Source organism: Python bivittatus, unplaced genomic scaffold (genome assembly GCF_059951505.1).
Source record: "Python bivittatus isolate LINGU-HERP-01145 unplaced genomic scaffold, Pbiv_v1 ctg000010_np1212, whole genome shotgun sequence".
NCBI classification, from domain to species: Eukaryota; Metazoa; Chordata; class Lepidosauria; order Squamata; family Pythonidae; genus Python; species Python bivittatus.
Window position 1 is genome coordinate 1295037 of NW_028277029.1, and position 121896 is coordinate 1416932.

The 121896-nt window shown below is 41.9% G+C and overlaps 1 protein-coding gene and 2 long non-coding RNA genes across 7 annotated transcripts in view; 1 reads left to right on the plus strand and 2 right to left on the minus strand.

Moving 5' to 3' along the window:
• The window catches only part of LOC112540444 (uncharacterized), a 12251-nt gene extending 5906 nt beyond the window's left edge, over positions 1-6345 (minus strand). For both annotated transcript variants that reach the window (XR_003084530.2, XR_003084529.2), the window contains exons 1-3: positions 6192-6345; positions 5560-5662; positions 2737-2806 (exon numbers count right to left, since the gene is read on the minus strand). This is a non-coding gene — a long non-coding RNA (uncharacterized LOC112540444). The remainder of the gene's footprint in view (positions 1-2736; positions 2807-5559; positions 5663-6191) is intronic.
• A 12732-nt stretch (positions 6346-19077) lies between these two features.
• Positions 19078-115502, minus strand: CCDC91 (coiled-coil domain containing 91). Of its 3 annotated transcripts, none has more exons than XM_088145708.1 (13): positions 115447-115502; positions 99402-99444; positions 97432-97513; positions 94252-94388; positions 93460-93636; positions 93081-93185; positions 78687-78764; positions 63419-63526; positions 49115-49207; positions 47911-47979; positions 46784-46960; positions 40157-40270; positions 19078-20454 (listed from the first exon to the last, which is right to left on the minus strand). In XM_088145708.1, exons 2-13 carry the CDS (start codon positions 99429-99431, stop codon positions 20326-20328), a joined length of 1299 nt encoding a protein of 432 aa, XP_088001834.1. In that variant the 5' UTR covers positions 99432-99444; positions 115447-115502; the 3' UTR covers positions 19078-20325. The 3 variants fall into 3 exon arrangements, with proteins under 3 accessions (XP_088001834.1, XP_025021394.1, XP_025021395.1); XM_025165626.2 differs by lacking the exon at positions 115447-115502 and adding an exon at positions 109675-109705; XM_025165627.2 differs by lacking the exon at positions 115447-115502 and adding an exon at positions 106931-107126.
• A 40-nt stretch (positions 115503-115542) lies between these two features.
• Positions 115543-121186, plus strand: LOC103052742 (uncharacterized). Of its 2 annotated transcripts, XR_003084533.2 has the most exons (4): positions 115543-116750; positions 118044-118207; positions 118412-118481; positions 118864-121186. It is a non-coding gene; the product is annotated as an uncharacterized LOC103052742 (long non-coding RNA). The 2 variants fall into 2 exon arrangements; XR_015797064.1 differs by having other exon boundaries at positions 115543-118207.
• Positions 121187-121896: the final 710 nt, after the last annotated feature.

Below are 121896 nucleotides of genomic sequence, written 5' to 3' on the forward strand. Positions count from 1 at the left end.
TTACTCCCCAACACTCCGGGAATTTTGATTAGCAATATTTAACCTTGTTCTTCTTGGGAAAATCTCAAAGTATGCTTAGTTGTTGCTTTAATGAGAGCTGAAGCAGGGATGTGCCAGATGAACAGGGATCTAGATGACAGAAATATGCAGGCAAGCAGCATATTTCAGGATGATTGAAAGAGCTGTATGGAGGACGGTAAGGTGGGAGGTATGTACCTTCCATGGATTGAAGAAAGTATCATAGCATTTTCGACATTTGCAAAGAGCTAGCACCTAATAGTGGGCTAAGTAGTTGATCAAGAAGTAGGCTCTGCTTAGATGGCCATAAAAGGACTTCTAACTTGCTGTCATTTGACCAAGCAAGCAAGCCACAATCTCAGAGAAGGACACATGCCTTCAACCCTCCTTTTTTTGCTGATCTCACCCCAGGTGCAATGGTCCAGGCGCAGTGGAATCTTCTGTAAAACCTCTTCCAAAGATTTCAGACAGTGGAGATTTCTAATTCTCTGAAATGGTGCTATTATGGTCTGCCCAATGTGAGAAATGTTACCAGGTTAGTGCAGCCAGTCCCTATTAGGAGCCCAATGATTTGATAGCAGAGGAGATGTTGCAGCTCCCCCATACTTTGCTTGCGGAAGATCCCAGATTCAACCCCAGCATCTCCAAGCTGAGTTAGGAAAGACTTCTTCTGCCTGGGAATGGCCATCAATCAGCACCGGCTCATCTGAACTAAGTACATCTACAGCTGGGTCAGTTGGATTCGCCCACTCCCGCTCTTCTTCCTTTTAGCTGTTTGGTGGCAATGCGTTTAATACTTGCTGTGTTACATCACATATTCTATTCTTTTTAAAATGTATTTATGGCATGCCAGTGGTTGAGTCTAGGTAGCAGAATGAGCTATGTGATGGCGATGGATAAACGGCCAGATCAGAGCTTTTCATTCTGAGCTACAATTTGGCTGAAAGCTGCCAGTGAGGTCACTTTTCTCAACATCATTAATCCAGCCCTTCCTTCAGCTACACACCATATTCACACAGCATTATATTTTATCCAGATTAGTTAAAGCTCAAGGCATTTCTGAACTGCAACCCAACCTTCCTCCTTTGAAAATCTTGTTGGATTCATGCTGTGCAACTGAGCTGCAGCGGAAAGTAGCTGTAAGTGCTTTTAAGGAATGCTGACTTTCCTTGTATGTTCTGGCAGACGACTGGGATGGAAGGAAACTGTCACCCTTTGGGAATGAAAATCAAAGCCAACCTGGATGGAGCCAAAGCTGATCTTTCCTGGCTGCTTCTAAAACAAAGTCCACCAATCTGATCTCATTCCTAGAAAACCAGCAGCAACCAGGGATCTCTCTCCATAACAGGGTAGATTCCGAGGTTCACTTTTCAGAGCTGATGGCTCTCCTAAGATACGGGGTCAACAGTTTTAGCAGCTCTTGAATATTTTCATACTAAATAAAATGACAGCTTCGTAGTCTTTACATAACATTTGCTCCCAACTCATCTAATGTTTTTTATTCTGCCATTTGATCCACCTTTCACTTTCCAGTTCTGATGACCTCGAGGTGGGCCTGCCTTTCCTGAAGAGATGGGGAACTCAGGCAAATCAAGGGCCAGTGATGCTGAGGGTGGGGTTTGGGGAAGAGGAAAGCCTCTCTGAATCTCTGCCTTCCCTCAACCCCTCCTCCTGCCAGAAAGAGGAGCGGATCTTCCTCTCTCAGTAGAGCAAGAGGAGTATCTCTTCTTAGTGCATCTTGACATTCTGGGCACTCTGACTCTTACTAACAATGGGTAGATGTCATCAGGCCTTCCCTGAAGCTGCGTGGGCAGCTGGATAGCCCCGTTCTGTGCCCGTATGGAAGAGAAGAAAATCCAGGAATAATGCAGCATTGCGGGGGGCCATTGAGTCCATGGGGCCTGACCTCGTGCTCCATCCAGGAACCCAAATGAAAGCTTCTCAGACAAGTGCCTGTCTACCCTCTGATTGCTTTGTTGGATGTGCTCAATCACAGTATCTACTGTCAAACTGCTCTTATTTTTTTGATGCTTTTTCCAAACACGGTTGGAATCTGTTGCCTGGAACTTAAATCCATTATTCCATGTCCTGCATTCTGAAACATGAGGAAACAGGCCTTGATCAGTTCCTGTGTGACATTCTGCAAAGCTGAAAGGGCAATTCCACCACCACCTCTACCACCACGGTGGTCATTCCTCAAGGATATACTTACCCAGCTCCTCCAACCTATCTTCCACGCTCTTAGTTTCTACTTGCGGCTTAATTCCACTTCAGCATTTGCCAGTCAGCCTTTACCCAACTCTTGGAAATGTGGGGTTAAATGCACCTAGATTGACTTGAGAAGCTAAGTTCTCCCAACTCCAATGAGCAGAGAATTCTGGGATATATGCGGACCCATCAACGCCTGTCTCCGCTGCTTTCCATGCGCACCAATCAATGATTGTTCTTGCTTCAGTGGTTCTGAACATGATCCGATGCCGAGCACAGCTGCAGCAGAGAAACCCTTTTGTTTCCTTCTAGCGCCAAGACCCCGTTTACATCATTCTTCCCTCTTCTGTGGAACTACCGACTGATCGTGTTCGTGCTGTTGCAGCAGAAGGTCCTCTGCCATTCTGTGCAGTTTACCGAAACCATTGGTATTTAAGAAACATTAATTTCAACTTATTAGCATATTGAGGATGCCAAAACAACTTCTGCTTAATTCAGAACGATTCTTACCTTCACATGGGCCTGCATTCTCTCTTAATATTGCAGCATTCTTGATCTTCCTCTTCCTCTGTCTCTCACACTAGTAAGGTGAAAATTAACATAAATTTGAATAAGAACCCGTTTTCAGTTACGTGACTAAAATTCCTCCAATCAACAGCAAAACTTTTCAGCTCCGTGGAGTGAAGATGGAACAGGTGGTGCCTGTTCAGAGCCTCCTGTTAGGTCAGCCGGTTCTTTGGATGACTTTCATCCTTGTGTGCAAGGACATCCTGTGCAAGGAAGCCTTCGCTGTCATTTGAAGGAGCCAACTTGGAAACAAAAACATGCTTGAACATTAAATTTCATTGCTTATCCATACAGCATTCAGAGGTATGCAGGAATTCAAAGAGAATAGTGTTATAAACAAAAAGGGAACTAACTGTGTCTGCAGATTGAGAATGCATCATCATCATCATCATCATCATCATTATTATTATTATTATTCATCCTACAATTTGAAAGGCATGCAATATTCTCATACCACCAACGTACATCAACAACATTTACCAACTAGGCAGAAACCCAGAAGTGTTAATGCTTTAAAAAATCCTGCGCTTGGCTAAAAAGAAAATAAGAAAGTGAACCCAAACCATCAGGAAATTGTGATTCCTGCCCCACTGAAATGAAGGAGACTCCTGTCTGTCTCGTTTTTTAATTGGGAACATTTTCCAAAGGATTGTGCCTTCACTAAGCAAACGATCTGCCTTTTCAAAAATTGCCCTCTTTTCATAAAAGGCCATAAATTAATTTTTGATGGGAGTGCAAAAACTGTATAAATCAGGAATGCTAATCTCAACAGCACTGCCCTTGGTAGTTCTGCACATCCTGTAAGAGGCTTTTTGTCACAAATTCCGTGGAATCTCAGCGAAGTTCCACATCCATATTCACACAGGCTGAACACAGGGATTTCTCCACCTAGATCTGGCAAATGGGAATACTCTTAGGATACATTAAGGCACCCGAGGTGCCCATAAAAACCTCCCCAGCACCCAAAAATGCAAAGGTGGGCCCAGAAGGTGAACTCTCCAACTCCAGCAATGCCCTGGGGGCTCAGGAGGGCTCTGAAAGGGTGGCTAGAAAAGGGTGCAAATTACAGGTTGTCCACAGAAGAACGCACCTCTCCCAACAGACAGCAACCTCTACGTGGTGCTCATTGTTAAGACTTTTCATTCAGTGGCCAGAAGTGCTGAAAAGCAGAGGTTTCCTTGCAAGGTGAGCAGAGACCTGCTCTTCTTCTCATTCCCAAGTGAGCCCCCTCAGCAGAAGTCCCCGATAGCAAAGACTACAGAGGGCATGGCTGGATAATTCGGGGCCGCTGTTGGACTACATCTCCCAGCAGCCAAGGCCAAGGGAAGGATCCTACGATATAGCCCACCACAGACCACTTTGCCAATGTTAAAGGAATTGTGAAGAGGGAAGGAAAATGAAGCTGCCACACCCAGAGCAAACCCTTTCAGGAATTTGCAAAGATTGGATTATAGTGTTTGGAAGCTGTTTCAACAAGGGCCTTCAATGGATGTATGCACGTGTGTCAAAAAAGTCAAGAAGGCGTCTTCCCCGTGTGATCAAAGCCCGTACCTCTACCTCTTCCAGGTAGTTACAAGCGCCTTGCAGAACGTTTGGAAAGAGTAATGCCACTGCCGGGGAGAAGGGCTTCTCCAGCGAGGACCTTGTGCATCTGAGAGACGTGTAGGAGAAACAGCTGCTTTGTTTATGCCCTTTGAAGCTTCTAAAGCTGTTCAGTAGATTTGAAAAAATATCTCTAAAGCTCTAGACAAAGTGGGCAATGGAGCTGTTTGAGACATCCTCCTATTAAAGCTAAACATGGAATGTAACCATATCAGAGGTGAGAAAAGAAATGTTTGGAAAGGGAGAGATAGATGGAGAAATTCTAACTGTCACCTGGGTATGTAAACAAAAATAGTGGATCTTAAAGAAAAACAGATGACTTCATTTCCTATTTAATAATTTTATTAAAGGGTATAAATGTGTCAGATGTTCTGGATTCTTTCATAGTGAAAAAAAATGTGCATTTTTAAACAGACCGTGTTTGTTTCCTTTTTTGGCTGCTACCAGTTCAAATCTCTTGAAAGTAGCATTTAATCCCAAGGGTTTATTTTTCTCTTGACTTAAATGCCATGAATTACAAGCAGCTGCATTACTTCCTAAGGCTGACACTAACATTGACAGGATTTGGAAGTTGGGGAGAGCGATATCCTGTTGTGCTCTGGGTCCTCTTGGTGAAGAATCTTAACCTTCAGCCATTTTGGCTCCCCAGTGTAGCTGGAGGGTTTTCTGACCTAACTTGCCCCTTTCTCTTTCTCTCTGAGCCATACTCCATGGCTGCAAGTTACTTACTCACTTCTCAGTCCCACCATATGCACTTGCATTATTGGTTCAACACAGTCAGGAAGTAGACAAGAATGAATTCAAAAGTTTGGTGCCATTTGGTGGACCCCTTCCTCTGCTTGTTTTGAGAACTTTGGTTGATTTCTTGCCCTTTATTTCTTTATTTATTTATTTGGCAACGTGTCCGATTGCCTCTCGGCCACAGTCTCATGAACACAAGATTAACAAGCTCTTTAAAAGCTACTTCCTCTCTAACTGATCCCCTTTCCAATAACACTGTGCAAAACGTAACTTGGATATAAAGTGCAAAGTTATAATTGAAGCACAATAGACAAACACTTAAAGGTATAGCAAGGACAATAAAAAGTAAATGTGTACAAATCTGTTTCAGCAAACAGCTCATAAAGTCAAGAGCCCAACTTGGAAAAAAACGCCTTTGCTTACCTGCAAAAGGAGAAGAGGGGCTTCCTTACAACCTCTGCAGAATTGGTGCTGATGGCGAGAAGGAATTGCTTTCTCAATGATCTTCAAACCCAGGACAGCTGACCTGGAGAAATGCGGGGTTTGAAACATTTTGGTCTCACCTGGTGAAGGACTTGACCCAATGCTTGGAACTGAATCCAGGGAAGCAATTTAAACAATGGAGTTATTATTCACACTGTTTACATTACTCCCTTAATTCCACAGCATTTGGATTTTCTTAATTTTAGGTTTAATGAATAAAATCAGGTTCAAGTGAGCCTTAAACATTCAATTTTTGCAATGTTAAAAAGACAGGGTCCCCCCCCCCCGCCCCCGAAGGGTATTGACATGGCAAAGGAATGCCCGCTGCCTGGGGAGAATGTAATATTCTCTAAGTAAGGTAGTTTTTCAGGGGGAAACCAGGATGTCCCTCACAGGACTTCTGTGGCTGGAGTGAGATCTGGTGGCGGAGAGAAAGCTGCAGAAGAGACCCTCGGCCAGAGCGGATTTCAGGGAAGGATCAGCTCCTCTCTATCACTTTTCTGGCCATTGTGGTTTCTCCACCAGCTCCTCTTCCTCCCCCCTGCTACAGTTTCAGAGGCTCCTGGACCTACTTATTGAGACGGAACTGGCTCTAACCACGAGGCGGATGCCCCACGAGGGGCAGAAGCCGCCTCGGTCTTTCGGCTGAGCAGGACGCAAGCTTAGCAGCCCTGAAGCTTTTGCTTCAATAAACAGAAAGCAGACACCAGGCCAGCGGGTTGCAGGGCGGCGTTAATTAAGGGCGGATAAGAGTCACTCTCGACTTTCAGCCCATCTCCGTTCCCTTTATATTGAAACCAAAGTCCATTTGACCCACATTTCTTATCAGTGTGTGAGCGTATGAACGTGCAGATTTATTTCATGCACAAGTTTCCTTGAAAAGGCTTGTTTTCTCCATAGTTTTTCTATTCACCATTTTCGTCACAAAGTCCCTTCCGTACCATTTTCACTTGAGTCTGTTTTTAAAAAAAAAAAAAAAAAAATCCAAAAAGCAACTGACATTGGGTTTTGGACACATTTCCCCTCAAATACGTATTGCCTCCCACACTCTTCTTAATGAAATGCCATTTTTCTTACGTTCCGTAATCTACGCTGGGAGAACTGGAGCATCTTCAGCACCCACCTGATCCGCCCTGGTTTCTAAGCAAACTCGCTGCCTGCAGGGGTGAGGGGAGAGGCCTTCCGAAATCAGCAGTCTCTCTAGGCGTGAGGTGGGGAGGGGTCTCACCAGACACTGTCCTGGGGGCCTGGCCGAAGCCATGATGTCACGCTCATCATGACATCATCAGACAGAAACGACGCTAACTGTGCCATTTGTGTGAGATGTCGCTTGCCCTTCCTAGGGACCCCTGCGGCCACCACCACGCCACTTCAGGCCCCGTGGAGGCAGAAAAGAAGGGAAGCCTGTGAAGTAAATGAAAGACACACTTGCAAACTGCCTGTTGCAGTGAAAAAGCCAATCCACCTCATCTCCAGAACACAGAGAATTTACTGCCCTTCATGGACTGCCGTATTTCAGTCCAGCCCATTTTGGAGGCCCAGCCGAGCTTGGAATCCTGTCCTTAATAAGAGATGGGAGCAGCTGAGGGAGGACTTCTCGGCTGCTTACCACCAACGGCTGCTTCGGCTGTTGTTTCTTCACTCACCAACCACCGTAAAGCTGAAGCAAAGGCACCACCATGGATTCAGTCAGGGAGGAAGAAGAAGACTTCCTCCCAGTTAATTCCCTGGTGGGAGTTCAGGGGGCCATGCTAGATGAAAGGTGGAGACATCCTTGAGTTGAGCTGGACTCCTGGTGCACATCCATAAGGATTCCTTGCCAATGCTGTGGAAGTGATTTGCCACTTCTCCTTCTGGAATTTTTCCCCCTATTTCTCAGTTTGTTTACGGCTCTGAAATTTGCTGATAGCCTCCCATCCAAGTGTTAACTAACCCCAATCCTGCTTTGCTTCCAAGCCCAAACAAGATCCTCTGGCTGGTGCCAGCTGCTGAAACAACTGAATGACTTGCTTATTTATCTCTACTACATTTTCATATCTCACTAACCACCATATTCTCACCATGGTTTGTAATAAAACCATAAAACAGAAGTCATAAATACATCAAAATAAGGGCCAAGGTCATCCTTTTGTTAAGGAAAGCTTGACAAAGAAGCTCCTGGCTGTTACCTGAATCTGGGACAATGGAGAAAGACCCAAATCTGGAAATCTCCTAAGCAGTCTACCTGTCATTTCTGGGCAGTCCAAGCCATGTAGAAAGAGAAACCCCACCACCTGCCTGGAATTATGAATATCCTACAAGGAATTCCTGGTCTATCCTTCACCCAACCCCTCCTCTCCTCTAAGCTCACATTCAGGAGAACCACATCATGATCTGAAGAGAAATAGCTTTGACAGTCACCAGCATCCTAATCTCTGGATGGTCCCCTGCGCTGGTTTCATACAGATACTGGAAAGCCTTGGAGAGAGAATGAAACCCTGAGCATAAATGCACCCTGTCGGTGAAGGAAAAAGAAAAAAAAATAACATCAAAACCAAAAACTAGAACCAAAGAAATCCCAGGAACGGTTCCGTGGCAGAGTTTTGGAGACAATGTTGAGTTTCTCAAGGAACCTCGTGTTGCTAGACTGCTGTTTTGATCACTAGCTGGAATGAAAGTCTCCTTGAAGCCCCTGCCTGATGCTGTTTTCCATTTTCCATTTGCATTTAAAATGCCCATTAAGAAGACCCTCTACTGTTTTTGTAGAACACTTAAAGGTCAGGCGTGGAACATTACTTAATGTACTGTCCAAATGGATTCCCTCTTCTTCTCCAGGAGCTGCATAAGCAGATGGTTTTTTATGTGGAAGGAACAGGCTGAAGTTGTCCATAAATTGTTCGATCCCCTAAAGATGGTGTGTTTACTGTTCTGAGCCACCCGGATACGTAAGTTTTCACGAGAGGGAGGTGGGCCAGGCGGGCCTCACCCCCCGCAGCCACGCTTTGCTGGGCGAAGAGGCTCATTCTGCGGGAGAGATGGCTTATCTCAAAGTGTATATTTACCACACTTCAGGACCAGCACGTCTCTCTTCAGAGTGTGGTTCATAAGCCAGTGGAGGAAACCACAGGCTGTTAAGACTAAACATTCTCCAGTAAGCCTCCATTAGCGTGAGCCGTGGAGAGGGCAGTTACTGAATTTTTCCAAATAAATAAAGCAAACAAGTTACTTCAGGAAGAAAAATCACAGCTCCGTGATTTATAATCGTGTGCTGGTCTGCTGAGCACAGAATGAGCCTAGTGAATCAGCTGTCACGGGCCACCCAAGAGGTCTGGTCTGCCTCCGAACCCTTACCTCATTCTAAGTGGTGTACAACCACCAGGAGTCGAGGCTGGCCCTGGCATTACTCGTGTGGGCAGCTTCCTCGCAAGTTCCACTCATTGCAGTTTTCCTCGGCCTCCAGAACGGACAGCTATTAAGGAGGGAATATAGGGATCCTATTTACAGCCTTTTGGCATTGGGTGTAGAAAGAGAAATTGGAAAAATCCTCCTCCAAAATCAATGTTTGCTCTGCTGAGGGGCTCCTTAGGTGTACATTGGAAACCATTTCATCTCTCTTGCACAGTTAAGTCACTCGAAAGCTGGGCGTGCCAGCTAGTAGTAGCTCCTGATCCAGAGTCAACAGCCTGATGCGCTGAGCCTTAGCAGATCCCCTGCACAAGCAGACGGAAAATAGCAGGGGTGTCACAGCACCTGATGAATTATCCTTACAGGCAACATAACGGAGGGCAACTTAATCTCTTGGCCCACTTCCTCTTGCACTTCTGACATAAAATATCAGCTGACCTCATGGAGTTCAAGGATGTTTGAGAGGCCTTTCTCCTGCTCTCATCCAAGCTGTAAGCGTGGTGTGTACATATCATCCCAGGCAGGGTGAAGGTTCAAAGGAGGTTCTGAGGATTTGTTTTCCTCTTGCAGCCTTCACATCTTTGTCATGCTTAAAACAATGACAGAAACACAAGCCAGTTGGCTTATTAGGGCTACTGCCTTAATAGGAAATGCACACATTGCAACCTGGGTATATGTATCGACCACACTTTGTTACTCATCTAGCCGGGACAGAAATGAGCTTTGAATGTCAACCAGACATCCTTTGAATCTGCAGAGATGGGGCTCGACTCGGAGGTTCTTCTTACTACCTGTCCAGTTTTAAACTCTTGAAACTAGCCACAGAAGTGCATAATTTTACATGTGATCTTATTTAGTATTATTATTTTTTACTCATGGGGTAGAATTGGAGGTCCCCTGGGCAACGTTTGGCTGATCTCTTCCACCTGCTGTTTCCAATGGCGAACTTCTGTGAAAGAAGACACAAGAGCGTGTGGGAATTAGATCCTTGGTTTCTTTAACCAGAGTTTCATTTTTATTGTTGTTTGGGTGTGTTGCCCTCTCTCTCACACCAAAAAAGCACCACTGTGAAGCCTTGAAAGTGCCACAGATATTTCCTGACTGCAGGGCTATGGGAGAGGAAGCACAGATGTCCTCAGGGAAAGGGTCAACACAGTCAAGATGGCAGCCACAACCATGTGATCAGGGCCCCTCTTTTTTCACATGTGTTTGTGTGGCTCAGTTGCTAGAAGAGAAAAATGCAGGGCCCAAGGGATTTATGTGTAGCCAATAGATCACGCACACTTTTTCTTTTTTAACTCATGTCTTGATGTGCAATGGTTGGTTAGATGCTGTGAGTTTCAGATGTGGCTTCGAACATTGTTCTTTATACTGTCTTTTCCTCCCACAAGCTTTGATTTGTTCTGAACTTTAATTGTCACAAACAATTATTTCAAGCATTAGTATTAAGACTGCGGGTGCTTCCAAGCCAGGACAGGAGACCTTCTGGGATCCAACTCCTTATTCAAGGTATGGTATGGCTTACGAGAAAGCTGGCGGTGGCGTGATGGTGGCTGTTGACAGTTTGTTTCCCAGCCAGAACCCCAGTGTGACAGTAACTTAAACTTGGGGAACATTATTCCTCTTCTTAGATGTTATGTAATGGTAATGTATTGCAAAGTATCCTGAGTATTTTTTTTTCCAAGTGGAGGGGAAATAAGGAGATAATTAAATAGACTTGGGTGGCCACCTTCCTAAGATGGTCCTGCCCACCACCCGGCATTCAGTGGGCATTGGTCTAAGCCCACTGAAGTGTGATCCCTTAAATTTGATTCTGCGCAACCATAAAACAGGGCTCTGCGTGTGGAATGAAGCTTTCTGAACATAGTACCTGTTAAGCTTTTCCAGAAAACTCTGTTCCAGAGCTTTGGGTCGTGAAAATATGCTTGAAAGTGTGAGGGTTATCTACAAGCAGGAGGAGGTGTCCCTTACATGTTTTGGACTTCAGCATGGACAGGGGTGAGGGACTGTGAGATTTGTAGTCCAAAACATTTGCAATACGTTACATTTCTTATCCCTTATAGCCAAGAGAAATCTCAAAAACTGGAATAAGATTTCCAGTTGCCTGGAAGTTAAGAGACCTGATTAACTTCTTCCTTTCCCAAGAAGTAAAGATGATACGATTCTGCAAACTGTATGGGTGATACAATCCTGTTTTTTAATGCATGTTGGTTTTAAAGAACATAGACAACACAGTAAGGTCTGGCTCACTTGTTATCATCATCGTTAACATTAAATATATTGCTATATTTCATCATAACAGGATTTTCAATCAGTTGGAGAAAGAGAGCTCAGTGTCATTGGCGTGTTGAAGACTACCAGCCCCCTAACTTCACAGAAAATCAGCCCAGTCTGCGAAGGCAAATTATTCATTCTTGTACCACCGTTAATTACAGGTGGCACTCTGCAAGCAACTGCTGAAATCTTGAACTTGAAAAGGATTTACAAACCACGGGGCCTTCAAGCAAAATTTCAGGACGTTCTTCTTTAAAGCAAAGTGTTGGAACTGGTTTTCATGCAGTGGCTATCTTCCATTAAGCCAGCTTTCAGGAAGTAGATGCCACAGAGTTTACCAACTTGGGCAGATATATTGCCTGTTAAAGAATAATCTTGTGATCATCATAATCAGACGTAAAACAGAAGTTACCAACTTCAAGGAACATTAGGGCAGTCAGCTGAACCAATTTTTCTTGGTTGCCTCTGAGAACTGTTTCATACTTAAATGGCCCAGCGATGTCTGCAGAGTATGGCAAAAAAGTCAAGATGGCAGCTCTAATGGTGCAATTGAAACTCTGCCTTTTTAAAAATATGTGATGCACATTTTTAAAAAAGGTGGATCTTTGATTGCACCACTACGGCCGCCATATATTTTTTTTAATCACATCCTGGGGACACCCCTGAAGTGACCACAAACCTGAGTTTGTCACCAGCTCTGCAACAAATACTAATGCTGCCATTTGTAGCCCTCTAACTCAGGTATCAAAACAATTCTTATTTTCAGAAATAATATTGCTCACATTCTCTTGGTACCTTGATGAGTACTCTTGGCATGATTCTTAGAAATATAGTTGAATGGTAACTCCAAGATGAGCAAACCAGATTGTCAGGACAAGCTTGTTTCTTATTCTCATCCATCCACCAATCATTTTACCTTTACCTTTCTCTTTCTTTATCAAAAATAGGCAAAAATAATTTTTTGGCAGAATGTGCATTCTAAATTTACCATTTTGTTCTATTTTATAATGAGTGCTGGGAAAAACGAAACAGCGTGTGTGTGTACACACACATAAGTAGCATTATTACTGAAATTGGGGCAAATTCCAAAGCCTGGCTGTTTACTTCTGCAGAAGCAAGTTTAGAGATGCTACCTGTGTGTTCTCCAAACACCAGCAAAACCTCAGAAACTTGTGAAGTCCACCACCAACAGCAAGGGGTGGCTGCTTTTAACTGTACGTTGGTTTTCAGGCTCAGAAATTCATTTGCCAGCATCTGTTTCCCAGCACTGTGGCTCCCCCGAAGCCAGATCGGTGTCTCTGTAGTAATATTGCTTCACTGCATGGTGTTAAGATGAAGCGGCTATGTAAATTTTAGTCAGGTTACTCCCAGTTGCCATCAAAATTTACAGAGAAGCTCACGAGCCCTTAACAGTACATTAAACTCTGAGAAGCGCTATTTTTTATTCTTGACAGACTTTATCAGTGGCAGTTCAAAAGGCCGTCGGTTGAGCGTTGCGCACGGTGAGTCCAAAATACAGTCCTGCAAGAACGCAGTTGAGCGGCTGACAATCTTTTTCTAAATCATTGGCTGTGCCGCGGAAATCAGCATAGACGGACTGAAATGTTACATGAAGAACACGGACTCCTACTTTTATGCATCGCACAGAGGGATTAGCTGTTCTTAGAAAACAGCACAAGCCATAATCCTCTGCAGGGTTTGGCTGGCACATGCGTACCGTCCAAGCCCCCCACACGCCGTTGCCTTTTAGCTTGTTCCTCAGGTGGCTGGCGTCCTTAAGAAGTCACAACTGCAGTTGTGTAGTGGCAAAGAGGTATGTGCTAATACCCACGCCCCCGCTTTGGTTCCTTCCTATCTTAGTTCTTTCTGTATTCCTTGAAACCGCCAGCTGCTCAGTTCAAAGTCGAGAAGAGGCTTATTCAACAGATTTTTGAGAACCTCAGATTTGCTAGTAAATTTAACGCAAGAATCTCCAGTAGGTCAAATAGAGCACAACTGCCCTGCACATTTTTTAATCTTCCCATTTTATGCAGCCTAGCACGGGGCAATTCATTACTAGTTCGTGTTCGCTTCTTACCATAAACGCTGTCAGAAGTCTATTTTAAAGTTCTTTTAATTAACTTTTCTGACTCTTCAACTGGAAGCAGCTGTAATGAAGTCATTCGTGACACAGAGAGTTCAGGTGCCAAATAAAAGACTGTAAACCAAATTCCATAACGATGTAATAATGACCAAACATTGACAGAAATAACATTTAAACATGTTGCTTCTTTTTATTCCCTTTTTCTTTTTAATAGAGCAAGTGGAAAGACTGTTCCCCCCCCCCATCCATTTATTTAAAATTGCTCTATTTTCCTGATTGTCTCTCGAATCAGACTTGCCTAAGTACTGGGTGAACTCAGGCGGTGTGCAGCTGCTCTCAGAATCTGCACTCGAGAGACGGATCCAAACGTTTGCTGTGCTGGGACCGTGGACCCGGGAAGCATCGGGCCATGTGAAGTTGAACGATCCGTGGCTGCATCAGTCAACCCGCGAAGGAGCGTTAATCTCACCATACATCCCATGGTTATTTCTGCACGAACTTACAATATTTCTAATCCCAATATTCTCATTGATCCCAGCTGTAACGTGACCGCCATTAAGCGCAACACATCAGAGCAGCCAATTTGATTTCTGGGTTGCCCCAGTAAAAGGATGCGGTTAATCTAATTCCACTTTGGTCTGATTGGCTTAATAACTGCCCACGAAATGACTCTTGTTCGGGATCTGGGCATTGGATGCATTTTAAAGTCTGCTTCTGTGATCGTGTGCCACTCCCACACTAGAAATCTTTTTGAAAGGGTCAGGGCACGGTAAAAACACCGATACAAAGATTTGCTGGAAAAAAGGCACAAGGAAGGACTTCTTTAATCTTCGCTACTTCTGCCCTTTACCATCCCCATCCCGGCTCCTTCTTGGCCCCTTAGTTCTGCCCGGCTCTTTGCCACCCCTCGCACCATTTCCTACCCAATCCCTCATTAGTCTTCCACTCCATTCCCGTCCTCGCTCTGGGGCCCTCCTTTGTTCTTCCCCAGCCTCTCCTTCTGGGTTTCTCACTCTTTTCCCCACTCCACCACCCCACTGCTCTCCTCCTCTGCCTGCTCCGCTTGCCGTTTTGAAGTGGTGCACTTGCCCACTCTCTTCTCCCCACTCACCTGCCACTTATTCTATGCTGAAGGGATCTCACCCTTCCCCAGAAGCCTGGTGCTGATGACCATGCCAGTTGCGCTCCTGGTGCAAATTGGGACTCTTCTAACATCAAGTCTTTGTTGAGTTGACTGATGCAGCTTCCGTTGCAGCTGCGGACAGATTGTTTGGGCATTCTGGCATTTATCTGGCTATCCAAGAGGCGCGAGCTCTTACCTAAGAAGCTTGTTTAACAGCCTTATCTGTAATGGGCTGGGAGAATGACCTTGGGAGACAGGAGAAAGAGACGCAGTCCAGACAACGGTCTGATAACAGAAATCTGAGTCCAAAGCAGGGATGAGGTGGGGAAGGCATCTCCGAAGGGACCCTCCCTAGTCCCCTGGAAAGTAAAGGCAGGGAGGAGGGAAGCGCTTTCAGACTCGCAAGACTCTGTTACTGCAACCATACAATAAAGGCAGTGTTAGTACTCATGGTTTGGGTTTCCTGACTGGACTACCTCGAAGGGCTACATTTGGAGCCAGTGATGTCTTGACGAAAATATCTGGGCAGTCTGCAAATGTCTCTGTCTTTGCACTCTCAGAGCTCTTTGCCTTTTCTCCCCGTTTGCCGGTCATCTGCAAGTTGTGGGAAAGCTGATGCCACATGAAGCTTCTTTGGCATAAAATATTATGTGAGGAGTTGCATGAGACAGCTCCCTGCACGGTAGCACGTGTGCTTAATGGTCCGTTTGACCTATTACACTGTTAGCTTTTGACTAAGCGAAGGAAAAGGGATTGAGGCTACTTATTTATTTTTACAAAAGCACATCAGGTATCAGCTCGCTATCGTGAATGTGCATACGTAGCTGTGTCAAGACCTGGCCTCTCTCACTGCACAGTGTAAACATGGAAGAACAGGAAGGCTAATTCCAACTCTTGGGGGGGGCACGGGACGAGCCCCAGCGCAGGACAAAACTGGTCAGATGCTGCTCCTGGGCAGCCTTCTGCGAGTCGGGGCAGGCTGATGGGGGAACCAGCAACGGGGAGGGGAGGTCAACGGGACAGGCTCAGGCCACCTGTCCGGGAAGCTTTACCTAATCACCTAAGGGCATATTCAGAATGGAGGGCGGATACTATGCAAACCAGCAACGTCCAAAGAACTAAAACTGGAAATCCTGGTATCTTGTTTTTTCCATGTAAAATTGTCTGGCAGTCCTATTACACTTGGTATACGTGTTTCTATTGTTGTCATTTTTCAGTTTCAAGAAGCGATCTTCCAAGGGTGCGTCTCTGAATTTCTCTAAAGACGAGCACTTAGTATATTTTGGCAGGATAACGTCCCTGCTCCAACTCAGGAGATATTAGCAAGAATTTTCCATATGTATTTGTGTGCAGTACTAGAGTTGTGTGTGGCCATGAGACAAATTCACCCCACAACTTTGTTGCTGCTGCAAATAAAGTCCTTACCTTTATTAGAGCCAACTGTCAAATTGGCAGTTAAAATATCACAGGCGGAAGATAGAGTAGCCCGTGTATTTATGCTTCAACATTCTTGGGCCTCATTAGTGACAAATTACAATGGAAAAAATGGAAAAAATGCTGGGTTTATAAGGAAGTTGGAAATGTGCAGAATTACAGATGAAGAATAATCCAAAACTGGCCTCTATTAAAATGTCTATTTCTTAGAGACAGTTTGCAAGTCAGAAAAATAGGATGGTGGCTTTTGTTATTGCAGAAAATTATTCATCTCAAAATAATGTCATGAATGTAAAACACTCCCTGTAAAATAAATATGGCTCCAAGAGAGGTAAAACCACATAATTTTATTTTCTAAACGCAGCTTCGCGGACAGCTTCAGTACAGATCAGAACTATCAAACGTTTGGACTCCCTATAAAAGAAGAAGTTCTAAACTATCCATAATACTGCTATTTTATGATATGGGCATCCACATGATTTTGTTCTAGGAAGTAGCAAAGTGGAAATTTAGATTATAATTGCAGTTTGCACACAGAGCATGTACTGTTACAAAACATCCATCTGTTCTTCCTGCATGCTTCTGTCTTATTAATTAATTAATTAATTAATTAATTAACATTTATTGGCCACCCAACTCCAATGGACTCTTATGTGGTGTCATAATGCCTTATGGATGCATTGGACATTTCTAGCAACAACACCTCTTCCCTTCTTAGCTAGACCACTACATATGATTTGCTAGGAAACTCTAAACATGGAAAGCTGACTTGTGTGAAATCAGAAGCTCTGATCCTCCAAGAATGTCATTCAAGAGTCCTGGCAATTAGCTCCGTATTTCTGTAGGCTTTCTTTCCCAGCCATCTCTGGAGAGGCCAGGCATTAAAACTGGGTGCAGAGAAGGGCTTTACGTCCTTCTGGAGGCTGCTTGGAGGATCTCTTGGGCCTCTCCTTGCAGTGGAGACCCGGCAAAAAAGGACAGAGTTTGCACTGACCAAAAGAATCATTCATCTTTTTTTATAAGGCACCATAAAACAATGTTTGCCTTTCACATAGCACAAAAGCTTTTGGAATAAGATGTTCATTGTTGGAATGACAGTTTTTGCCCAAATAATAACAACAACAACATCTGCCTATCCCAGGTCCTTGGGATGGACTCAACAGGTGGATAAAAATGCCAAATCCAGTCTAAACATCTGGCTGACTGTCTCAACCAACATCAGGTCAGTGAACCAGTTCTGACAATTCTGGACGCTTCGTTTTCAACAGGTGAACCTGTGATTCTGGTTAATTCATCTGGAACTAAATCCCAAGCAGAGGAGTTTAAGGCCAAAAAGATCAAGAAGACATCAGCATCCATACGGTCAAAGCATAGAGAGTCTGATTGTGCAGTCTGTCATCTTGAAATGTTGATTCCCCGGCAGATGCCCGTCCCCAAGGCTGAGACACCAGTGTTTTTTGTTTTTTACCTTATGTAGAACCTTACATCTTGGAGGAAACAGGAAAAGGTTGTCAACCAGGTAAGAAAGATGCAAATTTTCCAAAGGGTGAGTTCTGGTAAAATAGAAAGCGGAAGTCTTCTTTCTTTAAGCAGATACATTGTGGACCTATATACATGAAATAATTCATTTTGACACTAAAGAGATGTGGCCAGTTTCAGGAGTCCACTGACTGCTAAAGATCACACAAGGTCTGAAGGAGTTGGGATGGGGGTGAGGCAAAGCTCCACCGCTTCTAGAGACCATGCAGCTTTCTGAACACCAGGGCTTTCTTTCCAACCATTAGATTATTGCTACATAATCCATCTCACAGAAAACTAGGTATTAGTGTAGTTACTATCATGGACATAAACTCCTGAGCTACTCTTTATAGAACAGCCTCAATGTAGATGTTGAAATGCAGGAGCATTGTGAAATTCAAAGCCATCTTCAAGATCCTCCCAACTAGCTCAGGAAGGGATACTCCACAAGACCTTTCTGTTCCATCATCCTACAGTTCACTCATCGCTGGGAGACTGTTGGATGGATCAGCAAATCAGGGCTCTTTCTGACTGTCATATGACATCTCTTGCTTGCCCAGTGCAGCCTGCTGCAGCAGAGTAAACTTGGCAGATGGAGCTCACAGAGGAAAATTCTCTCCACCCAGATCTCTGGGATGCACACCAGACTGGTATTTTCATCCTGAGTTAATTCCAGGAGAGGTATCTTATCAGCCACTCACCTGGCACAAAGTATTTAAAGCTAGAAGCATTAGAGGTGAATATTAGGGCTATATCACTGGTGCAAGAACATCTGGGCATAAAAACAGTAGATGAATCTCCAATCTTTGATCACGTAAAGACCTTACCTGGTATTTGAGTGAGTTAGTCTTAAATCTCCAGACTATTCTGAATGTTTTTCTTGCCTGGAATATTCTTCTAACCTTAATACCTTTTAAGGAGGCTTTGCACCGCCTAGTAAAGGCATGCCCTAAAGCCAGTAGAGGAACCAGAACATTTACTGGGTATCCAAAGCTTGTTAGCTCCCTCCTGTAGCCACCCATTTGTCAGCTGGAAGCTCTATCCCAATGTCTCTCAACCTTGGCAACTTTAAGGCGTGCGGACTTCAACTCCCAGAATTCCCCAGCCAGCCATGCTGGCTGGGGAATTCTGGGAGTTGAAGTCCGCACATCTTAAAGTTGCCAAGGTTGAGAAACACTACTCCATCCAATGAAGTTTTAACCCCAAGGTAATTCTCCTGGCACCAGATAAAAAAGCCTACCATATTTGGGCCAACATAAAACCACCAGTATAACTCTTTCCCTCTGCTCTTTTATTTGCTGAAGATCTCTTGCTGTAAAACAGATGGAGGAGAGCTGTGCAGAAGTTTGGCTGAGGCTCGTCAAGTGGAGCACCTACGTCTACTGAGCTTGGAAACTGATCTCTGGATATAAAGTAGGGCACTTCTTTGCCTTCCATTCTCACTAAAAGACTCAGCGGAAGAATTTGGGCAAAAACTAGGCCCCTCTTCGCTCCTCAAATAAATCCAAAAAATAACAGTCTTCTTCAAGAGGAAACTAGCGATCACGTTCTATGGACACACACACACTTCATACATACATTTATAAGGGCAACTAAAGAAAAGTACTGATACTGAACACAGCGTTATTTGGTAAAGAACAATTTTCACGGGAACAAGCATAAAAATATTAAGTTACTCAATTATTTCATCATGTAAATCATTAATGTTTTATTGTGGATAACATATTGCTAGATGCAAGAAAAAAAATTAAAATTGGGGCCCCAAAGTGAATAATTAGGTTACTATTAGCTCCCCGGTTCCTGTTATACATCTGCAAAGAAGCCATGGAAGTTTCAGAGACGGTTCCATTTCTGTAACCTGATTGCATCACTGAAGGCAGGGGTGGCCATGCCACGGAGAGACCAACTTCTCCTCTACGGCTCCGATGCACCCTGAGATCCTGCCACTGGGACCCGACCACAACGTGGCCAATTCTTAGCAGCGTCTTTTGTGGTGCAGAACAGCCCAAATTAAGAGTGCAGATCAGAGTACATGCAAAGGGCACCCCCATCATTAAATCCCCCCAAGCCCCCAAATCATAAAAAGCCTAAAACATTCAACACCTCCTCCACCCTGAAAAATCACTGCGCCATCAGAAATCTGAGAAGGTTTCACGAGACCGATTTTACAGTCTAAGGGACACCTCTGTCCTCAGAAATCTGACAACTCTGGAGCCGCTAAACTGATTCCCGAAATCTGCTGTGGCTTGCAAGGATCTTTATTTCCTTGCACGAATTAAGGTGATAACCCTAACTCGCTTTTGTAAGAGCAATTGCGCTAGCAACTGAGCAGACTGGGTTTCCCAGCCGGGGGGAATCTTAAGACAAACTGCTTGTGAGACTGAAGAGACTTTTTTCAGGAAAAGACACAAACTCAGAGGTTGCAAAAAGCTGTTCTGGAACTCAAACAAATAAATAATAAGGTGTTTCAGTTCAGGTGTTTATTCAGACATCTCCGATCAGTGCTTTCAATTCGGATGACTTATGTTCTAGTCTTATTTCTGGCATTCAAGATTCTTTTATTCCATTTGATAAATGCCAGTGGGATATGACGTAAATGCTGCCTCCATGCAACATTGTGAAAATAAGCTCAGGCTTGTTAATAACAAGTTTTCTAACTTTGTTGCTGGGAATTTGTTACCGACAGTGTTTTACTGAGATTTGCCAATTACTGCATTTCTTGTTACAACTATGTGGGAACCACTCATGACCTTTGCCAAGATTTCACGCAACTGTTAGTTTTGCAAGTGCCGCAGCATGATTCGGAACATCTAAACGAAACAAACTTAGACCAGCTGATTGACCCTTGTTCTCCACCCAGTCTCCAGTGTCTTGAGAGAAGTGATCAGTGTTACGGACTCTTTCCTTCTGCATTCGGTGCTGTGGTTTCTTCCTGCAATAAACAGCCCAGCTGCTTTTGTGCACAAGAGAGGAACAGCTCCAAACTGGACAGGCTACGCTGACGGATCACTTGATCCAGCTGTCAGGACAGAAAAAGCAGAGATTAAGCAAAACGTAGTTAATTCCAAAGAAACACTCCTTTATTTAAACACATTGCATGTGAATCCATAGGAATCTGTTAATGCACAGTGCTTAGTGTCACATATCACAATTGGCTTAATTACTTCTAGCTCCAAACATTAAAAGATAAACCCAAAACCAAGGCTGTTATAGTCACTACCTTAGTTATTACAAGGAAGAAGTTTCAAATAATCTCTAGAGCGGTGTTTCTCAACCTCAGCAACTGTAAGATGGGTAGACTTCAACACCCAGAATTCCCCATTCCCCATCACCAACACCTGACATCACGTCTCTTAGGTAGAACTTCAAGATAGCTTAATAAAATATTAGGAAAAATGCCATTTCTTTCTCTTCCTCCTTTTTGCCGTCTTTTTGCTACTGAATCCCCGCAGTTGAGGGATCTCAGAGCTAATGAAACAGGCAAAATACACACCATTTCAGGGATTCTAGGAGAAGTTTCTCTTTGCTTCATTAATAACTATCCATAGTAGAAAAACACCTAATAAAGATCATTAATAAAATGACTTTCTTCTCTCTGAACAACCTCACCAAGTTGTTTTGGAATGTTGTCACAGAGTCTTTGGGTAACAGTTTGGATTGTGTAGTATCTTATTCTGCTGGAATATATCAAGATACCAGGATGATACCATCCACAGGATCCTTATACATGACCTTCCAGCTTGGATTCCAGGAGTTCAATCTAAGTAGGAAGTTTAATTTCCTGGCTGAAACTGGGGGAGACTCCTGGGCCCATTTCTATAATCCCCAAGTTAGATGTCCTAACTTTTGAGCAGCCAGTCATATTAGTGAAAGATGATTTACCTTAGTCATATTAATCAAAGACAGTTGCAAGGTGCTATTATCTGCATGTATGAGAAGGGTGGAAAAGATGACCATGCCAATTAAAGACCTATTGTTTTCAATAATTGGTAAATTATATCCTACTAATCTTAGTAGGCAATCTTGGATGGAGGACGAGGTGTTGAGCCCTGAGAAGGCTGGCATTACAGAGCATTATTCAATACCAGATCTCTATTTATAAGTCTGACCTGGCTGACCTTGGTTGATCTAGAAAGTAAAGCAGGGTTGACCTAGTTAGCACTTAAATGGGAATCCCAGAGCTACAGTCTAGACTGGGAAGTCAAAAGAAGGCAGTGGCAAACTATTTTGATTGTACCAAGAATGCTGCACAGATGAGTCCATGTTGAGATTGACCTCAAGGAGACTTCAGTTTTTAGTAGTACAGAAATATTTACACACACACACACACACACACACACACTCTATCTATCTATCTATCTATCTATCTATCTATCTATCTATCTATCTATCTATCTATCTATTCAAATTTGGTCACTGCCCATCTCACAAGGAATTATGTCAGTATTGGCTAATGCTCTGTATAATGGACTTGTCTGCCTGATGTCTGCCCTTGATTCTGTTCCCAGGGAAAGATATGGGAGGAACTGAACAACTGTTTCACAGACTAAAGATTTCTGTATTTAATTTCATGCCTATGCCAGGATCATATAATTCAGGTAAGATATGGCATGGGGAAAACTAACCAATTCCATACCTGTTTCCATAGAAGGCCAGCAGGACAAAGTCCTTGCTCCACTTCCCATTGAGCTCACTCTCAAGATTTGAGTGGGGGCTGGCTGTGCCCTGCTTTTTTTTCACCCAAATGATTAAACATGGGATTTCCTCTTATTCTTGTCTGTGGCCAGTGCAATTCTTCTTTCGTTATCCAAGTGTGGATTGAAGCAATTTGTAAATTCATTGATGGTTGTCCAACTACTTGATCACCAACTTAGCAAACTCTGCAGTTTTCCAAACTGATCATAATGGAATTTCTTCTACACTAGTCCTTGTAGTCTAAGACATGAACGAAAATGTTGAAGAATTCCAGAAAAATCTTGTTGCCCCCACTTGATACATCATTCCAGTTTCATGAGGAACTCGTGATGAGAGCAAAGAATAATTTTATAGCTAGCTGTGAATCTATTTAAAGACATGACAACTAACCCACATTTAAGTAGCTTTCTATTCAAAGTGACAAATGCTTTGCTGAAGTCTAAATATACTTATAGTATTCCCACAATCTACTAAGGAAGTTTCCAATGAAATAAAACAAGGTGAGGCTGTTCATACTTGTTCTTCACAAATCCATCCTGACTCTTAATAATCACAGCATTATTTTTATGATAATGCTCTGGAATTCATGTTAGACCAACTTTTTTAGGGTTTCCCAAGTCTTTATTTTTCCACTTAGGGACAACCGCCCTCCTACACTCATCCATACTCTAGAAGTTCCCAAAGAAAAAGGATGGAAATTCACTCAGGCTATCAACAAATTCCTTCAGTAGCTGGGATGCACTCTACCTAGCCATAGAGATTTGAGGTCATTCATGATCAGTAGATATTCTGTCACTTTCCAATTTCTCCTTTTTGGCCCAGTGAAATGAGTCACATGTTGAGAACAAGATGGAAGCTTTTCAAGTGGCCGCTATCCGAAACAGGATGTAGAGTCTGAGAGCCTGGGCTTGTCCTGCTGCATTTCTCGTTCTTCTCCATTGCTTCAGTGTCAACGTATCGTATCTGAAGCCTGTATGATGTTTTAAGAACTTGGTGTTCAGTTTTAGAATATCTCTGGCGAAGAATGTGTTTATGAGATAAAGCTAGATAAAAATTAAGATGTGTAGCTAGGCTGTTTATAAAAATGGACAGAACAAATAAAATATCATAAGGAGCTCAGCAGGGAAGCTCCACCAACAGGGTGTAGAGCAGTGTTTCTCAACCTTGGCAACTTGAAGATGTGTGGACTTCAACTCCCAGAATTCCAGAGTCAGCCAGCTGGCTGGGGAATTCTGGGAGTTGAAGTCCACACATCTTCAAGCTGCCAAGGTTGAAAAACACTGGTGTAGAGAGTAAGGAAGATGATGGAAATATGTAAGAACCATTACCTAGGCAAAAGGGGCTAAAACATTTTTTTCAGTCCAGAACTACTTGATAAACCTTCAGAAGTGGCTTAGACCGACACCTCCCTGATTCACTGGAGTATAAGAAGGGAGAAGAGATACAACACAGTCAGATTGGCAAGAGTCTGTTATTATGGCCAATCTCAATAAAAGTAGGCTTAGCCTTCCCGTGGAGTTGATTTCCTGGCTGGGTCTGCCTAGCAGGACTGACCGAGGAGAAGAAGAAGAAGAGACTGTAGCCCCTGCTCCTGCCAGGCTAGGAAACACCACCCTCTCTTGCTGCCAAAGGGGTGGTAAATGCAATGAACAGAGCCCTGGTCACTGTTCAGGGATTTGAAGAACTTGAAGGTGGCTTCGTCAGAGGAGACACAGGGATCTTCAGCTCTGGGGAAAGAGCAAGAGTTTTGTGCAAAGCAGGAGAGCTGCAAACAGACGGATTTATTTTATGGGGAGACGGAATGAATGACAATTAACACACAGGCACACACACGCATACCGAATCAGTGTTCTTTTTGAAGTAAAAACAAAGGCACGCATTTCACAATGCATCCTTTGCAAAGAAGGATTATTTTGTTTTACAAAAGGCATCAAATCAATTTATTTTTCAAGGAAACATCTTTATTTTACAAGGGGAACCTCACCATGTTTCTTTTGCTTTTCTTGAAAAGGAATTTCTTAAAATATGTTGTGCCATTGAAGACTGAAATAAAAGATGTTCCTAAGACTATTTGAAATACCAATATTTTATTACAGTTTATTAGAATTCTGTAAGTTTGCACAATTTACCATTTAGTGGTCGTTTTATTTTCTTCTAAGTACAGGAGTGATTTTGCAAATGTCCCTCCCCGTGGCAGCCATTTTGTCTTGGTGCCCCTGCCATTTTCTCGCAATTTGAAATGTGCCCTCAGGTTCCCAAGGAGTGACATTTTTCAAATATTCGCCTCTAGGAAGTCTCTGCCAGCTCAGCCTGTCTGCTAAACCAGGGCTCCTCAACCTTGGTGACTTGAAGATGTGTGGACTTCAACTCCCAGAATTCCCCAGCCAGGATGGCTGGCTGGGGAATTCTGGGAGTTGAAGTCCACACATCTCCAAGTCGCCAAGGTTGAGGAACCCTGTGCTAAACAACTTCTGTTCATGTCTGGCAGTTAGGATGCAGCTGGACAAGCCCACCAATATGACGGGACGGATATCCCACCATATACTCTTGTGCTGATCAGCTGCAGAGAACTATCACTAGTGATCAACCAGACAGCTTTAACATCTGTGTGCTTTCTAGTACCAATTATGTCATTGAATAACCTTTCATAACTTGCACTGAACCTTTCACGGCCAACAGCCAGAAGACTTCTAGCTCATTTCTCTGCTTAATAGCAGATCATTCATTCATAGATGACTCTTAAAAATCTGTATAACCAAATGCCTTTCATAGATTAGCTGACGTGTAGAAAGGAGCCATCAGAGCAAATGAGCTGTTATGAATTAGCCACATGCTTCAGTGGAAAGGCAACGTCTAGTCTTTTTCCATGGACCTCCACCTATTTGGTTGCAGACTTGGGAGTTATTTGTATTTTATTTTTGAAGAAAAAAGTAAATGCCTTGATATACGTCAGTAGAAAAGATACGTATCTGTGCTTCAATAATGCAAGTATCATCCCAAGGATTCTAGTGGAGGAAGAACTAGCACTTGTCTTCTCACTTCCTTTGCAGGTTTCCAGTTAATATATATCTAATAGAAGAGAATATATGAAGCTCTGAGTTGAACTGTGGAGTCCTTGGGGTTCTCTGAGCCTGGTTGTTTTCTTGCATACGTTTCGTTACCTGTCTAGGTTAAAGAGTGTTACCCAGATGGGTAACAAAATGTCTGCAAGAAAACAACCAAGCTCAGAGAACCCCAAGGACTCCATAATGTATATCTGTATATTTTTTCTTTAAATTTTGATATTGCAGGGTCTGCACAGTATCCAACTTCTGGATGCTCAGTGAGAGACGAGAGCATCAGTGAGGAGAAGAAAGAGTAGCCATAAACTTCACTGCAGACGCAACTTCATTCAACAAATATCAAGGAATATTAGGGAAATACTACACAATGATTTGCCCATTTATCTTTTCTTGCACGGAAACATGGGAAATGAAATGCAAGGTTAACTTCAAGTGTGTGGGGATGGCGGAGAAAGAAAAGTTGCTGGTGGAACAAGATCTGGTACCTTTTAGCTCCACTAGAGTTCTAGTGAAAGTGAGCTGAGTTCCACTGTTTGGAATCCTGAGTAAAGGCAGTGGGCGATTTGGGGCCTCCTTAAAATATTCTCCTCCAGGGTAGCAGCTCTCCCTGAGAACTGTAGCATGAAATAAACCAGTGGGCAGGGACCAAGCAGGAATCTTGGGGACAATTCCCTGCAGTTCACATATGGGCACCTCTTTTCCAATTATTAGATGTACCTTTAAGTGATCTAGTATAATTGTTAATGGTTGTGTGGGCAGGATCCTGTGGGCTTGGAAGGACTTAAACAGGAGCGCCATGAAGCATCTTTAGGATGAAGAATTTACCCAAGCAACCTTTCATTAGCTGACTGGTGCAAGAAGGTATGGAAGGGAGCATCAGGTAGAGCCCATCCATGGTGTCACAGCAAAGGCTAGAGAGCAATAATGACACAAGATGCCTGGTGTATCCTTGGTAAAACTTTATATGAGGTGGAGAAGAAAAGCACAGAACCGTTAATGGGTGATCCATGCTTGGAACCAGGGAGGATTTCTCACACAAGACAGACAAAGGGAGAATTAATTCTCCCAGATTTTATCTGTATCTTAGGATATTTACAGTGATATGCATTTGTTTCTGGCATGAGCACTTGCTGAACAACCTAATTTACAGATTAAATAAAGCTGTGGTCTATTTTGACCCCATTCATGTCATGGGGGGAAGTATATCTCACTTTGCATTTGAGACCTCCAATGGTGCTTGTCCTGGCAGGTTAATATAGACCGGGGAAAATTCAGGGGCTGTTTGATGAAGTTGATGGTTACCTATTCCAACTTGGCAAGCTGCAACCTGGCAAACTGAAACATAATTCAGATAAAAAAAACACAAGAGTAGGGTGGAGTTGATCTCTCTTTGGGGTTCAATCTGTGCACCCTTCTGAAAACGGCAAGGATCCTGAAGGCCCAGGTGCTGGAGGCCATGAGGACTTTTCTTAGCTGGTGTGCCAGACACACTCATTTCTAGTGCATATATATACTTAATTAGTGGCTACACAGGCTCTTAGGAAGCTGGAGAACTTTCAAACTGGACTTTCTTCAGGAGACCCATAACACCAATGCTGTTTCACTTACCTTCGGGAGGGGGGTCATTGTACTAATGACATGAATTGCATATGACATCGCTCATCATGGCATCATTTGGGTGAAGATGTCATGACTTCTACCAGATGCCTACACCTGCCAGGTTTCTAAATCAGCTTTCAGGAGCAATTAAACATGCTGGTATTGATTTTCAAACCTGCCCTCAGTGTAAAGCCTTAAAATCCCAAAGCATCTAGGATCAGAGGAAATGCCCATATTTCTTCTTCTTCAATGTGTTTGATCTCTTCAGTTTTCAGCTAGGTCAGGCCAGCTGGGGGATCTGCACTTAATGAAGGTCTGGACACCTCCTTTCTGGTGCTGCATTTAAACCTTTACTCCGGAGAAACTGTCAACAGCAGCGTCCCTCTCATGCAAAGTAGCATCACGGACTGATTTTCATCCAGACTGTTATAGTCCCAGTAAATTCAATGAGACTATATGAGGGTCAGCGGTCCACATCACACAGGCTGGGCACTGCTATTCAAAGGAGAATACTTTAAAATCCCTTGGCTGCACTTTCAAGGTGACCATAGAGTACAGGGCCCGTGCATGCAACCTTCAGCCAAGGGGAGAGGGTAAATACATTGGATCATTCACCCAAAGAGTAGCATGTAGCTTTGCCCCCAGTTCACAATTCCCCCAAAAGCAATCAGACATGCTGGGAAATGCAGAATTGATGCAGCACTGGGATAATGCTATTGTAACACCATTTATGCCATTCCCCACATTTTTTTAGATATGAAAAACCCAAAGATCATTCCTCTATGACTATGTTACATGAGGCACAGCTCTGCCCGAAGAGAGAGATGCACCAATTCATCCCACACAATGACTTCCTATAAATCCCTTCTTTAATCTTCTGAGTTTACTTGGTTTTTCAAGCAAGAGCAAGCAGTGGCGTGAAAATGCTCCTAGAATCTCCACGTAAATGTTTCTTTAATCCTATGAAAACCACAAAACAGGCCTGGCTGAACAAGCAGGAAACTGAGCTCAAGAACTTTCCATGACCTTGTCTGCATTGTCACTCTTGGCACTGATTGGCTGGTCATGAGGTCACACTTAAAATGGTTAAGCGACAAACACTAACTTGTTCATATGTATCAGTTGGACCAATCTGTGTTTTGCGGCATTGAAAGTTTATAGTGCTTTGATCATTAGGAGTTGATACAGATCTCCAGGAGTGCAGATAGATTACACAGCTCTTTGCAAGAATTTAAGTTCCCAACGTTTAGCACACTAAGAGTCCAATCTGCTAGTTATTTATTGTTTTTATTTTAAAGTATTTGGAGAGTGGGTAAAAGGTAGAACCATGGGAAAGACCTGCAAGAAGATGAGAGATGTTCTCTAAAAGCATCTGAGATACCACCACACTCTTCAAAGGAACTAAGACATAGGTCTTTTAGCATGTTCTGGTGTCCAGTGTTGAGCTTGAAGGATTACCCTTGACCTGGACAATATAAACCCACTTTCTGAAATAGTCTTTCCCCCTCCAATAAAAATGAACAAAGGATAAAGGCATTTTTAAGGGAAATAAGTTGGTTCTCGCACAGTGTTTTCGAAACACTGAAAACATTCAGCCATTCATTTGCACTGTAACAGCTACTTCAGGACCAGATTTTTTTTAAAAAAAGGTTTGCATTTTTATTGTCCTTTATTGAACTGTTGGGTTGAACTGCTGGGTTCTTGATGCCATCAATAAACACACAGAAATAAAGTCCATTTACACACCATTTAAAGATACAATCAAAAGCCAAGGAAGGAAACGAACAGCCTAGAACGCATCTCCTCCAGCAGCCAACACCCAGATAAGCAGCAACAACCAGGGAAGAAACACTGTCCTCATCAAGGAACCATCAAGGAGCAATCCACGTACATACCAAGACTGGCAGGGCAAGCTTCTATGTATAAACAGCCTGCAAACCCCACTCTCCCTTGCACTGATATTACCTAGGTGGGTAATGAAACAGGAAAACCACCAAACTAGGAGAACATCGAGAACCCAATGATCTACCCTCTGCTCCACCTAAACGACTACTTACTTCTATCTGTGCTACAGGCACCACCGTTAAAAGCCACATCTCTGTCATACAGAGATCTCTCTCACATCTCTGTCATACAGAGATGAACTGATTTGCTGAACGCTGCAAAAATCGGTGTTTGAGTGAATTGCAATTCACTCAATGCAATTGGGGAAAATTTGGAAATGATCCTGTAATGGAGTTGTCTGTATCGCCGCACAGCCACCACAGTAGCTTGAACGCATATTGAAGGGTTTGGAATGGATGGTATTATCCTTTGACAGTAGCTGTGATATGTGAACTCTCCAGACTAACAGCCCATGCCTTCCAATTATAAGACTTAGATAACTGGAGTAGGTAGGTAGGTAGGTAGGTAGGTAGGTAGATAGATAGATAGATAGATAGATAGATAGATAGATAGATAGATAGATAGATAGATAGATAGATAGATAGATAGATATTTTAAAAAAAACACTGTTGTGGGATTTGCAAAGACCCTCCAGATGTAGTTATGGAATTATGTTTCTTCCCTCCTGGGTTCACTGTTACAGCTGTGCACTTGGGTAGATAAATCCGGAGCCTGACTCGATTATGTTTCACAGCGTGCCCAAGTATGGGCCTGCCAAGACGTTAAAGCCTTGCAGGTACGTGGCAGCCTGCAAATAAATCCATGTTCTATGCAGAATCAACCCTCTGCCCAGCCCGTGGATTCAGCCCAGCTTGTATTGTATCCAGAGAGCAATCCAAAATCATCTCGAAGCAGGATGAGATTGGGTCTCTGTTTTCTTTAGCCAAAGAGAGCCAAGCTGTGGGACATTTGGGGTTTCTGCCATCAAATGTGCTTTGGGCTATGCTACAAAAAGGAATACTAGGAGAAAAATACCCTTGGTTGCAATGATCTTGAATTCAGTGAGATTCGCAGGATCTCATCTGGATCTTTAGTACCCAGCAGAACTGGGGAGAAAATCCAAGGGAATAATTCAGGGATATTTATTAACCAAATGTCTATTTTTTTGGGGGGGGGTAACTGTTATTTTTCTGCAGCTGTGAAAAGTGACAGTTTTGTTTTGTTTTAAACCTGGACCGAGTTTCATTCAGTTCTCCAAATCATTATAATAATATGATAAGTCTCCAATTACATGATGGACAAATGGAAAATTATTTCTCAAAATATATTTTCCTAGGCAGCCTCTTTCCATCTATTAACCTACACTAAATTAACAAACCCACTTAAAATCCGCTAAATTACAAAAACGATTCCATTTCCATTTTTTGCTTAATATAATATTTCTGACATGCTTCTTTATGCTGACTGGCAAATGTTCCCAGTTAATTCCTTTCTCCTGCCCTCCGGTAACGTTTTGCCATGGCTCCGCTTGGTCTTCTCTTGGCTGCACAGAGCATGTGCTTCTAAGGGTTGCTGGCTCTTCCCTTCCCCAACGAGGACTGTGTGGCCTGAAGGGTGACGGAGGGAAAGCCAGCCCTCTCAAGGATGGGTCTCAGGAGCCCGTGCCACAAGAGAGGGCAAACTGGCTCAGAGGTGAAGCCCCAAGGGATGGGCATAACCCCAAATCGCTGATGAGCAGAAATCTGCAGAAGCTTTTGTGAGAGCAGCCTTCCCAGGGCTAGGGTTTCAGTGCTAATGCAGAAAGAGAAGTGTTAATACAGCACGACTTAGAAAACCCAGTTCTTTTGACAATGGGTTGTAATTAGCTTAACAGCAGAGCACTTAAAATTCAGGGAGTCCTTTGGTGGGGGGGGGGGGTTGCGATAGTTCAGGTTTGATTCCAGAACACTCTTCTGCAGCATGTTGGGTCACAACTGTCTGCAACCATTTCCCCTGAATTTGAATTGAACTGGAAGCTTCCCATGGCCCTAGGAGTTCCTGCTTGGAGGTCTGCTGATGAATTTAAGGACAGGCACCGGGCATCTGCGTGTGTCAAAAAACTCAAGATGGTGGCCATGCATATATGAAGCCTGTGATGCATGTAAAAAAGGTGCAACTGCCATGTTGACTTGATTGGCACTCCCGCCTCCCCAGGGATGGCCCTAGATGGGCACCTGTCTAAGAACGGAACTGCTGAGCTAAGCATGGCCTGTTTAGGGGCCTCACCTGTCCTGAGCTGAAAAGATGCTGGGGGGGGGTGCACCTTGACAAGCAACTGAACGCCTTCTAGAATTCTGTACGTTCAGGACTATATTAATCCTTTTCTTTCAGGGCCAGCATCACTAGATAGGTTTCAGTGACTCATATACTTTTCATATATTACTGAGCCAACCTACACACACACACACACACCATAAACCACCATTGCTTCTACTTAAAGCAAATTCTGCAAAAGGATCCTTGACTTATCCCTGACTAGGCTAACAAAAGGGGAAAAACCAGGGGCAAAAAAATTACAAATATTCTTTTGAAGTGTGTTCTGTTATTTGGTCAATGTTATTCAATTGTTGTTATTTTATTAGTATTATTATTATTTTTTAAAAAATCACACTCTCCCATTAAAATTATGAGACTGGGCTCATGAGGAGCAGCCCTGAATACAGTAACTTTGCTTACCACTGACACAAAGCTTGGCACGGGGATGAAATTAAAATTTAGAGGCATGCTAAATAAATAAATCAGGAGGCCAAATGACTAGGGCGTGTATGGACAGAAAACGAAAAAAAAAAGAGGATTTTTTAGAAAGCTTTTGAAAGTGTTTTAAAAAACACTAAAAACCAAATGATACTCTCTACATTTGTTAGGAGTTGTTCGGTTACATCAAGAGAGAATCCGTGTTGATTCCAGCTAGCTTTGCTGCAAGGAAACAGACAGCATTTTATCACAGGAAGTTGGATGTTGCAAGGAACAGGGAAAACGCTGCCTTTCTGTTGCTGCTCCTGAACCCTGAAAATGTACCATCGGCCCTTGTCATGAAGGTTGCACCATTCAGAGGGTTTTCTCTGGTTTAGCGAGTTGGCTTGGAAGATCATTCGTGCTGCTCTGCAACCTGTCCATTTTCAGCTCCTCCCGTTTTTGATGTGCAAAACACGAGAAGGGAAATTACCATGAACATTCAAGAAACATTTCGTTCTACTTTTTAATGCACATCTTTATTCCTGGGACAGTCTCCCAAATTTCTGATCCACTTACTCCCTCAGGTCAGCTGTCCTAAAAGGAAGGACATGGATTACTCATGAAATGTGCCAGTCCATTCCAAGCGGCCTGAAGCTGATGAAAGGTTGATGGATGGAGGTACTGCTGGGGAATGGTAGGGATACTGGCCATCTGGGCTGGCATTCCCTTGGTGGCCATCAGATGTCTTTGGACAGCCAGAAGGAATGGCTGCTGCTGGGGGCATCCGTTCCCTACATTCCTACTCTTGCCTTTAGGCTGCTATTACAATGATTTGTATCTTTGGCCTAAAGGGAGAATGTGTGGATCAGCTGTAGAAAGGCAAACCCAAAAACATAGAGACTAGTGCAATCAATGTTGTGAATCTGATTATTTGCAGATTTTGGTCAGAGATTATTTTATTTATTTATTTACTTACTTACTTAACAATTTGGTCACTGCCCATCTCATTGAAACAACTTTGGGCGGGTTACAGCAGAGACAAAATTCATTAAAATGCAATTAGTTTGAAAAATTCCAGCGTTCTTTCATTCAATGAATATTGATGGTTTCTCTCAGTGTTTCTCAACCTTGGCCACTTGAAGATGTGTAGACTTCAACTCCCAGAATTCCCCAGCCAGCATGGCTGGCTGGGGAATTCTGGAAGTTGAAGTCCACTCATCTTCAAGCGGCCAAGGTTGAGAAACACTGGTTTACCTGTTTGGAAATGAACCCTACGTTCTGGTGTGCTAGAGTTTTGTGGGGAGGAGAAGCTATATAGCATTGTGTGAACAAATGATTGTTTTGTAATCACTTCTGAGAACAGTGAATTTTCCCTATTGTGATTTAGGGATGATCTGTAAACTCTTTTCCTGCTTTCCTGAGGCCCTTCCCCATGAGCCATCCAGCCTTCCCCTAAATCAGCTTTATCGCTCTATTCTGATCCGAAATTTAGTATGGGAGTTGCCTTAATTGCTGGTTGTGTTAACTACTTTCCCAATGTTCTCTATTCATTATTTGCTGGATGCGATTGTATTCTGAAAGCCACACTGGGAAGCCTTTTGCCCTTAAAGGTATATTAAAGGTAGAGATGGGTGGGCATTTCTGCCCCTTAGACAAACTGATGGACAAGTACATGAAATCAGGTTGCAACATAACATTATTGGTCTGCATAGTCGTGTACTAATGAAAAGCACGTTGAGTTGAAAAAGAATTCTTACCAAACAACAGAGAGGGGGAAAAAAAATCTGTGGACATGAAATATTGGAACAATCAGCAAATAATAACCTGAAGCTTGATTAATGGCAAGAGAGAGAGAGAGAGAGACAGAGAGAGAAACTGTTTTGAAATGGAAAAGTTTTAATAATGAACCACTAAGAAAAGATCAGGACCTCCATGACATTTAGAATTGCTTTATTTTATTCTGACATCTTACAAGAAGGAAGCCAAATGAAAATATTATATTGTTAGGAAGCCTCTTGCCAAAAAAGCATTATTTCTGTTTGAACGATGTTTTCAACTAAAAAAGGGAGGAGAAAGAAAGGGCTGTTTGTGCCCATAAAACTGATGGTCCAGAGAAGAACATGGCTGTCAGGCTGGACCAGACTGGAGGCAACACCCTTCCTGTGGAGGAGAGCAGGAGAAGGGCTCGCTGTCCCACAGCACATGAGTCTTTGCTGATGTTGCCAATGGGGGAAAAAAGTGGGGGGCCTGGTTTCTCAGCCATGCATTCCTTCCCCAGCAGCAAAGATGGCACAGAGGAAGGCTGCCAATGAGACTGCGTTGAATGGGCCAGGGAGCACGGTGGGGAAAGCCCAGCTTGGCTCTCCCACTCTCCTCCTGCAGGTGAGACCAAGGTCGCCTCAGAAGGATCAGGACTTCACAGCCATGTCCCCTGCCCATTCAGCAAGTGGATCTGCAGTTCTGGATGCCTTCCCACCTTACATGAACATAATTTATTCAGTTTTGCTTTGTTAGAAAACTGAAATCCCCCCTTTAATGGCTCTGGGAAGCTTACAAGTTGTAGTAAAAACAGAACATCTAACACAAATAAGCGAGAACAGTAGCGTTCTAAGGTTGAGGAAATAAATGTTTGAACCTCCTGTCAAACTGTAATAATGAGACTTTGTTTAACTCTTGAGGACATCTCTTCCATTATATGGATTGCATTATGGAGCCAGTCAAATTAGTTGACTGATGTATCTCTTAGAAGAGAGTGTTTGTAGCTCAGGGCTCCGAGACCACCAAGGACTCCACAAACACATCCACAATGGGATTTTAAAAACTACCCCATTAATAACACAAGGGTGGGGTGAACTGGTTTGCAGTAGATGGCCCTGGGATCTAAGTTTTGGATCTATGTGTTGTGCGAAGCAGGCCATTTTGTTTTCTCAGACATGGTTTGTGGCTTAGCATGCTGTAGGCAACTGTGGTTTATCTAACAAACCAGAGCTTAGCAAAAGCCCTGCTGAGGAGCTACTAAATCCAGTTGGAAGCTTGTGATCATAGCTGACTCAACTGCTCCTCAGAGGCCTTGCTGCCAGTGGACCATCTTTTGGCCCACAGAGCAAACAAGCTTTCAAGGGGACTAGTGACAAAGCAACTCTCCCGTCCCAGTAATCTGTGCTGGGCAGGGAGGCAGCCAGGGATGGCCAACCCTTCTTCTGAAACACAACAAGAAGGCAGAGGGTTAAGAAGAAACGTGTTTGAAGCACAGGCCAGGACTTCAGTCGAGCCAAGGAACACAAGTCCCAGAGCCAAAAGGCATAAACAAAAGCAAAGTCAGGTATGAACCAAGTCAGAGTCCACAAAACTAGTCCAAAGAGTTTTCGGCAGCTCACTACGGAAGTGTAATGTATGGATGTTATTTCCAGCAATGGGTTACTTCCAAATGACAGGTTATATAACCCAGACTCCAAACCCCATTTTAATCCAGCTGCCCTGCATTTCCTTGCTCAAAATGCTGGTCTACTCCAGAGCAACAGCACTCCCCAAGAAACGTTCCTTGCAATGCCACCCTTCTCTACTTGCAAGTCTTTGGACTCTTGACCTGACCTCACCAGCACTCCCGCAGGCATGGAAGGACTTCTGTAGGCCTAGTTTCGCCCCCTTTGTCTTGCTGGGCCTGGTCCCTGGCTGCCAGAAGCTCCAAGGCCTCTGAGAAGTTCTCCTCCATGGGGACTTGGAGGGAAATCAGTGTGACAGTAGCAATCTTTGTATTAGGAAAATTACTGTATTAGCAAAAACACCAGGTAGGTCTGAGGCATTTGTCAGACCAAGTTCAAGCAACTCTGTGTTATCACTGTAGCATGACAAAGTTTTCCTAGCTAACTCTACAAGTTTTGCCAGCTTTCTCTGAAGTTTCTATTGATGAATCTAATATTGTAACATCAGATTGGTAGCTGAATGCAAGATGGCGTTGTGCCTCTATTTATTCTCTGCAAGAATGCCTGATTCTCCGTACTGAGCCTGGATTGCAGATCTTATCAGTCATCCATCTGTTCCAGAAAAACATGGGAATGATTCTTTTTTTAAATTGGGTGGTTATTGTTAGACAATTTTCCTGTTTCAGAAAGTGGGTCAATGAAACCAGTAAAAGACACATCTGCTTTGAAGAATGTAGGCAGGGACGACGTTTGCGCCTCTGGGCACGGGCATCCACAGAGGATGCCAAGTGACCTCATGTGTGATTTGCATAATGATATCATAAGGTGCATGATATCACTGGGGCTTTCAAAGATGCCCAGGCTCCATATGCACTGAGGTACTGCTGGGGAATAATTGCACAACCCCTGCAATAATTGATTCCCACGGTAGATAATTTTCTATGGAACTTACACAATTACCTTCAACATATCCCTTTTCATCCTATGTATCCAAAACATCCTATTTGGCTATAAATTTCCTTTTATTTTTTAATACAACTTTTCCTCAAATATGACATATTTTCATATCATGTTCCCAATATATACTTTAGCAATCTTAGCAGGTCATGCATTTCAAGTAAAAATATAGTTTACCCCTTAATTAGGATCCCTACTGACTTCTGGTTTTCCTCTGGACTTCATTCAAAAATCTGGTTTTGACTTCTACAGCCCTAAATAGCTTGGGACCAGAGTACGCAAAGGACAGCGTTCTCTGTGTGACGCAACGTTGGCAATCTAGTGCAGGATTCCCCTGGCTTTCAAAATCAGGTAGGAAAGGGCCTTCGGGGTTTTGGAACCCCATAATTAAAACATCTGGAGGGCTGTAAGGAAGACGGCTTCTAGGTTCTTACAGATGTTTCATTTATTTTTATTTTATTTTATATATTTTGACTTAGTTATCAATTATGTTAGAATGAATCTATTCCCTAAGCGTCAAGAAATATGCTGGGTGCTGCCATGGATAGGACCCTCATATCAGATGTTACAACATGGAAATGTGTACCAAGAGAATCTGCAGCCACCATGTGTGTGAAAATCATAAGCTATTTTATATTTCTGCTATCCATCTGAACCCAGTTTTCATGCTTTCCAATCAATGTGTAAAACCACCAAACTGTTACAAAGCATTAATACTGTATATATTCGGTTCTTACTCTGTGTATATTCAAAGTTCTACATATCATTCCATTGGTTGCAAACAGTATTCTCTCTGTAGCCTAATGTTGGCATTTCTCAATATTCTCCTACTTGGCCATCTTAGAAAGGTCTTAATATTTTTAACTGCCTGCCATATGCCAACAAAAGATGCAATTAGTTCCTTTAATGACCACACAAAAACATTATTAATAAGATCTTCCAGTTGCTATGAACATGTTGCAAGCAAAACAATGACTAGAGTCATAACTTCAGTGAAAGAAATTTGCAGGAGGAAAATGTCGACTCCTCCTATACCCAAAAGGTTTGGGTGTTCTGCACCACATTGGTAAGAAGTCCCCTCTCATCCGTTGGGAGACATTTTTTATAGGTTGCAGGTGGCTACAGGGGATAGGAGAGAATGAGAATCTCTTTCCACGAATGCCCTTCCTTAATTGATCCAAGGCTAAATCAAAATCAATGCCCTTAATTTAGTTACAAAATGAGCAACTATTATTCCAGAACATAACGCCTGTATTTTGCAACACCCTTGCTTAAGTTTCTTTATCAAATGGAAACTTCATATTTTTCTGGTGGTGGAATGGAGTCTTTTCCATTAACAAATGGGGACATGCTAGTATTTTAAACCCATTTATAAGACATTTGCATCATCCTGCTTTTTCTGGAAGCCCAACAAGGTGATTCTGCTGTAAATCACTGGAGAAATAAACTTGTGCTCCACAAATCAGTTTGTGTCCACTGAACCTTTGCAGCTCTGTGTCTAACCAAACTTCCATTCTAATGGTACAAACCACAGTTGTTCCTTGTTCTTTTCTGTAAAGTATGTCATTCAGAGGTGAAGTTGACAACAGAGATCTCAGATCCCTGGCACAATGGGCCAGAGCTGTTCTGGAAAGGGAGGTAAGATCCTAAAAGGGTCAGTGACGGACCAGAGATAAACTAGTGGACTACCTCAGCATAAGTTAGCTTTGTATATAGCAGGGTGAACAACTGCACACATTTCACCAGAAAATATCTCAATATATAAATTGGGACCTCTTCTCGACATCTCCTTGTATAATGGATAAGAACCAAAATCTAGAAAGGGACTAGATATATTTCATGGAACAAAATAACTTCCTTTTACCATTTCTGCAAAATAATTTTTAAAAAGGCATTATTAATGGCTGCCCAACAACAAAATATTTGCTTAGCACTGAAGGCTTGGCAAGACCCAAGCCTGAACATTTTCCAGAAATTCTGTGAAATATTTTAGTTAGCTTGGCGCTAACCAGCATAGAGCAACTTTAATTTTACACATAACTCTTAGTGAGTGTAGAGACTATATATAGCTCAGAGTTGGACTTTTCTGAGCTTGGTTTCTCAGTTGTCAACATTTCCTTACCTGCATAAGTAGTCTTCAATGCTATGATCTCGGAGATGTTTTAATATTAATTTCATTAATATTATATATATTATACACACATACAAACACATTTGGGGCAGCAATGTTGTACAGAGTGCAGAAAAGGAGTATGAAATAATATGCCAAAAAAGATTAGAGGCATGAGATAAAAAAGGGAAAAGGAAATATAATTAATTCTTATTTACACTAACACTATTCACAGTCCCTCTCCATAGCTTTCTGTCCTTTGCAAACCATCCTTGTTCCTACCACGTTCATATAACACTTCATACCATGCCTTTTGTTCTTTCAACTTCTAATCTCTCTCTTTTTGAAGATCTCATCAACACCATCATTTTTTCCTTCCTCCCAATCCCTCCCTCCCTCATTTCATTTCATTTCATTTCATTTCATTTCATTTCATTTCATTCACATTCTTTCCCATTTATTCCTATTACATTCCTAGTAACAATCTTATCATGGAATGGTGATCACAAGATTGGTATTTATTTAATTATTGCATTTTTGTATCACCGATTCCCACCTCCATCACTCACTGTGGGATTGGTCAGTTGTGGTGTTCATGTGACAGCTCTTACTAAAATAGAGAAGATGGAGACCAGCTTTAATTGTATTGGGCCACACAACACATTCCCTGCTAATGGTAAGGAGAGTAACGGACAATTTTGGTACGTTTTGGCCAGGATGCTACAGTTTTACCCCACACACTTTCCTGCTATTCCATGCAAGCCAGGTTCTCTAAGCCAGAGACACTTTGCAAGTCAACATACAGTTGCTTGCAACCCGCCAACTTCAGTGTAAATGACAAGATCAGAGTTCCAGATATACAGTGGTACCTCTAGTTACGAACTTAATGCGTTCCGTGACTCTGGTTGCAACTCGAGTTGGTCTCAAGTCGAGGTAAATTTTCCCATAAGGTTCAATGTAAATACGGTTAATCCGTTCCGCCCTCTGAATTTGGTTGCACCACGAGGCAAATTTCCCCATAAGGTTCAATGTAAATACGGCTAATCTGCCCTCCGAATTTGGTCGCACCCCGAGGTAAATTTCCCCATAAGGTTCAATGTAAATATGGCTAAACAGTTCTGAAACATATGCATTTTATTTTTAAACCTCAAAAACCTTCCAAACACCACAAAAACCTTCCAAATGCCACAAAACACACCACAAGCCTCACCGAACATCTCCTTGCTACTGCGATCTCGCCCACAGGAAGCCGCGACCGCGTGGCAGCAGGGAAAATGGCTGCGGATCCGGTTCGTAAGTAGAGGCAAGTTTGTAAGTAGAGGTAAATTTTTGGGGCCAGAGCTGGTCGTATCTTGAAAATTTCGTAAGTAGGGGCATTCGTAAGTAGAGGCACCACTGTACTTTGGATATCAGAGTTGTTCCTTATATATTTGAGGTGAGACCCAGTGCAAAGTTAGCTAAATGCTACATCTGTCACTCTGATACTTCATTATATCAAGAGTCAGCAATCTCTGGGCCACCAGCAACCCTTGTGTCCCCTTTGGGGACCACTGGAACCACCTTTGGTCACAGCTGCTAAAAAATGAGGGCACCATTTTGAAATGAGGAACACCTGTATATTTTAGGTATGCCCTAAATTAGTCATAACACCAGTTAAAAACAAAGATTGCCACTCCTCAAGCTCCCTGAAACGCTCTGTCTCACTCACATGTGCGAACTGGTTTCACACACTTGGGTCTCCACCCACCCAAACATGGTTCCCCTTGCATTCTATTAATATTTGCAAACTGCTTCATCAAACTTCAGATTCAAAGCATCATTTAAGATCAGATGAATAACATAGTATGTTGACCAGAAGATGAATAAATTTCAAAGAAAATGTGGAAGCATCAGCTTGGTTTATAGGGTTACAACGATCATTTGATGAGACACTTCATGCTATTGTAATAAATGCTGAGATTATGACTCCGTAATATTCTTTATCAAGGCAATACACAGACATATAAGCAAGAAGAGGATACAAGCTTTGTTTCTGTGACTTCTGTCCTTGATGAAACGTGGCGTTTCTGCTGGCACAGTATCTCATATCTACGCAAGCTAACGCTTTTACTTAATTTCTGATCAACATCTGGCAGGTATTCACAAGATGCCTGTCAATGCTACAGCACCTATCCAACCAAGCCATTCAGCAATTTTAAGCAAAGTTCAAGCTAACTCTTCAAATAAATCCTCTCTAGCTCCAACGTTGGACCTCTGCTGCCTAAAGGTGACACTTACCCTTTTCTGCTCCTTGAGGTATTCCATCAGTTCTTCCCTTGTTTGCTTTACAGCTTCTTCTACAGCTTTCTCACTTTTCCTTTGTTCTTCTAGGATTGCTGCTTTTACCATTTCCTAATATTTTAATATATATTTTAAAAAAAGAATAGTTAGGATAAGAGTGTACTTATTTTACTTCAAATTCTTCAGCACTGCACAGGCTACATACATTTTTTTTATCTCCCCATGAACACTTACTTCAACACAGGGCTACTTCAGACAGTAATGTTTAGAACCACTCTATGCCTTCCTCCTTCAGGGCCCTCAATCTAGAACATTAGAATTTTTTTAAACGGATGGTTCCTTAAAATGTTAAATCCAACAAACTCTTACTGGGAGTAACTTGAGGAAAGATTGTTAAAAGGAAAAAAAGCCCTCCTCAAAAAGCTCTCCACCTTTTTATAAATAGGGTATTCTGCAAACAGAAGCATTCGCAGAGGGGGCAAATGATGTTGGGCATGCTGGAAGGTCATTTGGGTGATGATGACCATCATGGCTGGTAATGGACATCCATGCATGGAACTGCTCCTACTGAGGACTTGGGACATCACAGATGGGTGTTCTGAGACCTACTTGCATCATTCTTGCCTTTGAGAGTCTTAACGAAGCCACTGCCATTGCAAGAAAAGAGACTAACAGGAGAGTAAGCTATACAGAAGCCTGGAGATCAGTTTGCAGAGTGTAAATGGAATTGTCTTTAAGAATCATGTATGCAAGGAGAGTACTCCCCTTAAAGAAAAACCATGGACTGGACACCACCGCCCAGAAGATTGAATGAAGAAAACGCAGTTGTGGTGAACCATCATGCAACACCTATCAGTGTTTGTACAGATACTGAGCTTATTCTAATTCCAGTAATCACTGGGATTTCTTGACCATTATTACCACAAGAATAAAGAATCTTTATTCCCTGATCATGCATATATTGATTATTTCTTAAATGCAATGTAAGCATTTTACAGGATGAATGGGAAAATTCACAAGAACAGACAAGAGTGAGGTCATAAGGCTTCAAACAAAAGAAATGTATGAAGAAATGGGATCAGCTGGAAAGCTGAAAATCTAGGGTCTAAGCTGCAAAGAAGGAGCAAACACGAACACAGAGATCTCTAGGAGAATGGCTTAATTTCTGCAAGCTAAACAATTTACTGAAAGGCTTATGATAGAAGGAACAGCTGCAGGAATGCCAAGGGGAGCCAAGCTGATCAACCTCAGGGAGGCCTCCCCGAAGCCCTGACTTCTGAAGAGCACCACCAGGCCTTGAGGGGAGGCCTGCTCTGCTGAAGAACCCTTGTCTGAGAGGATCGACCTGAACAATCAGGCTTGAAAGCAGCTGAGAGAAACACTTTGCCAACTGTCTTCATGCCCACAGAGTGTTACAGCAGCTGCATCTTTACAAGGCCCATGTTGCAGTCTGCACATGTGTGTTCACGTACACTCCCTTGGCTTTGCTCACAGCCCCTGGGGGAACAGACAACGAGGGACAAACTGTGAAGAAGCAGCACCACCAGCCTTCCAAAGGATACTTGAGGATGTTCTCTCAGACAGGGCCTGTTCAATAATGGCACCAAAATTTCCCGGGGAAACTGCTCCACCCCTTCTGTCAGTGTTCAGAAGAAAGAAAGGGGTGTGCTTTCAGATACTCTGAATTTGTTGCTTTATTCGTTCGTTTCCCCCAGTTGCTTACATTTGGATGTATTATTTGTGAGCTCTTGGTAGATCCTTCTTCTTCAAAAAATAAGCTATAAAAACAATCCCAAATATATTTTCTGAGAAGTTCCACTGGTCTAAATATAACTGCAAATCTACTTTCCTTTTTAGAGAACATTGTTTTTCCTTCTTTCAGCATTGCTGAATTAGGATGTAGATTTTTTTCAACATCCACACCGTATGTTACTATAATTTTAGACCATACAGATGGAGTAAACCTTCAATATATACAAACAATAAGAACGTGGATTACAGCTGCCGGGCACACACTGTATTCTTTTCAGGGAGTAGCACACAAATGGTTTGAATTAAAAATAATCAAGTTGAAGGAAGAATCCACAAATGATTTATTCCAACAGTGCAAAAAATTGGCCTTTGAATTTAAAGGTCCATGTCAAATCTAAGCAAGATGCTAAAAATAGAAGAGGAACAGTGGAACTTCACCAGCAGCTCATCCTGGTTACGCAGCAGGAAAAGGCCACAGCAAGGACTTTTCTGTACCTGGAATAAAGATCATGAAACAGCAAAGGAAACACCAACATATTGCTGTAATCGGAACTCTTCTCATTTTAGGAAGTCAAGTTTCTTTCAAGTTGATTACATTCCAGAAAGACTAAGGAGACTATCAAAGGCTTTCCCTTGCATAAAATAGGGTTCTTTTTATAATTTGCTCTGATCCACCTGGATAACATATGTTTCAAATGGAAATCACAGCAGAGGAAACAAACCGTCTTTTGGATTCACTTATACCATACATCTGCTGCAGATACAACGCTCAAAAACGTTCCACGCTCCCGTGGAAGGCCTAATATAATTTATCTTTGTCGTCTGTACTTCTCCCCAAGGAATATTTTCAATTTATTAAGTTAGCTAGCAAATCTGGATTTACCTAATAGGGAAGATATCTTTAGAGAAAATAAGGTGTCTTTTTTGTTTCAACAGGGAAAAGATTATCGACCCAGGAGTTTTAAGAGTTGATATGATTTCATAAGTTTATCATTATACAGGTTGGCTTTGTTAGATGTAACAATAAACTATGGTTAATCATAGCCATGCCATTCCTCTATCTATTCTTCTCTGTCATAATTGAGAGAACTCTGTCCATAGGTTTTTGTTTCCATTCTAGATGAACAACAATTAAAGGTTACGTCCAAATCTAGATAAAAGTGGCTAGCCTTTCTTACGGTGATCTGAAATAAACCAAATTCAAATCATTGTTATTACCGTTCCCAAGACTAGCAATAACTTTTTCAATCTGCTTGGGATAAAGGGAACAGTTGTGCATTGTCTCCTCCAAGCGAAAGAGCTAGATAATTTAGGGGCATGACATTCTACAGGGCTATATTCAAATGGTTAAGACATAAATTAAGGAGTGAATGCAGGATTGTCTAATTCCTCTAATAGGAGGAATGGATAGAAATCTGACCCAGCTTCTCCATCTGACTTGATTAGAGGTTGAGTTCTACAATGGCTTGAGAATAAACAGCAAGCATTTGTTTATGGAACTTCAGTTCAGTTTTAACCATCTCCTGGCCTAAAGAACCGAAGCTTGCTTCTTCAGTCAAATATGTTACTACACAATCACTGCCTACCATGGGGCAGTCTGCTCTAAAGCCCTTATGCTCCTCTCTAAGAATGTTCTATATTCAGCCCATGCAAGGAATTTATTGCTGAAGACTCTGGTAGGTCATTTCCCTGCAGTGAGCAGAGACAGAGAGGATGAGCCGGGTATTACCAATTATCTCTACTTTTGAAGATAAGGACTGTTGTGGTCTTTCCCCAGGTTGGGGCTCCTCCTCCAAGCTTCCTGACTGCCATTTTGATCCAGTGGTACAGATAGCTGAGTATCATGTTGAAATAAATTATCAGCGTTGTGAAAAAAAATCTTTAAAAATCATCTTCCCACATTTGTCTAGGGCTACAGAAGGAGAGGTAATCACAAAACGTCTGACAGCAGTTTGCCAAAATATATTAATATTCTTGTGTTAGGATGGCATTTATGGGAGGACATCTTCTTTTCCTTTAAACAAAGTTTGTTTTGCATTTTTGCTGATTTTGATAGACAACCCCACTTATCCCCTACTATTACGGACAGGGATATTACTTTCCCAGAGAACTGTGTGAATCATACAACAATTCTTCACTGACAAAGGTGTAAAGCTTTGATATGTCCATGTGCAAAGGTGAAAACAGGTCAAAAAGAAAAACGGCATCAGCCACACATATTTCTTTCATTGACTCAGTGGGGTAAGGAAGTATCTAATAAAAGAAAAAAGAGAAGACCAATGTTCTGTAGGTACAGTAGATGAGCAGATAATGATTCTTATTTTCAGTTAATTTTAGCATGCAACTACCATGCTATACTATATTCCACCAAAATTAATTACAGAATGTTTTTAATCACTGATGCTGGATTACTGCTCTACAACTGATTCTATAGTGTAAAACCATCAGAATCATTCAGACATTAAAGCCCCGTGTTTTAAGAGCATGTGCTCATGGCTCTAAATTCTTGAAAATTAAAGTGTAAATACAAATGATAAACCAAGAGAATGATCTGGAGAATGGCTTTTAATTGGATTAACAAAAGAGGTCTGCTAAAGCCTTGAAGAAGCCTTTGGGATGGGAAAAAGAATAACTGAAGAGACATCAAATCCTATGACAACATCTGAATGAATTAAAGATCAAGATTGTTAGAAGTAAAAGGAAGGAATATAAAGTTTGTTTGACCAAGGTTAACATAACACATGTTTCTATAAAGCTCTGGTAATCCTTTGCATACTTTTTGCTGACACCAGGACTGAAAAGTTGATGATTTATGGATTTGTATATGGATAAGGGATGGGTTATGGGAAGAAGAGATATGTGTTTGTAACCTTATGGGGGTGAAGAGTTATACTTGTTATGATGAAGATCGGAAGTCACTTCTTTATATATTTTTCTTTTTCTTTTTTCTCTTTTCTCTTTTTCTTTCTTTGCACTTTTTATTCTTTCTTTCTATTTCTCCTTCTCTCTCTGAGTTTAGTTTGTATTTGCTTTTACTAATTACAAAAGAGGGATTTCAGTCAGTCTCTTCTCAATAACTTAATCCTCTTCCACTGTCAGATAAATCTATAGTGAATTAATGGAGTCTTTTTAAGAGTTGTTGGCATCGAAGTTCAAAGGGTTCCAAATATTGGAAGGCTTGTCCACCATCGGCAGCATTGACAATTTGAACCAAAAGCATCAAAGTCTTCTTATGGAAAGACTTCAGCCACTTTTCACCAACTATTTGAACTAAGCTCTTTATCTTCCCCATGAAATGAAGAGGTTATCTCATAACACGAAAAGTTACTCTTTTACACCAAGCCTAAACAACTAGCAATCAGCCAGGGCAGATCCAAGCTCTTCAACTGCAGAAGAAATACACTTTTTTTTATTGTTCTAGAAGTTTAGGACAGTTGGCTTGCTATCAGTTTCAAGCTACCTACACAGGAGTTTCCAGCTGATTATGCCAAAACTAGCCTTGGAAAACTTGTTCTCAAGGGCTGTGCATGCTGGGATATTGTAAACTGTATTAATTTACAGTGACCAGCGAAGTAGACACTGGTATACCCCTTCCTTCCGAACCTGAATATCCTCCAAATGTGTTGGATACGGCCCTGAATTATCTGAATAAATTGCAGCAAACTGAATACCAACAGGAAGATTAAAACTCTAATGCAGATGAAAGAGAGGTGAAAAGAAAGAGTCAGCCTTACTCTATTTCACTTAGGAACAGTAAGACTGAATTCAACATTAGTTCAACATTCGGTTTCACCCACTTCAAGGAGAACGAATCAGTTTTAAAAAGCAAAGAAACCAAGATACCTGCATCCACTAACCCAAAACAACTATCTAAAGAAGGCAACAACTTTATTGATGAAGCTACACAAGGGGGGCCTTTTGTGCCTCCTGGGTGTGATGCTAAGGTGTTGTTTCAGCAGTCCCGCCGAAGATGCAGGAGCGCCGTGTCAGCCAACAAAGGGGGTCAGGAGGAACACGAGCTCTGGTCAGCTGCTCTGCATGGCACAGGGGTTTGCTGGGTTAGGAGGTAAAAGAGGGACCGTTACAATGGCTGTGGCTTGCTGTATCATCTGGGGAGCATTTGTGACCATGTCCCTTCAACATGGTTAAAGCGTAACTTGGTTTCATGTGCCACGTGCATATGCTCTCAGAATCTGCACAGTGCAAGACATTAAGTAGCCCGAAGTCCAAACAGTCCCAGTCTTCAATGCCCAGTCCTAGAAGATCCCTTCCAACTCATACCTCCTAGGATTCCACGCTACTAATCCTATTCCAAACCAAAGGTAGCAGTAAACACAAGGCTTTTGCATTTGGTGAGAATCTAGATCTTGTTTTACATTACAGCCTCTCTGTACCAAGGGATCCTGTGTGGGTGGCACGTATGTCTGGTCACGAGTCTAGCAGAGGCTGGATCTAGTCACTGAGTAGTCTACACATTGGTCTATATGTTCCACAGTCCATACGCTGCTCTCTCAATCCCCTAAGTGACCCCTAAGACAGGGACTGGGGGATTATCTTTCTACCCTGACATAGATCCAGTCCAGCAGCCACCAGCGCCACAGAAACCGAGCTCACTGCCGAAAACCAAATGCACCCAAGATACCAGTCCTCTCTCAACGTCTTGGCACCACAGAGAAGCGGATGCATGAATGGCTCAGGGGCACCAGACAGCACAGTGAAACAGAGGGCATACTGGGGACGTCAGCAGGAAGGGTGACTCCTGGGACATACCTGCCCACCCATCTCCCTCCTTCTGCATAAGGATTTGAACAAATCTGAAGTACTACGTACAACACAAAGTGAGTGATAACCAAGAACATCAAATTCGCTAACCTGCGAGCTCTGTCTTTCCCGTTCCGCTGCTTCTTCTACGGCTTGAGCAATCTTCTCACGATCTCTGATTCTCTCTGCTTGCCATAATTCTTTTTCTTGGTCATGCAGTTTTTTCATGTTTTCTCTTTCTGCTGTTACTGCCGCTAGAACAGCAGCCTGCAAGTCCTCTTTCTCAATCTGCACATCAAATAACAAAGTCAGTGTGAGTCTCAATAAGAGGACTTCAGCGTTGTAGGTGAGTACCCCAAATGCTGTCTATGATCTCTAAACGTCAAAAGTTGGTTTGAAAAAAAGGCCCTCAAGTTTATTTAAGCTAATTCTGAAAACTGGATTAATTTTAGAAACTGAAAACGTTGTTCCAGTTTCCATCTCTTTTTTAAAACAGTTTTTCAGAAGTCCTCTGAACAGTGCCTTTGCAATGAACACTTCTGCTGTAAAAGCCAATGTAACAAATTACGAACATACGCCAAAGATTAGTTCCAACTACTGGGTTGCAAAAACTATATTCTCTGTTCGTACAGTGTGAGATTCTTTTCTTTTTACCCACCAAATAACAGGGTAGGGACACAACTACTGGTCGCTATAGGATAAGGCCAAATGAAAAGTAGGGCACTTCTTTCCTCATCTCACTTTCTCACCTACAGTACATAAAAGGAGAAATGATGCCAGAAAGACAGGAGGTTACATCAGGATCAGAAAGTGTCGAAGGAGAAATAAAAATAAAGTAAAATTTAACAAAAATGGCACAAAGCGATTGATAATAAAGCTCAGCCTTGATAGATTTCTCAAAATAACTTCTCAAAATATCCACCAGATAAAGCTTTCCGGGGTGGACACCAACCATCTAAAGTTCTCAGTGGTTATTACAATGACTGAATGGGAATAAAAGAAGTTTTCACTTGTTTCCAGCACTTTTTTTTAGATCTGATGTGGTTTGTTAAGATCGTGGATACCAAGAAGAATAAGGACTCAGCAGGACAATCAAAAAGTCCCTTTCATTAACAACTCCAGATTTCAGATATTTACTTGGTACAATACTATCTGCTTTTCCTCCTTGAAATCAAAAGCAACCCTATGAAATGGAGTTCAAAAGGCATCCCAGGGACAATTTCTGCATGCTAAGGTACCTTTGCAGCCGCTGCCAAAGCCTCCTTATTACGTTCCCTTTCACTCTCCATACAGTTTTCCAACATTTCCTAGAAATACAATACAGTAAAAAGTTATTACAGCTTGTAAAGGTATCTTCCAAAGCATGGGCATCCACAGAACCCAGAGGTCTTGCCAAAATGATGAAATGTGCATCATGACATCATGATGCAGGTTCTGCCCCTTCCCTTCTTGTCTGTGACATCACAACACAACTACAAAAGAGGCAGAGCCTGTGTTGCAACACACATTTCATCTTTGTTCATTCTTTTGCTTCTCTCACAAGCATGTTCCAGAGAACTTAGCTTGCATTTTCTTTCTAGAACATCTAAGTCTTCTTAAGAAGACACTCCATCAATTCCATACAGTAAACCCAGAGCTGAGCATGTCCGGCCAACCAGCTGCTGGAGCAGAATTTGGAGTTAGTATCTACGATGCTCAAATCAGAAGTCAGCTGAAGGGAGAGGGACAGAACCCATTTGCAGTCTAGTGATGAACCAGTACAGGAAAATGAAGTTCAGTCCCTTCCCCTGATGAGCCAGAACTAGAAAAAGTCCCCCTAGAAAATATTCTGGATGCTGTTTCAGAATTTTATATTGAAGAATGATACACCCAGCTATCCTGCCACAGAGTGTTATCTTGAGACCCACAAGAGGCAAGATCACAATAAATGTTTGCTTTAATGCTTATTTTATTAACACTTTACTCCAATTTTATATGTAAGCTATTTTTTGAAGGCCCTCTGCCCTAAAAAGTTGCCTAGAAATAGTTTATATCAATTAAAAAGTTATATAAGGAAATAATGATTGACAAGGTGAGATTATCCTGCAGCGGTGGTCATGCAAACCATTCCCTCCTTTGTTCTTAAAAAGAAAACCAAAATGAAAGAAAAAAGGAATAAAATATAAAGGTGCAAAACTTCTTAATGGTGGAAATAAATTACACCACGTCAGCTTTTACAACTGCCTCTTAACTGCTACATCGCTACTTCTTCTCTTAGATAAATCCAACCTGGGGATGTCTACTTTCGCCCTTGAACCCTCTTCATGGTTCAAGGCCTCCTGCCTAGATGTGGTGTCTTCCTGAAAGAAAAGACGGTTTAATCTCTGAAGGACTCTTCTTCGTTCTCAATGATACCTCATTTTTAATGGTGAAAGAGCTGCAGACCTTAGATATGGAAAGTACCTTATATTCCTGCGACTGCTGCAACAAGGATTCTTTCGTTTTTTCTTCTAAGATTTTCTGCTCCTTTTCCAACATATCAAGCAGCCTTTGATGCTAAAGGAAGGAAGGAAGGAAGGAAGGAAGGAAGGAAGGAAGGAAGGAAGGAAGGAAGGAAGGAAGGAAGGAAGGAAGGAAGGAAGGAAGGAAGGAAGATTACATTTATATAATTGACAAACAGCAAATAAAAGCAACTTCTGTGTTCTTCAAAGTTTATAACTGGTTATATTTATGGGCATCCATTGGGGTGGCAGTGGGGGAAGTAACATCACACATGTCATGGTATCATCAGGCAGATGGCAACATGAAGTGTGTGATGTCATTGTGGCTCGTACTGAGATGTCTATGGACATATTACCTGGTTAGATAGAATATACTTGAAAAGCACAGTAGAATCTTTGATGTGCAGTTTCCTCAAGGAACTGTTCTCCAGCCTGCATGCCATCCTCAAGAAGGCCATCATGATTCAGATAACAGTAGGAGGAAGGGGGTTTGGAAGTCAAATAGAGTCTTTGGGGAGATTTGGGTGAGGACAGACTCAGAGATTGGGAATGAGCTTTAAAACAAAACAATATCCAGTGAGAATCATGGGCAATGATCCCCTAGACCCACTCAAAATCTTGGCAGCTGTCCTCTGAATCTACTGAAGCTCCCAAGCTTCAAAGGTAATCCTATCACAACTTCAAGTTGCAAAAATGGGTTTCTATTACATATGAAGATGCTCAGTGATCCAGGCGGAGTCTCTTCTTTTCAGCGGTAGTTCTGTGTGCAAGGAAATAGAGCTCTTTCCCTGAGGGATGACCTGAACAAAAAAACATCTAAGGTAAGTATGGATGGATGGGACAGGATGAGCGGGGACCAGACAGAAAGGAGGAGGGGATGGAAAAGATTCCACTCCTCTACCTACATGCCCTCTGGGGAGTCATGATCTCACATATGTTCTTATTCCCGAACAGGACAGAAACAAGAGTCCACAAACATGGTCATCCCCAGGGTTTGCCCCAAGACAAGCAATGCAGATATTGCCACAGCCAACACATCTCTGACAATTACAACTGAAGAGAATATCTGACTTCAGAATGTTAAGAAAAACAGGATGATTCCTAATTAGAAAAAAAAGCAACTTATCATTTTTAATCATGAAAACAGCCATTACAATAACTAACATATGGATCTTTTCAAACAGAAATTTACATCAGTATACATAACAAGTTCCATCTGCATGTCTCCTCAGGATGGACGAAAAAGAGAAAGGATGGTTGGTCCTAAGATGGATAAACTGTTTGAAGAACAGAGGTACCACACAAGGTACTTTTCATGACTTCCTGGCTATGTTCCACAGAATAATTTATGTAAGATTTCACTGAACAGATTTATAGCTCATGTCCTTCAAGAACAAACACTCTTGTTCAGGCCAAATTGCCCAAACAATTTATAAAATTATTTTGCCGTAGCCACTGCAGTTTTCATAAGATGAAACTCTGGGTTTAATTTCTAAAAAAAGAATTTCCTAAGGTTTGGCTTAAAAACCTATAAGGAGAAAGGGAAGAGTTTATGTAATGTATTGTAATGCTTCAACATGGATAGATAGTGACTAAAATAATTCAAACTCCTTATTCTATTTAACACATGTATAACAAGAACTAGCCATATGTTTGTTTGAAAAACAGACAGAATTTCTTCCAGGGAAGAAATGGTGGACTGAAGATGGTGCTGCAAAAAGCAGAGCTGACGACCGTGGCAGAATGAAGAGCCGGCGAGCAGACCGGCTCTTCGATAATTCCTCTTCGGACAAGGAGAGGACTTGATATCACCCACAAGTGCTCCAGACAGCTGCTCCTCATGAGAAGACCCACAAGACAACAGTCTCTGGCAGGTTTAGAGCTCCGGGAGACGAGGGAATAACCATCTTTTTGCTCAAACCACAGTCAGCACCTTTGAAAGGGCACCGGGTTTGCATACTTCCTTTTCAGAAATCGCTTGTTAACTGCTTTTTGGCTATTAGGAATCTTTGGATTGACAAGTTTGACAGCATCGAGTGAGTTTCCTTTAATCCTTAGCAAAATAAAATTTTAATTATAAGCTTAAGAATTTTTTTTAAAAGTGGACATGTTTTGAATTTTTTCTACGACATAACAGAGATAAGCAATTTTAAAAATTGGACACTAGAGATTAACTAAACTAAAGATTTTAATTAAAGGAGAAGAATACATAAACCTAATTAACAGCTACAGAATGACACAGAATATTATAACACAGGAAATACTAAAGGACACTTTTGAAAAATGGAATCAGAAGTTATTATCAACAATGTCAATAGCGATGTTTACTTCTATGGATAGGGTATGTCCAAAAGATGTTATGGAAGAAATGGCAGATGAGGAACAAGTTTTACCTGACAAGGCAGAGATAGAGTTGACACTGAAAGTGGATCTACAAATGACAGGCTATGAAATGACATGAAAAAAGATGTCTTATTGGACATATGAAAGAAATCAGTTGATGCTTTAAAAATCAAAAGGGAATTACAAATAATAAACCAAGAGTGTGACCTGGAAAATTCTTTTATATTGGATCTACAAAATAGGTTTGTTAAGGCTTGGATGAATCTTGTGAGAAGGGCAAAAAAGAAATGAAATCATGTTCTACATTACTTGAATGGACTAAAGATTAACATTGTTAGAAGTAAAAGGAAGGAATATACAGTTGGTTTATTTGATCAGGGTTAAAATAGCTATGTTGTTATTTCTGGTGACCCTTAATGGACTTTTGCTGACACCAGAACTTTATGCTTTATGGATTTGTCTATAGATAAGAGATGGGACATGGGATGAAGAGATCATTGGTTGTAAATTAAGAGGAGGTGATAATTTACTAAAATTGTTTATACTTGTTGCAATGAAGGTGGGAAGTCACTTCTTTATATATTTATTTTCTTTATTATATTCTTACTTTTCTTTCTTTCCTATTTTTCTTTCTATGTTTTCCTTTTTTTTCCTGCACCCTTGGCTCTTTTTATTCTTCTATCTTTCTTTTAGTTTGTATTAATTTTTACTACTGCAATTGTAATCTTCAATAAAATTATTTTTTAAAAAAGAAGAACAGATAGAAAAGGATTTTTAAACCTTTGTATACAGCTTTGAATAAGTGTTTCATTTTAGTATTACTAGAGAGCAGTGCAATCATTTCAGTTTATTGAATATGAACAGAGCATTTAATATAAAATATTAAACATTATATATCTTTGGGCTCAGATCTAGATCTATTATATTACAAACTGTTTCGTGGAGGTTTCTGGGACAGGAGGTGCATTTGAAAAGTTAAGGGCATTCTCCTAAAATGGCTGCCACGGGAGATATAGCCAATCACCAAACCCACGTTGACCAGAAGTTTCCAGTGGTATTTTTGGACATGGAGATGAAGCAAGCAGCTGATGCTTTCTTCTACAGCTTGTTACTTTCCCCCCTCCCAAAACACATATTTTTTTAAGTAGTTTTGTGGGACCCAGCAGTATACCAGGTGCCACGTTAGGGATTCAGGCTCCGAATAATCAAGCTATGAATATTTGAGAATGTAAGCCAGAACAAGATAGGCCAGGTTACATGGATAAATCTATGCTGTGGTTATTCAGGAGAGAGGAAAACTGGAGGAATGGCAAGAAGTGAATGTACTGAGCTGGGAATTGTAATCAGAGCACTGGAAATTGGCAGTGGAGTTGGAAGGCTGAGAGATGCAGTTGAAAAAGCAAGGCCAAGGATGACTCTGAGAAGGAATGAATTTGCCCAAATGCATCAGGGGAGCCAAATAGGATGCTGGAAATCATTTGCCAGACACATCTGCTCAAATGTATGACTTGTGGGGCTTTCTGCTTCTCCACACCGTCATCTTCCTACTCAGCACAGAAAGTGGAGCTTAAGGATGTCAGCAAAGCCTGCACTCTCAGCTCTTCTTCATTTCTCCTCCCAACCTTCTCATGGTCAAAACCAACAGAGGAGGAAGGGACGATGTGTAAGAAGATGCTTCTGGGTGGAGAGCCCCATGTAGGCACCCGAAGATCATGGCCAGCTCCCTTCTATTGCATGTGCCATAACAGAAGGGCTGGATAGCTGGAAAAATGCATTGCAGAGTTTGCCCAATATGATCAGTTTGGAGTGTTTATATACTATACAAAGTAAAATGGAAATATCTGGAGCTGTTTAGTTTCAAAGGTATCTAACTATGGAGGAATCCATAAAATAATACATAATACATACATAGCACAGAGAGATCCTTTTCTTTTCCTGATAAATTCAGGGCAGGAGATTCAGGACAAAGAAATTATCTGCAGAACATATAATTATACAATTAAAAGAACTGCTACCAGAAGAAATGGTAAAGCTATTAGGTGATGCAGCTTAGAGAAATGTGGGGAAAATAAACATTTCAACAGTTACTATCGAGATGACGATAATCAGAGTGGATAAAAGCCAACCATAAGAGAAAGACATCGCTACCATCCCCAGCATTTTGCTGATAATTTTGGGAGACAGGTTTCTAGATCAGATTTAGGTACCTTTATCGGACGCAAAGGGTAACCATTTGCTCCATAACTTAATAGATTAATTATTAAGCAGTTCCTAACCTCTCCTCTGCAAATGGAGATGAGGAAAGTCTTGATATTCTTGGAGAACCCTGATCAGAGGAGTCATGTCAACCCACTTCAAGCATGGGTTTCACAGAGAAGCTGCTGTTCTACCTTGGCTTGCAGGAACGGTGTTTCGAAGGTTCCCCACTTATCTGTTCAACCTTGGTAGAAAAAAACGGTTGTAACACAACTGTCTCTGTGCTGTGATATTTCTGACTAAAGTTTGTATCAGTAACACCGCTGACTATTTGCAGTACCTCAGCATTTGTCTTTGAGAATGTCATATATCTTTTACTCCTTCCTGGAGTCCTGACAATTCGTTTAGGGGTGCCGGTGTGGAAATGTGCTTTGCACAGATACATCTTCTCATAAGATGCACCCCAACATTGTAAGGTAACTGCACAAGCTATCAGACCAATATTTGCAAATGTTTATTATCTTTTGAGTCCAAAAGTAAGAAATGCATATTACTGGTAACGTGAGTGACAAATGGGAAGACACCTCATTCCTTTTCCTCCTGACAAGTATGAAATCATAAAATTATTAGGATAAAGGTATCTGAGACTCAGGTCTCCTATCATTTCGGGAATATGCCCTCATTTCTTATACAAAAGGCAGAAAAAATGGCATGCTTGTCTCCCCGCATTACAGAAGACTGTACTGCACACATACAGATTAGGAAAACTACTTTCTCTTGTAGCAAGAGAGATTCCTTGCAAATACTTTGCAAATTTATTTGGCGTCTTTGTATATATTAAACTAACAGCCTCCTCTTTTCCATTAGAAAGAGCATCCAAGTCTTGAAAATGCATAAAGAAAAATAAGTCATTGGAAGCGGCCTGTGCAAAATAAAATATAAGCACACCCTTTTTCTCAGAATCCGATCTTCAGATCATTTGATTTGTGTTTCTTTCTAAACATTGCAATAAACTGGAAACAGATACATTAATCTGGGAATGCGTGTAGAGGATGTCTAGAATTGCACCCAAAATACTCAAGGCATTTCACCTACAGCCACTCAATAATCTTTAACCCTCCTTACAAAACGGATCGATATTTTGCCCCCATTCTGACCCACTGACCCTTTTCACAGGCAGGCTAGAACATGGAATTGCATGATCCCGTTTGAGCCGAGCATCAAACTGAGAAGGCCAACCTTGTTCCTCGTATACTTCACAGCTACATCCGATTTGTGGCTTCCACGTTAGAAATGTTTAGTGCAGTCTGAGAATGGCATGTCGTGTTCAGGGGCTTCTGTGGGGGGCAGGGGGCTCAAAAGAGTTAAGAGGGTGGCCACTATGGCATGTCAGTCCCCCCTTTATGTGTGTCCCATGCACAGCACCCATTAAAAACGGGGTGTGGCTTTGATCGCGGTGGAAGCCCACCTCTCGGCTTTTGTGACCACCCCCACCACTGGCAGATGCCCTGGCTATATCAGTTTTGGTTAGATTTTTGCATGCGAAGGATGTCCACGATAATGTCATAATACTGGGACGTAAATTGTACTGTGTTTGAAACTCTTAATTCTCAGCCTCCCTCCCCCTGGAATGCAAGAATATTGGGAGGTTCTGCTGCGAGCCAGTTCATCCATTCTGTCTTTCCCCTTCCTGCATTTCTCTCCTAATCGTTTAGTTCATCGGCTTCTCTGGGAAGAGAGAGACCTCCTTTGTTCCCTACATTATTCTGGAGCACCTTTCCTCTGAATGGAATAATAACCTCAAAACAGACGACAGAGAGGCTGCCAAGGTAGGAACACCCACGTCTGCCGCGTTATTCAAAGCAACAGACGCGTCCATAATGCACCGCCCACCTGCTTGTCCTGACCTTCCGTCGGAAAGAACAATCTGCAGAGGTAATTAGCACCAAGGCCTCTGGTTAAACTGGACGAAGCGGAAGAAACAGCTTCTGCCGTGCGCATCGTCTGTTTCTGTTGGACGGAACAAGCTTACAGAGAAGAAAAAGACTCTCCAGAATCACAATAAGGACAGGATGGAGAGCCAAGATTCTCTGGCGGGAAATGAACTTCATTACGGAGCACTTTGTAGAGTTAATGATGATTTCGAGGGCCAGATCAAAGGCTATAATAAAAGGCAAGTATTTCTTTATTATTGTAACTCTCACACGCTGCTCCATTTCCAGAGACTCTGAGTGTCTTACGGGGTAAGGTTAAAAGGAAACAAAACATCCATACCATTGTAATCAATCAATCAATCAGTCAATCAATCATGCCACCGTTTCAGGCAGCATGATTTTACTCTTCCCCGAAGGCCCTCTGAAGAGCCCTGTTTCCAGGCTCTCTGAAAACAAAGTGAGGAGGGGGAAGTCTGAAATGAAGGAGGCTTGAGGTGTCTGTCTGGAAAGAAAAAGGTGGCTCACCTTCTCCTTGCAGAAATATCGCTAATACTGGAAGAAACGTGAAAAAGGTTTCACGTGAGACAGACCATCCCCAGCATTAAAAATAGGGAGGGTGGGGCAGATTCCATAATGTTCACCATGTATACTAAGGTTGTTATCCATATCCCTTTGTATCACATGAATCCGAAGTGCCAAACAATCAAAACTCAGTTTTAAAATGCCCAACCTAAAAGTACAATATTACAGAAGGCTAACAAAAAAGTGGCCGCTGGCCAAAAACGCAGCCCCTACTGCCACAGGATATAATTGAAGGTCGTAGTTAAATGATAACTTCACAGTCTGTGCTAATTAAGCCCAACCACCACCAGCAGAAAAGTCCTCTGGGGACAAATTGAGTTGTGGACATCTACGGTAGAGGCATGCTGCAAAACTGACTTACGCTCCTAAATGTCTTTGTTTTGAACACGTTTTACTGATTTAAAATTGGCTAGTAGAAACAGAGTGGGTTTCCTAAGAACCAGGGTCTGACGCACATTTATTTGCAGTGGTGTCCACAGATATGGGGGGTCAATATCTGCAAGATGGTGACTGTGGCTCCATGACTAAAACTCCGCCTCTTTTGGACCCCATATGCAGGTGCAAAAAGGGCGGGGCGTCAATTGGGACACCATATCCGACATCTGAAGAGATTCTGACCCGTGCAGATGTCCCTGTGTATCTGCTTTCCATCTTCTCCCGGTGAGGATGAGACCCAGTGAAGTCCTGGCCTGCCCCAATTCCTCGCCAGCTTTATTCTTCGGGCGGCTGTTGCTGGCTGAAGCGGGGAAAGGCGCAGTGCAATGAGGAGGTCATCTCCTGCTGCAGGAGAGGCTGCCATATTGTTGTGGGAAACAGCGTTATATGGCTGCTATTTTCAGCAAAGCTGCATGCAGACCTAACTGCTAATTCAACTAGTAATTCCTGCTCTAAGGTATTTTTTTATACAGTAGACTGCACAAAAAATAAGGAAAACAATAGCCATCAAGGCAGCTGTTTTATGCTTGAAAAAGCAATGGGTCCTAGCTCAGGAAGGAAGAAAATTTAGGTGGAACAACTTTTGTCTATGGAAAAGAAAAAAGGAGGGGGGGGGGAAGCACTGAAGGACAAGTTTGCAGAAAGAAGCCCAAAACAAAAGTTCAGACACAGGTTACGTTTTTCCTGCTAGCGTTTCGAGCGACTGCTCCAGATGAAAATGTTTGATGTAGAGTCAAAGATAAATACAGTCCTGTGGTTTTCCTTGATTCTTGTTAAAAAAGAAAAAGAAAAATCTATTTCCTGGAATGTGAGTCAAAGAAAATAATGTAAATAGATTGAATCATGTTCATAAGCAGGTACATTTTTTAAAAATGAAGTCTTGTGTTGGAGGAATCATGACAATGCACTCAGAGACCCAGCTGTGAACTCACACTATTTCAGAGAACCCATCTACCGAAAAGTAAACCCAACAAATAATTTGAACAGGTTACTCAAATCCGGTCCATAAACTTCTACAATCTATGTTTATAAACACCGAATTCCAAATAAACACAAGAAATGTTATCTTCTTCAAAAATAATAGCTTCACTGGAAAGATTCATGCCAAAAAGTGTTTTTAAAAAAGTACTTCTATAATTATATTTAATAAGACTTCAGATACCGTGCCTTAATTTCATTGGCCTGCTGCATATATAACTGTCCACATCATTAGATGTCCAGATCCAGAGTTATGATGGTGGCACGTGCTCCGTGACATCACAGAAATGAGATGAATTATGTCACATGCATGATGATGTCATGATGCATGTGAAATCAAGTTCTTCCTTAACCCCCCTCCCACCGCAAATACGCATGCCGACATCTGATGGGCTGTTTCCCACAAATTGAGCTTATCTTTTAAACTTGTGCTGAAGACTAATATGTCTCCATTTCAGTTTTGGAGTTAAAGTTTTCCCTAAAACATATATTTTCACAAATTCTGAGTAAAAATATACTTTGCAAATCTTGATTTAAGATGACCATGCTTAGCAAATGTACAGATATTAGCTATAATTACCTATGAAACTGACACGTCAACGTAAAGGCAGAGAAGAGAAGGGGCAGAGTATCTGTGTAGATAGCCTTATTTAGTACGTCTACTCTGCTTGTCCACTAAAACTAAGGCAGAAGGACTACAGTGACTGGCAGGAGCAGGTCCCTGGAAGCAGATCCTTCCAACTGATAGGATCAGACATTGGAGGTCCTGCCTTGGGTTCCTTCTAGCTGGGCCAGGTAGTGAGGGACAATCAAGCACCTCTGTTGAGGACAAGAGACAAGTGATGAGATGAGAAAATAGCCTCTTCTGAATATCTAAAAAATGGGGAGGCTCTTATGGAAAAATGTGGTTTTCAAAACTACTCTGTTCCTAGCTGTCTACTGGATCTGGACCACATTTTACTCTCAGTTCTTTAAGTGAGAACCCTCACTACTCCACAATCGTGTAAGGTGACTTTTGGTTCATCTGAATCGCAAAGATCACTTGCTTGCTAGAGTACTGGATGGAAAGAACCAACATGGTACTAAGGAAAGTGACCGGTTCTGGCTCTTCTGCTTCGTAGGAACATACAGGATGCTGAGGTTCTGCTCTGCTTTGCTCTGCTCTGCTCTCATGCTGGGCTGAGGGGAACCCAAAAGAATGAAGCAGTGGAGAACGAGGGAGGCAGCAGCTGCAGCCCTCCAAAACATAAGCCCCGTTGACGAGGGCGGGGGGGTCATCTCACTTTCAGAAAGGGGAGGAAGACACGGTGCGCAAGAGCACCAAGTCTGGGAGCCAGTTTCCTTCTCCTCCTCAAAGAGATAAATTAGAACAAAAAGATAGTTGGTGAGTACAGAAGTTCTGGTCACCAACACATTATTTTGCTGGCATTTCCTGTTGGCCTCAAAATGGGAAGAAAAATTACTTTTAGAAAGTATATTTGCTTTTAATGTCTTGGCCTTTCTAGCTCTGGACTGAAGTAGCAGACGGTGGAGGACCTTGCTCAGGCAAGAAGAGTTCCCTCTGGGGTAGGGTAGAGGTAGAAATATAAAGATTGGGGAGGAGAGGCACGACAGAAAAAAAACCCAACATTTTTTTTCTGTTTTTCTTTCTTTCCCCAAAGCCTAGTTCTCTTTCCCCCAGATTATGTAATAGTTTCGAATATTTCTGTTTTAAGAGAAACACCAGTGACCAATGTTTGGAAAAAATAAAGTCAAATCAAGGGAGTATAAAACATGCAAAAGGGTAGAAGAACTTGTTTTCATACATGGAAACTTTCGGTTCTCAGAAATGAAGAAAATGGCAAAAAGAAATGATCAGGCAAAGAGAAACTACTGGGGGAGGTATTAATTTGGTTCAGAAAATGAAACGGATTAGACACTTCATACAGCAAGTATGCATTCTGCACAAATTTTTCCTTGAAAATTAGTGTTCTAATTTTCAGTTTGATAAAGTGAGAGACAAAGTCAAGAATATAAAACTTCTTTGTTTTACTGAAATGTTGATGGTCTCTTCTGTTTTCAACTGTTTATTCCCTGCCTTTTCTCCTGAACAGTCAAAATTGAAGACAGGGTATATTCTCTTTAGTGCTCAGCAGCCTGCAGAACTATTTGTAAAAACATTTGCAAAAAAGTAAATTGAATCAATACATTTACAGCGACTGTCTCAATTAACTATGCTTTTCCCTTTTGTACACCAAACATTTTTGTACACCAAATGTATCTGATAAGGAAACCAGAGGATTACAACTAATTTTATTATAATACAATTTTATTGTTTTAATGTGTAGTTGAGGGTTACATACATACAGCTTTCCCCTAAATTTGTGTTGTTCTTTCCCAAACAAAGGGCAAGAAAAAGAAAAAAAAAAAATTCAATAACTTCAAACTTTCTGAGTATTTTATATCTTTTGATGGGAATTAACTAACTCCAAAGGGGATACTATTTCAGATTCAAGGAACCAGTTCCTTCAAGATGCTTCAGAAGTTTAGGTCCGTATTCCTCAGTGTTGAAAAATGTAGGGACCACCCCTTTAAACAAATGTCCTCCTACACTGATATCTGTAAAAGCATTGGAGTTCGCATTTTCAACAAATGAGAAAAGCATTATAACTGCATTGTATATTTCTCCCTAGCCTCTCCATTTTTACAGGGTCTTTTTAATGAAACGCGGCACCAAAAACATGCAACAACTCTTAGTAAGACTACTGGTCCAGAATGTTCTTCAATAAAATTGTTTGAGGATTAAAGGGCAGGAGAAGAATGGATCTGGATCCAGCCCCATGAAATCCCACTTTTAGAACCACTGCATTCTCTATTCCTACTTTTCTTCTGGGGTTGCTGGTGCGAGATCACAGTTCCACTATGGACTCACAATCAATTAAGTACATTCAGACCTGTTCACCATAGTTAATTTTCTGAGTGTCTGTACTCCTGGTGCTACTTATCACTCAATTAATTCAATTTAATTCAATCCCAACTCCAGACCAGCTCTGGGCAGTTCACATTATAATAAGCCCATCACTTGTAGGCTTCAGCCACTTAATCCGCTTTTGGGAACCAGCTGACTGGTGGTGAACCTGGGAGACCGAGGTCTGGTCTCTTTCTTTCACTACAGCAACTGACTTGTGAAGACAGTTTCAAATGTTTATCATTTGTGAATATCTTCAGACGTTTGAGCAACAATTCTATCTAAAACCGATTTATTGGTACAGTTTGCATGAACAGATTCAACCCAGTTCCTGACCCAGTAGCTTAAGTTAATTCAATTTGGAATTTTCCAAAACCTTTTTGCAATTCCATTTTTTTCTTCTTCCTGAGATGGAAATATTTTCTTATCGTTTTCCAATCTTTCATCACTTTGTGGTCGAACTCTTTTCTGACAGCCATTCACATACTCATCCATTTCTTTCTTTATATTTATTTACAAAATGGTTATGGCCAATCACAGCAATATTTCATAAAAGCAGAATAAATATAAACCCACAAAACCCCACCAAAAATCATATATCCCACTCCAGCACCACATCTCACCAACTATACATCTGCTGGGTCACTTGAAGGCCCAAAACTTGGGTCTTCACAGCCCTTCAGAAGGTTAGAGATGATGCCTTTTAATACAGTTTGCCCACATACCCTTAAATAACCCATTCTTGCTATACTTCCCTTTGTTTAGGGAAACAAGAACAGTATTTTTCCTGTTGTCAGGCCCTTCACATAATCATCTGCACTCCTGCAGAGTTACCATTTTTCAAAGTTCTCATAGTGTTTATGGCCTTGTTCATCCATTCTTTCTTGACACTAACATTTACAAGCATTCATTTCACTTCTGCTTTCAGCAAATCACTATTATTCACCCATCTCCAAAATGCCCCTTCCATTATTCACTCATTTCAGTCATTGCTTTCATTTTTAATTCTAGTAACTTTGCTGAAAGCTCCTTGCTTATCTCTTTTCATCCACTTCCAAAACTTTTTTCAAAAATCACCATTAAAAAGGCTTTGCATTTTCTTTGCCTCTTTTAAACGTCATTGCCCCTAATCTCTCTGACAATCTTCCTAGGAACTATCTTTTCTTTACATCAAACATTATAAGATATCTTCCTCCCATCCTCATGATTTGCAGCAATCATTTTCTTAGGTCTACTTTTTCTTCATCCACAGCCTCTTCCCCTTCATTCCACTAAGTGTCCCTTTTCATATTTTCCATTAGCATTTGCATAACTCCACATATTTCTTGGCAAAGTAATATAATTCTCTTCACTTTGATCTCTGCAATTTCTACATCCACCTTTCATGTCTTCTATCAGAAAACTAATCTATCTTCTCATATCCTTTCAAACAGGACACACACTTCTTACAGTTGTTCTATTTTCACTCTAGTTTCTTTTACATATTTCTTTTTCTTCCATTTTTCCCCAAAGATCCACTCTTGACACTACCAAAACATGGTCTGCTCCACATTCAGAACCTCTCATCACTCTGATATCCTTCACTAATTCTCTCAATCTTTCAGCACAATCATTTGGATTTATAGCTATTCATTTGCCATGTGTACATATGAATAGACTTATGTATAAACCATGTCTTTGAAACAAGCATACTTTTCTCTAAGCAGACAGTCACTAAACAGTCACTGTTCCCATTCATTCTTGGATCTCCAAATAGTCACATCACTTTGTCTGTACCATCCTGTCTGATTCCTACCCATCCATTCATGTCATTATTTTTTTTCCAACCTGCAGTCTACTCATTCAGAATATTGCACGCATTTTCCCCAAACTCATCTCTGGCGCTTCCATTATTACCATTCACAGGAGTTGTAACATGCAGCTGTCACCAATCTATGAACTCCTACTTTCATACACACGCACACATACACACCAAGAAGTCATCAGTTCATACCTTCTCACTTACATTTAGCCCTTTGCTCATAACTAATCTTCAACCTTCATGTCCTTGCATGTATTCATCAACTCTATAAGACCAGACCACCTTCATTCAGATGTTACATCCTCCCCTTTTCTCTTCATTGCACAGACACACAACCTTCCTTCCCTCCCTCTCTCCTTTCTTCTTCTCTTTCCCATCTCCTTCCTCCCTCCCTCTTCATTTATTTATATATGCCCTTTACTCTATACTACATCTGCATTCCAGGTTGCAATCTTCCATATGCCATGGTCATCCCTGGATGTGCCCATCGATATTGACTTCTACTGCCCATTGTGGCTTTGGTCAATCAAAGTTTTTACCTAACACCTTTTAGTAAGATGGAGAAGAGGTAGACTAGGTTACTGGCCTTAGTCGCACGTAAGCCCTGGGCCACCTTCCCTGCTAACAGGAAGGGCAGTACCAGGGAGGTTGGGATCCATCTTGCACATATTCTAAAGCAATTGCACCCACTGCTGTTTTGTTTCTGGCTGCAAATCAAGGTGCTTGCATTTTTCTACAAAGCCATTCAGCTGTGGAGGCAGCCTGGATGCATCTTTTACCTTGACTCCAGAGGTGTTCCAGAACTGTTACCATGGATGCTTTTCCTGTACAACCCTGCCAATGCCTGAGGCCTACAGGATTCAGCGTATACAAGTTGAAGAAAGAAATAAATGAGCACATTACTTCCCTGCACAGGAGAAAATACAGGTGGACCCTGCAGGTAAAGGAGTCAAGGTAAATGGCTCTGCAGGTTTTCAGAAAACCCAGAAGGCACAAAGCTTTCATTCTGCCTTTCAAAGGAGCTCTGTTGTAAATAAACTTGGGCCTTACCTGAGCATTGAGCAGCTCTTCACACTTCTGTGCCTGTTTCTCCACCGCAGAGACGTGCTGTTTCTCCAAGGCCCCTTCCCGTTCCTGGACCACAGCCTTCAGCATGGCCTGGAATAAAGAAAAGTGCAGACAATCAGCCCAGCCCTGCCATTTTTTCCCCGACACATTTTCTACAAATAGAGAAGCGCGCATGAATAGAGCTGTCTATCAAAGGGCACCCAGGGATGAAACAGAAGCCATCTTTAAGAGGGATGTTAATGAGTCTAATTGAAGTCTGCAGCCAGAGTGTTTGCTTCTCAGGTTCCTTATGAAAATCTTCTACTGAAGGGATGAGTAACAGATAGGGAAAGTGAAGAGTTTTCTGTTCAACTTCTCATCCAGTTTGGTGGGACCACCCAAGATGAAACGGAGAGACTCGGTTCGCAGGAGGGGAGTCAGACATATTTCACTGGCTGACAAAACTCCACATCCTCTCAGCAGACACGGCTAGATCCCGGGGGCCGGGCAGGATCTCCACAACCACAAGTCAAGTAAAAACAGATGGAAATTATGACTTATTTGAAAATATAGAAGCAATGCCCCCGAAACACTTCTCACTCCAACTTGAAGAGATCAGCCATCAGAACTGAAAACCTGAACTGCAGCAACCGACTGCAGCCCATTATATCAACGCAGAAGACGAGAAAAATTTAACTGTGCGTGGCTCAGAGGACTACCCCGTACCGGGAAGAGGGGGAACCAACCAGCGAGAAAGAGAGCCCGCAAGCCCCAAATTCATGCGGCGTCATCCACTTCCTTCGGCTGACTGATAGCTCTACCAGTTTCTCATGGCAGTGGCACAGAAGCTTATTTCCAACACTGCGTGCCATTCACGTTCTCCCTTTCCAAAAGCTGTTGACATGATGCACAAAAGCCAATGTTTAGATGCATTAGAGAACACAAGTTTGAAACTGAAATTATGCTACCAAAATGTTGATATGCGTGGGCATGTAAGCAGAGCATTTTAAACAACTTATTAGTAATTTTTAACGGTACGTGTTGTTGGGACGTTTTAAACAAGATCCTGAAATACACACAATGCTTGGAACAGGTTTTTTCTCTTAAGTCATCATGACTGCAGATATCATGTTATAACTGCAGTACAGTAACTGCTGTTAATATGATTAAGCCACTATGATGAACTATGATTTAACCAATATGATCAAACAATTATGATTAAACCACACTTCCTTTTCTTACACAAGTACTTGAAAATACAGAATCAACATCCTGAAAACACTTCATTCCATGTTATAAAGAATAAAGCAAAATATTATAGCACATAATTTAGGAGTAGAAATTAATATAATTTGCAAACATCAATATTCTTAAGTAAGATGTTGTTAGTCTAAAACTAGGGGGAATTACATTAACATTTCAAAAGAAGCCACAGCAATAAAAAAATAACTGAAAGCTGGAAACTATTGTGACATTTCACAACTAAGCTGATTCTTCCATTTCATTTTTATTTGCATTATTATTTATTAAAAATACACTAATCCCATTTTCAAATTAGACATTTCCAAGGCTTTTGCCAATTTTGAAATGAAAGCCTATTTTAAAAAAATCACACAGGATACGATAAGCCAAAAAACTTAAAAAAACACAAACACCCTACAATAAAAACACAACAGCAATTTTAACAAATTAGGACCAGACATTTCTTTCCAATAAACACCAACTTCATGGTTAGGAATTTGTGCAATGTCTCCCAACATTGCTATGTATGGGCAGTCCCAATGCAAGACCAGATCAAGAAGATTTTATTACTATTGTGTCTTCCTGCTATGGTGGGGCTCCAGGTGGTAGCCACAGAAGGGAGAACATCACGAGCTTGATCATGGACCAGAACCTGACAGATTCCTCCAGGCAGACTGGACCATTCTGGGCCCACAGCCCTGGATCTGGGCCAGTGTCAACAATACCTTTCCTTACAGCATGGAAAAGAAATAAATCTAATTACAAAAATGCTCTTTTCTATTCTCAGATTAGAGCGAATGCCTTAGGACTACAAGCATGTAACCATGTTCTTCAGAACCAAGTGCTTCCCCATGGTTGCCGATGGAATTTGCTTATAATCCTGCAGTTCCTTAGCTGGGGTGTGGGCTTCCACTCACCCTCTGCAACCATCAAGACTTTGGAAAACTTCCTCTGGGCCTTGGGAGGCTTTGAAGTGCTGGCAGAGGGGAACTGGATTAAGCAGGGAGCCTTCTATTGATGTAAATGAAAACCCAACGGCAAAGAGGCATGTGTGTACGTAACCCTATGTGAACACACATGAGAATAGGGAGTAAATGTGAATGTCCCCGTTATGGCAGGGTCTACACGTACAGAACAGCCTCTTCCCCTGCACCTACTGCCCCTTGCCTTTGCCACTGTATGTCCCCCAATCACTGTGCAGCTCTCAGAACGAAATTATCCACCCACCCACCCACCCCATCCCTGGGTCAAACCTTAAGGGTGGGCTGCTAGCTGCCTCTTAGCATCCTCATGGTCATCTTGTCACAGGACTAACCTATAAACCAGCTCCTCACCAGCAGAGGCCAGGAGCTTCCTCCATGAGACATAGAGCCAGAGACAATAATTTAAGATTTCCCTAGCAAGATATAGGGAAATACAGTTGACACCCTTGGTTCTCTTCTAGAGAGAACATTTTGGCCAGATGAGGTGACTCTGCAAGCCATATTCCCAATATTGGATCTATACAAGCATATATTTTCAATCCTCAAGTTTTTTACGGAACATGTATTTCGAACAAGTAATAAAAAATAGTTCTTCGACATACGTTCTTTATATAACCCCAATTAACAAGCCAAGCAGCATATGAAATTCAACCACAGAGAAATGTAGCTTACTATGTATCTCATTTTGTTATTTTACATGTTCCAATGGGAAAGGCTCTCTTCCCTTTATCCATCGTATCTTTTCCCCATAACTCTCTTTCTCACGGATGAACATCCCTCCTAACTTCTAGCTGAAAGACCAAAGTTTTCCTTGTTCCTTTCCAAACCTGATTGAGATGCTCCTTATCAGCCAGTAACCTCCAGACTCTGCTGGATGAAGACCACTGATCAGAATCTAAACATTTACAACCCCATTTTCCTTCCTAACTCCTCTTTCACTGTTCTGTGCTTTCTCTTCTGCCTCATAGTTACCTGCAAAGGACATTTACTTTATGTTCAGCTGCTTAGGTAATTCAATTAGATTGCTGCCTCGTCTCACCACAGATATACCCTGAAGATCAATGCAAGCCTTTGCGTGCACCCAGACACAGCTACATGTGTGTGGGCAAGCATGTCAATTCTGCTCCACAGCGTTCCTCAGGCAACACCGCCATTCTGAATAAGACTCTAAAACCAAATCCTGCAACGAGAATTTCACCTGCAAAACCAAGAGCACAACAAATGGATTGAGCCAACTGCTCTCCCACTGCTGTTTCAGTGAATGTGTGAAATTTGAAAGATCGTCATCAAGAGCCTGCCCATCTTCCTTAACCTTCTTTCCATGCACAGAGGAAGATTGACATGAACCTTCAGCTACAGACCAAACTGAAGATGTGGGGTTGTCAGGCCACATCTAACGTAGCTTCCATTTCTCTTTAGCAAGTTTTTCTGTTGTGTTGAAGTTTAAGAAGCTTAAGTAGCTTAAGATAGCTTCTTAAAAGAATTTGCCCCAGGAGAGTCTCAGAAAGCCTTTTTAAAAAAATTATTATTATTCTAATCCAATGTTTTTCCAAACTTGGCAACTTTAAGATGTGTGGACTTCAACTCCCAGGATTCCCCAGCCAGCATTCCCCAGTCCACACATCTCAAAGTTGCCAAGTTTGAAAAACACGGCTTTAATCCCTATACAACAAGATTAGCTCCAAAATACATTGCTTTCTTTTCTTCTACTCTTCTCCAATTCACTTTACTCCGTAAACTATCTTTTACTGATGCTGGATTTCATTTTCATTTGCTGTCATCAAACACTGGATATTTGGTTCAAACAGTAATTGTTTGTCTCAACTCGGCTATGGTCCTGATTCAAATTTTCTGGAATTTGTTACACATTATTGTTTCCCAGAGTTTCTTTTTGCTTAAGCTCACATTCTCTGGAGCTCTTGCAGGAAAACCCATTGACTTCTGTGGTTCAGGAAACAGAATGCCATAAAAAGAAATCAGAGGAGTACAAACCTGGCATGGGAAAGGAACGGATTCTATAAAACTCCAGTTGCCTTTCTGCTGTGACTGATGTCCTTTTATGCTAAGCAATAGCTCCCTTCCCATCCAGCAAGATTCTGGGATTGTCCATTTATCCTCAGATTTCTTTCTCCTCTTTGTAACAAGGATTTGGCAGCTGTAACTCACAGCAAATCCCATTCTGCCTCCAAAGAATAGCTAAATACAGCTAAATCTTTCTATCAATTCAATTTAATTTTACAATATCGCGATTCAGAATAATCATCTTGAACAGTGATTTGTTGTGATCCAATTCTTTTCTCCAAGGCATTTGCTTTCCATTTTATCTTACCAGGAAGGAATGGGAAAAACCAAGATGGAGGTTGGCTAATTTTTGCTCTAGAGGTAACTCTGAAAAATTTAACTTGGCCCAGGCGTAAATAATTTGGCTGCTAAAAATATAATTCTGCCAAGTTTTCAATCTCATACTTCAATCTATAGTTACATACTGGCTTACAGATAATAGAAAATAAACTAATAGTTTGAAACTTTGTGCAAATTTTTAAAAAGCAGTCTTCTGATTAGTGGGTCAATATTACCAGGGAGCTGAAAAATGCATTTATGCTGAGCACCATTAGAGAAGTTATTCATACCCAAACGTTGCTCATCCTGCACAGGTGCCAAAGCACAATTTTCCTGCCACCTAAAAGAGAATGCCTAGTACAGGTTGGGTAAAGACCTGCCTCTTGAACTTGCAATGGAAGTCTCCTATGCTCCAGGACAGAAAACCAGCTTACAACTCATAAGGCTGTATTCCAGAGAGAGGCTCAATAGCATTAGGTCCACCTCAGCACATTTGCCGTCACGTTCTAAAGGTCAGCCTCCCTACACAAGGATTCTGGCACATCCCAGACACTAAAGCCTTCCATTCCTGGATTCACTATCAGTTTTGCGTGTGGGAGGCCAGCTCTTTATTTTTCTGTTCTTGAAGTTCAGGTGAAAAGTGCCAAAAATGAACCACAGACAAGATGACTTTAGACCGTCCACAGAGACCCTCAAGCCATGACAGAAGACCATAGCTATGGTGAAAAGTAGGAGTGGGGCAAGGTAGCATACAGCTCCCAATTTGTACCACCCAAGGACCTGAGAACATGATGCCAAAATATGCCAGGGAAATAGTCATGTTTAGGAAGGCCATTTTTTTCTGTCAGTTTCAAAGATCCAAGGTGGTGTGAAGATCTGCAGGGGAGGGAGTGACATCACAGCTATCATTCCATTTACACGATGATGTCATGACACATTTGTCTAGACACTTATGGATATAAGGCTAAGCACATCCACTGTTTCAGAAAATAGAGACCATCCTTATATCCAACACTTTGAGACCCCCTACCCTAAGGATTTTCCACTCCTCTTTGAGAACCGTTCTTTCATAAGGGTGGAAATGGAAGATCTCCAATCTGTCTGTAATTTCTGGAAAACAGCACGTATAATTTGAGGAAGAATTTTGAGAGCTTTGTCTTTGGCTTAGTCATTTGGTTTAATGAATGTTATTAAAACATTTTAGGAATGCCCCACTGCAGTCTGTGTTATTCTCCTCAATCCTAAATCACTCCTTCAGTTTTGGATGTTCCAAGATTACCATAAAAATCTTCCCTGTTTGGTCAGTCTAACACTTTCTAAGGTGAGACCAGCTTTTCTGGAACTGTATTTTCAAACGTTGGCTGTACCTCATGTCTGAAATCATCTCAGGCTGATGTAGATATTGTTCTACACTTGCTGAGAAAGAAATGCTTCCATACCACATTTAATTTTGCCCCAGGTGAATGGCCCCATTGTCCTTTTCCAACACAGTCATAAAAACACTCTGTTCACATCATAGTGACATTTTTAAGCAGCTGCTATTTTAAAGCAAATGTGCTTCTTGGGGGACAGAAGAAGGGGAAGGCTCTGAGGGTTCAGGAAAGGGGATGCGACCTTCTTAAACTTCTTGGAGGTTGGATGGTTTCTCAAGCCAGACGTTCCCCATTCTGAAGTTCCAATCTTTCAGTGAAGTAGTGCATATGAATGATAGTCTTAAATTCTTAAATTAAAAGGAAATGTCAAATACTGAGTCAAAAACAGCTCTTCCAAAACAAATCTGCCAAGCAAACCTATCCTTTTGAACTAGTACTAGGATTGAAGATGGATGAAATCCTGCAATAGCCATTTCAACCTTGAGCAGGAAGCGACATTAAAAAATTGGTAGACTTCAAAGCAGCTGCTAATAAGACCACTGTAAATATTGTATCTGAAAGGATGTCCCCATGAAGAAGCTCAAGACCTCTAACATTCATTCCAAACACAGAATAAAGGGTTTAAGTTTCAAAAAGCAGAGTCTAAAAAGAGTAGTATGGCAGTGGAACCAGTGACCCAGAGAGGTGGTCATCAGGGACATCATTGATGTTTTATTTTAATTATTTATTTTACACTGCCCAACTCCCAGTGACTCTGGGCACTTCACGGATAGGAACACACAGAACAATAAAACAATACAACAATCAAAAAATAACTCAAGGATGATGTGAATGCGGGGGGGGGGGGGTAGCTGGATGACGGTCTGTCAGGGGTGCCTTAAGTGGGATTCTTGGGCGGGAAGGGCCCCTTCCCATTCTGTCATTCAAGGATTTTACAAGTGATGGGAACCTTTTTGGTCCCGTTAGCCACATGTGTGTCATCTGCACAATACAGAATACAACATTAGTTACAAAACAACAAGTCAATCACTGGGCTCGAGATTCTCAGAATCCCACATTCCTTAAAATGGTCCTGCTTTGTCTCAGTCTCAGGAAAAAAAATATCAGGATGCTGTTTTCTGTAGTTGTTTTTTATATTAATTTGGATTCCTGCACTAAGGAGGGACCAATAACCTATTCCTCCACCTGGTCTGGAGTTGAGGGAAAAATGGATCCAGACAGAAATAGGTTCATTCTCATTAACATTACAGGCTGACAAAAATATCTATGAAAGACCAGATACCACATTGCACTGAATGAGACAGTTTATTCGACTCAAAGAAGCCAGTTAGGAATTAACTTGGTTAGCAAATTAAAGAGGAGGAAATCAACCTCATCTCTGATGTTAAACACTGTAGAATAAAAGGAATTAAAGTTAAAAAGGAAAAGGAAACCAGGAAATTAAAGTCTGTAGTACGTAGTTGGAAATATCTATATCTATATGTTAAAAAAATGGTTTGCAACTGACTAAATGTAGTTCTTCACACCTTGATTAACAAAGATCAAATTCACCATCACAAGTTGTGGCAATGAATAATAGACAATACACTTTGAACAAGGATTAATAAATTCATGAAATAAATGAAGAGAACATCCATGTTTAAACAGCAAGACAACTCAGAACAGGTCACCCTCATGTTCTCATTTACTTGTGAGATTCTAGAGATTGGTTACTGCTGGAAATAAAATAGCTGTACAGTGCAGATAATTACTGTATTTCATATTTATCAGTTTGCTATCCTTTTTAAAAAGGAAATACATCTGAGACTTTGAAAAAACCAAAATACCCAATTAAGGTAAAGTCTATCCACCTACAATAACCGTAATTTATTGGAACTGGAAACAAGGTTTTGTTCACTGACAAGTTTATCTCTTTACCCAACGCTGTAAATAACCATCTTCATTCAAAATAATCCAGCTCTCCACCACCCCGTAAGCATAAGCATGCTGTGAAAACTCACCGGCACTATTTTATTTTTTAAAAAGCTGTATTAATTTACGAGGAGGAAAAAGCAAGGATTAAAAAAAGTTTACCCCAGTTCTTTTCAAAGTTAAATTCTAAGAGGGATTCTGAGAAAGTAGGTCGATTCATTTTAATTTAACTGCCCTGTTTTCAGGAAGGAAAATAAAATATTCGTATGGAATACCAGCAAGTGCAAAGTCAGAAGCATCGCAAAATACAAGAGGGTGGTTGCAACGGTGCAGTCAAAGCCCTGCCCCTTTTTACGTGGATCTCCCCCCAGGACCGCCCCCCACCCCCGGCGCAGAACTAAGCTTTCCTCCATTTCTTTCAATATGAAAAGGTTAAACAGCAGGCACTAAATTCAGTGGAACTTTAGATGCCTGCCCACAAAACATTCTTAAAAGCTTTTTAAACACACCCAGTAACCAAAAACCCAAACAAGCGTTATTCCTTCCTTGTTTAAACACTGCGCTTCTAAATTATTTCTAGGAACAGGAGCAGAGAGACCAAAAGATACGTCCAAAGATCTTGATATTATTTCTCTCATCAATTAATCTGTAATAATACACAAATGGAAATCTTAAAAGTTGGACTTGAGCAAGCCGTTCTTCAATCCATAACCTTTAAGGAGGCACCCAAACGACTTAGTAAGCCTCTCCCTGGAGGACCCGAATAGCCCCGACGTACACGATGTGAAAAGCAGGACCATTTCACAGCACGTTGACAGTCTTGTCTTCCTCCATTCCTGGCACGACCCAATTGAAATTTCCCCAGAATGATTAGAGCAGCAACAGAAATGTATAAGCACCTAAATCATTTAAATAGAGAGGCAACTAATCAACTGTATCTACGCTGAGATTGGCAACTGGTGATGGACATCTCAGTCTACAGAACCCAGCCTAGCTACAAAGAAGTAAGTTTATAGTGGCCAATTGCAGTTTTAATTCTGCCCGAAGCAACCCAAAATATCAGCATGCGTTCATTGTCTCACACGGTATCACCAGGAAGTCTTTTCACCGATAAACAGCGGAAGAGAAGACCTTCACTCTATGAATATTAAAGTGAGGGGGAAAGAGAACCTGTACATTTACATCATAAACCAGTGTTTCTCAACCTTGGCAGCTTTCAGATGTGTGGAGTTCAACTCCCAGAATTCCCCAGCCAGCAAGGCTGGCTGGGGAATTCTGGGAGTTGAAGTCCACACATCTGAAAGCTGCCAAGGTTGAGAAACACTGTCATAAACAAATCACTTCTCCAGATTGGATCATGTTGCTTGAAAGTCATCTTCTTCTCCCCTTTGCTGAAAAAGGAAGAGTGTAGGTTGAATGTTGCCCAAAAAACAACTAATTATCAGATGTCCAGTGCTGATAATCACATGCAGATTTCTCCTTCCAGTCTTGGATGATAACTTTTTTGGCCATCCTACATGTGGAAAGTCCATAATTCTTGACATCTTGATCAGTTCCAGCCAAGAAGAGCACAGGAAACCTTACACGCAGAAAGGGGGGACTTCCTGTTAACTGTCCTGTGGATTCCACATCAAAAGCCCAAACCAGTTGCAACAATCCTCCAAATGGGGGGGGGGGTCAATGACACTTGCCTTGTGCAATGCACGTGTGATACCTTGCACTAAGGTCTCTTATCTCTGACTGAGGGTGATGTGGGATGACTTTGAGGTGAAAGCAGACACAGAGCTGAGCATATTTTAAGAAGGGTTTTTCTGTTATTTTTAGAAAATGCAAGTACAAATGAGCCAAGCTGGGAGTGTGTGTGTGTGTGTGTGCGTGTGCGTGTGTGTGAAGTTGGTTTTAAGTGGGATAAATAAAAACAAGATGTTCACTTAAATTTTCTGAACTTTTTCCACTCTTATTTAGACATGTTACTAAAGCTTTTAGACATGTTACTACTTTGAACTTCAGCTCAGCTAGTATTTCCTTTGGAAAATTCTTCACAAAAATTATTAATGATGGAAACGAAAGCCTTATGTGGAGTAAAGCTATGAAAACAGCATCTTCTATACAAAGTAAGCCTAAAATGTGCCATTATAGTGGATTCTGAACTTGGCATCAAGATGTTTCAAATGAAAGTATAGGTAGAATCCAAATAACTTCACAGCTGGTTTCATATATCCAAGGAGGCTTTGGACCACATTTATTGAATGTGAACTTCTTTCCCATCCCACATAACAATTTATTTTCAAGGGATTATGAAAAGGGGCCCTACTGTTTACAAAGAGATACGTATATTCCACATTGCTATCTCTCTAAATGTTATACATCTTGCTACAATGCATTCTCCATCCTAATCTCTGATACACACCACAAGAGTTTCTTGTTCTGTCTTAGCTAACATACAAGGTTTCTTCCACATAATTGACTTTTCTTCATTTGTTCTCTCGTCATTTTCAAAAGAGAACAAGCAGTCAAGAAATATGCCGCAGCACTCAGTAGAGCAGCCATGAAGGCCTTGGAAAAAATGTTTAAATGCCATGATGTGTTTATACCCACAAAGATCAGAATCATGCAGGTAATGGTGACACTCTATGGACGCAAAAGTTGGACTTTGAAGAAGCAGGAGAGGAAGAGTGTTGATGCTTGTGAACTTTGGTGTTGGGGAAGAGTCCTGAGAATATCGTGGACAGCCAAGAAAACAAACTGATGGATCATCGAACAAATCAACCCAGAGTTCTCATTCAAGCACATATGACCAGGCTCAAATTATCCTACTTCAGACACGTTATGAGAAGACCGAGCTCTCTGGAGAAGGCTCTGATGCTGGGAAAGGGGGAAGGAAAGAGAAGAAGAGGACAACCAACAGCAAGGTGGATAAACTCAGTTAGAGATACAGTGGAGAAAATCTATCTGTGTATTTGCTAAGAGTCGACACCAACTTGATGGTGCATCATCAGTCAATCAATCAATCAATCAATCAATCAATATTACATTATAAACAAAACTGATACAATACAGTAACAATAGCACTATAGAAGAGAGCCAGGTTGGTGTAGTGGTTAAGGCACCAGGCTAGAAACCAGGGGATTGAGACCTCTAGTCCCGCTTTAGGCACGAAGCTAGCTGATGACCTTGGGCCAGTCCCTCTCTCTCAGCTCCAGGAAGGAGGCAATGGCAAACCACTCCTGAAGAACCTTGCCAAGAGAACTGCAGGGACTTGTCAGGCAGTCACCAGGAGTTACCACTGACTCAAAGGCAAAAGCATTATATAACCAGAGATAAAACCTATTCAACTGTTTAGAAGAACTCTGATTTGTCCTCATGTTACATTCTGTACATTTGTGGAAATAAATATGGCAGGGAAGTATATTAGCAGCAGTTTAGGGTTTGAGTAGCATTGTAAGAGGAGAGCTGCCTTAGTGTATAGTGGCAAAATATCAGGAAAGCAGGAGCACCTTTTCCTTTCAGGAGCTGAAGTCCTAAAGCAGAAGATTATCTTCTGCACTTCTAAAAGAATGTCCAGAAGTGATTCAGAACCACCAAGGGCTCTTACATATTCTATGGGTAAGGACACCATTCATAGGCAGAGCTGCAAGCGTCAATGTAAAGGTGAGATTCTGGCACCAGAAGGAGTAGTTTACATCTATCACATACTGGAATTATTTGGGACTACCCAAAGGGGACATCCTGCCTTGTCCAAAACATCCTGTCTACTGACAGTTAAAATAAAAAAGATCTCAGAGGTACAGAAAAGGGGGACCATCCAGTTTTCAACACAGATCAATCCTAGGTGAGGGGTTACAAATGAAATCCAGCAAAGTGGGATGGGCCAGAACTTAGCAATGGAAATCAAACATATGTGTGGCAGCTGGTCAAAGAGACATGGCAGAAGATGCACCAGTGGGACATATTTGAAAGAGACAAAATATCCTGGAGTCCCTGTGTTGATGCTGGAATCTCTGCACCAAGATAAAGGGAAGCACGTGATTAAATGCTTGATACTGAATGAGAACAAGAAAGGTGAATAAAAAGAATCACTAGGATAAGACTAACAATGGCAGCTCCAGTTTCAGATGCTTGATAAGGCTATGCCCATTGCAGTTGCCAATCTCCTTCTTGCCTGCCCCCATCTCTATGCAAGCTCACCCTGCCTGGCTCCCAAACCATCATACTATATAGCAGTGTTTCTCAACCTTGGCAACTCTAAGATGTGTGGACTTCAACTTCCAGAATTCCCTAGCCAGCCAGTGTATTACACTGCTGTGTAATGCAGGGTATTACCATAAATAACCTGGCAAGGTCCACCAAAATCTGGTGCCAGCCCTGATTCCTAAATACAAACTCTTCAAAACAATGCAGCAGGAGCATGTTCACTTGGAGAACATTTGCAGTCCCTGTCCCTGAAAGGGCTCTCTCCAATAAATTATTTGAAGACTAGCAGAACTCCCAAAGAATTACTGTGGCCTGTTTTAATAATTTGGTATTGCAAACAGGATGATAAGATGGAAAGAGTAAATAGGGGTATAAACAGTACAGAATGTTCTGTACTGTTTCAACTATCTTTGTACAGTTATAATTACCTTATGTTTAACTCACAAAGGGCTACGCTTTTAAACGTAGAATGGCCATAGAAATAACCATCATGATTCTGACCATGGCCTTAAAATTCAGGTAGCTCTCAGACCCCACTGTGCCAGTTGACTGGCACTAAGGATCGCAAATGCTACCCAGAGTTCTAGACTTGGAAGGGATCGGCAATCCCAGTTCAAGTCTCCACTTGACCACCACCTCTCTGGGTCACTGGTTTCACTGCCAAGCTCCTCTTATTGTTAGGAAGTTTCCCCCAGTATTCCTGAAACTTAAATCCATTATTCTGGGTCCTGTAATCTAGAACATGACAGAACAGATCTTGACCTTCTTCTGTGTGACAACCTTTCAGGTATTGAAGAGTGTTACTGTGACACACCTGTAATCACAGACCCAATGTTGGGGAAGGACTGGAACGGAGGTTTGGAAAATGGCTGGCAGCTTAAATGGAGCTGACAGGTTGTGGGTTTTAGTAAAGCACAATGGGCTGGTAAACCTGATTTAGACTGGACAGCATTTGTACTGCTGAAGAGAGTAATTGGGCACAATCTGAAGAAGTGCACTGAAGACCAAAAGAGGAAGAAGAATGACAAGGGAAATTACTAACCAACAGAGAGGTGTAATGGGCTGTGAGAATAACCTTGAGGAACTGGCGGAAGAGCCACAGCCAAGGGGATAGGCACATTCAGAGTTGGAAGATTCTGTTACTGTAACCCTATAATAAAAGAAGATTTAGTATTCATATCTCTGATGTTCAAGTGTGGTCTACCTCAGAGGGCAGACATCAATCTTGCAACTCTGAATGTGCCTCCCCGCTCCCTGCCTTTATCCTAAAGAGAACTAGGGAGGGTGAAGTCTGAGTCGTTTTCTCAAATTCCATTCCTGCTTTAGATTTCTCTTATCTGACCCCTGCCTTGGCTGCAGCTCTTCCTCCTGTTCCTCAAGGTTACTCTCACAGCCCATTACAAAAGGACTCGGTAGGGTGCCAGAAGACAATGCAAAATAAGATAAGCAAACCCTACCAGCTAGAGAAAGGCCCATTGCTAGGTCATCAGAGAGAGAGGGAGGGGGAGAGAGAGCGAGAGAGCGCACAAGTGAGTGAGTGCAAGTGACTGAATAAGTTTGGCATTGATCTCTGTAAGTCCTTCCTTAATTCTAGAATTAGGACACAGGTAGTGTAAATATATGTTACACTTGTATCAAAACAGACAGACTGTCAGGCCTAGCCCAAGGAACTCCAGGAGACCATGCAGATTCAGTTCAGCAATGTTTATTAGCTACGACCTCTAGCAAGAATCTTCCCAGACTGAAACTTAGTTCCCACAGTCAGCCAGTGAAAACAAAGTGAATTCCTCAGGGAGGTGCCAGCCTCATCCTCTTATCTCTTCCTCGCCCCTCAGGAGACGAAAGAGGATGTTTCCCTCCCTGAGTGTGGCCTTCATAATTCCATTCCATCACACAGACAGAGGCACAGATTATGGAAATCCACCAATCACATTTTGGGTCAGAAGAGAAAGCACAGAGAGGAAACACACAGGGAGACGTTATTCTATTCACAGAAACAACTGGATAGCCAACAGAGTAAAACAAAGATCAAAATTGTCTGCTCTGACCGTTGGATAGGACTGAAGCTATTTTTATGGGCAAAAAGGAACCCTTGTAACTTCTCTCTAGAGATAAGCAAACGTGGGTATGGAGCAGGTCTGAGTTCAGTGGTGCTTGCACCTGGCAACAGCCAAAGTTGATGAAAATTGCTCCTGGGAAATGCTCCTTCCAGGATATCCAAGAGAAATGCTGGATTCAGTAAACTCTTCTTTAGGAAGAATTGCAGAGCTTGTAAAGATAATCAGGCTTTCTCATCAACAGCACCTTTCCTCACATCCAGATTACATTTGAACTTGTCCAGCGCCATCCATTACCAAGTCGGGTCAGATAGCAACTTGTCCCTTTGCATCCTCCTGAGATTGGGGGAGAGGCAGAGGCACAGCTGCATGACTCACTGCCTGATGTCACTTCAGCTCAGTTCCCGGATGACCATTCACGCAGATATTATACAGTGTGATTCCTGGCAGGCGGGAGGCCAAGTGGTGAAACAGCAGCTTCCCAGCACCACTTTCAGTGATTTAGTCCTCAGGAATCAGCCCAGCCAGGGCAAAAGAATACCATGGCCCATCATACTAAAAGCTGCTGAAAATCAACAGAGTAGCCATACTTCCTTTCTGCCCCATTTTCCACAATGATGACTAAAGCAGTTAACCTCCAGACTGTATAGACTCAAGCAATTAAGTTTGCACTGGTCAGTGACCATAACAAAATAGTGAGTTCTATTTCCCAAATCCCTGGGGTTCAGAAGTGACCACATGTTCAAAGTGGTCAGTATTCTTGTTCAATTCTTTACACCAAGAATTGAATAAAGGACAGATTGCTCCAGGACTCTAACCCCAGTCCAATCCACCATCTTAGTGCAGGGCAAAAAGTCTCCTTCTGTAGAAGAGGATTAAAGCAGTAGGTGGTCAGCTGGACAGTTCCACGTAAATCATCATTATTTCCCGCAAAGTTTCTTCCTTTCCATTATTCTCAGCAGAAAGGTCATCTGGTAGATATCACTGAAAGATTCTTTTGAACTTACATTTTTTACCATCTCCCTACAGAATCAGCTTTATGGATGTGGCTACAAAAACAAACAAATGAAACTCAAGTTTCTAATTTGCCTCCTGCAAGAAAGAAAACGATCCCACAATCAGAACAGACTTAGAAGCCAATTCAAACACTGGAAAATAACATCGCTGTTACCTTGAATTCTTCCACAATAATAGACAAGGCCTGGTGTCCAGCTTTTCTTAAATCTTCCAACTCAAGTTTATGTTTCTCCTAGAAGCAAATATAGAAAAGACAAAAGTGAGGAAACGTGGTCAATCCTTCTTCCAGTCCACTAAATTCCGACTTGAGTCACAGACCCTTCCATCCCTGACAAAGAGGCGTAATCATTACCAAGGCTTCTTCTGCTCCTAGTTCCCGTGTTTTAATTCTAGGACCGTCGTGTAAGAGACAACAGCTTTTGTTGGCTGCTGCTGGGGAAAGGTTAGCCTGAACATACTCTGTAGTCTCATTCTGACCTCTCTTTCACTCCAGTAAGACTTAGTGCAAACCAATGTGAACCACAGGGGAGAAATAGCTCATTAGATACCCAGCCTTCCCCAAAGGTAGCAGAAGGCACAGCTTATTTCCAAAGCAGATGTCAATCTTATGTGACCCTTAAAGAGGCAAGGGGCCCATGCCAATCCATCACCAGAATCCTCCAGCTATTGCTGTTTTACCACACAGTAAGGCTCCCAGCATGGGCATCCATAGGGAGATGGCAATCAGTCTAGGAGAGGTAATCAAAGAAAGGCTTGGAGACACTGAAGTCCAGAATGAAAGAGGACTCGTCCCAAATTCTGTCCAAACTTGGTTTAACCATGTTAGATGGAAACCAGCCAACTGTCCACTCATCTCTCCAGCTCTCCTTCAGAGCCAGATATAACAGTTTACTCTCAGTGCTTTCATATGGCAGATTCAATAAAACCCCCATGATCTCTGTGGGGATGGTTCAGTTGAATCTGTTCTCCAGCTGCTGCTGCACTGCTCCTTCTGCAATGAGATCCGAAGAAGACTCATCTTCCCTCTCTTGATCTTATGGCTATGTGGATGGTTGGTTGATTTCCTCCTCTCTCTCTCTGCTGTATTCAGTTTATATATGTTCTATTTGGTCACTGACCGAAATAAATATTATCTATCATGCTTCAAATGATGAAATGTGTGTTACAATACAAGCCTTGCCCTTGGTACGTGCATCCTGATATACCATGCTGGGATTCTCACGACCACTCAGTATGTTTCTAGTTTGACACCACAGAGTGTTTTACAGCTTAGAAGTTTATGATCTTCTATTTAATCTTACACTCAACCAAATAGATAGATAGATGGATCGATTAAAAAATACATATTTTATGCCCCCCATGCCTTTTTACACTACTATGCTCCTATGTCTTCCTTTATTACTGAATTTCTGCCCTCTGCCTTATACCAGTCTATGATCATAATAAAAATTGATGACTACCAAGCACTTTTCAGAAAAAAAAATTGTCTGCCCCCCTGAATCTGTCCAGGATTCTGAAGGACCCGCCTCAGACAGCCCTCATTTCCTGATTCTGCTTCTTAATCTTTGGTTAGATGTGGAGGTTTTGCCTGTTCTCCCTATCCAAACCAGATCTTCCCCAAGCCTAAACACTGGACACCCAAGTTGTAGATGAAGGACATCAAGATCTAGATCATAAGAATTAGCAGCTGCACAAGAGTGAGCTCAGTGTATAGGACAACTTCCGAACAGAAGGCTTACTGTCTGCGATTTGGAGAAAATAAGTAGTCAGAGCCGGTCTCCACCTTTCATGGGACTAACACGGTGCAGCAGAGTTCTCTGTTTATCAAGGAAGGCAAACATTCCTGAAATGGTGTTGAGTGAATCATAATGAAAATGGCCACAGGGGGATTTATCTGACAGTTGCAGTCTTGTAAAGCATTTGCTAAGTTTAGGTCTAGGAAATCTCCATCCTGAAGCTTGGTTGTAAGCATCATTAGAGATAACATGGGAGTTTGAGCAAAGTTCCAGAGGCTGAGGTGATAATGAAATAATAGGCTGTCATGAGAGCTGTTAAAACTAAAATTATTGAAGCTGAAGAGAAAACCCTTTATTAAAAAATTCTCATGATCTTTGCTTTCTTAGCAGAAAGGAGTAATGTCTCCCTGACCGAGGCCTTCAACAGGTTGTAAACCTTTCATTGGCCCAAGAGCTGAAATCCCTTGTGACTTACTTTCTAGTGGCCAAAAGTGTCATCATGCCACAAGCTAAAGTGTGTGGGATTAATCCAATTTATTCTTTCCCCTCCTCTTTTCTGCCTCAAAAACCCTTGCGTGCACATACTTATCCACCATGCACACAAAATACACATATACTCTTTCACATACTACCTGAGATACATGCACCCAAAAGGCAAAGACTTTAAAAAAGCTCCAAATAATTCAAGCGAAGGACTTTTAAAATCTTACTTGAAGTGGAACTGCAGACAAAAATAATTAACCTTTCCCTATTGAATTTAAATAACACTCCCCCCCCCCAATTGCTCACAGAAGCTGCAATCAAGTTTGAAATGATGTTTTTATTTGGTGTGAGGGCATTGGGGGGGGGGGGGGACAAAGTCTGTAGGCCCAGCTTCTCAGTCTGAGAAGGTCTGATAGATCAGCTTTGGTCCATTCATACTCTAGAAACCTTCAGAGGTGCTCAATGAAGTATTATTTTGGGAAACTTCAATGAGACAAGGAAGAATTTCTATGTTTTTTCTGTTATTAAACAACCTCTTACTTCAATCATATCTAAGAACTAAAGTAGTATCATATAGTGGCTATTATGCCAAATTCAACAATATCAACAATAACCAGTATAATTAAATATTTCAGTATTCCTCCATGTCCAATCCAGAATGGCCTGAACTATTCTCTCTAACTGATGCCTAACTAGATTATATGATGTTTAAACATCATCATGTACAGTATCTAAATACAAAGGTTGCTTTCAAAGAAATTGGCCTACCTAGTTGTGAAACTATTTTTACAAAGCAGTTCAGCACTGGCCTGAAAAATATACTTTCTGCTGAGCAAGAAATCTTGGAAATGATTGTTAGCACAGCAATTTGCTGGAAGGAATTACAATCAATTATATGTGACGCACAAGGCTAACTCAAGGCTATTGTAAAAATGCTGCATGCCTCCAATTTAAGGAGAACTAAGTGTAACTTAAATAACTGCAATTCGGTATGTTCTAGATGTGAATGTGGAGGTTGGCAACACAGCCCTGTCAGGTACACATGTGCGTGCCAGGACCCAATATATGCCCATCCGTCTCCTTGCCCACATGCACACAAACCTACTCCTTCTCCTGGGAGAGAAATCACCACTAGCAATGATATAGCATTTTCCTCTCCCTTCACTGCAAAGAAGGGACAGACACAGAAGCTCAATCTTTCTTTGTAGTAAAGAGAATACGAATCATTATTTGCTGTTATACATCAGGAAGAGCTCCCCAGTAATAGTAGTTCTGTCTAGTTACACACTACACAGTATGTGAAAGCATCACCAGCCCCCTTATGTCTGCCCAACGAAGGCAGAGGGAAAAAAATAATACACGGTAGTTTCCATTTGTAGAGAATATGTGAAGGTCAGGGTTGATCTATTGGGTTCTTGATGTCCTCTGAGCTTGGGTGTTTTTCTGAAGACGTTTCATTACCAAGCTAGGTAGCCCCCCTGTCATGCACTGATAATGTTACTTAGTGTCGCAATGACACATCTGCAGGAAAACAGAGAACACCAAGAACTCAACCGTGGTCTAATTTCTCAAACTATATCCTCCATTCCCACTTAAGCTTGCATGCCTCTCTCAGCAGAGGTGACTCAGAAAGCTTCCCTATCTTAAACCTTTCAAATGTACCCAGGGCAGCCCATCTAAACCTGTCCACCGAGGACTCTTTCCACCACAGTGCAGTCACTTCACCTTGAGTCACTTTCCCCACCTGAACAAAACAGAAGCAAAATACCGTTTGGAAAATATTCATGGTTGTCACAGTGGACATAAAATCCCAGCTACTCTTGACCAAGCAGCCTTGATATGGACACTGAAATCTCCCAGCAAGTTCTTACAGTTCAGCATTTCCACCCAGAATTAGGCCCTGGATGAGAGACTGTTCCCATCAAATGATCTGGAATTTAAAAAGAAGGGATCTTAAATCATTTAGGGAATATACTGCTTGCCTTTTTTTCTCCTTAGTTTTTCTCATTCATTGGAAACAATATTTTCCTTTGCACCATTACAGCTGTAGAGCTCTCTCCACCAGAAGAGAATAAACTTTTCTAGGTGTATCAGAGACAGCCTAAAGCCTTTTTCCGGTTTCTCGGCTCAAATCATTTAAACAGGTCAAAACTGTTCTCCATTATTTAGTATGTGCTAAATAGCTTCAGCAGCCAAAGTCTTGTATCTGAATGGCTCGGCTACCCTAGACCCGCTCCCAATATTGCGTTTATCTGAAAGGAAGGCAACCCTAAGTCTAACACAATCTCCTTCCTCTCTATTCAAGGAGGAAAATCCAGGCCAAGGCCCACCAACTCCAGGTGTAATCAGTCCTGAAGACATGTGTGGGCCTGTGACACATGTACAGATCGATATATGACTGGCCAGAAGCCACACTCCCAGCCAGAGCTACACCAGGACTTTCTTTTGTATATAAAACAACCACTGCTGATTAAAACTAATTGTCTGTAAGACAGAGTACAACAATTATAAAATCAATTCATTCCCATTTGTGTATATCAGCTGGTCTCTGTCTCACGTTCAAACCGCTCTCCTAGAGACACCAGCAAGGCTTCCTTCACACCACCAGAAACAGCAAAAAGGAAACCAGGATGGCGATGGGTTACGGGGCAGGTAAGGAAGGAGCAAAGCTGGATGGAGATGCAGCAATGGGAGAAATAGCTGAACAGAGACTGATGATGCTCCAACTGTTGACCCATCTGCTTTGGGTTCCTCAGTAAACCATAGTACTGATCTGACTATGTAAGAGGAACCAGGGTGCCGATCAACCATACACCAACTGTCCTGAATGTCTCCAGATTTGGGGCACTGATGGTATCGCTAACGGAAAATGTGGAAAATTCCCCAAGTCAATCAGAAAACCAACCAGGTGCTCAGTGGGCCATTCAAGTGGCCCTCTACTTCTAAAGAGGCTTATGTCAGCCATCAGTCAGAAGAAAGGGAGACCCTCTTTAGGTGTTACAGAAAGACTTAAATTCACAGGCAAACAGTGTTCTTTCCAAGGAACAACTGACCTCCAGTCATCCATGTCTGCAAAATTTGCCCTTCTTGTTCCTTCCTCTTCAACAACTTTTTAAACTCTTTTCAGGGAATGTAAGCAGACCACACTCCTATGTTCACAGGTAATTATTGCGAATGAAACCTCAGTAAATAACGCTCGAGTGGAATGGAAATCTCAGCACTGACCTTCTCCCTTTCCTGGACTGGCATAATGGGTCTGAGGCCCCTCTTAAATAGCCAGTTTTGTATTGTGGGGCACACAGCAGCATGCCTCTGAAAAAGAGAAGCGTTCACTTCTGTGACCTTTGCACAAGCACCAGCCAATTTGCTTTCTTCCATGTGGAGTTCTCTTCCACTGCAAAATTAGCCCTTTCTCCTCCTGCAAGCTCCCCCCATCTTCTATCCCTCCTGCCAACTGTGGCTTATGCAGTTGTGGGCGTGAATTGGCCGTTATCACGTTGGCATCAGCCGAAGCGCTTCATTTCCAGTACAGCCATACTCGGTTGGGCCATGGAGCTGCCAGGAAGCTCCACGCAATTTGGTTTCTGACCCAAAAACTCTTATTGAGACATTTCTATCAATTACCACCCTTCTTCATCTCTGTTCAGTATGACAAATAAAACTACAGCTATGTCACAAGAAAACCAGTGGAAGTCCATCTCCTAAAATGTGAAAGACGTGAGGTGGTATCACTTTTCCTTCCCATGCCTCACTCCTCCAAAAGACCATGATGTGTTCACTGTTTTGTTTAAACCAAGATCAGACCTAAATGTTGACAGATCAGTCCGTATATTCAAAGTAATAAAGCAGCCTGGGTTGACAAGTTTCTGCTAGCAATTTTGCTGTGGTTAAGATGGTGTATTAACTTAAAAGTGGTGTTACTGAATCCTAAGGAATTCTGATAATCTCAAAAATTAACAGAACAATCTAACATTGGCATGTAGCTTTTAATTGAATGTTTATGCTTTTTATGGCAATTTACAGCAAGCGGATGAAGCTATGCACCTTCATAGCACGTTTACTAAAGATGTGAAAATGGATATGTATGAATATTTAAATTTCAAATTTAAAGATGTGCAAATGAAGTTTAAAAAGTAGTGGGTAGAATGTGGTCTTCTGGTAGGAATGATTGAATAAAGATGTAAAAATGGCTGCTTGCTTCTACCCACTTGGTTTTATGGAAGTGAGCCTCATAACAGTAAGTTGAAAGCAGTGGGAATGGGACACAGAGGAAGAGTGTGTGTTAAAACAAGAATACGTGGGTGCTGCGTGAAGGAAGACTGAACTTAAGACTGAGCGGCCCATGGGAAGGAACCATGTTGATAGCTTGGTCATGTAGAAAGAATGAGAATTAAACTGCAAAACGTATGAAGGAAGAATGAGCAGGTGGGAAAAACCAAGGAAGTCATGACTGAATGGACGGAGTTTATGAGTTCCTCAAAGAGAGAGAGGAGAAGTTTTTAAGAAAACAATATATGGGCATGGTGAAAGCAAGGACAGTTTGCAAGCATCAAAAGGTATGGAAATGTATAGTTGAATGTATTGGAGTAAACTAGTTTTAACAACATTTCATCTTCTTTTTCATCTCTCAGCCCTTTCTTTTCTTTGTCTTACTCTTTCTTATTCTTTTTCTGCAATCTGTTTAACAACGCTTACCCCCAAAGGGGACAGTGTGATGGGTACGGATGGATGTATATTTAATTTTGAAATTAGTGGGTGAAGCTATGTAACCAAAAGGAATGTCTTTCTATAAGAGCTGAAATATATCCTCCAGCTGGAACATTGACAAAGAATTGTTTCCATTCCTATTCATCTTGTTTTAAAATCAAAATGAGTATTAACTGTCGTGATGCAAAAAAGAAAAGAAAAACCCCACTCTCCTTTTATTATTCCGTGTATTGGTTGCATATAAAGCCCAGATGTTCTACATGGGGGATCCTTCAGTGCTATAGTCAGGCAAAATAGCCCCCCATCCTCATGCTGCTTGGGGGGACTTTCACAGAGCTGAGGTTGTGAAACAGCTCATATATATTGCACTGAACCTGACTGAAAATGTTGTACCTTTTCTTTCCGAGTTCAGACACATTCAAAAATGCTCAAGGCGCAAGATCCATCAAAATTTTGTTGTCTAAAGAGGGAAATATAACAAGCTCAGTATTATATTTATGCCAAGTAGACTAGAGTTTAAAAAGGTGATTCTAAATCTCTGTTGTAATAGAAGTGTTAGAAAAACAGACAAGTTGTTATTGTGCAATGGAAGATTAATAAATCTGTCAACTGGGTATCAGAGCATGCTTACATTAATCTTACGGCAAAAAGTCAACCATTAACCCAATTTAAGTAGTGACAGAATGAAAATGTGTTGAAAATCTGAAGCACTCTCCAAAGGATGACAGCCTATTGTTAAGAACTTTTATTAACCGGTTTAGCCATTCATTTTGGGGGTACAGGGGAAAATTGCAATGCTTCTATCTTTCATCTAGGATTTTTCACGCTTTACAAAACTCCCTCCCACCCGTCCCCTTAACAATTATTAAGAAAAAAAAATGCAAATATGTAAATGTCCATATTCAGTATTTAGACCCACTCTGGCTATTTCTTCTGTTCAGAGAAATCTGTTAGGAAAAATGCTGCAAAATCCATCTTCTGAGTAGCACCTTGTCCATAAGACTTGCTAGGAAGTTGGACTTGGGAGAGTTCGATGCTGGAAGAATTGGAAAACCTCTCCAGGATGTCTTTTTTTATTTGGATTCCTGTACACAGCAAGAGGTTGGACTCGAGGGCCACAGTGGCCCTGCAGTGATTCATGGTAATTGAAGTTCCATGCTGTTATTCATTCTAATTCCCCACAATTTTTTTTTTCAGGAAAGCATAACCTATGTCCTTTCCTTGCACAGTGTCTGACAAAAAAAACCCCATATATTTAGCTTTAAGAAAACATAATTCTAGGCTTTAATATATTATCTGCATTATAACCAACTCATTTTATAAGAGATATTTTAAAGGGCACAAAATAACTGAAATGTAAGATTAGACAACTTCCTGAAATAAAAGAACTAAGATCTGCTTTGAATTTTATCATAAATTTTAAAGTGGTTCTTAAGCTATAATCTAATATTATTCATTATGATTCTAGCTTGAGGAAGCCTCCGAAATAATTGCATCCATCTTGAAATTGTTAATAACCAAATGTTTATGGAAGAATAAATAACTTTCTATACTTAGAAGAATGAGTCAGAATATTACTGAACATTTAAGTGTCTAGACACCTAATCCTTCAGCTACTATTCAGTAACCCCAAACTGGAAGAAGTGGAACCGTGGCCACCACATTTACAAGAGAGATAATGCCAAACCTTGGAACCAGGATGCCGTCCCTGGAAGATACATCTTCAGCCTCCATCTCAAAAGAACGATATGGAGCTGACTGTTCTGAAAAGATGGGTATCTTCTATTCGCTGAAGAAACCACTTGTTCGTAGTGGGTTAATCCGGAGGAGCCACAGCAATTAGCACAGGAGGAAGGAATCGGCCAACTGCAGGGGGATTTCCCCAATGAAAACCCCACTATGAGTATTTCAGCCTCCCAATAAACACTCTTATCCGGACAGCTAATGTCACTAACCAACCCATGCAAGACATTTTGAATTAAATTATACACTACTCTAAGAAGAGTATTTGATACAACAGGCCATTTAGAAAAGAAATCAGAGCTTGTTTTACTCTTGTTGTTTCATGTCCATATTAAATACAACCAGCTGACTTTCTAGGACATATAATGCAGTCATAATGTTGCTTTCAGGCACCTGGCTTAAAATATTTAGAAATATGCACAAATTTAACTCAGACAAAATAGAATATTAATCCTGAAAGTGGTAGTGCAGGAGCTTCCGTGTTAACTTGGTTTGATCGGTTTTATCATCATGTTTACTAAGAAGCCTCACACAAAAAAAGCAATTTCTGCTTGCGATTTTTGTGGCAGTTCCCCGGAGGTGATGATCTGGTTGCATTTCACTCCTTCCTGCGGACGTGAGTCGTTCTGAAAGTGCTGGAATCCAGCAAGAAATGAAAACTAAACGGATCTAAAGCGTTTCCAAACAAGGGGCCACGCTCTCCAAAATCCTGTCCAGGCGCTCCTGATTCAAGGCTCGCAATGCCTTCGTGCCTGAGATGTTGCTTCAGGGACCGCAGATCTTCCTTTCCGAGGGCAGAGAAAAAGAGAGGGATCTGCTCCTGGAAGGGGAGATCTCATCTCAGATGGCGTCCTCCAGACCTGCTACAACTGTCCCCAGCTCTTTCTGCCCTAATGGGGATTTCTGATCCCCTGACACCCACGGATAAGAATGAGCTAAGGGGAGGGCAAACCAGGCCAACTAATAGGGTTGCCTTGTGAATTCTAATCTTCTTTGTTCAATTCGATTCTTGCTGGTTGAGCAACTTCGTAATTCCAAGGGATTCGAAGAACAATGTTGTAGAGTAAAATGTGAAAAGGGAGAACAAAGAATTGACTGCAGAGCCCCCAGCAGAAAAACTAAATGGAAATGGGCAGGAGGGTATTATCATAAACATAAATCTGTCCAATAACAGCCAAAAGCCGTTTTAGTGACTAAAAAAGTAAATTTCCACCTACTGGCACAGCGTAATTCCAAGCTCTTCCATAACCTGTAAACGTTCCAGGAATCTCATCTACAAATTCACAGGCAGATATAGCAGATTTTTAACTCTATTTTTCATTATTTGTGTCCTGTCTCCTCTATGTCTGCACCTAAAACCAACCTAAATATTTTGTTAGAAGATGGTATTTAACAGGATGCAAGTCATATTACATAAAAAAAAAAAACATACGTTTTCTAGTATTTTTACCCACAAAAATCACCTACCTCCAAGATACACTTCCAAACTACCTTACCAAGCAGCTTGTATTCATGTCTACCAACCTACAGAAGATTATCCTGCATACTTTAGTTACTGAGGACCAATCTTGGTGTGATGGCAGCAGACCCACTTTTCGAAATATGCGTCTGCTGGAATCGTAACCCTAAAGGGGCACAAGAATAAAGCAGGCAACAAATCCTCCAGCTTTTATGGCTTCCCCTACAGCGTCCCTCCCCTTCAGAAGGAGCCTCTTCCTCATTCTTCGCTTGCACCCTTATTGCCACTTCAGAATCAGGAACTCAAACTCCCGTAAGCGGGAATAAGACAAGCTCGGATCTCAACAGAGGAGCTGTTTCATCAAGTTCCCCTCTTAAAATTTTCTCAACTCAGCACGTAACAGCAAGGAATAACTTCACAGCAACAATGACCCAATGGCTCTTAAGCCCTAAACAGTGTTTTGTTGACTGAAGACCCAGGAACATACTAAAAGTTACATTATACTATCCCATTACACTCTTCAATAAAGCTAAATCCATAGTTGTGTGTGTGGAAATAAAGTAATCAAACATGCGTTGTGACATCAACTCTGTCCTTTAGATACGTGTCTGCAATGTTGCCTTGCAAAAAGGAAAGGGCAGAGTTTGTGTTGTGAGGGGACAATGCTCATTTTGTCCTTTTGATGTCAGCATGGTTGGGAATGGGCACCATTATGTAAAACAATACATTGAATCCATAAAGCACTAGTTGGAATGCGCGCGCATGTGTGTACATATATCTATATATTCCTTCTGGAGGAAAAATCAGAATCAATACACTTGAGAGTTAGGAGCCAAACTTGTTTGGGGGAGGGAGGAATTAAACTATTTTACTTTGCTGGCCTCTATAACCAAGTTGATTTGATTTGAAACTATTTTATTTCTGGTATGTTACTACAGTATCATGTCATAATCTAAAAAGAAGTTTGTTTGTTTATTTATTATTAAATTTATATGCCGCCCACCTCTCCCAGAGGGGTGACTCTGGGCAGCTTAACAATTAAAAGGTAAATTAGTTTTAATTAACCTTCCTTTTAACTACAGTGCGGTTGTTCCAATCAATTAACGGATATGCTTCTTGCAATGATCACAAGCACTGGTAACTTTAATATTTATTTATCCTTAATCAATTAATGAATCAATCAATTTAAAATAAGTCATGATCTTTAATTAATTGATTACTCTCGGCTCTCACTGCAGTTAGTATCTTGACAGGATAATCTTTTATTCTGTGCAAAATTCTCTTTCTGGGGTAGTTCATTCTCTCTCCTGATCCTATTTTGTATTGATTACAGGGTAACTGTGACTGAGGCCTTGGGGATTATGCTATTATTTAGTTCCTTTGAATAACTTCAGCTCTCCCATGAAAATAGGGCCGCTTAAAACTCTGTGCGGTTGGCTCTACCTTCTATATATTATCAGTTAGTAACTCAATGCCTGAATGCATGTGATTGTTCGGAATAAAGAAAACCAGGGCTATTTTTATCCTAAATGTCATCAAAGATGATGCTCTTCTGAATCATTCCTTACCATTGTTTCCTAATTACAACCGGGATATAGTGAACTGTAGCGAGAATTCTTCCAACTTTAAGATATGAAAAAAGGGGGGGGGGCAGGAGTATAAAGAAGCATTTAAGGCTTCAAAATCAAATCCAGGATTTGAGTTTAATTCAAAAAAGGAGACAATGATTGCCAATTCTAAAAGAAAATATTGCAGCTATGTTTGAAATAGAAGCCCAAACCACATAAGTTGCATTGTTTTTCAAGAACATGATCTTACTGAGATTCTAAATATATCGGTTTTGGAACAGATTTTACAATTGAAAAGTTATAATTAAAATTTTCCAGTGCTCGTTCTGGGGGATGCAGGCGGACTATGCAAGCATAGAGTAAATATCGGAGACCCGATGGCTGGAGTAAGTATGCACGACTAAGTCCTATCCGAAGGAGCCACATCTGTGCGACTGATTAGCTGCTTTACCACCAGTCCAAAAAGGAGAGTTCCCATATCTGAAAAAGATTCAGTGGGAACTTCCCACAAGAATCCTATCTGACTTTCATCTTGCACGGTTGGGGGCTCTGCATGAAACTGAGGCATGTCCTGTTAGAGTGAACATCTTCTGATCCTCCTGCATATGAGAACCTACTTTTTCCTTGTTCTTCCTTTATATAACAGACTAGTTAAAATGGCATTTCTTACATGTTCCTTTGGCCCATAAAAACTTATTCCACCACAGTCCATTGGTTAAATCTCTACCAGTGTCCAGAAAGCTTTTGCCCTTTATACTAACTGTGATACCTCAAAGACTCCTCCAGGAAGAGAGAATTGAGTACCTACAGATTCATGTGGGAAAAAACCGAAGTCACTGATTCATGTTGGTTTTCTCTTAGCTACTCAGAGAAGGCAAAACCATCAAGAACTGGGCTAAGTAAAGACGTCCTACATTCTACTTCCATGGAGAAAACAGTAACAAAGCTCCTGAAAGTCTGACTCACTTATCCATCTGGACTCAAGCTTCATTCTGAACACAAAAAATGGGGGGCCAGGGGGGACGACAAAAGCCTTAGCAATGAAGGTTCATTGGAGCTTAAACTAGGTTAAAGTAGGAGCTTTGACTAAATCTTTGGATTAAAAGCAATCCATCTGTTATGGCTGTGCCGTGATAATCCATCTTCATATTTCTCATTTCTGTGCTGAGAAATGAAGTTTCTTTTGTTTTTCTATATCACGAAAATTGATCCCAATAGAGATTTTTAGTTCTCAACAGATTGATGGGATTTTAAAAATTGATATATAAACACAATAAACATACAGAAGGGATACAACCAGCACCAACCGCTCGATAAACTGAATAACAGACACTATTCAAATCAGCTATGCCCCTTACTTCTTTTTTAACAAATGCATTTTATTTTCATACAAAAAGGAGCAGGTAAGTGAGTACACAATGGTTCAAAAATATTGCCTCTTTGACCTTCTTGTACTCTTGATGTTAAGAAACCTAGGACTACAAAAAATAGTAAATCTCTACAGAAAGAGGTTTGCTGGTTCCCACCACGAAGCCATCTGCACAGCATGAAGCGCATCAGTTGACAGAACTTCCAACAAAATTCACTGAAAATTATCTGCTTTGGTTGTCACTAGAAACCTCTTCTTTATTCTAACCCTGGTTAGCAGGACTGAATTATAGGGATGCGCTCAAAGCAGCCGAAGTCTGAACACCCTGAGAATTCCAGACATCAAAATGGTTGAAAGTTCCTCCTTAGGCACAATGGGAACTCAATAGAAGCCCGTAAGCCCACCGTCTCTCACCCTATGGGAAGAAATATAGCTGGGAGAGTTGTCCACATTGACTGCCATCTACTACCCAACTTTCAGCAGAATTAGCCAAGGAGTGCATTTTTAAAAAACTTTTAGAAACAATGGAAGCAATGGTTCATTCGTTTTATTTTCTCTTTGATATGCAGCAGTCAGTGGAATTCTTTTGTAACGGGTGCTTAGCTTTTCTACAAGAAATCAGGCATTCCTGCCTCTTTGTGTGCCCATCTATTTGTCCCCAGGAGAAGGCTGGCAGCTACGCCAAGGGTTAATTTCGATTCCTGCCTCAAGCAGAGGGTAAGACCTGAGGGCATTAGGGATCCCCTCCAGCTTTAGAATTCTATGGTACTGACTCAATGAACTGATCCTTTTATATGAGAGAGGAAAGGTAACTCTATAATAAAAAAGTAGGTAAAACTATTCTGCTGATCATACCTCTCCATAATATTCAAAGAAGAAAATAAGTAAAGGATCTCCACCTCATTTGGGCTGCCGAGTGTATTCTGAAATCATGTCACGCTCTTTCAAAACGGCTGCCAGGCAGGCCTCCGAGGAGCAGAGTAGTCACTCTGGTCTACCAGACTCCTGCCAACCACCCCCTCATGTTCTCCTCCCACCAGACACTGTCTCTGCTTACCTCTTTTTATGCAAAAGAACTGTATTTTTATTCTACTTTCAATTCATTATAAAAACCAAGGGCGAGGCAGAGGCATTGCTGTGAGTGTTTACATCAGCAGAAAGGCAGAGCATAAATTCAATAAGAGGTAAAAAATAAGAAAATAGGACGTGCTACAAACCCCCATAAAAAATATGAGATTTATTTTACTGGCCCGATTAATTCAGAAATTGTGCAAAGCTCCGAAAATAGATGGAAAACTGAGTTTACAAAGTTGATGACAGGTAGTAGGGAGAGAAAGAAATGCTAACTGTTAAACACAACTTTTGTTTCAGTTATAACTCTCTATGATTGACACTTCCATTATATCTTTGTTTATGCTTAGGCCTATAAGTTACCAGAACAATCAAGAATGTCCTCAGGGGGGAAAAAGGCTTAAAACATTACCTGGAGCTTGTTGTATATATCCTGATGTGAAATTAATTTATCTTCCTTTTCCTTCAGGAAATTGGTTTCCAAAATCCGGTATTTTTCCAAAAGATCTTCTAACTCCTAAAAAAAAATTAATGAATTATATTAAAATATATCTCTTTATAATTATGGGCTACACTTGCCACTCTTGGTCTAATTTGTAGTAAACCTAAAAGGAGTAACCAAAAACATCCTTTTTTTCCCACCTTGTTCCCCAAAGCGCTCAAGGCTTCCAGTCAAGACACCAAAAGGATGGGTGAGCAACGGAAGACGGAGATTTGGACCGAGGCTCTCGCCAGCTAGATCCACAACAACACACACAGCAACGGATGACTCCGTAGACTTGTAGCTATACCTTTTTTATTCTACCTTTTTCTTCATCTGCTGTTTGAAGTTTACTTTCCAGAGCTGAGAGGGTTTGTTGAAGATGCTTTTCAGATTCATTTAATCTCGGTTTTGTATTGTTTTCATCATAATTAGCAGAAGCTGCTCCCAGATCTTCGGTCAAAGAAGTATCGATTGATAAGGCAACCTATTTTATGGGAGACACAAAATACTGAAATGTACAGATGTCAGACTTAATAATGTGGTGTTATTTTCACAGAAACATACTCCTAAGTCATGTTTTACATTCTAGCACATCTCGAAATAGATACACTCTGATGCTTCTCAAAAGCATCGACTAAATTATCTATCTAAACAGCCATGCCACTAGCAGGCCCCATAAGATTTTAGATCAGTATTTCTCCATTTCGAATGATTCGTGATAGCATTTTTTTCCAATTTCAGAAAACACTGAAAAGCAAAATAGTTAAGTAATTTCCTCTTTAAAGGGGAAATGTCCAACTATTCTTATGCACATTAATTCCTTACCCTTTCCTTAAGCTGCGCCTTGACTTCTTGTAATTCTATATGTGATAGGAAATGCTTTAGTTAACTTTAGACAGATTAAAATCTAAATTTCAGTCCTGACAACTGGGTATGGGACAACACAGTATCTCTGGCAAGACATTCGGGTCACGGCATCTTATGCACGATTGTTCATAAACAGGTCCCACTAAGTCGACAGTGATCTACTCACAAGTCCGTGGGTACATTTGAAAAGTACCCTTCCATGCATAAAGAAATAAACATGAGATCATTTTACCTGCTCTTTAAGATCAGCTGCCCCGGGTGGAAGCTGAGCGTCTACTGGCACTTCAGCCCTCGAAGAAACAAAGGAGGCTGGAACCTGTTTCGGGAGCAGCTCGGCAGAGGCCGTCGGTGGTGCAAGAATTTCAGGCACTATTGTACGGAGCAAGCAACCGAAAGGAATGCAAGGGAAATGAAAAGAAGTTCAGTGGACATATGTTTTTTAAAAGTTCGTATCTTGCTGAGAAGCTAAAAATAATAACTTGGTTTACTAGCCAAAGAAATTCAACAAACTACCATGAATTATAGTATAAATGAAATACCAAGTTGCTTACTAAAACTGCTGAGAGAAAATTTAGGATAAAATAGGTTGGTTCTGCATGTATTTACTTACCAAAAATAGTTTACCATTTACTTACATACATACATTACACACACACGCACACAATATAATTTTTTCAATAAAACGGTACGAGTTCTCATGGTTTTCCCTGACGCAACAGCATGATAGCAAGAGAGAAAACGCAGAGTAAAAGTTTCAGATTGTTTTCTCTGTAAAAGAGGGCCTGTCATAAATATGCCCGTAACACAGTGCATATTTTATGCATGTATTTTGGAATGCATATGAGATGGATAGAGATGCCTCATAAAAATAACTGTCTGCTTTTAATATGAACAGGGAATTGTGTACGATTCAAGCTGGTACATTTGGCCTACAAATTATAGCAGGAAAGATATGGAAGAAAACTAAATGTCCGGTACGACTTCTATACATTCTGCAGTGATGCTGATTTGGAAAACGGCGTAGGCAGTGGGCCAAACTGACATTGGTTAATTGGCGTCTATCCTGCACAACCCTGAGTGAATTTGCACAGCGTCTAGTTTTCTGCACATTCTATACAGACAGAAGCATAAAACTGCATAGATCAACTCTCTACTCATTCTAAAATCAGACATCTTATTCCTGACCTCTCCTCCACTATATAACATCTCACTAAGTTGTTATAAAGATTATTGGGTAAGGCATCTCGAGAACCCAAGACAAATACCATGTAATTTCATACGTATGGGGAAAACACATTGTAATAACCCTTATTATAAGACAGTATTGATTGAAAACATTATTTTATTAAAGTATTTATAAACATGAGAATTTCACTTTTTTTCTGAAATGTTCAAGAGGACTGAGGGGGCCTCGCTCATCTTTCTGCTCATCCAGTCAGTTCCAGTGAAGAAACTCAAAGCACACGGAGTCCTTGAAAAAATAAAGACAGCTCTAAAACAATGTTTTTCAACACTGGCCACTTGAAGATGTGTGGATTTCAATTCCTGGCTGGGGAATTCTGGGAACTGAAGTCCACACATCTTCAAGTGGCCAAGTTGGAAAAACACTGGTCTAAGATCTCTCTCCTAAACCAAGTAAGCCAACTATCTCCATCATTGTGTGAATGAAATAAAAGGCAGGACTACTGTATCCTAACTTCACTCGAGCATTTGTCCCAATCAAGATCCTCGGCCACATTCTTTCCCCTCTCTCTGCTTGCATTTTTCTGCACAACGGTTCCAAACTATGGAAGAGTTCCAAGGTGTTTTGCAACGTTTTGATCAAGAATAGAGTAACACCAAATAAACAAGAAACACCAGAATTACTCTGCATTGGCATAAATGCCAGAGCACAACTAGAGCTGAAGTGCATTCAGCTTTGAAGCTGCCTTGGGAGGGAGGGACCCACCACTGAAATGTAGAACTAAAGCCAGCTTAGTTATAAATACAAGAATTATGTGCACAAGGATATATAGTTGCATGCAAAAGTTTAGGCACCAGTGGTCAAATTGTATGTTTTAATAAATCCCTAACTGAACAGAAGCTGGCACAACCTCTATGTGGTACAGAGTTAAACACAACATCTTTCTGCAAATTTGAATGCATGCGTAATGTTTCTGTGCTGATGCTTATAGATTCAGGAGAAGAAACTAGTGAAAATGACAGGTGCAAAAGTTTGGACACTCTTTCAGTCAGTAATTTATAGCATCACCTTGGCAGAAATATCAGCCTAATGTTTTCTGTAGCCAGCTAAGGGTCTTTCTGTTCTTGCTTTTGAACTTTTTCCCACTCTTCCTTGCAGAACTCTCTTCGTTCAGAAGTAGTTGTCAGTCTCCTTGCATCCACTGCCTGTATGAGATCTTCCCACAGATTTTCAACAATATTCAAGTCTGGGGAGTGAACAGGCCATTCCAAAATCTATCTTTCTTTCCTGTAACTACTTCATCGTCGATGTGCTGAAATACCCCAATTTCTTTTTTCAGCTTCAACTTCTTCACTGGCCAATTACTGATTTCTAGCATTATGTATAATTCAACATGTAGAACTGACCTGTTTGCTATGAAGCCACATGAAACCAATTTGAACAGCAATATATACACTATGAAATACACAATCCAATCCCCTTCTAATTTCAATAGATTCCTGGAAGATTAGATTCTAGGAAATGCTAGAGTCATTTAGTCATGCCTAGTGCGGAGGCAGGGTTACTTGCTGGAGGGAAAAATGATCAGAGCTGACAACCATGAAGAGATGCAGCAGGCAGTTCTTCCATTCGCCTTTCAGAAGCCCATGTCTCTCCAGAGTCCTCACTTTTGAGATTTCTAACGCGAATAAACTTTGAAGAGTTCACAATTAGAGTTCATAATGACCAAAGGGCCATATAAGCCCAGTAGATGAATAAATAATGCCTCTAAGAATTCTTGGAGGGGGATTAGTTGCGTATGATCCCCAACGCCTGGTCTCCTCCATATATTTTGAACTTGGCCAAGTGGATTGCTGGAAAAGAGCTGTGGGAGTCACCGGTCCAAACATCTGGATGTCCCCAGTTTGCCTACCCCTTTGTTACTCTAAGTTTCACACGAGCACTGAATAGAGATCCAGAAGGCAGAGTTACATATTTTCATTTGTCAGAAAGAATTCTTTAACAAGGACAGCAGTTAAATAAGTTTCAAAATGATTGCAAAGCTTATTTCAGAGGTATATTATTTATTTACCAAACCAGAGCAAGTGCAGAATGTATTGATGTACTGATGGTTACATTTATGGTAATGGTTATATGGTTTATATTTTGGATGCTCCAAATTGAACAGTAAAGTAGTAGAAGAAACTCACAGGAAACCACAAAAAAAAAATTACTGATATTTCTCTATACCTGTGGAAAATGCTGCCCAAGGAATAGCGGGAGAAGTGGTCTGGGGTTCACCATTTCCATCTTTAAAAAAGATTTCTGCTGCCTGAAAGTGCAAGACATATTGTTAAACTAGGCATAGTATTTTCCTCACTTTGTTCTCATCCGACACATCATCAATTCAAAGAACTTCCCAGGAGTCCCGCTCAGTCCCCAGTTTGGTGCTTGTGGCTCCGACGGGTCCAGCCACGCTTCCCTTGGCAGCTCCCGGGCCCACCAGATTCTTAAATGCTTAAGTCAATAATTTATGGGAAGCCAGCCCACCGAAAGAGCTCCCAGCATAATCTCCCCTCCACAAGCATCCCTGGGGCCACGCTTCCCCCAGAGCCAGACGCGGTGGAAGAGGGCTCTTCACGCACTCCAAACTGGACTTCCAAAAGCGTCCGTCGACCTAAAGAGGGGAGGACTTCCAAATTATGCCAACCTGAATTAGGTAAGGGCTGCCTTGGTGACCATGCGGAAATGCCCCAATAAGCGCCAAAAAGCAGTTCCCTAAATCAAGTTAGACGTATATAATGGAACGTGCTTTTTTCCTCCGCCTTTCTGCTAAAGTCTATCTCTATTTCTGTGGAGAGATACCGCTCCTCTGAATGGCAGAAAACTCTGTCTTGGGCCGTTCGACTCAGTTCCACAAAGGGGCCGGAGAACTCCCACTCCGGCTTGGGAAGGGTCCAGCTGCTTTAGGGAGCTGCAGGCAGGAGCCCCCACGCCCGCCAAAACGCAAGCGTGCACGCCGATTTATTTTACTTGGATTCAGCCACCTCAAATCTAGTTTTTTTCTCTCTCTCTCAGCCTAATTGCATTTTGCAATGTAGCCACACACACGGCCCTCGGCTCCCGGATGCTGGGCAGGGCTGCTTCATGGCACCATTTTTATACGATTCGGTAGAAAGGCATTTTCACAACGTTTAAACTGTTACTGAGACCGCAATTTGGCTGACATCGTACTTCCCGTATTCATCTTTTAAGAGATGCGTTCATCCTTAATAACGTGATACTAAAGAAAACAATCACACCGAAATCCCCCTGGCACCTTCAACAAACGAATTAACATCGGCTACAGTATATGATCAACATCTGTGACATCTTCCACCTCTGTTTTACTAGTGCACCAGCATATGAAAATGCACTGTTACTTTATCCTGATTGCTTGTTTATTTATGCCAAAAATATTTTCTTTCAATATTATATAAAAATGTGAAGTTTGCATAACTTTATATTAAACATTGGCCCAACGGTCAGGAAATTCGCTCTCTTGGCATGACTCCCCCGACCAGTATAAACCAGCTTCCTGTATTCCTAACTTTTGGCACTCCCTTAGGAAAAAGGGGAAAAAAAGATGAAATGCCACCCCCACAAAAAATGTAGCACTAGTGACGCTGTAGAATGCGATCCCGAGTTTGGTCAAACAGACCCCATTTCACATTTCCCTCGGCGGCAGCGTCTGAGACTCTGGAGGGCCTCAAGGAGACCCTCTTCTTCAAGAAAAGCACCACCGTATCAGGATGCGGAAAGCCAGGCTCTGACAAAATAGATCAGTTTTGAAACACAAAAACAAGCCAATTGGGTAAGGAGGGGGAAAGAGTATGAGCTAGCTTCAAACTCTGCGAAAACAATCACTTACTAAACATTCCTCAGACACGCTCAAAATTTCTGGTCCAGTTTTGAACATTTGGAGAAACTGTACCTACACAACTGATATTCAGAGAAGGAGTTGCTGAAAACATCCCAGGGGCGTTTCAAATGTAAAAGGTATTTCCTTAACAACTGGTGCAACCATAATAATTAGAATTTTACACATTAGAGATGACTGAATAATTTACACATAACTATCAATTGCTCTGCTTTCAAATTTAGACTGCTAGAGTGCCTTACATAGCTTTAATTATTTCAAAATATCATTGGCCAAACCTTAAATATTCCTACTTCCGTACCTCAAATCCTCCAAAGTAATCATCATCCATTTTTCAGCAAGACCTAAAGAACAACATAAAATAAGAATTAATGCCTCCTTTCCACTCATAAATTATTTTCTTTTATATATTAGAAATGTATAATCAAACTACTTTGTCTACTATAGCTGCTTTCAAAACCTAGATTTAAAATAGTACCAGTAGAGTTACTAACAAAGCCCAGAATAATTGGGGCAAACAGAAGCACAGCTTACATCCTACCAACATTACCTTCTCACCATTTTTTTTATCCAGATACTTAATAAAGATATATTGCTGTTTTATTAAAAAAAAAAATCAGGGCACTAGGATTGGCCCAATGAGAAATAGAGGAGAAGGACACCCCTTTCTTCTACAAGTACCTTTAGATGCTAACAAAATGTAACTAGGCCATTGACTTCAGCTTAGCTCCTGGTGACAGATGGCTTGTATGCTCCTTCTCCTGGAAGGGTTAGAGGAATGGTTTGCCACGGCATTTTCCCCAGATGTTCTCTTGACTTTCTAGTCTAGCCAACAGCCTGAATTCCCAGATAGCCCTCCATCCAAGCACTCACAAGGGCCCACCCTGTTTAGCTACAGAGCCCAGACAAGGCTGGTCAGGAGCTCAGCACGGTCATTTCCATCCACCTCTTCTCAGAGCCTTTAATTTCTAGTCCCCTGGCCATCTTGACCGCCCTTCTCTGAACCCTCCTTCAAGTATTGTGTGCAGAATCCTCATGACAAAGTTCAACCAATGCAAATAAAAGATAAGCATAGTTCCTATCATTTGGAAGCTGCCAAAACTAAAGCAATCTTTCTCAACCTTGGCAACTTTCAGATGGGTGGACTTCAACTCCCAGAACTCCCCAGCCAGCATGACTGGCTGGGGAGTTCTGGGAGTTGAAGTCCACCCATCTGAAAGTTGCCAAGGTTGAGAAACACTGGTCTAAGGTGTTGCTGGTCATTTTTGCAGCCAGGCCACCTTACAGATTCATATTCAGCTTGCAATCGACCACTATTCCATTTTTTGGTATTATTATGACAGGCAGCCCCCACCCCCACCCTATACCTGTGCATTTGATTTCAGTTTCCTAAAGAAAGAACTTTACATTGGACTCAGTTAAATTATATTCTTTTATTTTCAGCCCATGTTTCAGGTGAATCAAGATAGTTTTGAACTAAATTTCTCACTTTGAGGGTTATTTTAGGGTTAGTAGTCATTCCACCTAATTCCGCGTTATCTGCAAATGTGATCACACGTTCTCTCCACTTCACTCTTTCCAGCTGAGCACACCTGGAGTGCGGTCGTGTTAGTGTTAATTCTTCGCTAGCGTCCTTCTATGACCACAGCTACTCCTCTTACCAAACACTAAACTTCGTTGCTTTTAAGTAGATACTGAGCCATCTAAAAGGCAGTCTGAATCAAGTTTAAGTATAATAAACCAACTTTGTGGGGTTCCAATTAAAAACAAGATTCCCATGAGTCAAATTCAACTTCTGAGGGTTTCACAGACATGATAAGGAAGCAGTTTGCCATCAGTGTTTTTATGGGATTTGTTTTCTGGCCTCCCCAGTCTAGTAAAAGTCTTGGATTCTCAGTGGTGCCCCATGCAATTATTATCAAGCCAACCCTGCTTAGCTTCCAAAAACAAAGTACGTCAGTCTGTAATCCAGCAAGAATTTTGTCTTTATTTTATTTTCAGGCAGGATGGATTGGTTCTTCTTGAAGGTCTTGTATTCTTGGGAGCACTCTCCAAATCCATAACTCGAAAATGTCTTATCTTCTTTTTCTTGTTCTTCCTTAATGATCATTTTAAGAAACAGACATTGCCACTAAAATAAGAGCTGATTATTGATACCTTTGTTGTCATTCAAATGTCCTTAACTTTCTTCATCTTCCCTAAATTTGTCAATGCTTCCCTCCTTCAGATTAAGCCCCCTTCACTTCTTCTTTATTCTTGACTTAAGAAAACAAAATATCTGTAACTTTCGCTTCTTTACCATCCACTCTAAGTTCACTAAAGATGCTGGCTGACATTACTTTTGCCTTCTTAATATTTAACATTAATTCAGATTTTAATTATTTAAGCCTCCTTTCTTTCTTTCAGCTAAACAAAATGGCATTGCTAGCCACAACATATTATTTCTACAATTAAGGATTCTCAAGGTGAAGTATGTAATGATGCCAATTCAAAATATGAACACAAATTTTATTTTTATAATCATAAAAATATAAAATTTTATTTTATAGTCAGATCTCTGCTGCTGACTCAACGGTTCCTAGGAACCAGTTGAAGATTTTTTTTAACACAATAAAAATGACTGCATTATCATTGTGGGAAATAACAGACACTATTAAATCCATGAAAACAGGGAACCCCCCTGTTCCAGACGGCTTTCTTATAGAATGGTGTATTTTGTTTCTATATTGCTGAAAGTATATAATTTTGCTTTTGTGAATTGACTTGCTTCTTTCTTCTTTTTTTGAAAGATTTTTTTTCTTCTAAGATTAATACTGAAGCTGGGTAAGGACCCAGTGGAACACACATCTATTTCCCAATTTCTTTGCAAAATGTAGATACTTTTTTAAAAGCCTCTGATATAGCACAGGTTAAATGTTTGGAACCTGTTTTGGTAAAAGTGGATTTCCTTCTGTTTTTATTAGTTAGATAAAAATGTGATAACTTAATCCATCGGATAGAGTTATTATCAATGGAATTATTTCTTCATCCACTAACAGGAGTCAAGGATGTTCCCAATCTCCTCTTATATTTACTCAGGCTTTTGAACTATTGGCCTGTTTTATTAGACAATCTGCTATAATTTGGGTGGCAAGAGCTGAACGTAAATTGTTATTATGTACAGATGATGTTTTGAGGCTTACTGATAATTATCAATGTACCTCACCTCAATTTATGGCTATTATACAACAGTTTGGTAAATTATCAAGTTGTTCAGTTAATTGGAATAAACCCAATATATTTCCAATTGAATCGTAGGTGACTATGGAAATTTGGAAAAATAGGGGGTTTATTGTACCTTAAATGTCTTGGAATTATTATTCCTAGAAAAAAAAAAATTCCTCTGTTGATTGAAATATTTTAAATTGTTTAAATCAGATTAATATTGATATAAGCAGGGAGGTGCAGGCATTCAGATGCAAACCAGAAAAGGTACTTCAGCTCCAGTAGTGCCAGGAAAATACACATTTGAGTTTGGGAGGCCTCATGGAGGTGGCAACAGGGCAGGGACATGAGATTAACATATCTCTGATTTTCTGTATCCTTAAGCGAAGAAGCTCTTGAATAAAACTTTGCTGTAGGTTGGCAATCTGCAGGTTCTCTTGACACTTCTTCCTGGGCTCTGGAAGTCCACATCTAATACCCTTTTTTGCTGCCACGGCTTAGTCTCTCTTTGCAGTGACCCCTTGTTCTGAAAGTTCCTCTCTGAAATTTGGGAATTTTCTTTTTCAACCTTGATTTCCATGTCTCCACTGCTCCCACTGTATATTGAATCTATTCCTTGTATAGATCTTATTTTCGGACTATACACCCCCCAGTTCAATTATCTTTGGCACAACTCTTTGGTTTCTAAGTTTCACCTGCACATCTGACCCCAACACGCCATTGGTGTTTAGCATGTGCCCAGCATATATCTTCAGCCTGTTTAGGTTTTGATTATTCAAGTAGTACCAAGTTGCCCCGACTTCTCACTCAGTTACACACAAAGAATAATACGTGTCACATTTTTAAAATAATTCAGCCCCTAGCAACCAACCAGGTAAGTCCACTTACTTTAGTCACAGTGAAGAACCAGTCTCTAGAATTACCTAATGGTTAAAAAATACCTATGGGATCTACGTGGGTCCTACAGGGATTTTCTGAAAATAAATAACCCATTTTCAAGTCCGCATTCGGCTGTAGAAGCTGACCGGGTGACCACTCCCTCGCAGATCAACCTATGCTACAGGTTATTACTGTGAAAAAATATGCACAATGCCAGCTACTCTTGGAGGAAGGGCAGGATCTAAATCTAATGAAGAAACGAAATTAAAACTACCTAATTTGGAAGTGTACCCTCCTACTAAGAAAATAGATAAGGGTGAGCTGGAATGTGAACATTTTAGGTAGATTAATAGGGTGACAGAAACCATCTCATCACTTTGCTTTCCTATAAATAGTAAGCTTGTGTTTATTCATGACTTTTGTGGCAGATATATTTAAATAAGCGATTTCCCACCAGCTGCCAGTTTATAAAAACACAGAAATATTCCTTCAAAATTCCAGGTGTGCGCCTTATTCTTCAAAGAATGCCTAGTCCTTATTTAGCAAATGAAAATAGACGCTTATTTCTTTTCAGAAACTTAAACTTGATTTGTTAATGACTATGAAAAATATTTTTCAGACTCAGAAGCCAAGGGGTTTCAGTGATAGGTGGCCTGCTGCTATGTACATTCACAAAGAAGTCAATCATGGTAATAACCTTTAGGAAGATAAAATTAGCTCAGAGAAACATATATGTTACTAATATAGATTTTAAAATATCAGTAATTTCAAAAGCCTAATTAAATAAAAATTAGCCCAGATAGATTGTGACGTAACATTAATATTATAAACCTCTATATTTGGATTTTTAAGGCTAAATGTAATAGAGGGAGAAATTTTAAAGGTACACAGAAAGCATTTAACCAAGTTGAATGGTCTTTTCAACTTGGCCGAGTATTCAATATTCAGTATTGATGTGTGCTCTAAATTTAGAAAAATACTCCTCCTCATCTATCACAAGCCAACAAGAAACATTTGTACTAACAATTAATTGCAAGAATGATTGTAGCTTTAAAGAGAGAATAGGAAGGGACGTTCTTTCTTTTTACATAAGTACTGACACGCTTGTAATTGCTCACAACTCTCTTATTGTTGGATCCTACCTTATGAAATACCCTCTTAAATACTCAAGAAAAAGAAATGGATTAAGTTACTTCAAATTTCAACAATCTTTCTCAGTCTTTCAGACATTTTTGTGTGGCATTACAAAATATTTAGGTTTTTCCCTAACTGTGAATCTATTTTAACTGAGTCAGTTTAACTAATTAAAAGTATTTAAATTAAATGGATATATTTGAGACTGACCCACTTTTAGGGATGATACTAAAAACAGATAGTTAGGACCTAACAAAAACAAATGATTACTACCAAAATAGGAATTAATTTAATCAAGGATCAGATTGGATACTATTAGGAAAACTTTGCCCATAAAGTAAAAAATGTATAGAAGACAATGAATTTTCCTGATAATTTTAGTTGTTTTGAAAGCTCTATTACTAAATATTTAAGAATTTCTAATATTTTTACTCACAATATATTTCACATAACCTTTAAAGCACATTAAGTGCCATTGTGTGGTTAAATTTTATCCTTAACTATTAACAAATAGATAGCTTTGTTTTCTTTTAACCTAACAGTATGACTTAACTATGTATAAAATTCTGCCTCAATCCCCTCATTAATATGTAACTATTTGTCTTCTGAATTTCTATTAGGTACCAATGTATTTTGCCAATTAGTTGAAAAGTTTAATGAAAAGTTTAAAACCAATGATTTAGTTTTAAACTTTTCAACCTATATATACTTATATATTAAAAAAAAAAAGTCTTCCCCAAAATTGAAGTCAACTGGACCAAGGAACTGAACAGTTAACAGAAGCTTAAAACCATCTAGAGGGAAAAAGAAAAAAATATATCTATGGTTACAAAAGAAAAAGTAACAGAAATGCCCAAAAGAGGAGGAGAAAGTGTAGACGATTCCAGGACAAGAATGAAAACTCACTGTGGGAAATTCAAAACCCTTTTCTGCTCCTGTGAGCATCCAAGTGCAGGCACAGGAGATATCTCTGCAGGGACAACCAGCATCATTGTGGATCATAAGGAATATTGTATGGCTTGGTATTTTGTACGATCCCAGACAACTGTGGTTTAATCAATAAACTGTGGTTAAAGAACCCATGGTTTAGCAAGTGCAAAGCCACATTGTCCTGTTCCAGGCACTGCAGAAAGGTTGAAGGGGCTGAATATATGTGACGATATTAAGAAGAAGCAAATGGACCCTGGACAACAGCACGGCCAGATTGGAAATGCTGTATGTTGTTATATCTGTGAGTACCTTTTTGTAGAGTACTTCATTGGCTAGAAAATTAACCAGAGTTAAGAGCCACCCTTCAAAATGCAAAGATGCGCCTTGCGCCCATCCCCAAAGTCTACTGGTGATCCAAGGGACCCTTCCTTTTAGCAAAAAGGTCTTGGGAGGGGCAAAGTAAGCTTCACTTCCATGCTGGAGATTTCTGCAACATCTGAATAGCCTAGGTATGGAGTACCCACACGATAAGAGAGAAGTTTGTTAATTTATAACATAATAATCCCATGGCTGAGTTGCATTCTGATTATCAGTATAGTCAATTTTATATTTTAGGCACAAGGGCTAATTAAGGAACCCAACCCACATGCCAAAATACGTAGAGTATGATTTCTGTCTCCCATGCTCTCTTCTATCAATTTTGCCTTGCCTCCTCTTCCTCCTCCACCCTACATTTTGGTTCTTAGGACAGCACCAATGTCCGCTCCTTCCAGCTCTTCTCCAGCAATTCCACTAGCCTGCAATACTCTTGACTGCTATTCTGACATCTCCTCTCTTCTGAACTTTTCTTCAAACATTTCACTGTTGATTCATTGGGGGTTGGTGGGTTCAGGGAAGGAACCTCATCTTTCATCCCCCCCCTGCAAAAAAATTAACAAGCAACAGAACATACAGAGGGGGTTTCTAATTCCTCTTGAAAGTTTCACAGCCCTGAACATGCTATTTGGTTGGACAGTTCAGAAAAAGACACATAGATAGATAATTAAGTGGCAGTAAAATTGTTATCTTCAAATATTTTTAAGACAACCACGCTGATGGAAAATATATAAATACATATTTTCTGTTGTTCCAAGATAGAACCTTAATGAGATTGGTTTTTGAAAAGTGGTACTTTGGAAGTAGAATGATACTTCATGATACCTTGGGAAAAAATGTAATATCAGCACCATCTGGAAAAAGAAAATCTTTCATTTTCTTCCATTTTCAAACAGGACCATTGTTGTAGTTATGACTGCACATAAAAACATTAGATTTTATGACTGAAAGTCATCATCATTCTATCTGGAGAATGCCACAAAAATAAATAAATAAATTTTCAAGAAGAGAAGTTCACAACTTCATAGATGAAATTTAAACTATGCAGATTGTTTAAACTACTGGACAGGTACAAATTATCACAACTTTTAAAAGAAATCAAGACTAACACCATGAGGAGGTTTGGGACAGTCATTGATATAACTTCCTGAAATTTCAGAACAACAGAGCTGATAGTCCATCTTCCCAATCTAAGTTCAGAATTGGTCTGGAATGGGGTCTTTCCCAGGATAAGGGCACCATCTTGTGGACACATAAGCTCACTGGGGGAATGGTATCTGTAGAACCTACAGAGTTGGAATGAAGTACCTTTCCCGCTATCTTCAGAAAGTGGCGGAATATTTTGCTTTTCCACTCATTCAGAAGGGTAACATTTCCTTTTCTATCAAACAATGGCCTTTGAAGGTTCTGGACCACACTTCAAAACTGTAGGCTCACAATCAAAGCGACCCAATCAAGTTCTTCTCACCCAATTGGTGTTTCCACCAATATTCAGATATGCAGGAATGTCCAGATATGATGGAAACACCTGTACTGGACAACAGAAAAAGGAATTACACAACCTTTCTGCATCTCCTGGAAAGAAGATGATTTCAAAATAAAAACCATCAAGAATTTTTGGTTTCTACATCATTCTGCCTCAAGGGCAATCATGTAACCATGTACCATTTAATAAGCATGTATCTTCTCAGAAGATGGCTAGGTGACTTTAAAACAACAAAAAACAAATACTGGAAGACGCTGGATTTACTGGGCAATCAAAGCACCAGGTCCAAAACCAGGGGGATCGGCAACAGTTTAGACTTTAGACTTCTCCCTTTTCAGTGGTCACCTGTCCCCAGCCATCTCATCAGGCTGTCACAGAAGAAGAGCTTCAAGACAGATCCTCTCCACAGATCAGGCTAAAGGATCAGCCCCCACTGCAGTCAAACAGAGAACTACTTGCTTGTCTTCTTCTGTTCTCCTCATCCAAGCATCTTGTGAACTTCATACTGTTAGTCTGGGGCTGAAACATCTTATTTTTAGAGAGTTTATACAAGCAGTTCTGGGTATAAGAGCACAGGGCAATTTCTTAAATACTCCGAAAGGGAGACTGGTTTGCCTGCAAGCGACACACTGCTCCGTTGCTGTTGTTGATATGGTGTTTATCTCTCATGCTAAGTTTTTCCTGCACCTTGATAGGTTATAATTTTTAAAAAAATTGTTATGTGCCATCTTGGCCTGGATTTCGTCACAGAAAAGTGGGAAATCTGCAAATAAGTATTATTATTTTCTTCAACCAAAAGATAAGGCAAGAAAAAAGCATTAAAGAGAAAAGGATATAACGCTTCGCAGACAAATACAGTTTTCTTCTTCCTGTCCCTAAGTCAACCGATTTCACTCTTAGGATGTTGCTCTCTTAAAAGAAAAAAAAAAAACTTGCACAGGTAGATGGAAATGCACGCAGGGCTGCCTTTTTCAAACTAGGTTATTTTGTAATGTAGATAACCGTCCCCATGTCTCAGAATGGAGGGGAAAAATCTGACACACGTTTATAAAGAAACTCAATGGCGCATTATGATTTTCAGCAACACAAAACGAGTGACAAACATGGGAAAAATAAGAATTGCCTACTGTAGAATAAAGTTACTTCTAGCAAGCCATCCTTCATCCCTTTACCAACTCCAGATGTTTCATAATTATTTACAGCTTAGGCTGGCTAAATATAGACCTAAATGTTATTTTGTGTGATTTGACATACATTCAAAAAAAAAAAATCCCCCCCAAGACTTTTAAATGCTACAAGTAATTCTAAGGGATATAAACTACAAGTGAAATAACTCTCAATGACAGCAAACGTCTGCTTATTATAAAGAGCCTTAATAAAGAATTATTAGAGTACAGCACAGAAGAAAGTTCTTGTTATAAATATGCTGATTTATACCTTGATGAGACATTTTTCCCCATTTCTGAAATATTTTAGGTAAGGAGAACCACAAAAAAGATCAACAGCAACAACAAACAGAGCTTTGTAAAACCAACCATCACTCAATCATAACATATATAGCATAGCAATCCATGTTTATTTTTTCTTCAAAAAAACACAGAACAGCATTTTTCCCCCTATTCTATCAGATCTCAGCTTGCAGAAACTTAATTCGCAAAATATAAACGTCTTGTCCCAACAACAAGCTACAGCATCAATCGAAATTCTTCCATTTAAAAAAAAATGATACCAAAATAAATCTTGAGCAATGCAGATATGTACCAGCATTTTTTATTTTTTTTTCAAATTAATAAACCACACATTTCTGGAAATATGGTTGCTTTCCGAATTGAATAATTACCATTACAATAAATAAGGAAAGACGTGCATCAGCATGAATTTATTCCATCTTAAAGCAATGTAAGTTTTCAAATACATGAACTAGGATCCAACATCAGGATGCATATTTTTCCTAGCACGTATTCTTAACGGCATCACTAACAGAATATTACATCAAAAGCATTTGTCCCCTTGAAACAGTTAAGTTTGATTTTATCCACCAGTTGGAGTGACCTGATTTCCTTTACACACTTATGCACCAGGATAACAGGTAAATCACATGACTTCTCAAAAAGGCCATTTCACAAATGGTCCCACGTTTGCTGGGTCTACATCAGTGTTTCTCAGCCTTGGCCACTTGAAGATGGGTGGACTTCAACTCCCAGAATTCCCCAGCCAGCATAGCTGGCTGGGGAATTCTGGGAGTTGAAGTCCACCCATCTTCAAGTGGCCAAGGCTGAGAAACACTAGTTGAAATAGCTTGTGTGATTAGAGAATCAAATCACTGGGCTGGAAGCAAGAAGAAGGAAGGACAGCTGGAAATGTATCTTCTGATGGCAAGTCTGGTGAGGTTAAGGCCCTGGAAGGATTGTAGATACAGAGGCCAGCTTTGAGCTCTCAAGAGGCAGATTATCCAGCTGAAGTAAACCATCTCCAGTCAAGTGCATCAGATGATAGACAGTGATTGCAAGGTAAACCAATTCACTACTAGCTTGCTCTAACAAATCCTGATTTAGAGGAAAGGTACCTGTGACAAGTCCCGATGAAGTGTATTTTTCTTTCTCTATTGTTCTTCCTGAACATGTGATGTCAAAGGAACTTTGGAACTAGGCAGGATACAAGCCTTGCAATTAGGCTAAATTAGGTAGAACAGGTTGAGCCAGTCAAGCCCTGTCAGTTACATCATCTCAGTCAATCAGATCACCAACAAGTATGTCAGGTCATGTTCAAGCCGTTTGCGACTGGCTTCTTCCTACCGAGTCTGTGTAGACTGCTTCCACCACTGGAAGAGGCGTTATCTTAGAACATGACTGCAGCCCAAGGAGGCAATAAAAATGCTCAGCAGAGCTTGGTCTTGCAGTGGCTCTACCCCTCCCAGATACTGACTATAAAAGAGCAACAGGAGAATCGTCTGTCTGTGGTTGATGATACAGCTGCATCCTGAGGGCTGGAAGGTATATGGAAGGATAACGAGGGCCCCTCAAAGCAGAATGATCCATATCCCATCTGAATTAGGGACTATGACAGATGAGCTCTGAAGGACATCTGTATGCAGCTGGCAGCGAAGAACGTAATTACACCAAGTTTTTCCTTGAGGTGAACAGACTTCAAAGTCCGATCAAGCAATGTGTTTTCTATGGTTGGAAAAATAACCTCAGGCTATGATGGACATAGCAAAGCTAGGTCTTCTTTAATTGGAGACCACCATTCTTAACCAATAACATAAGTCCAAACATCCCCAATTTTCTGCCATATGTATGCACTATACAAGCACTATTTAACAGATAAGCTTTGGCTGGTCCTCAGAGATTCGGAACGGGGGCCAATGCAGAACAATCCAAAGCAGGGACCATGGGAGAAAAATTAATGACATATTCCTGATCAAATGCTGGGGAAAAAGAGTCAAGAATGACTCAGCTACCCCAAAAAGCCATCACAAATAGCAACTTGTGTCTCAAGAACCCCATTTAAGCCATACCAGAAAACGATTAAGGAGAAGCCAACTGGACTGTTGTGAAGGACATTCTGGGGCAGACTTTAAGAGTAGAGAAGCTGAGAAGCAGAATTCAAGGATGGTGTTACTTTCCTCATGATTTCCTCAACTGCTGCTATTCAGTTTTCAGGCCCAGCATAGATCAGGTGGTGTACTGGATCCTGATAGAGACAACTTGATAACATCAGGAAAGTTCAAGAACTACAATTCTATTAAGTCTAAGAGTTTGGCTGGTGATCTACAGGGTACCAATACGATCTCCACTGGAGAACCATTGCCTTACACAGCACACCCAGGGAGGAGGCAGAAGAAAAACATTGCATGCCTCTTAAGCACTGTATTGCACTCCAATTGACAGGCTCCCTGGTTATGCAATCTTGAAGGCTGCTGGTCATTTTTAGCATTCTTCTTGCTTGTGCAGATAATAGAGATATTTCTGAAATCCTGTGAAGATGAGCAAAGTCATGTTTCTACATCACCCTTTGCCAAAAATTTGTTCAATAATGTTTTTGTGGATAATTCAGGCTGCCTGCAAACTAAAAGGGTCCTCTCCATGGTGCACCTTTAACCATATGGTAGTGGTGCCCCCAGGGAAGGGTGTTTTTTTTTTTTAAGAGGGGTGACACATAACTTGTATCTATAACTTGTTGTTCACGAGCCAGAAGCTGTTAGCATAGAAATATGATCTCCTCAAGTTATGGACACGATGCATGAAAAACACGTGCTGAACGAGAAAGTGAAATACGTGAGCTCCAGATATAATTTGCTGTCTGCTGAATGAGTTTCGGCTGGGAAGCAAAACAAAATTGGCCAACCTAACACAATATATATGCGTTTGATAAAATCCTTCTCAAAATAAAATCTTATTTACCATCTAATTAGAAAAAGGACTGTACTTGACAATTTAAAGTCCACATTCCTAGTCCAGATAGTGTTTATCCGCTTGTTTAAAAACCTCAACTGCTCTTGTTAGCACCCATATCAGCTGATGTGCAACTTGCCCTAAGAACTGGCCTTGGTTACTTTATTTATTTATCATATTTATATAGCCGCCCATCTCACACACAGTGACTCTTTAACATAAAAGGAGACCCCAGAATTTCTGAATGAGTTACGTAGCAGCTATTCTGGGTGAAGTGACTAGAATGCATCAAAACTAGTGTTATTTATTTGCTTCTGTGATGTACGTGCCTCTCAATTCCAAAAAGGCTCTGAGCAAGTTACATAATACAAAAATAAAACACAAAGAATTAAAAGGAAAATAAATAAATTAGAAAACCCCAAACCCAAGCATACAGGAAAACAAGTTTTACTGGGCTTCCGAAAGTCCTGCTTCACTGTCTTGGGGGGTTCTTCAGACTCGTTAATCATGGTTTGCAAGCCACAAAGACCAGATCTGCGTATCATACTAAGCAAAAACCAACCACATAACTCGGCACGATGTGTGAGCCCACTGTTCAAAGGGATGCACAACTTTTTTCACCGAATCTTTTATTTCGGTAATGCTTCATGTAAAATTTACAACCCTAGTCTCAAAATCATCAGCTACAGCCTAAAAACAGCCTTCACTTATAAGCTGTACAAAGAACTAAGGAATTATAACAAGAAATAATGCTATATATACATACATAGATGGACCCACTGAGTCTGAAAGATTCCTATTAACAAAAAACTAAGATCAGGATACAGAAGCAGGGGTAGAGTATTCTGACCCATTTAAGGCTACTCTGGGTCAGCTCCATCCACATTTTAACACTGCCCTGCAGGACTTGGCCACGCTGTGAGTTCTGAAACATCCTTTTATTGTAACTTTAGAGAGAGAGGTTAAAATATAATTGTGCTTATAACTGCTGTGAAGAATACTGAAAGCCACTTGTGTCTTTACATCTTTCTTTGTATCTTGCTCTTATTTTCTTCTGTTTTCTCTTCTTAAGTGCACTTTTAGCTTTTTCTGTTATTTCTTTTTAACTTTTTCTGTTCTAACTTAGCTTGGTGCAGTTATTATTATTGTTCTTAAAACTTTTAATACAAATCATATATTTAAAACATCCTTTTATTGAAGAAACAGAGGAGACAGAGCAGCAAGTTTCTGTACGCTCCAGACTTAATAATATTTAAAGGATTGACAAATGAAGATGAATAAGTCTTTCTTTTATTTTAGTGCATTTTAACCCCCATTATCTATTAATTTCTTCTTTGATTTTATTAGCGCTTGATTTTTTTCCCCCTTTTTATTATGTTTCGGTAGTCACACCTCACCATGAAACACATTCAGAAAAATTGCAGTTTGAAAGAGGACTGCGAATCAGAGGCAACTGCCAAGCCTGGGGGCCTGGAGAGCAACAGGTGGACGGAGATCCTGGTAACCTCTCTAACCTGACTCCCTCCCTGGGCAGAGCTCCCGCCTGCTCCTCACCCACTAAGAGCAGGTGGGAAGGAGGCGACCCCCGTGGGGCTGCTTTCTTTCCTTCAGCTGTGGTTTCAAAGGCTGGTCCTGCGGGAGAAACTGACCGGGTAAGCACGGACTGGCATACGCTTGTTTAGGCTAAGGACTGTGGAGCCTTTAAGCAGAGAATTAGGGACCAGGACAAAAATCAGAACCGATCAAACTCCACTTTAAATTTACTGTAAAATGCCATCTAATCTTAAACAACGAACCAATTATCTGCTTTCATTTTTAAAGACTCTAGCAGAAGGGAAAGAAGAGCGTGGAGCTTAAAGAATAAGGCACCATGTAAACTGTAGAATATGGGTGTGGTACGGGACATCAGGAAACCAAAATGCTTTTCCAACCTCTATGGGAACGAGCGATGAGAATGCCAATCAAATCAAATCAAATTACAGCCAAAGGCCAGCCCAGAGCATGCAGAGGCATTAGAGCACCGCAGCTGGGTAGTTGGGCCAGCAATTATGTTCAGAGGGGCTGGAGGAGAACTACCGAAAAGGGTAGAAGGGCTTAAATCTGTTCAAGGGTTAGCCGGAAAGGCATCCGTCTGTAACCCGGATGAGGCCAAAATGCTAAAACGGAAGGGGTAGAGTTTGCACTGCACCACCACATTTGATCACCAGCTCTCCCCCACCCCAGGACACTGTGATGGATAGTTCTTCGCTGTCAATCACGGGTCATCAGCTGTTTGGGCGATTCCTTGACAACTCCTTGGCAGTTAAGTGCCTGAACCAGAAGACCTATTAGCTTGCAAGGACAGAAGACTGAATGGCGTTGGGGAAAACTGAATGTCATTGTAAGTCACGTTCTTTTCTCTTATTCTCTGCCTTTATTTTCTTCACAACTTCCTACACCTTTTCTGAAGGAGACCACATGATGAGTGGGTGTGTGGTACCACTAGATCAGTGTTCCTCCACCTTGGCAACTTTAAGGTGCACGGACTTCAACGCCCAGAATCCCCTGTGGATTTCAACTCCCAGCATCCCTCACTCAGCATGCATGGGCTGCAACGCCCAGAATTCCTCAGCCAACTCAATGGCTGGGGAATTCTGGGAGTTGAAGCCCACGCATCTTAACAGCCGCCAAGGCTGAGAAACACTGCCCTAGATCAACCCCATTCAACTATGTAACAGAATCAACAATAACAGCATATAAAATTGTAACAGGTTAAAAACACAACAAACACAGAGAAAAGCCTGAATAAACAAGTTGAAACTGAAAAAGGAGGACATTTAGAATCAAAGCCTTGGTATTCAGAATTTTTCTACCAAGCTCCTGGCAAACGCAGCACCATCAAGGGATGGTTTTCCCCTAGATGTCAATAAGGGGGCCGGCAGACCTGGCAGAAGGCGATCCATCGGGTGGCTGGATCGCCGATTAAGGTTTAGATCAACACAATCATCTTGAACGTGGCTCTGGGAGGGGCCGGCCGTGCTGACCTTCCAGAGGACGCGGCTGGCTTAATGGTTCCAGAGGCTGGTTCGCGGGGGCCACTCGCCGAGTACCTTCCCAACGACTGGCACAGGGCACTTTCAGTGGCACTGAAGCCCCGCCACTTCGGGGAGGTGGTGCCTTGCCTCTCCCGATCTGCCTTGGCCAGGGTTTCTCCGCTTTGGCGACTTGAAGGTGGGTGGACTTCAGCTCCCAGAATTCCCCAGCCAACATGTGCTGGCTGGGGAATTCTGGGAGCTGAAGCCCACCCACCTTCAAGTCGCCAAAGCGGAGAAACCCTGGGTTAGCAGCTTCACCCATCCAATTCCTCTCCCTGGGGTGAAGGGTCCAGCACCCCAGCAAGGCCAGCCCAGCCTCGCCTAATTCACGGCTACCCCAACCCAGAAGGGGCCCGGGCGTGGACGCTTCAAACCAGGCCCTTTTGAACCAGGGGCCCTCCAGAGGAAGCCAGGCTGGCTCCTAAGAAGGGAGGCCGCAAGGTCAAGATCTCCAGGCCGGCCAGGGGCCTCACGCCCCCCCCCGCCTTGCCCGGCCGACCAGCCCTCCCAGCCAGTGGCACCCAAGGGGCGCTGCGCAGGGAGCGCCCCCGCTGCCCCCCTCCTGGGCTCGCCGGAGCCCACCCCGGGCAGAAGGGGGGTCGCGGCCGGGCGTCCAGGGGACCCCGGGGCCCGATGCCATCTGTGGACCGCCTGCCCGGGCCGGAGGGAAGGGCCGCTGGCCGCGCAAGGGCGTCCGGCCCCCCGAGAAGGCAAGCGGGGCCCGGACTCGCCCGTGGGTCGAGATCCCGGATGCCCTCAGGCGCCGCGCAGGGTCTCGGGCATCGGCGGGGCGCCCAAGACCCCCGCCCCGCCTCGGCCCCGCCTCGCCCTCGCGGCCTCCGCCGCCCACGCTCGCCACGGCCCCCTTACCTGCAGCCACGCCCCCGCCTCCCGGGCGCCTGCGCGGCGGCGGGACCTATCAGCGCGAGGCTCCGCCCGCCCGTCTCCCTGGCGACGCTTGGGCGCGGGCGGGGGACCCCCGAGGTCCTCTAGTCCCGCCTGGCAACCGCGCACGCGGTGAGGGGGGCCTCCAGCCCTCCCGGGCGCCCCCCATGGGCCCCGCGGGGCTTCCCCTCCCCTCCCCTCCCCGCCTGGCCGCCCCCGGGGTCCCTCGGCCCGCTCGCCGCCCGGGGCGTTCTGGGGGCGCCGCCCGCACGCCCGCCCGTCTCCAGAGAAGCCCCGCGCTGAGGGCGCCGGGCGGGATCCTCCCGGCTGCCCGGCGGGCCCCTCTTCCCGCTCGCCGCCCGGGGCCAGGGGCGCCCGCGCTCGGCTGCCCCCCGCCTTCCCCCGCGGTGCGGACGCCGCCTGCCGAGGCCCGCTCTGAGGCCCGTCGGGAGGGCCGCAGCGGCGCCCCGGACGCGGGCGCGGCGAAGCGGGCGCGGGACGCCCGGGGGCCGGGGGGGGCGCGGCTGCGGTTCGGGGGCGCCCTTCGGCCGACCCAGGACCTCGCGGGCGCCGACAGGAGCGCGGCGGGAGGGGCTGCCGGGGGCCCCGCGCCGGAGGGGGCGCCCGGTCTTGGCGGGCCCTCCCGCGCCGCGAACGCGGGCCCCGCCGCCGGCCGAGCCCCGAAAGGGCTCCGGAGGAGAATATCGGGGGACCGGCGCGGCCCCGGGCCTCAGGACGGACGCCTCGAGGAGCCCCTCGGCGGGGGAGAGGAGCGCCCGAGCCGCGGAGAAGCGCCGGAGTCGTCAAGGGGGCTGGGGGGCCTCGGAGGAGCCCGCGGGGGGCCCCGATAGCGGGAAGGGGGCGGGTCTCGGCGGGCCCGGCCGAGGCAAGCGCCGGCCGCCGCCCGCTCTTCGCTTCCCGTCCTGCGCGCATCTTGCGCGCTTCGCGGCGAGCCGCCCGGAGTCGAGTGGCTGGGACGGGTGGCTGCGTCAGTCCAACGTCCGCGCGTGGGTCTACACGGTCTTCAGCGTCTCAGAGAACTGAGAGGGCTGAAAGCGGACGCGGATGTTGCCGGGCAGGGGAGCGCCGTGGGGGCGAGGCCCCTGCCCCGAGCCGCTCCAAGGCCCGCAGCCGGGGAGAAGGACCGTGAGGCAAATGTCAGATGTCGTAGCAGAAGAGGAGAGGGCCGGCTGCCGGATAATCCCACCTGGACGGCTGGGAACCTCCCTCGACGACGGAGCAAGACGAACAAAACGAGACATTCCAGCGGACAGAAAACGTCCGAGAAGGTTCCGTATAACAGAAGGCTGTTCTGTCTGAGCGACTCCGAGGGCCGCACTGGTAACGTATGAGCCCTTGGCCTGGCCCCGCGGCTGGCACAGCTCAGGTGCCAAGGTTCTGGCCGCCAGGCTCTCCCCACCTGGCAGAACCACCAGAGGTTCCGCCTCTCCACGGATACTGGCCAGGACGTGCCAGACCTGGTCTGAAGTCCCGGTCTAAAGCCGCAGACCGGCTTCTGTGCCCCCGGCACCTCTGCACGGGGGCCTCTCCCCTCCAATCTTAGTTGGAGCCCACGTCTGCACCTACGCCTCCGCAAACCGTCGGCATTCTCGGCTCCGTTAGCCACAAGAATGCAGCAGACGCCCCATGCATCCCCTGGGCCTTCTCCCTCTCGGTCTCTTTTTGGAAAAAAAAGTCACTTTCCCATTACCCCTTCTTTATGGGAATTCCAGGCTACGGTGGTTGGCTGCGCCATTGTGAACGGATTTGTGTATCAGGGAGGCCTGGTTTGATTGCAGTTTCCCCATCGGTCTCTCTGGGTGATCCGAGGCCAGTTATTTTGTCACTGGTTTGATGTGAAAATAAAATCAGTCGGATGCCAGAGCTAGATGAACATAGGACACCGTGCCATAATGTGGTTGGGTTGGGTTTGGCTTAGTGTATTCTACGAACCCAGTCACTGTAGCGTGTTAACTATGGTTTATGGCCTAGTTATCGTGGGAGTCCGGCCAACAGTGGTTTATTCACTATTAAGCCACAGCTCCTTGGCTGAGCACAACCCGTGGTCACTGTCCATGGGGGCTGTCTTGAGGGCCAAGTGGGATATTTCACGTGTGACTTTCAGACTGGGGCCTCCCAACAACTCTAGATGGAAAGTGACTCAGTTTGTACTGTGCCACGAGGCCTTTTATGGTAGGTACTGAATTTCGAAGGGAGCTGTCAACCTAAGTCTCACTTCATCTGAGCTCCATGGAAGGAAAGCAGAATGCAAGAATATGGAATAAACACCCCATCCTACCTTCCCAATGGGAAGGTGGAGAAAGATCTTCATTGCCTTTGGATCCTGCCTTCTCTACAACACGTTTTAGTCTCAATAGATCAGTGTTTCTCAGCCTTGGCCACTTGAAGTTGTCTGGACTTCAACTCCCAGAATTCCCCAGCCAGCATGAAGTTGAAGTCCAGACGTCTTCAAGTGGCCAAGGTTGAGAAACACTTCAACAGATGAATCCATTCAATGCATACCTTCCGAACAGAATTTCCTAGAGTTGGGTCAAGATTTCAAGTGCGTCCCTGTTTTCTAGAAACGCGTGGTAAATGTCTGCAACTCATCAGTGCCCAGGGAAATCAGGTATTCACGTCACCCACCCGGCTTTGCCAAGATCTTTCCCACGTAGGACAGGAAGGCCGACGGCCGCTGCAGCAGGATTTTGCATCCTTCTGGAGGGTGTCGCAAACTTTAGACAGGGTAATGTCCTGTTTCTTCTTCCGTTCTTGCTTCTCCCCGCAAAAACAGGGCACTGCCATGCAGGCATAAACATAATGAGACTCTAGGAGAAGATGGGAGATACAGCCGGCTTAGTGCTTTTTAAGCCCTGTGCAAGAGTCCAAACTCCTGGGAATCATGTGACTTGTTGATTTCTTTTAAAGCAGATTTCTTTATTTATTTCAGTGATTTATTTCTGTTGGCCAGCCAACCCCCAAGATATACCTTGAGGCTAACCAGCAAACTTGCTGACCAGGTTTGTTACGTCATCGGTGCGCGAGCAAGTAGGTTGCCCACAGTTAGTGGCAAACCTGTACGTTGTCCCGGCGTAACTGCATAATTATTGAGAAATACATTTTCCTTGAGAGTACTATAGTTACTCACAGAAAGCTCACTTTGGCTGATGTTAAAATTACATAAGGCGATCCCTTTAATGTAACAACATTTGTAAAGAATCTGGCATCTATTTTGCTTTGGGAAAAGCATCCTGGGGAAGGGATAGAGAAATCTGGACTCGCATGGGTGAAATATTTATTATCTTGTAAGGCAGACCACATTCAAACAGATAGCATCTACTGAGTTTCCATTTCAGTTTCCATTATTAATTTATAATGCAATTGTATTTGTCTCTACTCCAGGCCAGCCTTAGGGCTTTCAAAGGAGTTTCTCATGTGGATATGATTCAGCGGAAATGATGCACGGATGCTTCATTTTCCTATGGAAAACAGAATACAACAGCAATCAACCCAAATTAATGGGCTAGCTGTTTTTCAAAAGGGCTCTGCAACCCACAGAGCTCTGCGTGCTATGGAAGACAGGCGCAGTTCTGACTTCAGCCTTCCTGGTATTAGAATGTGATTTTGAAATCTGTAGCACTAATGTCAAATAGTTGTGTAATATTCAGGAATTCTCCGGATGGTAATCTCTCTTCGAAGGTGTTTGGAAAACAGGAGAGTGAATAATAGGCCTTTCTTACAAAGACTCAGATGTAAGAAATGATTAGCATTTAAATTCAAGTATTTTTCCAAGAATTGGACACAATTGAGCAGATTAAAAAAAAAAATCACCTTAAGCAACTGAAAATAAATTGTCGTTCTTTCCTGCCTATGAAGGGAGCTGGATCAGCTTCACACGGTACCGTTGATACAGGACCCTAACGCCTTTTACCTAGGTCTTTCATCTTTTTGCCATCACAGAAAGTATATGGATACCTTCCTAAAAGTTTGCTGCGTTGATAAAATTATGTTCAACTTCCGGAGCCCTGAACTGCACTGTGCATTTCTTCAGCCAGCAAGAAGTTGAAGATACAAGATGCCTGCGAGATGCCCAAGCCTTTGACTCATGAAAAGCCTTCATAGCTATATTGGCCCGTAGGAAAAACAAACTCCACAACTGAATGTTATCTTGATTTATACTTCATGATACCTGGGACAACTGAGTTTTAAAGGACAAGAGACATGTTCTTCCAGTAAATAAGACAAAATGATTTTCGGGCTTTTGAATTCTCTCCATAAAGCTGTTACCAAAACAAGGCCAAACCAGAGTCAAGGTGGACATAGGAAAGAGGGCTTCCCTCAGTTCTGCAGGCAAAAAATGATGGCCTGCAGGGCTTCTTGATCATGATGGCAAACCCAAGGGCATCGGGCTGGCAGAGAAGAGAAGCAGGGAAACACTGCAGTCCATATATAATCATCATAGCTGTTGGCAGCACCTACCAACGCTTGGCTGATCTTGAAAAGGCTACGCAGGATCATACCTCATCAGTACTTGGATGGGAGACCACAGGAGATCCTAGGGCTGTAGCCTGGGAGCTTGGAAAGAACACACCAGATACACCCCCACACCCCCACAGAAGGCAAACCACTTTTCAATCAATGCCAAGAAAACTACATAGATACATGTAGTCATCAAGAGCTGCGTTCAGCTCAAAGAAGCCTTTACCTTTTTAGGCAGTGATTTTGGTTGGTGCACTAGGTATAAAATGCACAACTTTAAATTGTGTAGTATTAATTAGTGCTTAGAAGGAATCAGTCTGTCAACATATACAGTTACTCCTTAGTTCATATAAGATCCTTTCTTCTGGAGGTAGAACCCATCCTGGATGATAAATTGTGGTACTTTCAAAGGCACATAGAAAGCTATCAGCTATACTGGTCCGTGGAGAAAAATCTGAAATTCTCAGTGAGATACACTTGAGTGCACCTTATTATACCTGAAAAATCCTCAAGAAGGGATGGGAGGGTGGATGGATGGAGGAGGCAAATGTCATTTTTTTATAAAGGCATCGGGGGATTCCATGGCAGTCCGTCTGACTTCTGGTCACGGACTGATTTGTAAGCATCTTGAATCAATCAGGTCTTTCCAGAACACCCTTATCCTACCTTCCTTGGGAGATCAGTGGACCTCATAACGTGATCTCAGGAAAGCCCCTGACAAAGTCCCCATTATGTTCCACTTAGTAAGCAGGTTAATGTGGGCTGGGTGGGGTGTTCATTCAGTGGATCCACACGGGCTCATCAACAATCCCTCATCCTGTTGGATAGATGATGTCTCAGGTAGGGCCCCAGAGGATTTGGCAGCGTGCCTGGTAGGTTTCAACATTTTTGTCAGTGTCTTGGACAGAGAGGTAAAGGGATGACACATCCAATTTGCAGGTGGCATAAAAGGATACAAAATCAAAATGGTGGCATAGATTGGAGAAAAGTGCAAAGAAAGATGATCAGTGGACAGTGCATTCTTGGAATGTCAACAACTCTTCAACAATGTCTCTGGTCAGCCAGGGGAAAAGAAGAAAGATGGTCCCAGGAACCTGAGAATAGAAATAAATCAGGATTGAGCAATCTTGAAGTGTTCCCTGAAGTCCTTTTTTGTGACCTCCGATCAAAGCTGCTAACACGGGGCATAATTTCCTGCTATTTTGAGGGAGAAAAGAGTAAAAAGTGGTGGGTTTGAGGTCTTCCATAGTCATAACATAAAAGAAAAAAGGACTTGCCAAAAGAACTCTGGACATCAAAAAGAGGCTTCCATAAGCAAGGGCAAAGGGATCAATGTTGGCCCCAAAGTCTAAACTTCCCTATACTTTCCGTGTCCGGGTGGATTTTAGTCAATGAAAATGTGAATCCGGTGTATGGTGGTGTGAAAAGAAGGGGCAAATGCCATGCTAGAAAGCATTAGGAGGGGGCTTAAAATGAAACTTGAATATAAAAATAGAAATCTGCTTATTTTTCTTTCCGTTTTTGAATAGCTCCTAAGCAAAATGTGTGGTCTTCTTTCCTGAGCCTCTCAAACCATGAAAGAGGTCATTGTTATTAAATTACAGACTTCTGAAGACTATGAGATATGAAAATTTATCACCAAAACAATGTGGAGCAACATTGCATTCCTTCCAGTTCGTCAAAGACCACTATTAATGATCTGCAGCCTGGCATTTGCATACAAACATAACAGGGCTGAAATAGGCACAGAAATATTTGGAGCTGAGGCCAAAAGACTCTGATTTTTTAATAAAACTAAACAAGCAAGTTGCCAAGGATATGTGCTCTTGCACACTTTCCCTTACTAAGTCAGAAAGGTATTCTGTGTTCAGAAGCGCAGTAAAAAATGGGTCTTTCCCTCTTGGCTGAGATGATCTCACAGGCAGCTTTTAATTAGACGAGCGTCTGCTCCTGTTG

What these genes read in the sequence shown, in the direction of transcription:
- CCDC91 (XM_088145708.1), bottom strand. Translation starts at nt 99,431, where the DNA reads ATGGATGATGATTACTTTGGAGGATTTGAG. An exon ending in TTGGGCAGCATTTTCCACAG is followed by an intron (nt 94,389 to 97,431) that starts GTATAGAGAAAT and finishes TCCGTACAATAG; the next exon opens with TGCCTGAAATTCTTGCACCA. An exon ending in AAGAGCTGCTCAATGCTCAG is followed by an intron (nt 49,208 to 63,418) that starts GTAAGGCCCAAG and finishes TCCTTCCTTTAG; the next exon opens with CATCAAAGGCTGCTTGATAT.